We start from the raw sequence: 112,516 nt of genomic DNA, 5'->3' as shown, positions 1-112,516 counted from the left end.
TTTTATTGTATTAACTGCCCTAATAATGTTAGAAAATCATGAAAAAAATGACATAACTTATTGTTATAAAATCATTATTTATTTTATTAAAGGTTATGAATTCAGGTTTGTTTATCAGTACCATAGCAACACCAATTTCCGCTGGAATTGTCGGATAGGAACCGTCTGTAGCCTTTAGCAAGAGTAAAATTTTTGAACGCATCCGAATGACCAACGGACACGATTTTTTCCACACCGCACTCGTTTGGACCCGGTTCGTAGCCATTCGCATGTGGTCTGCACATAGGAAATCTCCATAGGAAAGGAATGACTTCCGGTCGTTTCGTAGCCGTATCGGAGCTGATTTCAACTGCCAGTGTGAAGGCGGCGTAAAGCGTGCTCTTTTGCATGTTCACAGACAAATTTAAACATGCTAGATGGGCGAGGAGTCTTGAGTTTGTGTTCCTCGAGCACACTCCCGAATTGTGCGATGATCACCCAGTTGTCCAGATAGTTAAGCACTCGCATTCTACTGAGTCTCATAGGCGATAGTGCTGCATATGGGGGTCCTAAAACCAGTTAAAAGTACGACAGGTAATGCATCCACAGCGCATTGCACCAGGGACATCTGCATCTGAAAACTTGGGCTGCACCGAGCTTCCCCGAAGGAGAGGTTTAGCTTATATTGTGGGTAATAGTCAGAAGAGGAAAAGAGCCCTTTTGGTGAGGCATGTAATATTTTATGTTTATTGCAACAGAACACATCGGTTTCAATATGACATTTAAACATACATTCTCTTGGTTCTCTTCTGGCTGCAGAGTGAACTCTGAGTGAGAATGCGCCATTTTGGCCACTGGCCCGTTGTCATGAACGGGCCGTTTCTTTCTCCTCCTGGCATGAACCAGCAGCATATCCAGCTGATCACTGAGCTGATGACAATCTGGGCCTAGACCTGGGGGGAGAAGCATTAGATCGTTTGGGAAGGAAGTGCTTCTGTATACTTCTCTTAAAAAAAACATCCACCGCAGCTCCAAAGAGACTATGTTGGTTCTGCATCTCACATCTCTGTAAGCGTCAGCCACAGATTATGATGCAAAACCACAAGGCTGCCCATATTGCAGCCAATTCCCTTGGCAACCTTTTTAGGTGTGGTCAGGGGTAGATCAGATTCTGTCCACAATTTGTGGAGTGACTCTGGGTCCGGACCTTCTTTGTCCAGGGTCCTTAACAGTGGCATCTGAAATACCTGCAAGACTGTTATCATGTGGAGGGCAGATGCTTTGTGTCCTGCAGAAATATATGCTTTTTCAGCAATGTGAGCTGTGGTTCGACATGGCTTAGCAGGCAATGAGGCAGTTTTCCAACCTCGGGATGGAGGTGAGCCACGACAGCGTCCTCAATGGAAGGCGGTCACACATACCCTCTTTTCTCCATTCCTTCCACTGATGTGAGAAGTTCCTTGTGCATGGGCTTGGACTGAGTGAGGGGAGCGCCATGAACGAGTGAGCTCCTCGTGGAGCTAAGGGAGAAAGGGGTGGGTCTCTGTGGTACATCCGCTTGGCCGGTCATGTCAAGGAAAGACCTGACCATCCAGAGGTTAGAGGCACTAGTGAGCATGGCAAAGTCCTCTCCACAGCCAAAGTCAAGTCAAGTCACCTTTATTTATATAGCGCCTTAAAACAGATTGTGTCAAAGCAACTGAACAACATTAATTAAGAAAACAGTGGGTCAATAATGCAAAATGACAGTTAAAGGCAGTTCAGCATTGAATTCAGTGATGTCATCATCCAGCTCAGTTCAGTTTAATAGTATCTTTGCACACATTTGACAACAGTGGCAAGGAACCAAAACTCAATCAGTGACAGAATGGAGAAAAAAACCTTTGGAGAAACCAGGCTCAGACTGTGGGCCAGATGAAACAAGCACTTCCAGGCTGCAGCAAAGTCACATTGTACAGAGGACTCAACTGGTTCCTGTGGTCTCGTCCCTGTGTCTTGTCCCGTTGGTTGTCTGAGACAAGGTCTTTACAGGGGATCTGTATCTGGGGCTCATTTAGTTGTCCTGGTCTCCACTGTCTTTCAGGGCTGTAGAGGACCTCTCTAGGTGCTGATCCACCATTTGGTCTGGATACGTACTGGATCCGGGTGACTGCAGTGGCCATCTGATCTGGATACAGACTGGATCTGGTGGCCACGGTTACCTCAAAATAAGAGAGAAACAGACTAATATTAGCGTAGATGCCATTCTTCTAACGATGTAGCAAGTACATTGGGTGTTATGGGAAGTGTTTCTGGTTCACCTAATTAATGCAGCATAAAGATCCTTTAACGGATTTGGATATTAGATGCGTATTAGTGTGTTATGTGTAAACCAGGTGGAGAATGTGGGAGCTAGGCTGACATCAGCTCATCGGTTGAGCCTCCTGATGGAGTAATCTGTAGTGTGCCAGCCCACAGCTCGAAGGCGGTGGATGAGGAAGATTCAGGAGCCAGCTGGCCACTGCATAGAACAACGGCCAGCCTTGCACAAAGGATCTTGATTGGCAATTCCTCGCAGACTTTACAATCCGATCCATTGCCGCCTCAGCATGGGCCTGGCCCAGTCACTGCACGCTGCACACTGCACACTACACAATCCTTGTGTGCATCAGGAAAGTTGACGGGCCCACCAAATGTGGCAAAGAAGAAAAGAAGAAAAAAAGATTCTGAGGAACTTGGCACCCAACATCGCTTATATAGCCAGCCAATCAGGCAAATGCTTGGATGCCCTTGGCTTTTGCAAACCAATCAGGCTTTAGCATTTCAAGGAAAAGGAATTTCCCAGTAGTAATGTCAAGAAACCTCATTAAGGGACAAATGTATCCAAAAAATTACAATAAGACAAATAACTGATGAGGTTCGCTGGTCATCTGGTGTGCATTTACGTAATGCCTTTGTTTATGTCATGGATGCCTTGATTCACACTGCATTGTTTTTGTTTTTTTAAATGGCATTATCACATTAAGTAAAACCATTTCCTTTTATATCTGATTTGAAACAAAGTGGCACAAATGCAAAGATTCTTCATCCTAGATACTTTTTGGGAATCCTTAACGTGGATTATGTTCATGATGCTGCCAATGCCATTTTCTTTTGTTCACTGCCATTGAAACCTTTATTCCTTACAATTCTCCATTAAACATGCTTTTCACTCATTTGTTTGCAGTTACTTGGTTTCATTGTCAGAGGACAGGCATACTAACATCATCTTTGCCCATTTCTTTGTCTTGAGATGAACAGGCAGGCCTCTTTACTAGGGTTAATAACACTGAATGATGTGTCAGATTTATTCACAACATATATGAATGTTTGTTACATGACCTAGCACTATAAAACTGAGTTGTACAGTGTACAGTAATGAGCCAAAACACAAAAGCTACTGATTTTTAGAAATGTCCACTGAAGAGATCATACACACAACTCATTAACAGGTTCAAAAACACAATTAGCAAAAAAAAAAAAAAAACAGATTTCATTCTCTGCTGCAATTCTTGTTGTTTGAATAATCTTAATACACAGCATGACACAAATGATTTGCACATAATAAAACCTGTTGTCCCTTGAAATCCTATCCTCAGAATGCTCTAAAGAAGATTTACTGTGCACATGCAGGCTAACAGAATAATCGGGTTTAAATGCAACATCCATAGAAAATAACTCTGCTCCAAAAAAAATAAAAATAAAAATAAAAATGTTGATGGTAAGTAACATGCTTACAACGGAGGTCTAGTGCAATCACTCTATGTACACAACACATTTGTTCTCTTTAAAAACTGTTTGACGAGTCACTTATTTTCTAAGAGATTATTAATCAGAAGTGAAATTGATGGCAAATCTTTCATGGGTTTTCCTGCTACAAATAAACCATCCCATATAATTCCATTATTATATAGGTTATACAGCTAAACTTGTATTTAACCCGGAACATTAAGTACAAATATAACAATGACAGTCTGAGCTTATGTCATACTATGCATTATAAATCCAAAGGAATTTCTTCATCCAGCGTAACAAATGTGCAGAAACTATTTGAAAACAAAGGCACATCATGTGAGTCCCAGGACGTGATTGACACTTCATACGTACAAAACACAAAAAAATGCCAGCACTGTACCAGCAAAGACACATTTTACACTTTAAAATCACAGTTCTGACTCTAAGCATCAAATTTGTTGAAACAATAGCTTTGCTACAGTCATTATAAGTAATTACCATTGAAATAAAGGTGTAAAATCATGATTATTTAAGGTTTTAGCAGCTGATTGTACATACACGTACACCTCTAGAGTTAGCATGGAGAACAGTTCTTTCTGTTAAGCATTATTCAGGAAATTTCACCATTAAAACAACAAAGGAATGTTTTTATGGACCCACTGTTCTTTATCAAGAGTCTTGTCAAGTTGTGCAATCTACTAGATTATGTAAGCATGGGGAAACATAACAACAAAAATCACACATTAATGATAACATCCTCTTCCTCATCCCTGATATCCTCCGACAGGCCGTCATCAGAATGCCTATTTTCTTCATCAACACCAGTACCATGTGGGCTGATGATGTAGCGGTAGTCTCCACCAATAGCAAGAGCTGCTCCTGATGACACCATAAGCCAGTCCTTTTCATCTTCCTCTATACCTGCACACCGCCACGGTACCCCCCATGAGGGCTCTTCACTTTTATGGGTCCCGGCATCAGCCACCAGCCCAGAGGCCTGTTCTCCATCCTCTTCCTCCAGGTTCACATACAGCAGTGGTTCTTTTACAGGAGGGGGATTCAGCTTTGTACACAAGAGCTCCAACTGGTCAATAAGGTTTTGAAAACTAGGACGACACTTTGGGACAGGAGACCAACAGCTATGCATGATTTCATAACTGGAAGTGATAAAAGATGGAACAGTTTTTATATTATTCATATCTATTCATATCTATGTACAGTGTATTATATATATATACACACACACACACACGTAAAATTGGTGTAGAATTTGCTAGTAAAATTCTAAAACAATTATAAAGAAATGGCAAAATGTATAACAGATTTAACTGTAACTATCTTTAAATGTATAATGATTTAACAAAGGAAATTTTGAAGCAGAAAAACTGAAATCGTATTAAAACATACTCCAAAATCTTTGTTTTTTGTTTTTTTACAAGCAGAATGAATATCTAAAATTAGTGTGGTTTTAAATAGTTTTGTAACATTTAGCATTAAAAACTCCGTTCAAAAGTTGTTTTTAAATAAATGAATACTTTTATTCAGGAAGGATACATTAAATTGATCAAAAAAATATACTTTTACATTGTTACACAAAACAGAATAAATGCTGCTTTTTTTTAATTTTCGTCAATCAAAGAATCCTGATAATTATGAGTTTTCCACCAAAATATTAAGCAACATTGTTTTCAACATAAGAAATGATAACAAATGTAACCCTTTCCCCACCAGTGTTTATGAAAAAAGTTGCCATCATTTTTTATTATTTGTATTAAAATTTCATGGCCCCCAGAATATTTTGTTTTATAAATATCTGAACATGCAATACATAAAAATAAAGAACAGAGCCTCTACGTAAAAAAAAAAAAAAAAATTGAAGCATTCTTTTTTTATCAACACTTGAAGTTTTTTATTTTAAAAAAAGCAACATTTTGAGCAAAAAGCAGATAAATTCAAAATTTCCTCAAATACTACATCTGCATCATATTCAGTAGGATGATCAAAGCAAAGATGCAGTAGATCTCTTTCATTAACACCCCCAAAGCTTCACAATCCTTTGCCGATGATTGTGAGGTCTGTTCTAGCGTGTCATATATGTATCCAGTCTGTAGATAATTACAAATATCTGGGATTTGGATGGATAAAAACCTGAATTTTAAATACCATTTTGATTATCTTGCAAAGAAATTAAAATTCACACTGTGTTTTTTGTATAGGCTAAAGTCCTGTTTTTCCTTGGCGTCACGAAAATGCTTAGTTGCTAGCCTTTTTCTGTCACAGATTGACTATGGGGATTGGGGATGCTATCCACAGATTTGCCTCTCTTTCCACCTTGTCCAAACTTGACCCCCTTTATATTTCTGCTCTCAGATATGTTACTAACTCTAGTTTTAGGACACATCATTGTATATTGCACAGTATGGTAGGATGGTCATCCCTACATTTGCGCAGGCTTGAACACTGGTATATTTAAGTTATTTTAGGATAACTTACAAATTATTTAAATAGGACATTTTTATCATTTCAAAGCTGTCATAATCTCAGGTCACATAATTGGCTACAGTTCAAAGTGCCGGCTATCAGATCAGAGGCTGGAAAGCTAAGCCTGTTTTGTTATGGCCCTTGGTGTTGGAATGATGTGCAGACCAAACTCAAACTACAATCCCTCATCTCTTTAAATTATTTTAAAAACTATTTTAAATAAAACTAATAAAACTATAAAACTATTTTATTTTACTCTCTGCACAACCCTGCATACACTCTGTATACCTGAAGTGTGCACCAAACATACATTCCTATAAGAATATACAAGTATCGAATTCGAACTCAATATCGGCAGATACTCTATATAAAATGACTCCGATCAAGGGCACAAAAAACCTGATCGGGACATTCCTAATATGATATATTAATTAATCAAACTTACATGTCAGCAGGACAGTCTGGAGGCTGTTTGAGTCTTTCTCCTTTGATAAGATACTCATATATTTCTGAGTTCTCCACCCCGGGATAAGGTGTTTGGCCTCTAGTCATGATCTCCCACATGGTCACACCAAATGCCCACTTAATTAAAAAAACAAACACAAAAAACATCAGTACCAGGCACAGAAAAAGCTTTACCAGATGAACAAGGGATATATAAACTAGTAAACACAGTAAAGAAATCATGAGCATTTTTGTTTTCAGAAACTTTCATTTTAATATATTGCATGTCTTTCTGGGATACTCGATTTTGTTTGTCAACTAGATTTATATTATAACCACTAAATTCTAGAACCAACTGTTGTGAGAATAGCAATGCATTGGTAAGTTGTCTGCTATTTTAAGAAGAATGTTTTTAAAAGGTCTAAAACTATGAAATACTAACAACTAATATTAAAGAAATAACATATACAGACAAACAGTGTTCATTACCACATCACTGTGTGTTGTGTAGACATTATCTGCCAGGCTTTCCAAAGCGATCCACTTTACAGGCAACTTAGAGACAGATCCTTGTCTGTAGTAGTCACCGCTGTAGATTTTCTTTGAAAGACCAAAATCTGCCACACACACGCTCCTGTGTTCATTTAGCCTAAAATTTAGGATGCAGATGACGGGAAATATTACACTTGAGCTAAACTAAGCTTGAGTTGGTGGTTAGTTAGCAATATAAATTATCTGGATAGTTTACATGCACTTTCAATATGATCAAAAATGTGTCCCTGTTACATGCACATGAAATAACTCACATGCAGTTGCGAGCAGCCAAATCCCGATGGATGATATTTTTGCTGCTCAGATACTCCATCCCTCGAGTAATATCCAGCATAAACTGGATAAGAATTTGCTGAGAGAGAGACTACACAAACAAGAGACAACTTCAGTAGATGTGTGTTAACAACAGTAGCTGTGTGTTTAAGGACGTGACAGGTAATAAACATACGAAAGGTTCATCTCCGAGGCGTGACATGAGAAGATACGTGTGAAGATCTCCATGTTTCATGAAGGGAAGGATCACCATAGGAATAGGTAGCTTCTGCTGGGCTCTCCTGTGCAGACTCACACCTGCAGGAGTTAAATCACAACCATATTTGCTCCACATGCTAAAGCAAACCGATTGTAATCCAAAGGTCAAGCAGAAAAGGAAAAGTGTGCCCACTAACCAATAAGCTGAATGACATTGGGATGATGGAAGTCTTTCATATAGGCAGCTTCTTTCAGACATTGCTCAATGTCACTGGATGAGTTAATGTCAGCTGTAAGAGCACAGAGAGAGAGATGCATCAATGCACAGAAACAATGACAGCACCAATATCATGGGTCATAGACATCCAACTGCTCATTAAACCAATCATTTTAGAAGTTCACTTACTTTTTAGGACTTTCACAGCGACCTTCTGTCCGGAGTTATTTTCTGATTTGAGAAAACCTTCTCTTACAGAACCAAACTCACCTAAAAACAAAACCAAATGTTATTAAAACTGTGTGAGTATTTTGCATTTAAAAAGTCATTTAGAAAAAAAAAAGAATATTATTATTTATTTAGCAAGGTTGCATTAAATTGATCAAAAGTGACAGTAAGGACATTTATAATGTTACAAAAGATATTTTATCATCTATTCAGTTATTTTGAACTTTCCATTTCCATTCCATTCCAACACTGAAAGCAATAATATCATTGCTTCCACAAAAATATTAAGCAGCAAAAAAATTTTTCAACACTGAACCATCATTAATCATATAAACATCCATGTCATGAATGCACCTTTTCCAAGCATGCGTCCCAGAGTTAATAGCCTTTCAGAGATGAGAACATCCTGTAACTTGGCCTTCAAATCACTGTTGATTCCTATACTGTCCACTAGAGGGAAAGAGAGTCGAAATTCATAATTTCCTGTAAACATGTACTGTTGGATTTCAATGATAGTGCAGTCATGCGTGCCAGTAACGTGTTCACTTACATGTAGATTCAGGGGGCTCAGGGAACTGCCTGTTGAAGGACCTGGCAGCTGTAAAGGAAACTGGTACATCTGTCCCTGAAGCTGCAAATGCAGACCTGCAAACAAACCAAAACATTAAAATAACCCATATTTCAGAGTTTTCAATAACAATTTCGAAATGTATTTTAACCAAACTGCCTAAAAAGGTAAAACATACAAACACATGATGATTAGAAGTAAGAAAATGGATTTAAAATTCACAGACTCTTATGAAGTTTTAAATAATGTTAAGCATAGTTGATCCAAACTGTAAAAGGATCACAGTTTACCAGATTTCAGTTATAATTCACACAAAATGTGTAGCTGCTACATTTTGGGCAGCACATTCAGTAAAAACATACCCAAACTGGGTCTCTTTGTCTCTGTTGCGGACCAGTACAATCAACAGGAGTCCCACCATGGTGGCCACAAGAAGGCTGAAAAGCAGTCCCACCCACATATGGCCCCTCAGGGTCTGAGCCTGCATGGCTGCAATGAGACAACATTAGCTTTAAACACCACTTTTGCTCAAAAGTGCCTGAAGCCATTTCTGCATAATGAACCACACAAATAACACAACAACAACAACAACAACAAAAGTTTTTCTAAATGCATTTTAATAGACTGATTCATGCAGTGAAAGAACACACTATAAATGCGCACGCACATGCACTAGTCTAACCTGCTAGACTTCATCATGTAACGAATGCACACACTCTGTAGGCGTTTTGTTTGCTTTTTGCGATATACTGGATAATATTAAATCACACATAGTTAAAACAACAGTTGCAATATTATTGCAGGATTCGCAGACCACTTCGAACACCCCTATACTTTTTAGATTTTTATAATGCATTGTCTTCTTATCGATCCACCAGTTCACATTTAAAGCTCTGCGTGTTTGCAGGTTAAAAACATGAGTCGTTTTCGGCATTTTTCTGAACTCTGAACAAAACAACAGTTTTATTGAAAATGCTCATTCATTCTGCCAGCAGGTGGAGCGTTTGGTAGAATCTAACAGTTTCCTTGGTAACAGCAGAACACAAAGCAGCACAGCACCCTTCTTCGAACTGCAGCGCTCATGATGATTTAATGAAATCAGAAAGTTAGCCTTTTGAAGTTTAATCATCACATTCAGCCATATCGCAAATCTGGTCTTTCCGTACCCAAATTTAAGACCTCTTGAAATCATAATTAAGACTTTCCTGTACAATTTAAGAAGTTTTAAGGCCCTTTTAAGACCAACGGAAACCCTGATTACGTGAACATGCGATCACAGAAAAGCTGCAGTGACTGCAGAAATCCCAATTTCACAAGGCAGGAGGGCATTCAATGAAAGTGGACAGACCTGACACGGGCATCACAAGAACAGACGGACTCCACGGGCCACATCCTGCCTTTGTGCACGCGGCAACCTGGAAGGTGGCATTAAAGAATCGCCCAGCACCTGAGAGACGGGCAACGTTGTCCTTAAACAGTAAGGGATCCTATAAAGACAAAAATCCAATTTAGCATAAAAGTGAAGGGTGGATGGCTCTTAAACGTCACAGCAGAGGAGAACCTCTTCACTTTAGACATCCAAACCTGGTATACATGATATTGCATATCAGATTAACTAATTACATTTTTAAACATTACAAACAATAAAATAAGTTAATTCTTTATATGAACAAGTGTGTTTTATTTATACAGAGCTTTACACAATGCAGATCAGATTCACAGTAATAAACAGGAAAATACCAGCATCAATGCTGCAAAATTCTTAAATTACTTAAATTTCAGCTTTAAAGCAGCTCTAAAGAAAACAATAGTGTCATTATTCAGTTCAATTTGGATTGGGTGATGATTTAGTTCAGATCAATAACGATGTCAGTGTTGCAAAGTTCATTGGTTCTGAAATGAATTATTAAATTCAGTTATAAAGCAGATCTAGCAAAGTAAATAGCTCCATTATTCAGCTCTAGTCAATATTGATTATATACATTTCAAGAACAGTGTCAATGTTTCAATGTTCATTAATTACTAATGAATCATTCATTTTAGCTATAAAGCAGCTATACAAGTGGCAATAATGTCATTATCCAGCTTCAATTTTGAATCAGTCCAGAATTCAGTGTAGCAGAATTTCCTTTATAAGTGTCTTCCTTTACAATGATGTACCTGACTCTCTCCTCCCTGGTTCCACTGCACTTTATAAGCCAGCAGCCTTCCACGCAGCTCCTCCTGATCCAGTGCCGCCCAGGACAGAGTGAGCTGCTGCTCGCTGAGTTCAAAGGTGAAGTTCTTTGGAGCTGCTGATGGTGCTGTGAAAGAAAGTTATGAAAACAGTAAAAAAGGGAGATTGCAGAGGGTCAGTTACCACTGTACAAACAAAAGCATGAGTCACACACTTCAGCATAACAATAAATAAGCTGCAGACAGGCCCAGATTAAATATTTTAGGTTTTGTTTATATAGAATCTGTTTAATTGATTTTAAAATGGAGAGAAGAGAGTACTATTACAGTTTTATTTATAGTAGATAATAATGGGGGGGGGGGATCTGCAGTAATCAAATCCATTAAAACAGCTGCAATGACTATTTTGGCCAGTAGGCAGCATATTGGACGCTGTATGTGGCAGCATTGCATTTAAATGGATTGGGGACACACACAATGGTGCATTGTACCACTCAGCTTGGAATCTCCTGGACTGCAGCCAGTGCTAGCAGTTTACAAACATACAAACAGGGTCAACTTCAGAAACCCCTTCTGCTCCTCAAACCCATCCACCAGCTCCTCCTCTTCCAAACCCCTTCACCCCAGGCATCTGGCCAGAACCAGCTTTCTGGGCCATTTGTTTACTTCAAACCCACCAAAATGTTGGTCAGACCGGCTAACGGTTTTATCCCTGATGGAATGTGAACAATGTTAGTCACTCAGGTCTGTTCTACCACAATTTATGATTAAATATGTCAGTCAACTAGCTCTTGTTGATCCAAACCCAACAATTAAGTGATGTATTCAGCAAACCATATTGTAGAGAACTATAAGCTTCATTCAAGACGGATCTGAATTCTACAGACGCAATTTCCTTCCTTCCTTCCTGGATTCCTCTTGTAGTACCTCAACACACTTAATGCAGACACAAAGTATAGGGATGACCAGAATAAATTTCACATGAAAATCAGTAATAAACATTCAAAACTTTATTGACATTTAAAAAAAAACGAATAAAAACAACAAAATTACTAAAACCTTAAATTAAATTAAAATACAAACAGAAAATATAAAAATAAAATCTAATTCGAACTATTAACAAATAAAAAAAACTATCAAAGTAAATGTCAATATGATACTCAAACCTAAAAAAACATTCTGTCTAATGAATTTGAGTTTTCCAACATAGTCTACACACATTCTGGAGGGACTTCAAATGGTTTACTTATAGTCTGTATGTTAAGCTGAGATGGGGCATTTTAAAAATCAAGAAAGTTACACAAGTGAAGTCACCAAAACTAAAGAGCAATTTATAGCAAATAAAAAAATAATAAAAAAATGTAAAAGAAAAGATCTGATCAAATTTGCACATGGGTACCTCACCATTCTGTAATTCAAACAGCAGAGCATTGAACTAGTATGCCAAGGTCATGGGTTCGATTTTCAGGGAATGCAGGAGCTGATAAAATATGTTTGCTTTGAATACAATACAAGCTGATTTGGATAAAAGCGTCTGGCAAATGCATGAATGTAAATCTGTAATTTAATTTCAACAGCAATGCATTTGAGCTAAAAAGCCATTTATGTTCATTTGACTCCTACCACATTAGAAAGAAACACAGTGCATATATATAATGTCATTACCTTATCTAATGTTTCACATACCTGCCTCTGGAGTGTGAAAGTCCACCCAGGGAGAGAAGGGGGAAGAGCCCACCTCATTATCACACCGGATTCTCACACTGTAATTTGAGTAACTGCTGAGTCCCTCAAACACATGCTGGAAGGGAGGAACTACCACATCCACATCAGGAAGCTTTACCTTCTTTCCAGGTCCCTTTGACACCTACAGACAGATATTTCTCATCCCATTATCAAACAAAATCATAATGTAACTCTAAAAGAAAAGTATTTTTTTGTTTAAAAGCATATGGATCTGAATCCTGAGGATTCTGGAAGAAATTACATTTGCTAACTATTTAATATATTTCTGCCACTGAATATATATACTTTTCTTCTCAGGATTGAGAGGATTATGAGTTATAAATTAACAATTTAAAGTTTCTTTCCTTAGAATTTAAAGAAAAACTAATTTTTTTGCATGGAAAATGTTTTCTCAAGAGAACAGTGAGATGATTTGATTTTTACAGATGTCTCGCTCTACTCCAGATGTAAGGAGGGACTATTGTATGGGTCACTAACATAATCTAAGCATTAAAAAAAGTAACCGTGTTATCTGAGAACCAAACACCACATTGTTAAAGTTAGGGTTCTTTACAATGGAAGACTGAGATGATGGTTGCTTTAAAAAGTACAAAAGCACCTTAAAAGTAATTTGACCTTTGAGCAGGGTAAAACATCCCTCCTAATATCTGCTATGAGTTACACAGGAGGAAAGACGTGTGGGTTTTGACAAAAAAAAAAAAGAGGGTGAATAAACGATTTTCATTTTGGAGTGGACTAAAAATGTATGGCAATAGAACAAGCATGAGGACATAAACAGAAAAAGACATGCAATCATCTCTAAAAATATATAGTAACTGGTATACTCTACCTGTATAATGCAGCTGGAAAGCTTTGAGTGCCCAGTGAAACCTGGACTCCATGTTAAAGTTATATTAAGATCAGACACATGATGTACCTTGACATCTCGGGGAGAATCAGGGGAGACTGCACATAAAAATCACATGTAAAGAAAAACATGCATAACAACATATATTTCTCTTGTCTCTTCTGGTAGCCGTTTGTGGTTTTATTTGTATGGTTAACCATTTAATACAGTTGTTAAAATGCATGCAGGATTACTGCCAAAATAAAAACCAACAACTCATTTGGCATTCTGTATGCAATTACACTGAATTGCAGCAATAAAAGTTATGTAAACTGGAAGTGAGAATTATGAGGTATGTCTCACCTTTAATGTGCACTGTGCCTGTACGTGACACGGAGATACCTCGAGCATTCTTAGCCTCACAGTAAAACTTTATACTGTCATTCACACCTGGTTGAGCAAATGAGAAACACATTGCTGTGGTCAGCACTCCCTGGGGTCATCTCGAAATAAGCTTGCAACATTAAATGGGTCACATTTCACCCCAAAATCAAATATATATATACATATCTTCATTTACAATTATCTTTTGTTTTTCAGCATTTTATATACAGGACATTTTTAAGAAGTGGTTTCAAGAAGAACTAGTTGAACTTGGACAACCCGTACTGTAATTTGATTTAGAGGAGTTGCAAAAAGAGTGAAACAGAAAACAGGAGATTCTGAAAAACTCAAAGAAAGATTACAACTCATTACATCTCAGCTCACCTCGTGAACAAGGACATGATAGCTGTGACATTGTTTTAAATCAGGACAGAGTTATCTGTCCTCAGTAAACTGCTTGGAAAAAACAACAGCTCAGTTCTCAACACTGAGTGAGTCAAAAACCCATTTATGTCAAAGGTGGCTAATAATATGGCTGCATAACACACAGTCTTACATAGACCTAATGACTCAATGATTTCTCAGCATTAGGCTGTTAAAATGGAAAGTTTGCTTTACTGGGCCTCACCACACTAGCAGTATTGATTACTATAATGCATTCCCTTACTAAACAAAAGATCCAGTTTCAAAATGTAAAGGCAGGGCTGTAAACTGGCCTTGACATTATCCACTAACAGAAGTCTTCTTTTTTAACCACAAGAACATGCTGACTTGTAAAAGTCTTTATGAAACAAATAAATCAAACACACCAAAAATATTCACAAAGTCACCCTGTTGATAAAAATCTCTCTCTTTGTAATGTTGCACTTCATGCAAGCACAAACTTGTCCCACTGGAAACACACTACTTATCAACCTTTGTACGAACTCAAAGTCACTCCACCTGCTGAAAGCAGCCAGTGACTCAGTTCTACAATTTATCTGCCCAATATACCACCTGACAGCAGATTTGAAAGAGGATTTCTGTATTTAGATGTTTCACATGATGTTTCATAATGTGATTAAATATACCACTGAATCACTGACTGTTTGATGTCATGCACAAACAAACTTTCATAGAATAATGAAATATAGGAGTGTTTTCAAAGCAGAATTGGGGCGTAACTAACTAAACAAAGTGGCACTACTTACATAACCACATTTACAGTTGTATGAGCAAAAACATTAACTTTAAAAATGTAACTTTAACTTTGCTTAACAATGAATGGTGGAAGATGCCCATCACCTGATTAGCATATGGGTTAGCTCTATCTATAGCATGTATGGCATTTGCATTTATGATGTGATTGTAATGTAAGCTTGCTAAACACTTCTGGAGATTTCAGGGCATGCATGACTGGAAAGGCTGCGGAGTTGACTTGCTTCAGAAGGATTTTGGGGCCAAATACCCACACTTGCAGACTTGGCCACTTGAGAGCATGTGTACATGAAAGAAATTAATGCATAGAACTGTCCCAGATCTAATAAATGCTAAAGATCAGTGCTCTTTAATGCCCAGTCGCCCACTAATTCTGATTAAATAATGATTATACTGTAGTATAAATGTAGTAAACTTGTTTTTTTTTGTATAACCACAGTTTTACTACAAATACCAATATTAAATTATGGTTAGTGTAGCAAAATTAAGGTAAATTTATGGTTATAGTTTCACTACAGTAAAGCATGTTTTTTTGGTGTTATTTGGGGTAAAACCATGGTTATTTTTCATAAAGGATCTGTATCTGATTTAGAACAAGCAGAAATCTGTGAGAAATGTAACAACCCACTGATAAAAATGTGCTTTTATAGAAGCAATAGACATGTGGGTAGTACTGTGTCATATGCCATAGCTGTGCACAAAGTGTTCGAGTTTCAGTTCAAGCTTCAGGCTTATTTGTTCATTAATGGAGTCATCAGCAAGTTGACGTCAACTTAAAAAAAAAATCTTATAACGTCAACCCCTACTACTGAAAACGCATTTTAAAAGTATTATTTAGTACAAAATATTAGAAACCAAAATGTTTAAATTGTAAAAACATTCTTTGCATTTTTACAACATGTAGTAAGTGTGTTCAATCATGTAAAAAAAAATAAATAAAAAAATCTATGCATACTTGCAGTCTTCACACCAACTTGAAAATTTGAGGCAAATATGAAAAGTGCAAATACCGCAAATGTGTCTCACCTTTAACAGAAAGAACTGAGGGGGAGGGCGTGAAATCACCCTTCTGTTCCCCTCCCAGCCACCACAGCACCTCCACAGGCTCTGGAGGACCCGATGCAGCACACGTCAGGTTGAACGGCTCCCCTGCAAATGCAGCCACATCCTCCTGTTCCACCACAAAATGAGGCACACCTGAAATACGAACAGGAGGTGGCAATATATCTAGTTTTTGCACTGAATCAACAAGATATCATCTGAAAAATCGATCATTTGATGGATTCTGCAGCAGCATCTGACATACCTTCTACTGTAATCCAAGCAGGCTCTGAGGAAATGATCCTGCCCTGATATTCAACCTCACACCAGTACTTCCCGGCATCTTGTTGCTGCACGGATTTAACACTAAAAACAAAGAAACGATCAGAACAGACACTCTTTTAAAGGGTCAAATAAACCTCATATGACATTTGTGTCATTTACACGGCCTCATGTTTATGTAAACCATAATAACATTTACTGACCAACTGTGTCTTGAGCACAAGTGCATACATTTATATAAAACATTTGCAACATTCACACTGTTACCGAAATAAATCGAATCAACACTAAACTAGACATGTGCTGGTATTCGGTAGTGCAATATATTATGATAATGAATATGCACTTCTAAATACCACGAATAATTATATATTACAAATTATTCCAAATTTGGAATGCATTTTAAGAATACTTTTCCCATCAACTGGTCAAAATGCATAACACCACTGGAGGCTGCTTAAAAGACCCATGTGCGCTTTTTATGTAAACAAGCACGCATGAGAAGCACATGAGGTAACATGTGAGAGACACGCTGAACGAAAGCACATTCACTCTCTGACAGATGGCACTAAACTGCAAAAAATGCAGCCTGGAAACCCCATAAATAAAGATCAGATTTGTGGATTTGCTGTGGTGTTCATCACAGCCAAATACTTAAATATTTAGACTAAATAGGCTATTTATTTTCTAACTTTTTTTCCATTTTAATCTAGACTACAACATGCCCTAGAGTTTTGATTCTTTATTGTTCATTCACACTTTACATTAGGGCTTCATTAGTTAATTCATTAGTTAACATAAACTGCCAATGAAAAATTATTCTGAACATTCATTATTCTTAATTATTCCAATATTTAAACACGTAGTTAAAATCGAAGGTTGCAATTGCTTTATTTAATGAGCTAACATGAACGAAGATTTTTTTTTAACAAAGATGACTAACTTGCTCATTGTGAATGCTAATGCATTAACTAAGGTTAACTAATGAGATCTTATTGTAAAGTAATACCTATTGGTCTTTATAGTTCTTTTGCACTTTAATCTGTGTAAAACTTTTAACTTAATATATTTTTCTATATTGCTTTATTGTATTTAAATGTTAAATTATTTTTGTTATAAGAAAAAAGTTACTAAATCTCTTATACTGTATTATGACATTATTGTGTTTTTACAACTGAAACTGTATTTGTTTCATAAAGAACTTTGCAATATACATGCATACATACATATATATATATATATATATATATATATATATATATATATATATATATATATATAAACAATACTTACATATATTGTAACATCTAAAGTGCAACGACACTATACAGAACTCCACATTATTAACACTGTTGTTTCTTGTTTATTTTAATAAAGCTGCTTTGATACAATCTGTATTGTATAAATGGCTATATAAATGCACACGACAGTGACTTAGAAAAGTAGCAAATGCCACAACTTTGTCTAATTACGATCATTAAATAATGCCACATCCGTCTCAAAGTTTTACAACTAGACAGCCAGTCAGTCTAAGACTGCTGAGATTTATGTAGACAAAGGTTAGTTACGCAAACAATGGCATGACTTGCATTCACATGAAAGAAACACATGAAGTATACATTTATTTACAGCTATGACACCCACTAGACATTTATAGATTATGGTCTCAGTGTGGCATTCAGCAAGGAAACGTGACTTCTGTAATTCACTAAGCCAGTTTCTCTCTGCACTGATCATTATCCTCTTTAGCCTAAAATTACAGCAGGAAAAACTTTCAACAACACATTTCCACCCAAACTCTGTTTAGTCTAAGACGGGAAACTGGACTGCGTCACAGCAAGAGATTATCAGCCCTGACAGCATTCAGCAAAGCAAGCTCATGTCACTAATGTCCATCTTCTGCATTACTCCTCGTCTTCTGCCTACATCCCAATTAGAAGGATTTACATTTACCTTCCTACAAAGATTTAATGGAAAGTTCAAAATGATCTTGCTATAGCATTACAGATTGTTTGTGAGCTTTATTTTGATTTATATGCTCCATCTGTTTTCATGTAATGTGGTCTTCATGTGGCATTATGACTGTACTGTACACTACCATTTAAAAGATTGGAGTTATTTTTTTTTAATGTTTTTAAAATATGTATCTTATGGATGCATTTATTTGTATACAGTTAAACGGTAATATAGATAAATATTTTTACAATTTAAAATAATTGTTTTCTATTTTAATACATTTTAAAATGTTATTTCCGTGATGCAAAAGCTGAATTTTCAGCATCATTACTCCAGTCTTCAGACATAATTCTAATATGCTGTTTTTGTTGCTCAATGGTAAAAACAGTTCAAGGTTCAAGTTTATTGTAAGCCCAAGGGGCAATTTTTGATGCAGCATAAAATCTGTAAACAACACACAACCATAATACTAAAAACAATCCATAAACAATACAAACAACACTCTCGAAGTTGTGCTTCTTATTTTTGTGGTAACAGCATTAATTTAAAGTAGAAATCTTATACATTTTAAATGCTTTTACAATAATTATTTTGCTTATCTTTGCTGAATAAAAGTATTAATTTTTTTTTTTTTTTTTATCAACTATGATAAACTGCACAACTGAACATTTAGGAATTGAAAAACAAGAGCCCGGCAGAGTATCCCATTCCTAGCAGGCTGTTTGTTCACAAATACATAATAAACACAATCTAAAACCACCGAACACAAGAGTTATACACCATAATGCAAACAAAGCATTCATATTGTGCTCAAGAACTAACTTACAAAAGGATAAAAAATAATCTTGTGTAACTTTAAAGGTCAAAGTTATTTGCTACAATATCAAAGATCTGGACAAAAGAAGTCCTTGATAAAGTGTTTTTATCTTTCTTGGTGACTTTTATCATACAGATGGCCACATAGTGATGATACAAAAAAATCTGAAGGTCACTGTCTCATGACAACTGGACAGACTCCCTTTCATGCAAACAATTTAAAAGTCAAAGATTTAGTTCGAGAAACAGTAGTAATATAGGCGCTTTTCTTAGAAAACAACTTCTGACTGACAAATCATACGACAATATCTTTAAATCAGTTTCAAAATCTCCTTCACTAAATCTGATGTTTCAGTTCTTGGCTGAAAACAGTTTCAACCAGTCACGTTTCATTTCTGATCACTGAAAAAACAAGAACTTCCAGGATTTTCGGTTTCGGGTTCATGTTTTCGTACCTGTAAAAGGTCTCCCAGTGATGTGCATCTAGTGTGATGTACATCTGGTCAGTGCTGTAGATCTTCTCTCCATCCTTCATCCAGATGATCTCTGGTTCACTCAAACCCTCAAAAGCACAGCCCAGACGGACCATGTTACCCTGAGTCACCGTTTGGTTGGAAGGGTTTTTGGTGAACTGTAGCCCTGAAGGACACGCAGTGTGACATGTTTCTAAAGCAAACTTACAACCACATTAATAGAGACATTTTGATCAAAATCTAATATTTCTTGTAAACCGTGTAATACATTTGAATTTCATAACATAATTAAACTCTTTATTTATCATCTATATTATCTAGATATAGTTCACCCACAGCAATATTATGAATAGACTGGAATTTTATCGGGAAGCAATTGTTTCAAACTAAAAACATCCTAACAATGGATTAATTTATCACAAACAAACATATTTTTCAATTCACAGAGCATTACGTGTAGGTTACTTGTGGATTGAATGTTCAATTTTGGGTGAAATATTCCTTTTAAAAACACAGTATTTCACATCGAATGCTTTCTTGATGGCTTCCTGCCTTTAAATCTCAAGTAAATCACACAAGAAAAAAAAAGGAGAATAGCAGAACAAGACGTGCAAATGAAATGTACACCTTAAAAATTTGGAAAGAAGCTTCATATTCCCTTCAAGAGGCTTTTGTGCCCTTTTCTATTGTGATGGGACCATTTCTGGCATCTCTGTCAGTGTGCACGTTCTGACTGTGTACAGCAGTCGTCATGTATCCTGCAGATATCTGAAAGATCACCACTGTGACGGCACGACAGCTGGCCAAAACATCTGCATCAAAGATCACATCCTTCCCAGGAAACTACAGTGTCCTGTTCATGATATAACTCTACAACCAATAAAGTAGCATATCTATCTATCTATCAGCTGTAACAGAATAGAGGATCTAAATAGCTGTTTAAGCAGAATTATTTTGGTTACTTAAATAATGATACATAAAAAAAATTAGTGGCTCTAATTTAAACACTAAAGTCTCTTTTTGAAACACGTTTTTAAATACCTTCACTGTCCACAATAAAGTTGTTAAAATATTAAAAGAACATTTTATGTATGTAAAAATAAAAATAAAATCGACCACAAAAAAAAATAAATAATAATAATAAAATTGTGTTTTTTTCTGGATTTGAATATATAACGATATCCTGTCAATCCTTTGCATTATATTAAAATGTGAAATTATTATGTGAAATGTTATAAAAGAGGATTATAAGAACTTTTTGATGTGTTTATAATAAATATCCCGTGTATTTACACTTACACCGATGTTTATCGTGAAACAGCATCAACACATCAGCACTGATGAGTTTAATTAAACACTAAGTTCTCAAACTCTGATTAAACCATCAGTAAACAAACTTACCATGAATTCCCTCATTGCAGTGAAGTAAAAAGAGCAGGATATAAAGAGAAAACCCCATTATAACATCTTCTGTTAAAGAGCTGAGTTATCTCCTTCACCTCAGGAAATAAAGTTTGAACAGCAGTGATTAGCTAATGAATTAACTTGATGTTCGTAAATCCCATTATATTCATAAACTTCACCGGAGTTTCAACTTCAAGATCACCCTGTTGCATTTATTTCATCATGCTCCCGTGATTAAACCGGTAAAAGTAGCATTTTGCTCATTGTTTTGATTAATCCAAAGCGCGGTGATCGTTCAGGTCAAGCAGCTCGATTTAGAAAAACACAGTAGGAAATATCTGAGGAGTCTGAGAGGCGCCCCCTGTATGTCACGTGACGCAACTACACTTCCCTCCACCACAAACCGAGTAACCTGTCATTTACAGCACATGATTTTTTTTTCTTTTTGAACCTAAAGAGGTATTTATTAAATGTATGTTGAATTATAAAGACAGCATGCTATTGCCAAATTAAATATTCAATTAAATTATATATAATTGTAAAGGCAACACAAATTTAAAATAATTTAAAAATAATAGGTTCTTGTTTACACAATTATGCAAGGGTTTTCAAACTTTTGAAGCTAAATGCATACATTTATATATATTACTTTACAAAAATGCTTTTGCCAAATTAAAAACTTGGCTTTTAAACTGGCTCTTATTGTATTGTTTTATTATTTTATATTGTAGTAATGGATAACTAAATAAAAAAACTGTCCATTGTATTTATTTTATATATAAATAAAAAATGAAATTATAAAACAAACAATAAAATGTTTTGTGTAAACGTGAAGAGAAACATTTTCAACAAAGAAAAAAGATTATGATTGAAGATGTTATGGTTAAAAAGTGATATTAATTCCAGAATAAATTTAAATTAAAACAAACAAAAAAAAGCTACAGTACTCATTCTGGATTATTTCACTTGATTGTTATTTTACAAATACAAAAGCTAGAGAAAAAAAATAAAAAAAATAAGTTTAACAAAGAATAACGCTTTACAGTCTTTTGCTTTTTTTCTACATGTTTAATGTCTTATTTATTAATTAATTTATTTACATTTACATTTTACATTACACAGTTTTTGTTCATTCGTTCACTTTTAATTCAGCCATTCCTCTTTATGACCTGCAAACCGCCTTGCATCCACCTTGAAACCGGACCGAACAGAATATTGCTTTATCTTCTGTAAGGTGCACTGGGTCAGTAAGGTGAGCGTCCTCTAGCGGTCAAACGCAGCACTGTCTGTCTTTAAGTGAAGGGTGACTCCGCGCACTGTAATAGGAAGTTCCCCTCCAAAACTTTTAGGAAACAATCCTGTCCGACCTGCTCCAAATGAACGTCGACTTCATAATCCCAAATCCTGGTAAGTCCGACGAGTGTCCATCTTTCAATGACCGCTCCTTTCGACGTCTCACTCCATAAATAGTCATGCTTTGACTGAATGACTAATGAACCTGAAGAAAATAAAATCAGTGTTTGTGTTTTGACGCCGCGTCAGACAGTGTGTGACTCTTGGAAGGATGTAGGCAGCAAGTCGCTAGTTTACTTCTTGACTAGTTACGACTTGTCTAGAAATTGTAACACTTTAGACCTGTTTGAAACATTCATCCCGGCTTCAGTCAAGTGTTACTTTGTTGCTTTAAACTCGTGCGCCGCTGTTTGGATGGATTTAAAGGGTTAGTTCACCCAAAAAGGAAATTTATGTCATTAATGACTCACCCTCATGTCGTTCCAAACCTCCGTTCATCTTCGGAACACAGTTTTACATTTACAAGATATTTTAGATTTAGTCCGGAAGCTTTCTTTCCCTCCATTGAAAGTTTATGTATGGTATACTGTCCATGTCCAGAATGAAAATATCCAAACACCACTAGAACGGTGTTATATATTTTGCTGAGTTGTGTAGCCTACTTAGATTATCCCAAAATGATTTCGAAGAATGTTTAAATCCAGAGAAATAAGCAATTTTAACTAGTGACACGGACTGTGTCCATGGTGTAATTGTGTCACCTGCCAATGACGCCATAACCCTTCGATTTCTGGTTTTGTTTTGTAGGAAACACAAAAAGACGCTTTAATGTGTTGGGTTTTAATAGACCGATGACGATAACAGAACTTTAAAAAATCAATAGCATGATAAAACTAGATAGCGGTCAACTGTGGCATAATAGCTCCGCTGCTTTTGAGCCGTGTGTTGCGCTCATTAACTGGCCTCGTTTCGCTTCGACGGCTTTCAGCCTCACCATGCTTCATTCTACTATTTTAATAAATCATTAGCTTATCCATCAACATGATTTCTGCCCGAGTCCCGTCGGATTGCATCAACTGTGGGGATGAAGCATAAACTGTATAAAAACAGGGATGAAGACGTCAGCTCCCATGATTCCACACTCAGTCACGGTGTCATCAAACTACGCTATAGTCTTTGTTTATTTAAAATACGTGCCCTCTAGCGGCAAAAAATTACATAGTGTGTGGAAAATGTTGTTTAATTTTTCATTCATTAATTTTTTATTTTATTTGCTTTATTACGTATTTGGGTTAAAACATTTTTTGACAGTTTTGACTTTTTACATTTTATTTTTAAGTTTATAACTATTAATAATAGCATTTATTTTAAATGTAAAAAATGAACAGATTATGGCTGTAGAGTGATATTAATTTAAAAATGAATTTGACTTAAAACAAAAACAAATGATCATTCTTCACTTGATCATTATTTCACTTGATTGTTATTGCAAGGATGATAGTAGCTATATTTTCTATTAAAATTTAATGAATAGTCAGTTATGTTATATTATATTAAATATATATAGTATAATTTGCAAAGAGGACCCTAATACCTTTATGACAGTGTTAAAGTTATCATCATCATAATTATTGTTATTATTATTATTTTATCACATATTTTGACCTTTTTATAAAATTCTAAATATGGTACACATTTAAAAAATTCAGCTCAGACATCCTTAATCATTGATCTATACAAACCCAACTAAATCATTATCATGTATTGTAAATATATCATAGTGTTTTCAAAGAACAGTTTAACATTAACATGATGCATATATATATATATATATATATATATATATGTATATGTATATGTATATATATATATATATATATATATATATATATATATATATATATATATATATATATATATATATATATATATATATGCATCATGTTAATGTCAGGAAGGAATCTGGCGTTGTATTCATTTGCTTGTGTGTTTTTTTTTTCTCCTTCAAATTATTCATGTTCAGATATAGTTGTATGAAGGTGGTCTTAAATCTGTTGGAGTGGTAGAGAAATATAGCCCTAAAAAGCACTTGGACATTTAAGTCACAGTTCAAATTGACTGAATTACATTTGATTAGATATGAAAGATCAAAACAAGTGTAATTTACAACTAAATTATGCCAAAGCTTTTAGTGCATTCAAATTCTCCTGGATAGTTCGTATTGACTTGTGAAGTCATAATTAAGACATCAGTTTACTTTCAAATTACTTTGGTTGGAGTTAAAGGGCATTGTACCTTTTCTGCATAAAATTCAACAAGAATTTTTTTTTAATTCTACATCTACAAAATGATGAATAAAGAATGCAAATTGGTGTGTTTTTCTTTGTTTTTAATCCAATTTATGAAACTTCTGTAAACTTAATTATGTATTCTCTGGTAGTTGCAAAATACTATGGAATTTTGTACATACAACTTTTTTTCCCACTTACAATACAACAAATGTGACCCTGGACCACAAAACCAGTCTTAAATCGTTGAGGTATATTTTTAGCAATAGCCAAAAAACATTGTATGGGTCAAAATGAACGATATTAAGTAAAGATCATGTTCCATGAAAATATTTTATACATAATAATAACTTAATTTTTGATTTGTAATATGCATTGTTAAGAATTCATTTGGACAATTTCAAACGCGATTTTCTCAGTATTTAGATTTTTTTCATCCTCAGATTCCACAAATTCAAATAGTTGTATCTCGGCCAAGTATTGTCCGATCCTAACAAACCATACATCAATGGAAGGATTATTTATTTAACTTTCAGTTGATGTGTCAATCTAAATTTTTCAAAAAATTTACACTTAAAGGGTTAGTTCACCCAAATAACTAAATTATGTCATTAATAATTCACCCTCATGTTGTTCCAAACCCGTAAGACCTCCGTTTATCTTCAGAACACAGTTTAAGATATTTTAGATTTAGTCCGAGAGCTCTCAGTCCCTCCATTGAAGCTGTGTGTACGGTATACTGTCCATGTCCAGAAAGGTAAGAAAAACATCATCAAAGTAGTCCATGTGACATCAGAGGGTCAGCTAGATTTTTTTTAAGCATCAAAAATACATTTTGGTCCAAACATAGCAAAAACTATGACTTTATTCAGCATTGTATTCACTCGCAGTCTGTTGTGAGATTTCAAAACAATGCAATTTAGTGATATCCAGTTAGCAAACGAATCATTCGATATAACCTGATCTTCTTGAACCAGTTCACCAAATCGAACTGAATCGTTTTAAACGGTTCGCGTCTCCAATACGCATTAATCCACAAATGACTTAAACTGTTAACTTTTTTAATGTGGCTGACACTCCCTCTGAGTTCAAACAAACCAATATCCCGGAGTAATTCATTTACTCAAACAGTAGACTGACTGAACTGCTGTGAAGAGAGAACTGAAGATGAACACTGAGCTGAGCAGTTTAAAGAACAAAAGATTGACTCAGCATCTGTAATATGGTTTGCTATAAATAGCACGTAAAACAAACAGGATTCAGCTTATATATGTTTCTGTTGATGGATATATAAGGCTTCCCAGACATTACAACAAAAGTAATTAAAAAAAAAGACCTGGACAAATCATTCACTCTTGTTCAACGCGAATGCTGGAATATGAACAGTCATTTATTTCGTCATCCCCCGGGTGGTGATATCGCACATGCACAGATGAGATCTGAATAGCACACTATATGTATTTAAACTACACTCATTTAAGCTTTGTCAGTTTAAACAATTAAGGGCGAATGGAAGATTTGTGCATGCGCTCATCCAAAGCGCGCAAACCCATGCCTCAGATCGCACGCAAATATAAGCTCTCCCTGAAGTATTGTTTAAATTGACAAATTCACACAAAAAAAAATTATGTCAAAATGCCCGTATTGGTAAGTATCCATAGTATCGCAGACATAGCCGGCTGAACGGAGGCCTACTGTACTGTATCAGTGCATTCTCTTAAAGTGACAGTCTCTATATTAATCGAACAGCAACAACAAATAAATCACTCCCTGCTCTTGATTAAAAAGCTTTTGTAACTTTAATAAAGAATCATCTTTAATCACTACAGTCCAATATGCAATTATGTTTTACGTCTGATTACTTTATTCAATTTCTGTACCTAAAAACTTATGCTAGACCTACCTAAAAAAAATATTACAGTCCTGGTTGTCAGGATCTGCCAGTTACATTGTCAATTTTCCAGCTTATCTGCATGAATAATTGCATGATAAGAAATATTTATATCCATCCCAAAGCATGATAGTTTACTAGTCATCACACCTTTGTGCTTTGGAGTAACATGGAATGTCCCAGTCATAGAAACCTATTCATTATGAATGTAACAGCTTCTTTTCTTTGATGTTTTTGCAGAAAGGAAAGTAATTGTACGGCTGGTCATACAGGCACTCAGCTTTTGGTATGCCTTGAGCTTATGAGGACATTGTAGGAGAGATTAGTCTAACCCACACTGAGAGCTTGTAAACATACAACTACAACTCACTCAACACACTGAGCTCAAGCACTAGCATTCAAGAATAACAACAAGTTATTTATGGATACCTTTTGTTGAATTTAAGGGAAAGCTTCTCAGAGAGTGAGGAGGAGCTGCATCAGCTGTCATGGATGCACAAACAGGAACTGAAGGATTCACTGGTTGACATGTACAAAGGTGAGGATGAAAGAAAGCTGTCTATTGTATTCGACAGAGGTGTTTTTGTTTTGTCATGGACTGAATTTGGGAAGCTTAGTTTGTTATTGATAAGATAACTTTGTGTTTTGGTTGATACACAGTATTCACACTTTTGCAGAAAGTGCATTCTTAAATATGAGCACAAGAGGGCATCCTTATGTTATATTTTCAGAAACAGTGTCTTAAGTTTTGAGTGTTGTGGTATTACTTCAATATGTTTACCTTAAAGATCCAATTAGTTTTTATTGACTTCTGAAAAGGATTCTAACAATGACATGTATTTAGATTGTCAACTTTTTAAAAAGCTATAAAGGTTAATTAAAGCCTGAATATTATTGGCCGTTCCCTTACTAAAAGTCCTATATTATAAGATGATAAAATCAAGACACTAAATCTTCATATACCATGGTATTTGCATGTTTTTGTTTTTTGTCGATTCTTGTTGTTAGAGTAAAACCATATTTCTTTAGCATCCATAAGAATATCCACATTTCTTTGTAGAGTGATCTGTATACTATACGTTTGGACTAAGTTTCAGGTTTTGGTAAGATTATTTTTAATTGATTAAAACTTTTATGCTTTAAAATTGATCAAAATTAACAGAAAATGAATTTATAATGTTAAAGCTTTCTGTTTAAATGAATGTTGTTCTTTTTAAATTTTCAATATTATTATATATATATATATATATATATATATATATATATATATATATATATTATATATATTAATATGAAGGAAATGTAATATTGTTTGCATATATAATAATTGAAATAGTGTAATTGTAATCGGTCTAATCTATGTATATATGTTGGAGAGCTTCAACGATCATCATATGAGCTTCAGTCATTTGCTCTCAAACAGCGATGCACATTGTAAAGACCGCCGATGAGGTTCGAACCTTCATAGCATGACCTCTGCGTTGCGTGTGTTTGTCTTTTTATCTGAGTTAATGCCAGGTTAGCTGTTTCTCTGTTGTGACACATCCTGCAGTAGAAGAGCCCAACCCAAATTGTTACATCCTAGTGAAGGGTGGAGGCCAAGACCTAGAACAGGATCTACTTAGCATGTATCCTGATATCTTAGACGCCAAGCGTGTGTATGTGTGCCTTTGGGTATATGGCTGCATGCCTGATTTTTATGGGGTTGTGTGTTTTCGGTGCACAGTCATTATGTCTGCCACTTACGCATGCAAAATAATGTTTTACGATCATTAATGTTATTTGTAGGGGTTTTTTTGTGTGAGGTTTTGCATTGCAGTCACCTGTATTGAACTCAACTCCTTCCTTTTCGGCGGCAAATAAGCATGAAGCACTGATCCCACCCAATTCTTTCTTTGATCTAGCTTGAATGTTTGTTTAGTTTAAGGCTGTTATCCTTCACCACTGATAAAGAGTGTACAGCTACCGGGATCCAAGTGGCAGTTAGCCGACATTAACATAGTAATGTGCATGTTCCTCTAAAACGAGAAACGCATTGCTGATTCAATTCTGAAAGCAAGGTGTTATGAATTTTTGTTTTGAACATGACTGATTAGCAATATCAACACTGTTATAGAACATTTGTGAGTTTTGTATTGCTATTAGAGAGCAGTTCTGTAAACAAAATATTTATATCGGGACACAGTGCAGTATTTAGTTTTTTGTTTATTTATTTATTTATGAGAGTATGTTGTAAATCAGAGAATTGTAATTACATTTAATGAAGACAAACAACTGGAGGGACAACAATAGTGAAGTAAATTCTTATACTGTGTGAATAAATAAGTGTCAATCAAATTAGTGAACCAGAACTGTTTTATAATTTGCCATCAAATTGGTTATAGGTTTGTAACCAATATCCACTTCTTTAGAAGGACAGTCAGATTCCGTTATTAAACTGCTGAATATGCAGTGCAATCAAAAATAATTGTTTTTCATTTGTGGAAGTATCATAACATTTATTTGACAAGTTATAATTTATATAGTTGTATTTAATTATCTGTTTTGTACCATACTTCACATGCTTTTTATTGATTCATTTTTTTTTATCATACAGTAGTTAAAATTTGCCCAAATGTTAAAATGTAAAAAAAAAATATATATTATTAAATTATTTTACTTTGGTGTATTTTTGTTATTTATTTATTGTTTGAGTTATAATTATTGAATTAATTAATTAATTGTGAATTTTGAGTAAATAATGTGTAAAATAACTATTCAAATTTCAGCAATTGTATACATTTCCTTAGCTAAGGTTAAATTGTGAAATATAGCTATATTGCAGAATTGTATAAGTCATCAACCACCTTGCTCTTTAAATATCAGTATTGGCCATTGAATATCCCATATTGGTAGTTGCTACACATTACGATTGTTTTTCAAAGTGGCGTGGAGCATCCAAATAAGGGTGAATGCACATCTTGGAACCCAAATTGAATTCCACACCTGTGAGACTATGTTTCTCTTGAGTCTGTTTTCCTGCCGATTTTATTTGTCTGACATGGTTTGGGATAAGCGGACTGTTGTAGACTGGGTCGTGTTATTAAAATTGAGATGCTGGATTGTTTTCTAGCGTGGGTAAACTGTCCTTTTGCAGTCCAAATTCAAAGCACACACACTAAGTCCATCATAACAAACACGCTAAGTTTCCGGTGGAGTTGAATTGGCCTTCCTGACAAGAGCAGAAATAGGGCTACAGTCTCAACAAGCTTTGTTCTTAGCAGGTGGATCGACCTTTGACATAACCCGACACGCTGCCTCCCCCTGTGTCTGCCGTCCAGGAAGGAAACGTAAATGTACTGTTTGGTCCGATCAGCTTGGCTCCTCTTACGGCAGTATGTTGTGGTCCCGCTCTGCTTTTCCGACAGCCACCCACCCTGATATCACATCTCACTCTCTCTCCACCATGCTTGGCTTCACGGAGAGCAGGAGGTGCTTTGGCGATCCCTTCGGCTTCCTTGTGGGTCCCATTGAAGTTCAAAATCCCTAGAATGGAGTGCCGTGTGGCCTAACAGGCTTGTCTGCTCCCTAAGTGGGTGGTCCGCCAGTGACAGAGGGATCCCTCAGGGCTCTGTCCTCCTCTTTTGTGCCTCTGTGTTGGTTTAAGGAATAGACCTAGGATGGGCACTGCTTAACTGTGGAAGCCTGGTTACTGTGATCTGAAACCAAACAAACCGAGGAAAAAGGCCAACGCACTCACAAACATACAAAGACTCAAGCTATAAAACCCAACGAGAGGTTGGCGTCTCTTGAAACGTTCTCGAAATGAAGAATTTTTTGTGGATGTTTGGGTCAGTCTTATGAAAAAATTTCCAGGTCATATTTTACTTCAAAAGATAAATTAAGAAATTAATTCTGCATTAAGGATTTTCTTGGATTGTGACATTCCAGAATACTCTCTAATGTAATTAGCGTGGCTGTTCATTCATTTATCCATTCGTTCATTTACCTAGTATATTAAGTGTTGGTAATCTACATTATTTCACATGATTCTTTTACATGCTCATTTATTATTGCATTAAAAAAATCCCTTTATATAAATCAGTATAATTGTCAGTATTATAGTAAAATATTTTATTATAATGTCACTATATTTTTTTTCTTTAAATCTGTATAAATTATATTATAGATAAACTATATGGTTTATATACATATATAATTATTTTTATTTTGCATGACATAATGAGAATGGGGGAGGGGTGCATAATTGTAATGGAAATAATGTCACAATGCAAATAAATAAATGAAGGTCATAAGAGCAGATTTCTTTATCTCTACACTTTCGTCATATTATTCTTAAATAATAGTTTTTCTAATGTTTGCTTTTGTTTTTGGGGAGAAATATGTGAGTTCCATCCATTTGTGTGTATTTATTTTCCATGATTTTCTACAATCTCTTAAAGAATATACGTCTCTTGCATATGTCAACACTGATATGGAAACTGTTAAAATCATTATAGAAAAAATTAATAAATCGTATACCCGTTTAGTGTTTTTTGCTAAATAAGAATCCAGATATGAAGATTGTCAGGCTTATTTTAACTGATGTAATGTGTGCTATATTAAGTAAATATTTTGGCTCCTAATTTTAAAGCCTTATGATTCGCTTGAATTTTGTTTTATTATGAAATAAGCAAATTGAGTTTGAGTTAGTATCACAGGAGCTCTGATCCATGAACTCTTAAGACCTGTACTGTTTTCAGACTGACACTCATATGATGCTAAGACTCCTACCACCCAGTTGCGAGCAGGATTCCAGACGACCTAGTGATGGCCCATGAAGCAGAGAGGAAAACAAACACGGCTTGCTTTGCTGTGAACCACAGATGCTTGGGAACTATTTGAACAGGGAGCAATTTAAACGGTCACTCCTGTGGCCTGTGCTCAAACATCAAGTGGTAATGAGGACAGAGTGCCTGGTCCTGTTGCCCCAGCCTCCCCTTGGCTTTTCAACACATTCACACTCGCAAAGGATCCTGGCCGAACAATGGCAAGCCACTTTCACAGCATGGCATTTTTACTGCTTTTTTACGGACTTGTATTTTAGGAATGTTTGAACAGACCTGCAACAACCAGAAATACTGGACGTAGATGGTTGGCACTTGAGTTGGAGAACTTATTAAGAGAGCAGGAACACAGGATTGAGAAACTTTGGTCTGTCATTGAAATAAAAATGAAAAAGATTTGCTTTGTTCCTGTATACCCCTTGTTTAGCAATGCGGAAGAAAGCTATTTTCTTTGAATATGCAAGACTGATTCATTAGCCGCTGTAGGTAAATAGCTAAAAGAAAAACAAATGCTATAAATGGTGTTTACCCTACAAGCTTATTTGTTTATTATTACAAAAAAAAAGATAATAAATACCAGTTTTGCAATCTCAAGCAGCATAGCTACTGTTTTTGTTCAAAATACATATTGCTGTATCTGTTCTTATGTAAAAATAAGGTGGATACGCTCTCAGAAATTAGCCCATAAATTTAGCATCCACACCAAAGATAACGTATGGTTTATTATAAGCACAGGCTGCATTTATGTCTTCTGCTGCTTTAAATGCTTGAGCTCATTGAAGCAGGATGGATTCTGATTGGCTGTCATTGTTTTTAGCATTCATCAGCTAGAAAAATCATTTTGAAAGTGATTCAAGTGATATTGTTATCATTGCATAGTTGTGGTGTGAACTTTATTCTTTTAAATTAAGAACAATTTTTTTAAAAAATATATCTTTATCATTGACATTAGTCATCACCCTTGTTGTGAACAGGCCTTAAGAGTTCCCTTATAATCATCTCAGAAAAGGTCAGAAATACAGAGTTCGTTTGGACCTAGTGAGTTAGTGCTGCATAGTCCTCTTGTGCTAAGTGTTTAATAACTTATTCGTTCTTTAGAGAACATCATTGGTGTAGATTTGATCTAAGCAGATGTACGTGAGCACATATTCGTCGGAGACAGTCATGTGATTCCCCTATTGTACATCAGCTGCTCTGTAAATATTTGCAGTGATGTACATCCCTGAACACACAATACCTCCCACAAGCCTCTCCGCATGTGTCCCACAGTGACACCGACGTCACCCAAGTGCCTGCCGTATCCGAATATCACACATTTATATCAACTTTGTTTGTTCCCCAATGTTCTCCAGTTGGAAAAGAACCCTGGAGTGTTTTCTCACTACGGTGTCCTGCTGTTTAAAGCCGGTTTGTTTGAAGGACAGGTCGAAACTTCAAGCATCACTCATCCTTAAGGGTGATAAAAAGCAAAAAGCTGTGTTTGGAGTTGATGCTTCTGCATTGCCCAAAGTTCAGCTTTGCAGTTCGTGTTGGAGAAAGGATTTCCTGAACAAAGGAAGATGTGTTTGTTGAGGATCCTTGCACCACTAGCTATGTGTGTGTTTTAGCGCCGGGTGCTGAGGTGACATGCACAGCAATCATGCTGGATTTGGTAGCCCTTTCAGTGTTCAATTTTGACTTTGTGTGAAAGTTTTTCCATTGACGGACGTTTAGGGAAATTATAGGAATATTTGTGTTGTCATTAGAATGATCTGGAGAAGTGGTTTATTGCCATTTGTCTTCTCTTTACACAAAAATGAAATATGTAAAATTTAATTTTTGATTAATAATATGCATTGCTAGAACTTCATTATGACAACTTTAAAGGCGATTTTCTCAGTGTTAAAATTTTTTTGCACCCTCAGATTCCAGATTTTCAAATCGTTGTATCTCGGCCAAATATTGTTTGATCGTAACAAACCTTACTGTACATCAACAGAAAGCGAGCACGAGTAGGCTTTGCGTTGAGAGCGTTTGGAAGCTGTGACACAGATCCAGAGGCTGAAATTTAACAAGAGCAGCATCAGCAAAGGCGGTATGCTATGTGGTATGTACTGAAACTGTATATATTTGCTTAGCGGTTTTGGAAAATGACTAAGTTCCACTTTATGTCGTCTTTTTTTTTTTTTTTAAGCTGTACATGTGGAAAGTGCAGTTTGATGACAACATCGCATGTTGTTTACTTGATGTGCTTACGCGCCGATAGCTAAGTTAACAACACAGAGATATTTGAAGCAGTTTTACTCACCGCCTGCGGTTCCAACACACAATTGTGACCCTTTTTCGTTGGGACTGCATTATCCTTAAGAAATAAACCATGTACAAACCCGGCGTCAAACTGGGCCTTGTTTGTAAAACAAGCATCTGCGAAATGCAGGGAACAAACACAAACACTTGCACAACTCCGTTGATGCTCTGTAAAAATAAACTCCATCCACTGGTCCCTTAATGCTGTTTTTTTTTGGTAATCTGTGCAGGGTTGTCTTGCCCTGGCAACCAAAAACACACTTCTTTTGTGACATTTCGCGACGCTCTCGCTCTGATCAGTGAATGCCTCTGCTCTCAGTGCTCTGCTATACGGGAGCGCGCGCTCTTCCAGCAGAAGTGCCTCAGGACCCATATAAGGAAATTCCGCTCCATCTAACGTCACACAGAGCCATACGCGAAAAAAACTTTCCGAAACTTGTGACAAACCGGAAGAGGTTTTTTTGGAACAAAAATACTCCTTCAAACGTACTTAATTTTTGAAACTTTGTCCATGTTTAGCATGGGAATCCAACTCTTTAACAGTGTAAAAAACTCAGTATGCATGAAATAGCATTTCAACCCCCCTTTAACTTCCGACCATAAATGCATTTATGGCTGATATATAGATTTAGTTGCAGAATGTGCAAATAATACACACAACCCCCCACACACACACCTGAATATATAGCGGGTGATACATTTTTTTACACACCTTATTTATTCGAAGGAGACAGTAACAAAAATATGATGGTATGGCCGATATATAGATATTGTGTTGCATAAAGTGCAAAACATACAAAAACCCCTGAATTTATACAGTAGGTGATTATATATATATTTTTACATACATATATTTAGCCAATATTATTATCAAAGCAACATTATTTGACAGTAACAAATGTACAAAGACAAGCAGTCCCACTGGTTTATTTTTAATAAAGAATGGCTGTACATGGATAATGAGTTGAAACTTGCACTGCTTTCGGTAGAAGCGACACCGAGTCGAGAAGGAGAAACACTTGGCTGGAATGTCTTTCATAAGACAGCTGACCTTGAGTTGACTCCTTCCCTGAGCCCCACCTCTCCTGTTTGGCGTCTCTTCGATGAGTAATAACAGTCTCACGGCTGGTTGATGCCACCTTGCACTAGTTTCACAATCTTTCTGGCCACAATAAAGCTTTGTTTTCTATATGTTTCTCTGTGCCTGAGTTCAAATGCTTTTAAACTCGTATGTTGAAAGGAATGCAGTTAAAGTATTTAGTTTTGATCGGCGCATGAGCAAGGGTGGTGACACATAAAATGATTATTTTTATCATGGCACTTCCTAGAACAGCTCTGCAGGAGAGTAAATGCATTGGGATTGTCTTATCTATCTTTGTATAAAAAAATAGGTCAAAGTCAGGCATCAGACATTGATTAAAATGTGAATTCAGTTGCCTTTTCGTGTGCCAAAATTGTGAATGTGTAACAGTGCTAGAAATATGAACGAAACCTTCCTTTGCTCGCATATCGACTGCATTAAGCTCATCCTTAAATAACTCTGTTCTCCCTCCCAAATGTTAGCCAATGCAAATCTCAGCTTAGTCCATATTTACACAGCCAATTTTGAGGTTACATTCAGCAGATGAATTATCCATTCGCTGAAATATTCACTCTTGACATCGAATCGCAGAATTGAAATAAAACGTGCTGTTTGTCTAACTGCTTACAAATACAGACCTTTTAAAATTAATTTTTGGTGAATAACTGTGCCAATCTGACTTTGTCAGCGATTTCTACATTTAGGAATTAAACGAAGAGGTTATTGATGGTGGAAGTGCAACAGAGAGCTTTATACAAAAATATAGGGGTCTAAATGGGTGATTGAGTTTAAAAGACGGGTCAATTTGTAAACTGCTTGACTAAATATTAATATATTTTAAGATTTAACATAATGGTTTTATAAAAATATATGTATACTGCTATAATATACTTTATGTAGATATGTGTATATATAATATACGTTATGCATAGGAGTAATGTGAATTAATATTCTGATTATCTGTGCAGTGTTTTCTGACGTTGGCTGACAATTAAGGTTTATCTATATTAGTCTGACTCGAGTTGTAAATTTTTCAAGTGTATTTTATGCAGTGATTCCGGCTTGAATCATATCTCTCATGTCATAATTAATAATGGACAGGATCAAACACACAATGCAGAGCATTTCAGGGTTTATCCTGTTGCACATCTTGGGGGGTATTTGGCTGCTTTCACTCATTCGAAGCAGGCCTGTTTAAAGGCAGTTGTGGAGTGGGGGAAGAGCTTTCTTTACTCGTAGCATGGCTCACGCTTCTCTTGCACCCAAATTAGCTGGATATGGGGAAATTGAGGCACTCATCCTAGTAGATTTTGGAGGGTCATTTCTCCTCCACCGTTAATGCAGGAGGATCAGTGAATCGCAGCCTGATAGACTCCACCGAGGACGGATCCATCAAAGAGATCGGAGATGCTAGCGCTAGCTCATTTCCCACAGGCTCAATTCAATTATCACTGCGCCTGCTCTGAGAATGAGCTTTAAGACGCACGGTCCTGCTTCACAGATCCCACTCTCCCTGCTAGACGTCTCCATCATCTAAGAAACATAAGGCCTACCTAGGGAATTTTCAAGAAATGCAAGGAATTATGCTTTTTATTTGAGAGCTTGCATTATTTTAGAGTGACATTGATGGTCCTGGAGGATTTGTTTTAAACTAGCTTTTACGTAACGATTACATATATATATGCATATCTCAAATAAAATTAAGGATGGCTTAACAGAATCCCAAACTTGATTTAGAGCTCCCTCTAAAATGTTGTGTTTTTCTTGCTGAAGATGATGAACTGAATACAAGTAACTTTTCCAAGTAGGACACATTTTTTTATTTATAGCCTGTTTGAGTGGGTTTGTTCGCTAAAGATCCAACAAGCTCTAAACCCCATCAAGTTTTGTCTTTCATCTGGATTGTTCAATCATCCACTTGATCCAAACAGTATTTTTAGTTAGGAGTACCACAAGTTGAAAATAGTTTATGCATTTTCTTTTCTTTTGGCATTTCAGCTAAATATAAGATCAGGGTACAAAGTTGGTGTTGGTCCGAAGTTTATTTGTGCCACAGATGTTGAATAGCCTCAGCATCCATTTGAATAATCATTAACTTATACTTATACTTTTTACTGTCTGAAATATAAAAAGTTATTATAGTATCTTGGTCTTGATTCGAGGATACTGACTGTCTCTAAATAGTTCTTATTAAATAACATTAAGAAAAAGAAAATGTTTTTATTGTTTTAATTTAAATGTTATGCTGTATACAGCAGGGTTTTGAAGACTGAGACCACATCGAAAAGCAGGGATTCAAAATGAAATGTCATACAAAGAATCAAAGACATAAAATACAGCTTATGCCAGCTTGAGTGGAACATGCCTAATAATAATAATAAATATCATGTCCATTTTCAATTGCATTTTTAGTCAAATTTTTAGGCTGATTGCTGCTAAAAACAATATATACGTGGAAAAAATTATTAAATTATTAATTAAATTATTTTAATCATTTATTAATTCAATTCAATACATAAGTATTGTTGTTGTTGTAGTTTTTTGCATTTATTCATAACTCTATTATTTATAACTCTATTATTATTTATTAAATGAGAGAAGCCTAATAGAAGCCTTTCTTTCAGTAGTGTTCTCTGACATTATATGGTTTGCTTTTAATGCTTTTAACTTTTGCAAGTTATTAAAATCAAGTTGTTGTTTTGGAACCATTCAGTTAAAGGCTCTTTAAAGAAAATCTGAAGAGACTTCTTTTGCAGCAAAGAACCTTTTTTTAGACAAAAAGCTTCTTCTATGGCATCCTGAAGCACCTTTATTTATTTTATTTTTTTCATTTTCCATCTGTTAATGTCAATTTATGAAAAATGATTCTGAAATACACAGAATCATTTTTCATAAATTGACATTAACAGATGGAAAATGAAAAAAAAAAAAAAACAACAACCCTCCAGTGAGATGGAATCAGCCTACAGCACATGTAACTGATTGACAAAAACAGTTTCTGTTGTTAATATCTGTCAGGGGTCAATAAAATCTTTTGATCCAGGAAAAGTCAAGACCATTCAAAGCTTAACGACAGCCCGCAACAATCAAATTACACGGTGGAGTGCTCCCAGGTGCTTGTGCGCACCTCCCCTTATAAAAGAGGCTGTTTATCCATATCAAATCATGTCAAATCATCATCCATATTTATTCATGTCTGCAGTTTTCCTCCTGCGGCACAAGCATGCTGTACAATTAAACCTGCTTTAAGACTCTCTCCACATTAATGTCCGTATCAAAATTCATAAAGAATCGGTAAGATGAGAATCCTGAGCTCATAGAGTCATGGGGATTTCACATGAAGCCCGTTTAATCAGGATAACACTGTTATTAATATTCATAAAGTCAGCTGGAATACAAATGACAGCCTGAAGAATCTGGAAACTTTTTGAGGAGGAAATGCATTAAATGCAGCTTAAAAAATTAATGGAATTTAGTTTATATTAGAGGGAAGCGCCAAACCCCCCTCTCCGAGCGATTGAAATTGGGCTTAGACATTTCTTTTTGAAGAATTCCATCTTTGACAGACATCAAAGGCATTTTCAGTGAATGCGACGCATGAATGGTCATTTAAAAGGATTTAAAGACATTACACTGCAATAATTGTACATGAATAATAAGTAGCCCACTGAGGCAATTAGCTTAAAGTCTACAAGACAGGAAAATGAAGATCACTGAGTGACAGCAAAGGACAAATTGAAATGAGAAAAGTTTGAAGGAAGGATAAAGTGGCTTTAAGTGGCAAACGCTGTTTTGTAAGATTTGAGCTGTCTTTTACATTTGATGCAGGCTTCTAATCTATTAATGTTTCTTTATTTACTCACGTTTTATCCCTGTGAATGAATATTTCATCAATATTCAATGAAGGAAAAGATCGCAAGTCTGAAAAGCTTCCTCTTTTGTATCTTTTTTCAGAATTGACAAATACGTTTTGAAATTGTTTCAATAGACCCATTTTCACATTGTAATTAACATGGTATAGTAAAATAATAGAGAATATTAATATTATATAGATATCAGTATATCTAAGCTATGATTTTTCACCACTAGCATCACAAAATTAAATTGCTAAAATAATGTTTTTATGTCATTGTTCTCAAACAGGTTTCCAGAAAATCTCTCCGTCTGCTATTGGCCGGGCAAGCAAATAGTCCCACCCTAAATTTTTGTTTTGTTTTTGGACAGTCAACTTGTGAATGTATTACATTTTCTGGATATGAATCTGGAATAAGACATAGTATTTTAGCATAAAAAAATCACAAACTTTAATTCAATCAGAGACCTTTAACTTATCTTTTGGTACTTTTAAATGTTCTGCTATTAGGGTTGTGATTTATGTAATCATTTGAGCATGCAGTTAAACTCTTGATTTGATTTGAATCATCTCCTCAACTAGCCGTAAATCCACTGTTTTTACTCAAAGACTGGTTATTGGCTTCATTGTAGCATGTTACACTCTGCAAGCTTTGTTGTGAATGTAGTTTTTCGTCACTGCCCTGCGAACATCAAGGCTAATAGCTCATTAAACTATCATGAAACTCCTGCAGATTATGTAGAAAATGTAGATGCGATGCTAATTCACCATCTGGAGCAGGAGCCTCCTATTGCCACTCAGCACAATTCAAACTTTCATTAAGCCAGAACGAGCTCTTCCCTGTTTTTCAATATCGGATTATTGGATAGTATCAGTTTCATTAAGTTTCTAGGGGCTGATTCTCTCAGGAAACGGTGTCAATCAATGAATCGGTCCAAATTTATTTGGTAAAGCCCTCTCTTCTTGCAACATTTTAATGTCTTACTGAAAATTATGTGAACATCAAAAGGTCAGGTTTGTATGCTTTGTGTTGTTCTTTTCCCCCTTTCTGTCTTTTCCAAAGCTGCTTTCTCTTGTTAGTGTTAACGGATTACCAGGCGTCTTAGCCGTACCTACTATCTTTAAAGTCTTTCTTCATCCTCGTCCTCCTCTCTTTCTCTGTGAAAGTGCGGTGCGCGGGGCCAGCTCCCGCTCCGAGTCTATCACTGAGATTAATGGAGCCCTGTGGTGTTTGGCACAAAAAGCCAGTTGTCCGTTCACGCCTGACTGTGTCTGAGCTGAATAGCGTGTGAGCGGTGTGAGCTGTGTGTGCTGGCTTACAGCGCGGGGATAACGTTCCACTGGCATCTGCCCCAGGGGTCACCCCCACCCGCCTCGTGCACAACCTCCCAAGAGCACTCACTTTTTATGTCTTCTTGGCTCTCTTCTGCCAACTTTCTCTCATGCTGTCCGCCCTCCCCTGTATCATTTTCATGAGCTTTCTTTCATTTTCCCAAGAAACTGATCATTGTTTGTCCTGTAGTTTTTCTTATATATACCATCTTTAAAGATGCTGGGAATTAAAAAATAAAAAAGTGTTTCAGAAGAAGGTTTGCACAGCAGTGGAGAGTTCTTAAAATAACCATTTTCTCCTAAATGTGAAGAACATTTTAATGATCTAAATATCTTTTGAATAATTCTTAAAAAAAAAAACATAGATGCCAATAAAGAATCTTTATTTTTTTTAAGAGTGTGGCTTTTAAAAATGTCTTTTAACTTTGTGCTTTGGTAGTGTGCTTCTAAAGATTGATCAAATTAACCTTAATAAATGCAATAAAATAAAATCAACAAGGGGACTGTCCAAATTTTTGTCAAATCTTGATCAGTTTTTTCCAAGTTTCTCTAGCAAGTGATAATTTACTAAATAATAAAGAATATTTTCAGTTTGAATAAATCTATTTTCCTTGTGATGGCAAAGTAGAATTTTCAGCATCATCACTCCTTTCTTCAGGGTCACATGATCCTTTAGAAATCATCCTAATATTCTGATTTGACGCTTGAACATTTCTTAAACGTTATTTTTGTGGGAGCAAAAATAAATTTCGTGTTTTTTTTTTTTTCAAAACTCTTTGATGAATAGAAAGTTGAAAGGAATAGTTTTTCAGCACTATGAATGTATTAATGCACCATTGCTAAATAAAAGTATTAATTATAATAGAAAAGAAAAATTAAATCTTACTGACCCCAATCTTTTGAACAGTAGGAAACGAAATGTGTCAATCCAATGTTATATAAGGTATTTTAGTCAGCACAGAAAATGTAAAATATTTGAGACTCATGAAGAACAGAATCCAGCCAAGATGCAGGATACCAACTGGAAATATTAGGCCATTTTTACAATTACCAATACCATAATATGTATGAATACAATATGAAATGTCTGGGAAACAGTTTTTAAGCTATAAAATATTGTTTTGGTTAGAAATTATAAGCTTAGATTTTTGGGTAACACTTTATAATAGGTAACCACCATTAGTTGCTTATTAGCGTTCATATTACTAGAATATTAGCCATGTATTAGTGCTAATTAAGAACATATTAATGCCTTATTCTACTTGACCTTATTCTACATCACTAAACTTACCCAATACCTACAGTAAACCTAACAACTACCTTCCTAACTATTAATATGCAGCAAATTAAGAATTTATTGAGAGTAATGTTTAGAAGTGTTACCTATTCTAAAGTGTTACTGATTTTTGTTGAAAATCCTGGTAGTGTGAGAAGTTTGAACCCTAGAAGACATGTGTTTCTAATTAAGGTTTCCCTAACAAAAGTGGTTCCCAAAAAATAACCAACCAGGAAACATTTTGCTTTTGCCTTGTTCAGTACGACGATGTCTCGAAGATGTTCTGCATTCTTTTGGTTCATAAATGTGACCCTGGCAAAGCACCTACAGTTGACAGAACTGAAATGGCAAGTGTTGACGCTTGTAAGCCCCCGGTGTGTGCTGTGTTAAGAAGTTCTTGTCTCAGAAGCTCCACCACTAGAGGGAAGCTCTCCACCACAGCTCCTACCGCCAGCGATCAACAAGCTGAATGTCAGCGTTCCTGCTAATTGCCTCCTGTCTGTTTGTTGCTTGCTTATGAATTAGCTTCCATTCACAGAACTAAATTATCCACCATTATTTAATTACACCTGAGTAGATGGCACTTTAATTGGCGCTTCCTGACTAGGATCTGATATGGCTTGAGCTGTATTAAATGGCTGTTTACTTTTCTGATAGCTAAAAGCATTAAAACGATTGCATGGTGGGATTACGCTTTGTTAATTGCCCGTGTTCATTAGTCCTCCATAAACTGCGAGGTAAAGCACTGGTACACAGTGGATGAGATAAAGACAAAGTCTTAAAGCATAATTTCACACGGCAAATTAAAAGCCGCCTGTCTTGTTTTCTGCCTCTACTCCTGAGGTTATTAAAGATTGCTCTCCACCAAGCATCCCGAGATCATATTGACAGGCTGTAATTAATACTAACCTTTCTAAGTCTAATGGAAAAGGAGTGAGCTCGAGCCTGTGATGAAAAGCATTTTTTTCTGCAGTGGAATTAATCATATCCCTTTCTATATATTTCAAGCTAATCCTAAAGTCAATGAAGAACTGAAACAAAGGCTGCCGTCCCCTGTAAAGCACCATTGTTCAGAGACCACACCACAACCCGGGTAATGATGCCTTGCTTGGCTCATTTTACACTGTTTGTCAATGGCTTTCTTTCACATGTTACAATTAAGGACGTATTTTTTTTTAATATGTGCAAAATGTTTATCAGTGTACATTGCAGGCGATGATTACATGCTGTAATGATATCTTTGCAGAGATGTTTTCTAAATCCAAAACGGTGTTTGGCTACAATGTTTAAAAATCAGCTGCTAGTTTAGTTTGTTCAAAGTAAATTGGTTGCAGGTGAAATGCTTGTGCAGAACATGCACGCAATGAAATTTTATGTTAATTATTTTAAAGCTTTTCAGTACTGAATTGGCTCACTTTATGATTTAAACTAGTATTTAAGTTATTACTTATGACAAATTTACTGATTTACACTTTTTGCACTAGAACTGCTCTGGTTTTTTAGAGCACTATAACTTAATAAAATTTGCTGAATATCAGTGAACAATTTAAATTTGAATTTTGTTGGTAAATTCTATATTTGGCAGCATTTTAAAGCAATTATACACCTGTGAATTTAAGTTGTATTTTTGTTTTTTAATTGTTTAAAGTGAAAGTACACATTGTGTATACTGAAATTATGAATTAGCTCATTTTGCGATGTGTTTAAAGTACATTTTGGCTATATTTTCACATTTTCAGTGTTTAAAAGAAATATATATTACAAATTTAGTAGTATTTTTATTTACACCTGACACTGATTGTTGTGTTTTGCAGAAGATTATGACTTGTTAAAAGAGTTAACTGTGTCCTCTTTGGGTCAGAACTCTTGAAGGTCTTTGATATTTGCTTTAATCGGCGCTTTGAAACAAAACATGCAGCTCCTTCAAAGCAGTGGCATTGATGTACAGTTTGTCAATATCCTGTACCTGTCTTCACCTGAGTGTGTCAGACAAAGTGCACTGCTGTTAGATATCGAAGGGGACAGGGAAAAATAGTGTTGGTTTTATAGTTTTTTTTTTGCATATTTGTACATTTCACATCTATTTCTTTTTTTTTTTCAGATCTTTAGTTGAAACTACCTTAGCTACATCCCAATGTCAGAGTTTATCAAAAGCCCTGGAGGAGAAACTCATACAAGGTAATCAATAATAAATTAGTGTTATTGTGGCCGTGATAATTGCAATCCTATCACAACAAATCATAGCAAAAACATATCTTATGGAACAGTTAAACATGTTATTTTACAGTTATAAGGCTCTTTTTTTCTTGCCTCATTTGTTTACTATTTGCGCTACATTTGCTTGCATTTCTGCCAGAATGTGTCTGTTTTTATGACTAAAGTCTTGTTTTACAAGCTTCCCGATGTATACATGCTCTGTATAGTATATTAACAGTTATTTACATTTATTTATTTACTCATTTATATGCATAAACATTTGTTTACGTTATTCTACAATGCCGGGCTGCTACGTAATAACTTTACCTAGGCCATAACGCTGTGGAAGAGCCACTATTTAGATAGACTGGTTTGAATGACAATGAGAGATAAACAGAGTATTTACCAACCCTTCACCAGACGCTCCTGATATGCAAATTTATTCTGCCTCGCTGCTCAAATATACATTTGGGCTGTTGGTGAAACACTTCAATCTTTTTGCAGGCGGTTCATTAGCCTGTGTTTGATTATTAGTGACAGACATTAGTAAGGCGGCACGAGATCGTTGGTAGTGCGAATGGAGGACATGGTCATGTCTGGTCATTTTTTTAAATTGAATTAAGAATACTTTTTAAATGGCAGTTATGAACATTACTGAATTTGAATTGAGGCTGCAAACAAGATGTAGAGTTATAATTTTCATTTAAGACAGTAGAATTATAATGGAATGAAATTCTAAATGAATGATTCAAACAACACATTCACCATTTTTGAATTAGATTTTTTATTTCTTGGGGGGGGGTTGTTTGTTTGTTAGTTTTTGCATAATTTAATGTATATATATATATATATATTTAATAGACACTATAAATGCTTTAACCCAACTTTGGGTTAAATATGGACTAACCCAGCTGTTGCTTTAAATTTTAAAAAAGTTGGGTTAGTCCATATTTTACCCAAAATTTGGTTGAAACAACCCAGCATTTTTTAGAGTGTAATGGTATATTATTATCTTTAATATTTTACATTATATTTTATGGACCACTGTTGAAAAAGACTTAATTACTCAAAATGTTGGATTAAAAGTCTTTAAAATCAAGCCAAACAGTGTGTCAAATTAAATCCTCAAAATGAACATCCAAGTTTTCCATTCTAGCCCATTTTCTTGTTTTGGACAAATGTATGTAATTTCTTGTATTGAGTTTTCTCACATTGAAAAGTTTTCTCTGTATTGAGTTTTTTCAAATTAAAATAATTAAATTCCTCTTCCTGTAATTCTAATTTAAATTGCAATTCAGTATCATGTGGTTTGTGGTCAATTCAATTCAAATTCACACTCATCATTTGAAAGGGAGCCAGTTCTTCAGTTCTGAATTTACTCTTAATGTTGGGTCCTTTTATACTTGGTTCCCACAGGAAATGGGCCTTTACTTTGCATGCTTAGATTAAAAGCCCTGCTCACCCCATTTGTGAGTGAAATGGCGCTTTAAACACACATTCTCAGGGGCAGTTACCTTTGTGAGAGACACCCGGAGTGGGAGATAAAATTAAAGAAATAACCCAGGTTAGGGAAACAATGTTTCCAAAAGTCGCATATTTGCAGTGTGACAAAGGGCTTCTATATGTGTGTTTGGCGTTATTATTCATGGTTTGAATTTGGTGTTTGCACGGGTGAGTCTTACGGGGGAATACTAATAACTGTCTCCAGCAATCCTGAGAGCAGAGCCCTAGCAACAAAGCCATGAGGCAGACCTCCCTGATCTCGACTTCAAAACCTGACCTTTCGCTAAATAATTGTGCCGGCTAAGCTGGAGCTTTTTTGGACATCGTGGTCGCAAGACTCGAGCATCAAAACTCATTTACTTACGCCGAATGATTCCCCTTTTTGATGCTTTTAAGCGCTCTGTTGTTTGAGTTTTGCTCAGTTTGAATTGCACTGATGTTAAACTGATTTATGTGTATTTTATAATCTCAGGATGGCCAGGTGGCTTTTTTGTGTAGCACTTGACCTTGTGCATGCACTTAGTGCTACTATCTGTGTAATTTATTTGTAGATGTAAAAGCTGAAGAGTGTAATTTTTTCCTGCTGTAATTTAACCATTTGTAGGTTAATTCCACTGAAATGTGTAAACATTGTGGCTTTGTGGCGTTATCAAAACATTGCTGTTTGTTGAGCTTCCCGACTAGCCCCACCCAAAAACACTCAACCAATGGTGTGAATTTGGGAATCTGTTTGGCTGACCAGTGGCTAATTCAGGAAACCTGTTTAAAATACATAGTTTTTACCTAGAAATTATGAATTTTACCTTAAACATTTGTTGTATCTTTCAAGTCTCTATCTTGACCGGTTTTGTAATCACAAATTTACACTAGTTTAAAATGTCTCTGATTCAAGTGCCTTCACTCTTTGGTTTTGATCACAAACGGTCCGGGTTACATCTAGCTTTCCCTGAGGAGCAAAGCATGTTGTCAGAAAGGCTGCCAGAGAGACAGGCCTCTGTGTTTGCCTCCCCGCCTGTATCTCTGGCCCTGAGCGCTACAGAAACATTGACAGAAGACCTCGTTTTCCCCCTCCTGCCAGTCACTCGGCACGGATCGCCACATTCCCTCATGAAAGACGGCCAGACCTAGTTTCCTTTTCAGAGAGCTGACGCAAACCAACCAACAGAGCTGCCTTTCAAACGGTCAGACTGTAATCTCACAGCAGAAGAATGGAAGTCTTTTCCTTTTTAATTTAGCTCCTAAAGCTTTTTCTGGATGCTAAAATACTTTTTATGTAATATGCAGAGTCAGCTTTAGGTTGGTTTAACTGAATAGTCTAAGCAGTGTGGCACTTTTTAAACATGCTGTATTTGTTTGAGCATTCCAACATATACTCAACCAATAGCATTAGTTTGGGGCAGGATTGTCTGCATGGGCAACCGATAACAGACAGGGGAATGTTTGGGAAACCTGTTTGAAAACAATAATTATTTTTTACTAGCTTGTTATTGTTTAGTATAAAAGAATCAAAATTTGGAAAGATTTGTTCACCCAAAAATAAATTCTGTATGATTCTCTTTCTTTCTTATGCTCTTTTCATTATAATGAATATCAATAGAGATCTGAGTCTGATCCAAAAATGACTGAAAGCTCTATGAAATCTTAATATCAAGTAATTTGTGTGATTAAAAGGTTATCAATGATAATCTTTTTCTAACAGCAGTTCTCAGAATTCACTCATGTCTGGGTCAAATATGGCAGGTCAAAAAATATGTTGCCAGATTTTAAGTAAATAATTCCAAATGTAATTTGTTCTAATGTGTCTCATAAATAATCACATTGTGTCAAATTTGAATATGAAGATAGTCAGTGTAGTGGTGAAGAAGATTTCCAGTGAATTAAACTTATATTTCACTATGTTCTTCACTCAAAGCCATGCTACAATAATGGGAATAATCAGAGGTGTCTAAACTATCTACAAGTTGTAGACTACAACCAAGGACAAAAACTTGATTGAGGGCCATGGAATGAAAATAAATATTGCATTTTATTATATTCAATAAACATAATCAAATTTACTTATATTCTCTAGATCTCAATGCAAAAAAGTAAAACAAAAAGATCACTTAGAAATGAAGATGTGTTTGACATTTTCCCTCCCTCCTGTGATATTGCATATAGGGCAAAATCAATAGTCATCACAAAAACTTTATTGGCTTTTTTTTTATTTTTGGAACATGAAAGCACCTTGTGTTACTATAAAAGCGAAGCAATGAAGTGAAATAAATAGTTATTGTCTTTTCTATGTTATTGTGGCTCTTGCTTACTCTTACTCATTTTTTTTTCATGCAGCATCTAAGACGCCCAAGCCCAGAGTAGATTTGTCGCACAGACTCCCATCACCCCCGCCCTTGCCAGTTGCAGTTGAAGAGAGAATCATGGAGGAGGAGAGACGGTCTCCACAGAGACTCGCAGCACAGCAGGAGCAGGATATTACCGAGATAGCCAGCAGTCCAGGCCACACACCTCAAGTCAGTAGGGCAGGGTCTGCCGCACTCAGGTCAGGAGAACAGAGAGACTCGCTCACACACATTGCATCTTACACTGGGTAATAAAAATCCAATCCTAAAAATGTTTTGTCTAATTTTAGTCGGCAGTTTTTTTTCTTCATGCTTTTACTTTTACATTTTTTGATAGTGTTTTCTTTAGTTAGTTTTAGTTTTTCTGTTGACTTGAAACAGTTATCCTATGTTCAGATAGGCAGGTCATTTCACCAGGAGGGAACCGTCCAAGAAAAGGTCACAGAGAGTGATATCATGCCTCTTTGGGAGTTTAAGAAGTTATCCAGTTGACCTGGGGAACGATAAACAATTGCAAAGTGGATTTTAACAGGGTGGATAATAGTAATTGTGTGTGATTTCGAATGAACTGTTGCCAGTAAGAGATGATAAAGGATCAAATTTCCATTAATTTGAGAAAAATAGACCAGTGCCTCCACCACTCGGTGAAATGTTCAATTAGTGGAGAGGGCTGCAGGAGTGGCAGTGTCCTCATGATTGAACCAAGTCTCAGTTAGGGCCATGAGGTTGAGACTTGAATGAGTAGCAATAGATGAATTAAAGTCTGCTTTATTTACAGCAGATTGGCAATTCCACAGACCAATTGGAATAGAGAGTGAAGTAGTAGTGGATATAGGGACAGTGCACTTATTGTATCTGCTAGTAGTAATAGTAGATATTTGAAAGCAGATAATGTGTACAATTAACTAAAACTAACTGTACAAAAAGGAAAGGGGAGAAAAGCAATACTCACATGCCTTGCTGGTGTCTTGGTCAGTGGATTTGCACCTTACTACTTAGCAAACTGAAAATAAAAAGCCATGCGATCCACACAAGAACAAACGCAACTTCAGTATGCATTTACCTCTGGAAACACAGTAAGCTAAACTATGTTTCTTAGCAATGGCAACTGTGCTTAAATCTAATGGGAAGAAACAAAACCCTTTCAAGCTGCCAGTGCCACCCTCTTCTGTTGCTCGACTGCTTCTTAATAATTTAAATTCTAATAATAAATAATTATAACAAATAAATTATGTATATGTTATAATATATGTTATTAATATAATGTTATATAGGTGTATATAATGTTATACCACGCATGTAGTTGGTCATCCAACTCTTCTGTGTGTATGAAAATGTGCATACTGTGCAAAGTATTCATATTGCATACTAATTTATAAAAAAATAATAATAATAGTAGATAGTGTGCCATTGCAAACATATGCAACAGTTGTTTAGTTTCATCTGTCTTGAGCACTATTGAGAATATGAATAAAGCAGTAATATTCACTTTTAGCATGATTGTCCATTGTAAGATGATTTTAATTATATCGTAGCGTGAATCTATAAATATAGATTCCAATGCATTTTCTTTGCCTCCTTAATAATAACTGAATGGAATTCCTAGCTACAAGAGGGAAGTAATTTACCATGCAATCCAGTGCAGTAATACTTTAATATTACCTTAAAGGTCAACTGTAGGATTTGACTAATATTTCAAAGTAAACAAGTCACAGTAATATTCTTGAAAGTGGAAGACAGCATCCCTTGTGTATTTGATAATTGCATGTCAAAATGTGAATGATTCATTTTTTGTTGACCGTTTGGGAGTTTAATAAGAGAGTATTTCGAATGAACTTTTGTTTTTTCTGAAGGCACACTCGTGTTCATGAGGACCAGGGAAGTTCCAAAGTTATCAGCGATTCCAAAAAACAAGTGCCAGCTCTGGATAAAGAGAAGAACATTGCTTTTCTCCTGAAGGAGCTGGATTCCCTTAGAGACCTCAATAAGAAGGTGAATTCACATGTTAAGAGGTTCATGTTCCTGATAGACCTTAATAAGGTTAGATGCCATATTGAACTTAACACAAACTTAAAATGAGGCCTCGAGGGATAGACTTCATGTAATTTTCACAACTCACAATTTTCAAAACTGTTTAAAGGAGCTTTTGTCTAGTCAAAGTTTTTTCAGAAAGAAGTTAGCTGAACAATCAGTACAATCCATTGAGTGCACTGTACTTCTATCCCTCACAGCCTTGTTCCTGTTGAAAATTAAACCCGGCACTACCATGCCTAAGGTTTATTATTCCTTCAACAAGACCTGCTTTTGTATTTGTTGATTAATTTGTATTGCATTCTTCTCATCCAGTCGGAGACTAGACTAGCTTTCTTTTTTTAAATTTAGGTGGTCTTGTGCTTCATGAAAGGTTATGAACACTCTGAAAGTTTCAACGTATTTCATTTGTTGTTTTGCTGCATTCATTTAATCTAAAAGTTACAACAGCCACATAGACTTAAAGATTCGAAATTCCATGTCAGACAGGATTGTGCCATTAGTTTATGTGCCTTTCCGAGCAGCTCTGTTTAAGTTAGAAAACACTCAATGTGTCATCTTACTATCTAATGGCACTAGTGTCCTTTATACTCTAACCATAAATTCCATATTAACTAACTTTAGGTAGGTAGCTAGCTTTTGTTAGCAAATGCTGCCAAGCTAGTCGGCATTGGGTTGAAAAAAGTACTTGAAAATTAAGTGTTTAATGATCAAATTATCTGTGCAGTTTGTGCTTACAACTCATTTTACTTCTATAATGTGATGGTGGGATTTAGTTTAATTCATCAGGAGTTGACTGCATTGTAAAAAGTCACTATACATCAGGTGGTCAGGAGGGGATTGAAATCTAAGAAGGCAGAAGTAGTTGTTGGCCTCTAAAATGCATTGCATTCTGTTTTATATATTCTTGCTCCATCATTGTTCTTTCAGGACATAGGAGTAGAGCCTTGAAATATATGTGGCATATCTGCACCCATCTGGAGAGGCGTCATTTGAGGGGTCAGAGATGGGGGGAAATGACTGTAATTGATGTCCCCCGTTTGCAAGTAGTTGTGACTCCTGACAGAAGGGCAGGAACATGTCCCAAGTGTGTGTTTTTGCTGGCAGTGATCTGAGAGAGCCCTTTGAGGACTCTGGCCCAACCCCGTCATGTTTTCAAAGTCCGGGAGGATAAAAACAGACAGGATGAAAATATTTAAGGCAGGAGGTTAAATCTTTCATTGAGAGGCTTGTAAAATATCACTCGCCAATCCAGATTTACTGCCAAGACATGACAGTTCCTCGTTTTTTTTATAAGTCTTGTTTTATATGATGTAGTGGTGCAAATACATAAGCTTGACGCAGTGGCTATAAAGTTGTTGTTGGCTGATATACATTTTTCACTGGAAGTGTGCCTAACAGGTGCCAATATATGATATTCAGGTCATAATTAATCTAAAAACTTTATTTTCAGCTAAAAATAAATAAAAATAAACCTATTTATTTTACAATCATTACACTTTTTAACTTGTGTTTTTTTTTGTTTTTTTTTGTTTTTGTTTTTTTTAGAAATCAATACTTTTGAACAGCAAGGACACTTGATCAAAAGTGACAATAAAACATTGCTAGAATATATTTACAAATTATTTATATTTCAAACAATTGTTCTATTGAATTTCTACTAATTAAAAAATCCTAAAATAATGTGTCAGTTTCCACAGAAATATTAAGCGGCACAACTGTTTTTAACATAATAATGAATAAGAAATGCTTCTTGAGTGGCAAATCATCATATTAGAATGATTTCTGACATTTTAAATCGTAATAATATTTTATTACAAACTTTTTTACTGTATTTCTGACCAAATGCAGCCTTGGTAAGCATAATAAACTTCCTTTATAAACATAAAAAAACTTTTGAATAGTAGTGTTTCATCCAATTTAATTATTAATTTACAGTTTTTGGTAGAATGTGGAAGTGACACAAACGAAACAAAAATTCACGTTTATCTATCAAGCAGGTATGTTGTTTATTTCTTCATTTTGTTATACTCATATACTCAGTTATAAAGTTAAGCGTATGTCTTGTGTGTCTGCAGCTCCAGGACAGGTTGGCGCTGAAGGAGAAAGAGTTGCAAGCCAAGCTGCTGGACTCTGAGCTACAGGAGGCTGAGCAGGAGGCGCGTGCCAGTGAGAGAGCTGCAGGTAGGACACCTGGGTAAAGAAATACATATAAATGGTTGGAAAGAATCAAGATTAAGTAGACTCATTTAATATGGCAGCATTTACTTTTTTGTGTGTGTTTAATGTAAGGTGTGACATTGCATAGGTCTCTAAATGCAAATGTCTGATCTTCCAACACAGCTGAAAAAGAAACACTTTTAATTAATTAGTTAGTACATGTCAGCAGAACCCGAGAAAAGCACACTTCGACATTTGTAAACATAAACCAGTATGTCTAACATAAAGCGCCCTCATCAGAAATGATCATTCCTCTCTGTAACTGATTATTTTGTCAATGAAATCTACACGCTTCTCACCTTTGCTGAACAAATATTTAAATTTGGCCAATATTCACTTTTCATTTGATCTTAACTAGTGCAAAAAGCACCACTTCAGAGTTTGTTAATTAAATGGAAATATGTGACACGTGACTTATATGATTCCCAATTAGGCTGTCAAATTGTTCATTTAATAAAGCGATAATAATGCATTTATTCACCGCCTTCATTTCAATATGATTTGTATGGTTCGGGCTGGAGATGTTTAATCAGCAAATTCCAGCAATATTGATTTGCTTTGTGAACTTTGTAGTGGCTTAGTGTGGGAATGAGTGTTTTTCGTAACATGCAGGAAAGTATTGATGCGAGTGATTGATAAGTGTGCTGCTTTCGGTGGGATTAGAGACGGTGCCAAAGACCATTTGGTAATGCCAAAAATCCTGTGGATTTTACCAACCTGTCTGCTTGATTTTTGAGTTTGGTGCAGGTCAGGTCGGGAGCATGAATCAAAATCAGTGCATCTTTGATCAAAACTCTCTTAGCAAGCATTTCTTCATACAATACCTTCTTTGTTTGTTTGTCTGTTATTTTGTTCATTCATGTGTCCTTTGTCCATTATAATTAATTAATTCCTTTATTTCTTGGTGTGGTCTTGGACTGTAATAATGCTTTTCATTCTTTCATTCTTGTTTGATTGTTTGTCCATTTGTTCATTTGTTCACTCAGTCATTCATTTTTATTTGCTAGCAGCCTTTGTGTGTGTTATAAGGTTTTAGAAAATGGTTCAAAGGTAATTTAGCTTGTTGGTTCATCCGTTTATTTATTTATTGGTTCATTTATTTGCATTCATTAATAAATTCAGTTGTTTGTATGTATGTTTGTTCAGTCATTAATATTTCCTAGTGGCCTTTTGTGTGTAATTGACTCGTTCAGTTATATACGTTTGCTAGCAGTCAATGTTGCTTTGCCATAGGCCTTTTCATTCCTTCATTCATTCATTTAGTCATTATTTGGTTGTGTGTTTGTTGATTTATTCATTCATTCATGTAATAGTATTTATTTGATAGCAGCTTTTGTCTCCAGTATTGCTTGGAGATTCTTGGAGAGTCGTCAGTATGCCCTTGGACCCATTCATCATTTGTTTGTTCATTTGCTTGTTTGTTGTTCATTAGTTCATTCATTCACCAGGGGCCTTCGTTTCCAATATTGTTTCGGAAATGCGTACGTCAGCATGCCCGTGGACCTTCTGAGGCCTGTAGGTCAAACACAGTCATGTTTGTCTCCTATATGAGGATATTCTTCTGATGGTTTCTGACATTCATGAGTCTGGTGTAATTGCTTTCTGTTTCCCGTACAATGTTGATAAACTAGAGTGTTTCCATGCTGAAATTTCATAAATAAAATGTCTCCAAGTCTAAAAGAGCCTGGAACTCTGACTTCAGGGTGTTGCTGCTGTTTTTATTGCTCTGGGTGGTCGTGCACACACACATACACCTACCCAGGGGAGACTGTCTTCTCAAAATAAGGCTCACTTAGAGTTATTAATACTTATGCCATAGTGTTTCAACTGCAATAACCTCTTTCCCGAGGAGCTTAGCCTTGTTATTGTGCAGCTGGAGCACTGGAGTGCAATACCAGAATAATAACCCCACTCTCTCTCTCTCTCTCTCTTGCTCGCTCTCTCTCTCTTTCTCTTTCTCTCAGTGTTAGTCGAGGAAATCTATAAGGCTCAGAGGGAGAGAGACCAGGCTGTGATGGCCAGACTGCGTCTGGCTAACGAGGAGAGGGATGAGGCTTTACTTCGGGCAAAGAAGCTTCAGGAGTCGACGCTGGAGTATGTGACATTCAAACCTCTTCCAAAAACAGCATCAGTTCAGCCTGTTCAACTACATGCTGCTCTAATCATTTTCTCAAAGGAGCTCCTCAAAAAAATAAAAAAATCTATAATCTGCCAAGTTTTCTATCAAGTTGTGCCATAATACTCTAATACTAATACTTTAATTATACTAATTAGGCTTTGTTTATAAAACAGGAGCCGAATTAATTAGTGTGTAAGTCTTTAGTATAAAGAGTCTTATGTAAATTGTCACGTTGACTTGAAAATTGTTTATGTCAGAATGGTTTTACGAATGATTTACACAGAAACATTATTTTTGTAAATGAGGCCCATTGTTTGTTGAAGGCCTGGGTTAGTGGTCTAGACATGTTGAGCTTTGGTGCTGATTAAGCTGGGGGATGCAGCTACATTATTCCCTATATATGGCCTTTTGTACCGCTTTAGTTCCAAACTAAATGTAGAGTACTTAAGTACTGGGAAGATTTTGCGTGAACTATTTCCCAGTACCATTTAAAGGGTTGCATTTCCACCGACTGTGTGTATTAGGATGTGATGTAAGCCGGTCGACAGCGATGTCATTTGTACGCGACGTTCAACTTCAACAACGATTGAAACGACAAATGGCAGTGCTACATTTGCTACAAGTGCCTGCATTTCAGCGTCCGTCCATCTATCGCTGTTCATCATACCTGCGAAATCAGTTGACACAATGTTTATAGTACGTTTACACTGCGTTTTAAATCATGGCGGTTGAGGGCATTTTCGAACGCGTCTGGCCATTCAGTGTCTACTTATGTCACGGTTAGTACCAGTTGTGCTGATCAGACCCTGCTCCAGAGTAGAAGCTAATTTACTATGAAAAGGTTCCTGTGGTGCAAAAAGGCCCTTATATCTCCATATATACACTACTGTTCCAAAATTTGGGATCCGTTAGAATAATTGAATACATTATTTAGCAGAGATATATTAAATTGACAGTAAAGGCTTTACACAGCGTGTGAGCTTAAGATATGTCTTTGAAAAAACATAAAACCCCCACATTTTTAAATGGATAAGTAAAAACATTGATGAATTTGGCAGACACATTTATCGAAAGCGACTTGCATTGCATTCATGTTATACATTTTATCGGTTCATGCTTTACAGTTTAAAAACTTATTTGAATGGTATTGCAATTTTTTTTTAAACCAATTCACTGAATCCAAAAGACTTATTGAAAATAAATGGAAACTCAGAATTTTTTAAATCACAATTAAAATATCTGTTGTAGAGCTTTCCTAATGAAACAAGGAGCAATCTTTAAGAAGTTTGATAGCTGTGGAAATTTTGCAATATTTTATATTGCCAAAAAGAAATTTTAAATATTGAAGATGTTAAATATTTGCAATATATTCAATGTTAACCAGCCTACTGATCTTGCAGTCAGTAGAGTTTGATAAATCTCAATGCATTTCTCTTCTCATTTTTTCTCTGTTGTACTTATTAATAGTAGTAGTGAAAAGGGATAATATTTGGTGACATAATATGTCTGATAAACATCTTTAATGTCTTCTTTTAACTCATTGTTGATAAATGATAAACTCAGAAGCTTTATGGTCCAAATGCTTTTGTTTTGTGATAAATGGAAAGCCTGAGGTTTTGTTTCCACAATTCCAAGAGCCATTAAAGTTTCTCAGCATTTTTTAAAGGCATTGGATTTAAAGGTTTGAGAAGCATGTAAGACATGTGGCTTTAGTCATCATTGCAATGGGAAGCCGCAGACGGAAGCATTTATATCCTGTTCAGCACTGGTTGTGGTTTTAAAAAGCATCTACATATATGAGTATGTGACAACTAGTATATATATATATTTTATTTTTGTTTGTTTACAGATGAGTTTACGCTCTTCCTTATTGCTTTACATCCTTTTCCAGAGGTATTCATATAACCTTAGACCCGGTTTAATATTTCAGTCGGCCTCATGATTTATTGATAGTTACTCAAGTCACTCAAACGAACTGCAATTATCGAGAGGCATACAATGCATTTTCTGGCTGCCCAATGAGCACAAGATCTCATCAGAATCTAATTATAAAATCGCCTACCTCTTATAGCTGTGTTGAAGGGCTTCATTCCGGCCCTTCTCTCAAAAAAAAATGATAATTGATAGCCAAGTGGAATCCCATTATCTTTGAGGGAACATGGACGCACATGTTCTAAGCCCTTATTTTCGCAGGTCACTCTTGGATCCATTGTGTGAATGAGTATGTACCTTTATAATGGATGGAGATCCATGTAATGCTTTTGTAAATGAGTGGAGGGGTTGTTGTTTTTTTCTGCCTGGAGGATGATTGAGGAATTCGTTTTGCTCTTAAAAGAGCATCACGCTGGTGGGGTCTGTAAAAGTAGGCAGGGCGAGTTTCTGCAGTTCACCTGCTGTTGTTTCTCACTGATACCTGTGAAACTATGGCAGCACAAATATAATGTGGAGAGCTTATATTTTGTATCTAAATTTCTGTTCTAATGGTTGGGGTCAGTATGTTTTTTATAAAGAAGTTAATCTAAACAGGTATGCGTTAAATTGATGAAAAGGGACAGTAAAGACAATAATGTTACAAAAGATTTCTATATCAAATAAATTATTTTGAACTTTCTATTCATCAAAGAATCCTGAAAAAAAAAAATGGATCACAGTTTCCACAAAAATCAGCAAATCAGCATATTAGAATGATTTCAGAAGGATCATGTTGCACTGAAGACTGGAGTAATAAAACTGAAAATCCAGCTTGGCATCACAGGAATAAATTACATTTTAAAATATATTTAAATAGAAAACTGTTCTTTTAAATTGTAATTTTTTACTATATTTTTAAATAAATGCAGACTTGGTGAAAATTAAATAAAAAACATAAAACATATATTGCCAACACTAAATTTTTGAATGGTAGTATGTACATATTTTTATTATTTAGATTTTTTTATATGTAATTGTAAATGATGTTAGAAATATTAGACTTGTTTTAGAAATGAAATCTAAATATGTTTTATTCATTTTAAATGGTCATCATTTTGTTAAAATTATTTTAAGCATACAGCTTTGTTTACTTGCGGTCTTTTTTTCTTCTTCTTGGAGTCTTGGACCCCACTGTATATGTTTCATACATTTATTGCAAAAAACCTCAAGCTTTGACTTGTCATGCATTTGATCTATATTAGCCAAGAGCAAGTATTTTTGACCGTGCATTTGTTATCAAGGTCCATATGAAGAACCTACAAAATCATAAATATTTCCAACAGTGTGTGACTCGTGTTTCTCCAGGCATTTGGTTCCATAATTACTGTTGTCTTTGTCTTTATAAAGATGCTCATGGCAGGTGTGGCACAAAAGGTTCAGTCCTAATCCATCTCTCCATTTCACCACACATATGAACAATTGATCCCAATAGTCATATAAAGTAGTAAACATTAATATCTTAACAATCCGCTATCAGTTCTGAGCAGAATGGGCATTACAGTTGAATAACAGCACTTTTAATATCTCTGAGTGTGTCTTCTGCTTTCATACCAAAGCCCACAGAATGCAATTACTGGATTTGGGAAGTGATCTCATTTTGCAGAGTGACATAAAGGAAACTCAAGGAAGCTCACTACATTTCATTTCTCTATTTCTTTCTCTCACACATTTTTTTTCTCTCTCTCCATCTCTCTCCAGGCTGGAGAATATTAAACCTGAAGAAAGTGATGTGGTAAGCCTTCCTCACTGGAGAATTTCATCTCTGATTGTTCTGTGTACCCTTTTTGTCCGACTGTCATAAATGAAAACACAGCCTCAGGAAAGGCTTGTTTTGTTGCTTATTCTGATAAAAGATTTTGTAATTTTCTGTGCACCTGTTGCATGAACAAATGATAACTTAAATCATGTGGCTATTTGATAAGCAGCTTTTGGACTATGCCTCTGTTGACAGTGGTTTGCTAACATAACCTCTCAAGTTGATGTTTCTTTCATCAAAAATACCATATAAGTGGTTATTGGCATCTATATGTTTTCTTTTTTTGGGGGGGGGGGGGTTATAAACATTCCCTCTTATCTATTATTCATACAGACAAAACAGTCCATGAAATCCCATAAGCATGAGATTGAACAACAATGAAAATGCATAAGCTAGGGAAACTTTTTAAGGAATATAAAGTATAGAAACAAATTAATAAACAATAAAATACTTAATGATACAAATATTACATTATAAGCATGACTAATTATTATAAAATGATTATGTGAATAAATATTTATTAAAGAATTTAACAAAATATATACAAATTAAATCACAACACACAATTTGCATGTGAGGATCTAAGGATTTTTCAACTCGGACATATTATTAAGAGATTTAGAGTGACCGCTGATATTCACAGTATATGCATTTAATGCAAACAGTCTGCAGTACTCTTATAAAGATCTCATTGATTTACAAGCAATCAGAATTTCATCTTACTGTTTGGGCTTATAAATTTCAGCAACTGCACCAAATTGCATATGCTCATATATTTGGGATTTTTTGGGACTCTGAATAAAATGAAGGTGACAATGTAAATAGTTTTTAAATCTTAAAGGAATAGTCCGCCAAAAATTCTAATTTGCTGAAATTGTACTCATCCTCAGGCCATCCAATATGTAGATGAGTTTATTCCTCCATGGGAAGAGATTTGGAGAAATTTACACATCACTTGCTAACCAGTGAATGTTCTGCAGTGAATGGGTGCCGTCAGAATACAAGTAATCCACACCATTCCAGTCCAACACTTAATTCCTTGTGAAGTGAAAAGCTGCATGTTTGTAAGAATCAAATCCATAATTAAGGTATAATAGCCCTTCCTCCTGTGAAAAAGTCCATCCCCTGTTGTCCTCTGACATCAACTCACATATTTGTTAAGAACTGTTTTGGACTGTTTGTAAACAGTGTATGGTCTGTGCATATTTCTCCCATGATTCGGACAAGACAACCTTTTCACTGTAGAAAGCAATTTTATGGATAGAGAACTCATATTTTAGCCGTAAGCAATGGTTTGAATTGAAAAACATCTCATTCACTGCAGAGCACGCATTGGCGAGCAAATGATGTAATGCTAATTTCCTCCAAATCTGTTCTGATGAAGAAACTAATTTCTCTTTGTGGGAGAGTCAATTTTCATCTTTGTGTGAACTATTCCTTTAACATGTGTTTAACAGATATTGTGCCTGATATGAGTTGTGATGTCATTTGTGTGTTTTGGTCAGGACCTGGAGGAGTTGTTGAACAGGGTTAACAGCGCGGACTCTGCCCTCACTATCCAGCAGAGCGGGGCGGCCATCATCGAACAGATCCAGAGGGCCAGAGAGCGTCGCTCCCAGATCACCTCAGAGGAGATGAAAGCCGTCATAGAGGAGAGAGACGCTGCTTTAACCAGGGTACAAACCTCTTTCTCTGCTAAGGGTCAATCCTAACACACACCAGCCCTAAACACTCCACTCACAGTAGTTGTGTACCAAGCCAGAAACCTTTACACCATAGAAAAAAACTAAATCAAATACGACTCTCTAAATATTGACTATCTCTCCTTCTGCGTTTTAACTCCTATACACGATGACTTTGATTACTGGTCTATTAAAGCACATACATCTGTGTTTATTCACAGATCCTGCACTGATTTAAGAATCAACACACCAGCTCCCTAATACACATGTAGGGACAAATATTGCTGCATAAGCTCAAATATTTGGTATACCGTTCCTACACACATTATTCAATCAAATGAAAACAAACAAGCAGGTAGCTAAATATTGACATCCAGATATTCAGCTTCATCGTAGAGTTCAGGTGTGGGGCAGTGGATGTGTTTGCTGGGATTTTTCTTTGTTGATAAATGCTGCCTAATTGGTGTTATATAATATGGTTTATTTTATTATTTGAACAGAGAATTGTATCTGACAGTCATTCAGGGTAGTGTGTGTTGTAACTTTTATCAGGTGTGATGGTACAGGTTATGGAGACCTTTCTGACTTCTTGATTTCCAGACTTGTGACACTCAGTATTTTAGATGGCTAATTTACTGTAATCAATATGCAATGAGGTGCTATTAGATAAGAGTGGAGCAATACAATACAAAAACATGGGTGATTCTGGCTAAAATGTTGACATTTTAGAAATACAATCCTGCAACAAAGCATAATGTAGAAAGAGAAAAAAAGGAAACTCTTAATTTGATGGTAAATTTAGCTATGTTGGTGGTTGCCAGGTATAACGTGCTCTAATATTTATGTGGTTGGATTTGCAGGAATATTTTTGATTGGAATGATTTCTATCTTCCTGCTTTGGTCCTTAAAAGCCCAGTGACATAAGAAACATAGTTGATCATTTCTGGAACATGATTTACTTCAGAGCTGTAAAAACTCAGACTTAACCAGAGTAACTATAGAGTAAACTATAGAGTAACTAGATCACCTAACTGGCTTATTTCTGACTTCACTGCAGATATTTTGACTTTATTTTACCATAATTTGTGGCATACAAAAAAATTAAAAAATACAATGCTGCTCAAAAAGTTTGGCATTATAATATTTAGTATTTTTTTAAGCCTCTGAAGCTCACCAATGCTACATTTATTTGATTACAAATACATTAAGAACAGTAATAATGTGCAGTATTGTTACAATTTAAAATAATTGTTTTCTGTTTAAAAATATTGTAAGAAGATATTTATTCCTGTGTTGCAAAGCTGAATTTTCATCTTCAGTGTCACAATCTAATATTCTGATTTGCTGCTCAAGAAACACTGATGAATAGAAAGTTAAAAAGAGCAGCATTTATCTGGATCAGAAAACTGTCTTTGTCTTTTTTTAATCAATTGAATGCATCCTTGCTGAATGAGTTCTTAATGAATTAATAAAAGTATTAATACAATTTTCTTACTGACCCCAATGTATATATTTTTTTTATTGCTTTTAAAAATGTATTTTATTATGACTTTTTTTAAAATCATGATATGCTATTATAGATATGCTGTTATAGGCCATTTAATTTGTCTAAAGAATATGTTAAAACATGTAAAAGGGAACAATATTAATTGACAACTTATGGTTAGTTTTTGCTCTTTTCATAGTGTAAATGTATCACTGAGAGTCTTCCTTTATTGGAGGCAGGACAGATTCATAAAATAAATCCTGTTGTGCGCACAAATTCAGCTGGAAAGCCAGTGTCAGCTCAAGCAATGACAACCTGTGTCAACCTCTCTGATATGAACTGAAGGCCAGGTGTCAGTCTTCTAACTCCGCCCCAAAAACCACCAGCTCATCACTGCCATTGGGGCCAAAACCTGAATCTGTGGGGCAATTTCAGAAGTAAGTTGCAAACCCCATGCCAAATCCCTCAGAGACGGGAATGGGTCCTCTCTCTATCCTCAAGGATTTCTCCCTCCCCTGCCGTTCTTCCCATCTCCCTCCTCATCTCGGAGGGATTAGAGCCCGGCTGCAGGCAGAGGGCCGCCACATCCCTTTGGCCTACTGGAATATGAAAAGCTGGATAAGTGCTCGAGGAAATAAATCTTATTCTCACTTCCATCCTCTCCTCACAGTTAACACGGCGAATAAGATCTGCTTCGTTATGTCCCTGCTCCGGGAGCTTATTGAATTTCTCTTGATCTTGATAGAGTGCTGATGTTAAAGTGGGAGAGGAAATGAAGTCGCATCGCGTGGTGAATTAAGGTTGTCTTGAGATATTCTGCTGATTTTTTTTTTTTTTACGCTCGTTGAACGTCACATGGTTCAGACCTCTTACTCATGCTCTTGTGTTGTTGTGTGGTTTTAAAATGGATTTAAAAGTTAAAATAGATTAATATGTCTGTTCCTACACCCCATTTCGCCCCAACTGCAGCTATTTTCGGTCTTTTGCGTCACCGCAGAGGTGCATTCTGATTAAAATACGTTTCCCTCTAAAAGACATCTGCTGCCTGAGAACCATAACTCAGGCTGACACTAAAGAGGAGCTGTGTGTTTTGTCTGGACGGCGGTGGTGTTATTTTAGTCTGCAGAGGAAAGAGACAGGAGTTGGGGTCGGTGGCTGAGAGGCTTGTTTGCACGGGTGCTACTCTTTGAGACGGCTGAATGTTGAAACATTGGGACTTGTCAAGGCTGTGAGGATGGTTTACATTCCTGGTAAGTGTCCGTCGATACTGGAATGTGCACATGGAGAGGAGCACATATGGACTGGTAGAAAACAAGCCTGCTTACAATAATACCCACCAAAGAGCTAGTCACGTCAGTGTGTGTTTAAAGCGCCTGTTTAACTTTCTGACAGACCGCCAGAGAGTCTCGTTCTGGATGGAAAAATGAGGATAGGCTTTGTGTTAATATGTATAAGCATAACTATTGATTAAAAGTACTACTTGGTTATGTTTAAATATTGTGAAATGATTTTCAGCATTTTGTATTTATAATAGTTTTAGTATTCGTTGTATTTGAGCCACTGACACTGACAGAATTTGCCCTATGGCATTTTTGGAAAAAAGCATTATTTAATAATTTCACATTTACATGCTTATATTTCGCTTTGACATTATATTTATTTAGCTACATTTAGTTGAGCCATTGTTTACACAGTTCACTCCAAACACCTGTAGTTTAATTTGTTGGAATTTAGTCATTCTAAATATTTTATATGATTATAAATATGACTTTTATTTATTTATTTATTTATTTATTTTAGTTGGGTTGATTTTTACTAATTTAATTCTTTTTTTTTTAATGATTAATTTTTTTTTTTTTTTTTGCTTTGGCATGTTATTAATTGTACCAATATAACATTACTATTTGTACTATTTGTGGGAAAATTTGATAAGTTTACAATTCCTTACCTGGGTTTTAAAAAATATATTTAAAATATTAAAATATTAAATTTTTTAATGATTATTAAATTTTTTGTACATTTGCTTATTAATTTTACAGGTAGATGCAAATAAATAAACAATAGTAATTTAAAGTTAAAAAATAACTTTTATGGCATCTCTGAACACAAGCAGTTGTCTGCCTTTTTTTTTTTTTTAAATATGAATAGTTACCGAAGTGGTTTAAACTACTTGTCTTTCCCCTCTGTGGACGTTCCACAGCACTCTATTGAATTTTGTGCATATTTTAAGACTGTGATTTTATTTTTGAACTATACCACAAATGAGTCTGCCCCTCCAGGGATCACAGACACAAACGGAGAGTAATATCGGTATATATTATAATAAGTCTGTGCTGAAGTTCTTACAGTAAATATAGTAATAACTGAGAATGTAGGTTTATACCCTGCAGAGATTTCACCTCTAATAGAACTGACTTACATACACGTGATTTTTCCATGTGGCAGTGCAACTGGTCTTAACAGGGTTCCTGAGCCAACTTTAATGCAAATATTTAAACACTTTCAAAAAAAGTTATTATCATATTTGTCCACCAGTTTAAACTATTCTGTCAATATAATATCCCCCACTTCTTTCAAAAAAGCAAAAAAACTATTATATTCCATAAGCTTGTGAGACTGTAATATCCAACCAGGTATTTGAAAATGTTAAAATAATAAACTATAATACATAATGGACATTTATGAGAAACATCTGTCCCACTGTACAGAAACAGTGCATTGAGTTTGACCTAATAGGATCATTTAACATCATTTTGTTAAGTTTAGTTAATGCAAAAGCAACCAAGTGTAAAAGCAAGTGTCTTTTAGCTGGTCTAATCACCTGGGCAAATTCTGATTTAATGCATTCAAGTGATGCTGTTTCTCTCTGTCTTCCCCAGTGCAAGCGTCTGGAGCAAGAGCTGAGTTGTGTGAAAGATCCATGCAATAATTCGGCAAACAGCACCCACCACCTGGCCACCCAAAACAATCGGGAACAAGCGAGCAAGGTAAAACACACACACACACACACAAACAAACACGTGGGAAGAAGCCTCTGGAAATTAATGTCATGAACCCTCGAGTTAGCCTGTGCTAGCTTTCAGCGAATACACGAAACACGCCAGTGTGTTTGCCAACAACACGATTCTCGAATCCGACCTTCACCGAATGTGCAGACCTGCATATGATGCTTTATCAGCTCGTCATTACGCTCTCCACTGTATCAGTCATTAACTTCTATTTGCTCTCTCCTGCTCTTGTTTTCCAGCGATTTGCAGTGATAGACTGGCGGCCCTGGGTGTCTGTTTGACAGGGTTTTAGGATGACACAGGCTGGTCAGTGTGCTGCGATGCCTCGCCGCGGGTCTGTCAGGGAGCGCAGGGCAAACATGAGCCTATTTGATTTGCTGTATTTATCTGATGCAGCCAGAGCCCTTGAGTTTAATGCAGTGCTGTAAAAGGGCTGTCATTAGATAGAGCTGAGTAAACATGCACTGAGAGAGACTGGGGCGAGCAAGGGTGCTGAGACAGGGCCATGCCTCGGACCTTAACACAATTACTAACCTGCATCTTAAGTAAATATACTAATGCACGAAGTTCATTGATGTCATCATCCACTTAACCACTTAAGATGTCAGAATGGAGGTTGAGCTTCTCTTATAGTTAGCGTGACAGTTTTTATTGGATTTAATTTGATTACTTGGTATCAGCTTGTGTATTTTTCCTTTGGATATACAGTTTTATTCATTGCATATGTACATATGAGTGCAATGGCAGTGAAATTATTATTCTTTAATTGTATATTATTAATAGTGATAATAAAAAGTTAATTTAATAAATAATCAATAATAAATATTATTTATTTTACATGATAATAAGAACAATGAGAAAGTTTATAATATATCTAGATAATTTATAAATGATAATAAATAATGTATTTTATTATTATTTACTTAAATGATTATTTTTATTATTATTTAATAAATAAAAATAAATTATTTATTTATTTATTCATGTTATGTTATTTATGTAATTCTAAATAATGTAATAAATTATCAATAATACAAATTTGTAATAATATAAATTATTAAATTTTTATTTTGCTTAATTTGTTTATTATTACTTATTTTAGTTTATTATTATTATTATTATTATTATTATTATTATTATTATTATTGAAATGTTAATTTATTAAATAAATGTTAATTCTCCTTGTTGTCATCATATCTATTTATTAAGCCCTAATTAAAAAATAAATAAAAAGTGGTATAAGGAAAATGTATTTATTTATTTATAAATGTATTTATTTATGCATATTTCTAGGCCTGTCATCACTTGTTTTGATGGTGTAGCCATATGATGAACATTTGCTGTCGGATTCACAGTTTATGAAACCAACCAATGGTGAGGGACAAAACTGATCATAACAATATTCCAGTTTTGTGATATCACAGATGTTATGAATAACAAATAGATGCTGGTTTGTTTGTATTTAGTTGTGATGATTTGGACTGTGGTCTGAACATGCTGGGATGCAACTGTGCCACATGGCAACCATTATATAGATATGTAGATATAAAATAATTATTTATAATCTGAAGATTTCCAAAAAATTCTATTTCACATTTAAGACGGTTCGACTGATGGCTTATTAAGAACTATATTAAATTTTGTTATTAAAGTAGCACTTGGTTTTTCTATAAATCCCCTTAATTATGGATTGACTCCTGGGATTACAGAGTGGGGTTTTTAATTTAAAACGAAATGGGAACAGCTGTCGTAAAATTAGTCAACTAGTGCCAGGAACATATCCACAAAACCATTTGAAAATGAACAGGACTTCCACTTATCGATTGACATTATACTTTAAAGAAAGCCGGAGAAAATCTGCAGAGTGAAGAAAAAGAGTTGAGTTTAAGATGATGAGCAAAGACTTCTCCTCCTCAGATCTTTTTATTTAGCTTTTAGCTCACACTAACTTTCAGGGATTTCATGTGGATGATTCATTTCTAGGTTTTTAATCGCCACATTCTTTAGGGATAGAGAACGTTAAACAGTGCTTTTTTTATATGGAAATTAAAAATAGTCCACTTGTTGTTGTTGTTTTTTGTTTTTTTTCCATTAAGATGGAAATTAGGGGTTTATTTAGTGTTTGTTGTCATTTCATCATAATTATTCACTGGAACAGCAAAGCACCTGCAAAATGTTTTTGACAGTTAATAGCACCCAGGGCTATTCCTTGTCTTATCTCTTCAGTTTGTCTCATTTTCACCTCGACCCATGTAAAAGAGCCTGTTTAACAACCATCTCAGAGCCATCGCACTAAAATTATTTTACATCTTTACTGTAGGGCAAGTTTTGCTATCTTTGTGGCCACCAGTTGCCCAGTTGGGCTAAATGATGTCTAATTCAAATCTAAAATGTCTAGGATGTGTATAGAAGGGTGTGCTTGTGTTTTAATTATCAGGCACGCACTTAATCTGTGCGCATCCTTACCCCTTGCCTGTTCATTTTAAGCTATTTAGCTAATTTGACTACAATTTCAGCAATATTTAGCACATTTTCCAATGTTTAAATCTTTTCTACGGGATTGTTTAGAATTTTCCCCTCAGATTGCAAAATAAATGCAAAATAATCTGCCAATTTCATTTGAGATCTTAAATTTAAAACATTATTTTTAAAGGAATTCCTGACTGTAATTTAAAGTGTGTGTGTGTGTGTGTATGTTAGCAAGAAAGCAGCTTTGTTATGACCAATTGTAGGTAATTTCATGACAATATAAGAGAAAACTTTTTGGGAATGTCTTGTCAAAAACAAGATTCATTAAGGGACAAAAATGGTCAAACAATTGTTAATTGTTACATTCTGTGATGATTCGAAACATGAATCTGTAATCTGTTATATGCTGGTTTGTCGGCAGGTTTTAGTTTGAAGCATGCAAGTCTCTCTAAATGCTGAGTGGGGGATGTGGACGGCTCGTTGTGGAGAGCTTTGCCCTCGCTCTGAACCACCTGTGTTTGCTCTGCAGCTTTTCCCTCTGCATTGACAGCAGTGAAGTGATCTCACACGCCTGCTCCTGCCCCCATCACTCTCTAGGCCTTCATCGCTCTGGCCAGACCTCACCTTTAACTCTGATTTCATCTGCTCTCACCCTCATGGATCATTAAATGTGGATAATATTATCTTGATGGGGTTTTGCTTGTTGCGTCTTTGCTGTCGGTTTTCCCCCAAAATGCCACTTCTGTTTAAATTGAAATTACTGAAATTATTCTGTGGAACACAGAAGTAGAAGCCAAAGCTCTCAAATCTCATTTGCACTTGTGTGCATTCAAACCTGCCAGTGATACCATTTGATACCAGTGAATTAATACCAACATCTTTTTGAATTTTTGGAATTGAATGGACTAAATTGAAACATAGCAAACTATATAAGGACTACTTTTATGATAATTTTATTGATTTATTTGATAGTCCCTGTTCACTATATGGTTTTGTCCTATAGAAAAGAACGAAATGGTGCCGTTTGCTTATTGCAACTCTTCCAAATTATAATAAATCACTGAATCTAGTAACACGTATATTTAACTATTCAGAATGTGTTTTTGTCAGTCTCAGCCAGGTGACTTTATTGCATTTTTTGCAAGGTTTCTACGTTGAAAATTTTTCTCAGTCCTGTTGCCTGTAGTCTTTTAAAAAGCAAGTTTAAAAGCATGTCAAGTAATTCCTTTGATTTCCTCTTAAGAAATTGTTTATTTTAAAGAAATGGTTGGTTACATGTTTAAATAGTTGATATTTATGACAAAAAATTACTACATTTGCATTAAAGTTGTATTTTCCTAGAAAATACAACGCCTGGTCTTTTAAAGTAGACCAAACCTCAAGTGTGTTGATTTATTTATTTATTTTCTTGCATGTCTGATTATTATTTTATTTAATTTCTCATAATAAAATTGATGAATAATGGAGTAAACATAATAAAAGGAATTATTTAGCATATTTTTTTTGTTCCACAGAAGAAAGAAATTCATAGTTTTGGAATGACATGGGGGTGAATCAGTTATGATGCTCATGGATTTGAATCTGACCTTCATCATATCCTGGTTTCATTCCCTCTAAAATAAATGATAGTGGGTCCTTATAAAGATTGCATTGAAACACCTTTTTTAGAGGGTGCATTTCTTTGCAGATGTTTCAGTTGTTTAGTAGAAGGTGTGAGTCCTCCTGGTGTTTTAAAGCTGTTACGAGAGAGATTTATGAGTGTGTTCTGTGGAGGAGGGCTCTCGTGTGTTTGAGCTCTTTGTTGTCAGACGAGGATGCGAGACTTTTGTCTCTGTCCTGTCAAACTGAATACGTTTGAGCAGACATCATCAGGTGACACAGGCTCGGAAATAGAGAAGGGTGCGTGTGTTTCACAGGATTAGACCTTGTGATAAAATCTGTGAAAAGCATTTAAACTTTCGCAACATTTGGAATAAGTATTACTTTGCTTAATAGTTTAGGAGATACTTACAGACATTTTTTCAATGTTTGAAAAGTGCAGGTTAAAACCTGACGACAAAAAAAAAAGTTAAAAAGAAGTACACTTTAGCATACTTTTAAAAAGAGTACTTATTACATAAAAATAATGTACTTTTAAAAGAAGACTTAAGTGCAAACTCAGTGTAATGTTTTAGTACACTTAATTGTATGTTAATTGCAATCAAATTTGTATGTTTTATAATGTAAATTATATTTAATGGAATTATCTTAATTTTTTGACCCACTTAAGGAGGAATTAAGTAAATCTTTATATGTAATTTCATAATTCTGTTTTCTTGAAAATATTGTTAAAGTGTACTGCTGAATGTGCTGACAAGTATTTATGGTAAACTAAAATATACTTTCATTTCTGTTGTCATTTCTATTAGAACTTGTGTAATATGTCATGCATTTAAGTATATTTGTAATTTCGCATTTTAAGGATGAAGCAGCAATTTGGTTTATTTTCAAGTACACTCAAGTGGATTAATATATTATCTAAAGTGCAGTTATATTATTTGAGTACATTGCAAAAGTGAACATTCATACAATTAAGTCAGTTTCATTTTTTACACTGTAAAAAAAAAATACTTTTGTAGTAAAAGATTATTGGAGTGTGTTTCAGGAAACACTGAAATTCTCATGTTTAAGTCAATGTGTTACTTGCCATTTCTTTGCAATTAGTGAAAACTATTTCAGAGCCGATTTCTTTCAGTGTGCCTCTAAGACTACTAACTATAAAATTAACCATTTTATGGTTTACTTGTTTTGCATAGTGGTTTAGTTCACACTGTTGTTTGTCAGGGCAGGCCTGCTGAATACTGAGTATTTGTTATGGAAATGTGGGTGGTCATATGTTATTAATGTGGTTATCGCTGTGATGTCATAACCATGATGATTTAACACGTGTTTGCAGCTTAGTTTTTATTAATGGTCTGAATGAGGTGCTTGATGTGCTCTATTTATTTTCAGCAAGAAAAATCATTTTTTTCATGATACGTACCATCTAACATTTTGCACAACCGCTTCTAAGTGGCAGCGTTCGGTGACCTCTGACTTGATTCGGGCCGTGCAGCATTAAATGAGCTCCAGACAGAGCGGACTGTGACACCGCTGATAACCTCCATCACATCCTCCTCTCCCCACTGGGTCAGAAAGGCCACGACCAGCCCACCTCTGCCCCACCAAACGCTCGCTCGTAAAGGTCAAGGCTGCGACCCTCCTTTGCAGGGCTTAATCTCTACAGGTTAGCACGTTACTATGGGAACCTAATTTGGATAATATTGTAATGAATGCTGATAAAATACATAAGATTAAAAGAATTGTGCTTTGAAGTCGAGCTCCCCTCGCTGTTGGAGAAAAGTACATATTGACTTTAGAGGTTTGAGGCTTTTTGATGTTCTCTTTGACTTGCAAGACCTGCACTCCAGTAATTATAATGATTGGGCCTGCACCAGCGGAAGCTGCATGTGCTTGTGGGTAAAAGTGTTTCAGGGATTTAAATGCACCGGGCGTTTGAGTCATAGGCCTGTTTCCGTTACAGTCATTCACTGTGGTACGAAAGCACAAAGACTTATCTATAGCATGCAAAGATTGCGTTTGCATTTGTGTCTTTAGCCTGCAGTTGAAGGGTTTTAATCACAGGCTGCATCGGAGGTGTATAATGGTTCTATCAAAGTTATGAACTATTATTCTTCCAGAAACCGTAATAGAACATTGATTTAAAGTTGAACATTGATCTGATTTTGAATAACACTGTCAAAACGTTAGCACAAAAACTCTATTTATGCAGTGTTAATGGAATGTTTTTTTCTTAAACATTTTAATTATTAGTGCGTCTAATATTTTTTAACTGTTGCTACCTACTATTTTCAGATGGTTCAGAATACATTCAGAGGCAATATTCCTACAGTATAATGTTTGCAGAATTATAAAATGGAAGGTTCTCTTAATGTTTTCTCTAAATACACATTAAGTGAAAAAACAATGTTTTAAAACATAAAAAAAAAAAACTGGTCATCTTAAATGTTCAGCAAATATTCAGAAATAACGTTTTCATGATTTATTGAGAGCGTTAGAAAACGTCTTCTGAACACATTTAAAAACATGCTTTATTCATGTAATGTTTTTCTGAAGCATTTTAATTTTTCGTTATTTTAGTTTGTCTAACATTTTTTTAAACATTTAAAAAACTGGATGTTTAAAATTTTTAGAGAACATTTAAAATAATGTTTTTGTAACTTAATAGGAACCAGGGGCGGAGCCAGAAGATGTAAACATTCGGGGCTTAGCCCAAACCTAGGGGGCTGCAGGGGTGTACTCCGCAGGGGAGATTTTTTTCCCCCATTTATGTCAGCTAAATGCACTATTTTTTCTCAGGCTGTTTGAGATAACAGAATGCCTAAAAATCTATACACTATCTGGGAAAATGATGGTTACTCAGAAAAAAAAATATTCACCCAGTAGAGCCTACAAACTATTTTGTATTTAATTGTTCTCCAGCTATATTTCTCAATTAATCTATCTTCTTATCCCACTAATGTGCCGTGAACAGTTGTAAAACATGCCCTGAAATAACTTAGCATTTGATACATTGGGATATATTGCTTTTCAATCTCTCTCTGGCCGGTGAGGTTTGCTGTTACGAGTTCCTTTTAAAAAAATTGTTATGTCCATAATGTTAATTTCAGGCGGTTAGTCAGTGAGCTCGCTACGACAGCGGTGAAATAAAAAGCCCACCAGCCCCTAATGACAACGACGAAGAAGATGATTTATATTCTTCTTCGTTAGTTTTTATCAGCAGTTGGCAAACAAGCGAAGTGATGCGTGATGCTTTACCGTCCGCCACAACGCACAGTAATAGAGCTTTTGTTTCTTTTTTTGCCGCTCCAGTCTGAGAGACTGAGAGGAAATGAAACAAAGTTGAAGTTATTTTAAAAAAGCTAAAAGATTCGGGGCTTTTGACAAAACATTCGGGGCTTAAGCCCCATTAGCCACCCCCCCGCTCCGCCCCTGATAGGAACGTTATCAAAACATTCTTAGAACACATTTAGTTAAAAACTACTTCTGCTTTATTCTTGGAAAAAAAATTCTGGAACATTTTAAGTGATTGTTATTTAATTTATCTAACGTTTTTTAAATGTTGCTGCTTGTAGTTTCAGAAGTGACATTCACATAATGTCTGCACAGATATGCAGTCGAACATTCCCTTTATGTTTTTTTCTTACATTCACCTAACCAAGAAAAATACACCTCAAAAACATGACATTTTAAATGCTCACAGAACATTCAGAAATAATGTTTTCATAACTTAATGGGATCATTAGCAAAACGTTATTAAAATACTTGTATTTGTTAGCTGGGCATGTTGCATGTCTGCAAGTAACATTTTTGTGAAGCATTGCTGATTTTGGCTATTGTGCTCCACTTGATTTTAGTGAAAAAGAAACTCCCATTCAGGGTATCTTAATAAGATACTGCTCAATATCAAACAGGTGTCATACTGAATGTGTTTTGCAGACAATGCATCCTTTAGGATGAAAGCTTTCAAGGTTTATCACAGTTTATGATACACCCTGAAGATAAGGCACGGACACCATTCACATATTTCTGACGAAAACTGTTGAAATTCCAAGCCTGTCAATGACACACCTCAATTCTACAAACCCTACGGTATAGAAAAGGTTACCAAAGAGTAATTTATCTCCTGCTCTTATGATAAATCCAAGTCTTGCATTCATTCGAAGGAATGGTGCAACAAAGAAATACTCATTGTCATTATTTACCATCATGTCATTCCAAACCTGTATGGCTTTCTTTATTATGAGGAACGCAAAAGGACACACTTTGATGTGAATCTGAGCTGCTGTTTTTGACTTGACAAACTTATACTGTGATTTTTATTGTAAATTTCCACTAATGGGATAAAAAGCACTAAAAAAAGTACATTTAAAAACCAATTGACACCAAAGATGATTATTATATTGATAACTATGACTATAAAGTTCTAATAATCATTCTAATTCTAAAACACTGCACAATGCAATGTGTCTTTCAAAATATGGGGTAAAACACCTGGGGAAAAAATCGTAACGGAAAATTATTTCATATTGAAAGTACTCTGGGACATATTTTGTAAAGACTTTTCATATTCTAGTTCACATGTCTCATGCTTTCTAATTAATAGGATTTTCTTTATATGAAGAACAGACATTATTTGCCTAAAATCTTTCTTTTCCACTCTCAAATTTAATTTGCAATTCTACTCAAAGATATCATATGACTTCTGAAGATTTTGAATATAGCACTCACAAACTTTAAGTGCTTATTTGTCTTTTTTGAAGCTTGAAAGTGCGTCCTTTAGTGTTCCTCTGGACACACATGTGTGGAATAACATGGAGGTCAGTAAATGACAAAATTTTGGGGAAACTGTGTCTTTAACAAAAAACGGACATGTCTCTTTTAACCCCCCCTCTTCTCTATTTGTCTTCTCAGCTTTCCCTGTCTTTGTCCTCTCTCTGTCTCTCACGGGGGGGAAATTGCAGGCCTTTTTACATAGCACAGGTTTTCATGTTTGTTTAGACAGTCTGCATTGTGTCTGTCTCCTCGCCCAGCTGTTGATAGGATGAGTCCATCAATACATCTGTTTCAACGGCTGGTCATTAGCAGGGGCTTTATTGTGCCGCAGGTTTAGGCACTGAGAGGTAGGGGACGGTGTTTACCTGGCCTTCCCCTCACCCACCGACCCAGGGATCCCTCTGTCTCACGACACACCGCTGCTGAGCAGGTGACAGTAGAGTAAACTGGATCCACCTTAGACTGAGTTTCTCCTTGTGTGCACACGAACCAATGAATGAAGTTCAGTTGGAGTTCAGATGGTTATCTGTCTGACATTGGCGATAAAGAAAAGTTAAGTTCTGCCTGATCTGAAGTAGAGAAAACAATGAAATGAGCCAATAAATATGAAATGATGTTATTTAATGTTTGATTGCTCTTCGTGACAGTAAGAGAAACAGGCGCTTCAGAGGCATTATGTGTGAAATTGAGCTTTTCACAATCACATACTGATGAAAGCACAGTGCATGCAAAATTGTAAATTTATTTGGTTCGATTTTTTGCTGTTAGAATGGATTTGCATCATATTATTTAGTGTTTGTATTTTATTTCAGTTTTTTTTTTTTTTACACCCACATTGGTGAAAAATCATGTCCGCTTGTCTATTTATTTTGACTAGTTCCCCATTGTGTCAGCTCCACATTCTACTATTTAGGTCCTATTTACACCTGCTCGCTTCATGCATTTTCTCTGATTGGATAGCTATCTGATCTGGAAAAGACCAGGTTTAAGTGCTCTCCAAAATGCTTTCAAGGTGGATTTAAATCCGTTGTCTGAGAAAATGTCTGAGAGCACTTGTTATAGGCTATATGACATGTTATAGCCAGATTTGATGAGTAGTTGAGTATCTCTTAATAATAGCATGTATTAATTTGAGCACTTTTTTTCTTCTTTCCTTTAGTTCTTTAGTTAGGAAACAATAAAATAGATTATTATTTATTATGTATTGATTTCATCAGTTTTTATTTATGTATTATTTCTTTGCATTTGTTCTTTTTCTTTTGCTATTGGTAAACTCATATTGACCGTACGCTAATTCTCCTCATGGAATTATTTGTAAGTTTAGTTAAGAGACAATAAAGTAAATTACCAATATTATGTATTCATTTAAACTGTTCTCTTCATGTACTACAACTCTTTGTGTTTCCTAAAGTTTAGTTCTGTCCATACATGAACAGTGTATTGTAACAGAGCTTGATATGAGCTGACATGCATTTCTCCAATCTCTACAGCTTGAGGAGGAGCTTCAGGAAGCTGAGAGAGAACGAGAGAAAGCCCTGCTGCACAGTCACACTCTGAAAGAGGAGCTGCAAACCTCACGCAGGTGAACCACCTCACCTTACACTTCACAGTAACACCTTAAACCACTCACTCAATACATTTTACAGTTTGTTTGAGTTGTGGCAGAGAATGAACCTGCTGTGACATGCCTTAATGAACTTGCAAATAAACAAAGGAGCAGGGCAAGTTGTTCTGAAGAATTGTAATAATTCAGGTGATGGATAATGTGTTGGTGTTATATGCAGGAATTAGGAGAAAGGTTCTTTGGGAAACCCAAAATGGTCCTTTTATAAACCTTTTTTCTAAACCTTGAGTGTATGTATGTTATTAAACAGTATAAACTTTTTTTTTCTTGTTTAGCTCCTTTGTGGGCATGTGTTTGACAGCCAGAAGCAGTAGAATAGTTGTTAATGAGGTGGTTATCACAAAACTTTTATAATTAAAAAAGACACTCATTACATGTGACTCATTTCATTACTGTTTCTGATTGAAGCAGAAAGCAGAAAGCTCAAAGAGTCATCATCGCCCAGCTTTATAACAGATTATGAACACTGAAACTGGCTTCTATATGTTTTGTTTGCTTTGCCCAGAGAAAACTAAATCATTGACTTAAGTGCATTGAGTCATCAGATTACTGCAAACTCATGATCTCAAAAGGACTGGAGCGTATGTGAAGTTGTGATCTGGAGCCACGTCTCCTGCAGATGCTGTCTGTCCATGCAGGGATTCTCAGCACAAAAAAGCCTCCAGAGGCACCAACTGCAAACGTTTCAGCACCTAACATCTGATTGTTTTGGCCTGCGAGTTGAACTCTGCTTATTTAAGGTTTTATTCAAAATGATAGTCAGGGTCTTAAATAACCAAACCAAAGCGTTCCCAGTGGCCGTGATGGACTACCGCAGACCGTCCCTCCCCGGTTCCTGTCTTCCAGCTAGAGGCCTTGTTTGCTTTACTTGGGGTTTATCTGTCAGTGAGGGCTGCTTTGATAGATGATATGGAGTGAATATATTTGGCTCATAAACTGGTCGTGCTGGTTAAGTGAGCTTCATCCGGCTTCACAGAGACGTACATCCGTGTGTATCAAGGACTTTCCATTTGTATTCATCACATCTTATTAGATCTCTTCCGCATCTCGTTGTGCATGATTGCGTGTTTGTGTTTCATTAATCCAACCTTTCATTGTCACATGATCCTTAAAAAATAAAAATAAAAATTTGCTGCTCTAGAAACATTTCTGATTATTATAAAAATTGAAAACAATTGTGCTGCTTAATATTTCTGTGGAAACCTTGATTAGTTTTTTAATAAGGATTCTTTAATAAATAGAAAGAACAGCGATTGTTTCAAATATAAGAAATAATTATTTGAAATATAATTTATTGTAATTCGATTTAATTTATTTATATTTATAATTTATTTAACGTAATAAGGGTTTTTACTGCTACTTATAAATATAATGCATCCTTGCTGAATAAAATATAATTTTTTGTAAACAAATCTTGTTTATTAAGTATTGTTCACTGCTAGTATCTAACCCAGTAACTTAATAAATTAATAAAATGAACCATATTTTAAAGTGCTACCAGACTTCTTTTAGGGTCCATTAAGACTTGTTCAAGAAAATAACACACTTATCTGAAGAAATTATTTATGTTCTAAAGAACTTTTTAATCTTCAAAAAACCATCTAAACCTCTTTGGGTGTTAACCAACTCACTTAATCTGAGAAGAGAGTTCTCTCTGTTGTAGTCTTTTCTGTCTGTCCCAGCAGGAGGAGGAGGAGGAACACATTGTATTTCCTCAGACAATCTGCATTGTATGATCGTCCGGGTGTCCAGCGCTGGTCCCCAGCCCCTGCCAATGTGACTACAGCGCTGAACCTTTAAAAGGAGAATCCTCCAGGCCCAACAAAGGCCAGAGTATGGCTGCGTGTGTTTGCTCTCAGGATTGCCCGACCACCTCCATTGTGTCTTTTAGGATAACAGACAGTCTGTGTCACATGAAAGGGCAGCGAACAGATGAGAGAGAGAATGAGGTGGTAGAAAAAAATGTCTGCGGCATGAACCTCTGATAGAACTGGCTCCGAGTAGTGGAGTGTACACACGTTCCCTGCTGATAAAGAGAAACACTTAGGCAATTTTGTTCACTTGGGGTGGGTTGTTTTAATGGGTTATCATTGGCCGGCCGGTGAAGGAGAGGTCAGACTGTGAGTTTAAGGTGCTTTGTTTGAGCGTCAGCCAGGATGCAGCGCTGGATAGACGTGTATTAACACCACCGGTCCCAACTCCCCAGTGATCGCTCGTTATCACACATGCTAACAGCTCGACCTGTCAACACTTGCAGCTCGATAGTCATTAGCAGATACAACGTACATATACATGAGCTCTCTTTCCAATACTCTTGCACTCCACCACAAGCCAAAGAGCCCAGTTTTAAATCTGACCCACTGGTCTGAATGGTCCTTAACTGAGCTGTAAGCATAAGAAAACCTGCCCTGACATGTTCATCAAATAAATCATCAACACATTTCATAATATCACTAATATTTGAAGTTTGAAAAAAATCTATAAACCTCGAACATCTATGGATTAGCATTAATATTAGCATGAAATTTTATTGTTAATATGATAACGCTAATATGTATTACATCATATAATAAAATTAGCATATAAATGATTTATATAGTTTATTATAATATTTTATCATATATATGATTTTCTATTTTTTATATATTTATTGCATATTATAATGTATATATCTATATATAAACTAAAATAAAACACACACACAAACACACGTTTGTTTTTGTGAAAAGTGGGGAAATCCCATAGGCGTAATGGTTTTTATACTGTACAAACTGTATATTCTATGTCCCTTTTTATATATATATTTGTTTTTTTGTTTTTTGGCAACGCTGAGATTTCATCAGATTTTTTCTAGATTTTTTTTATGATTTATTTTAAATATAAATCTTTTATAACATTATAAATGTCTTTACTGTAATATTTGATCAGTTTAATGTGATATGTACATGCATATATAAACCGATTTGAACCACACTATTTTGCACAGTCCCTCTCTCATTTTGGTGTTTGATATTTGTGTTTATTATTAACTTTGTATATGAGGTAACACAGTAGCAAGTTGTGTGATCTCTGTAAAGATTTCTAATCATTCATGTCTCGGCGAACTGATCATCAGTGGCATTTATTGCCATTTTCTTGTGTTTTCCCCCTTTCGTTCAAACCCCCGCCGACTGAGCTGAAATTACTTATTCTCAGAAATCCTTGGATGTTGATAACACCAGTCGTTATGCCACATTGCTAGATGGAAACTTTGAATTTATGTGATATTTATATCGCCTGTGGCATTAACAGACTTTATCCCCAAAACAGAGCAAACTGCAGCCGTTGCATTAGTCGTCTTCGCCGTTCTGTGCAGCAAAATACATTTTGTAGATTGCATGGAACCCCTCCCAGCAAGCAGTGCCTGCTTTATCCAAATGCACAGCAGTGTTCCTGCTCAGGCTCAGCACAAGAAATTCTTTTTTTTTCATGAACGAGTGATCACAACTCTGGTGTTTGTGTTCACCATTGGGTGTGTTCTCTTATTTCTGTGTTCTATTGAGGGAACGAGACATATTGGAACAGCCATGGCCTTTATCAGCAGCTGTCAGCATGAGTGATTGGTGCAAGGAATGCTTGCAGTGGGACGTGGTCCGTAGTTAGTTCATTTCCACATCAGGTTGCTATAGACACCTGTCAGTAGAACGTCTGTCTCTGCTTTGTCGGCGGTCTCTATGTACTTTTTTTGCCTGTAGATAAATGGTCTCTATGAAAAGGTTATTTTACATTTCCCATCTGATAGCATTTTGTGGTGGTGTTAATGTTTAACTGGCCTGTAGAGTTAGAGGGCAGGTTCGTTGGGATCCCACCCCTGTGATCAGGTATCTTACAGTTTTGGTTAAAGTTTAACAGAGTCCTCAGGTCGGCTGTCTGGCAACCTTTATAACTAGACTAACAAACACCGTTTTAACAAGTAGCATATGTTTGGTTGAATGCAGTGAATAGAATGTTTAAATGTACAAGGGGCGCTATTAGTATTTCTTTTATTAGTGGGTTTCACTGTCGTTGTTACTGTTGCTCATACTTAAAGGAGTAGTTCACCCGAAAATAAAAATTTGCTCATATTTACTCTCCCACAGGCCATCCAAGATTGATATGCATTTGTTTCTTCATCAGAATAAATTTAGAGAAATTTAGCATTACGTCATTTGCTCAGATATGGATCCTCTGCAGTGAATGGGTGCCGTCAGAATGAGAGTCCAAACAGCTGATAAAAACATCATAATAATCCACACCACTCCAGTTCATCAATTAATGTTTTGTGAAAATCTGTTTGTAGTAAATACATTCATTATGGCCTGTCAATTTTCCAGAAAATGTTATTCTTTTATGTGTGCACTTTAAAATAATGGTTCTTAATTGTCACTGTGGTTCCATTAAGAACCTTTAACATCCATCCAATCTTTCCATTGCACAAAAGGTTCTTTATAGTGGAAAAATTTTCCTCAGATTATTAAATACTTTTTGCACTAATTAAAAAAAAAAAAAAAATTTATGAACAGTTCACTGAAAGGTTCCTTGTGAACCTTTATTTTTAAGGGTTTGGTATAATCACCTATAATTTGACACATCCATCACAGCTTCTATTTAAACTGTGAACTGTGTACTAGGCAGGTAGTGTTTATATACCTGTTTATGGAGCTCCCTCTTACTGGCATCTCCATTCCTCTGAGCGGGACAGGAACATCATATAACCTACTATAATCATTCTCATAAAGCGGGGATCAGGATGGACCAGTTGTGTCTGAGAGGGGGTGGGATGACTTAGATAAGATAATCCATAGTGTGGCAATGCTTCTCTGCCCTTGTTTGTCACTGTCATTGGACCTTTGTTCCCAATATGTTTGCATTTAATTAAACAAAGCACACAAATTTACATCACTTTCTCTACCATCAATATCGCATCAGAATTGATTACCTCCTGCCTTAAAAAAGAAAAGACCCTGACATGGAAACCTTCCTGGAACTAATTAGCAAGACTGAATGAGTGATATGACTTTAGGGCAACAACATACAGGCACATAAGACAAAAGCTGCTGCCAATCAATCTTGATGTCTCTGTCACTAAAGACGCATGCAGGCATGTGAGCCAGACAGACGTTTTGTATTGACAGCTAATTGTGGCATTGTACTAAATGCATTGTTTCCCTGGCTAATATGACTGCCCACTTAATAGCGCTGAGGTTTGCTGTACGTCTGTGGTTGCAGGTGTGCACTGTGTACCTGTGTGTGTGTTATTACAGCCATTCATCTAGTTTCTGCTTGAATAAAAAGGGGAGCAGGTGTTATCATTATTTAGGCCTGACATTGACATCTCCATGCTCTTTGTGTCGTATTAAAGCACATAAGTCCTCTGCAGCTTGTTGACAGCTTTTTAACCACCTTTTATCATAGAAAGTTATATTGCGGCTTTTTAAGGGGAGACAAAATTACTTTTTGTTTGACAGACGATGAAACGGGTGATAAAATCTATTAGTTGTACAGTATGTAACCACACAGCAACCAAGGAAGTCTATCCACCTTATTCTGCAAGAAAGAGAAAGCTATTTCTTTAAATTAGTGAGACTTAATGATTTATTACCAGCTATAGGTAATTAACTAGAAAAATAACTAGATCCTGTCAAACTTAGTTTGCGCTATAAACCACTCTGTTCATGACTGTGATAATAAATTCTAATATTATGATAACAAATACCAATTTGCAATAAAGCACTATAATGGAGAGTTTCTAAATAAATAATTGGGAGCAAACGAAACGTTTCAAGAATGAAACCTCAAAATGATAGTTTCTACATTTAAAAGAAAAGGACAGTTCACGCCACAAATATAATGATAATGGCACAGAGGAACAATATAACTGAAGTCGCTTTCAAAGTTAATGACACCAGGAGCTTCGCAATTTCAAGTTACAAATGGTTGCACCCGCTATTATGTTAAAATTAATGGAGTTACCGGTTATCATTTTTTATTATTCATCACAGAGGCAATTGTTTGACTGCTGCATGCAGCTCTGAAAGCACACAACCATCTTTGCACATTGGCACGGGTATTTTATGAGCGCAATTACTTGAACTGTAAATGCCATATCAAATAAAGGAATGCCTTGGCAACACTTCAGCATTTTGGGTGTTTTTTTTTGTTTGTTTTTTTGCACAGGAAAGCTGCATCATGTTTTCATTAGAAATGTTTGTTGTTTAAAACGTCTGTCTTCTCAAGAAGTTGATTTGTTTTTTTGTGACAGTTAGCAGCATTTCAATTTATGACGAGTACCTGATATGTATCTCTAATCGTCGCCCCTACCCTTTCGTTTTTATCTTGACCCTCGTTATCTCACGCCTTGTTGAAAAACACCTGTCTGATTTCACCTCGACTTGGATGCAGTGCCGTCAGAGCGCTAATGTATTCCGCTGACATTCTGAGGAATTATTAGCCCCAGATATTGTTTCTTGTACTGGCATTCCGTTTGAATATCAGATGTGTCTGTTGATATAGAGTTATGATTCCCACCTCCAGGTAAACTGCAAGCATGCTCTCTTGTTTCTGGGGCAAGTTTCATGTTTGTGTAAGAAATTTGACCATTGGCTTTTCTCCTGGTTTATGAAACATGAGCCTGCCCTGATGCTACTCCGTCAGTCAGCCGTTATAAATTTCTTGTAATTTTGATGATTGTCTTTCCGAAGGATCTGTTGAAGTGTGAGATGAATAACAAAGATATGTAGTTGTGTAGTTTTTATATGGATTGAAATTGATATTACTTGGAAATAGATGCACTTACAAATTCAGTAGAGTTCATAGTTAATATTTTTTTAATTCATAAGCAATCATTTAAACTATGTTGCCTACTACATTTGTTAGAACAGACTGAAAACAAGGTAACCTAAGCATCTAAAACTGGTCAAGTCAATATTGCTGAATCAACCTGAATACCTGATAATTTTCACCAAAATAAAGCTAATTTTTATGGGTTAAGTCAGGTAGATATTGCTCTAATAGTTAGCAAATGCAGTTAACCACTTTTTAGAGTATAGGTTTTGTTGATAAAATCTAGATTTTAAAGTACTTGTAATTATTTTTTTATGCAAAACTTGGCCCATGCATATTCTTTGCACTTATTCACATTATATTTCACTTTATTTCACATTTTATATTTAATAGAGGGGAAAAAATGCAGAATTTTGCTGAATGAGTTTAAATGAGGTAAACTCCTGATGGTTAAAAGTATTATAATATTAGCCATTTTATATTTTATTGAAGCAAAGACTAGTAGTAGAAGTAGTAGTTATGTTTTTTGAATACTGACTTAAGATTTGGTAGCCCTTCTTATAAGCAGCCAAGTGAACATGGCCAATTCATGAATCACTCTTACACTAAATACACTTAGGGATCAAAACTGTTTTTGTGTTTTCAGTGTGTTGCAACATCAGGCTGATATGACCAGGCTGGACAGTCCTGCCACCTCAAGCCAGAGCCAGAGCGAGATTCAGCCACTGCTGCACCGTCTGCAGCAGCTGACATCAGAATTTCAGAGCGCTCAGACCCAACTATGTCTGACCCAGGAGAGAGAGATGGAGGCCAATGAGAAAGTGCAGAGGTGAGTACAGACACATGCACTGTATGTTTATACATGGGAAAGTTTAATTAACATACCACAATCATGTTAAACTACCAGTCTATATATATATATATATATATATATATATATATATATATATATAGGTGCTGGTCATATAATTAGAATATCATGAAAAAGTTGATTTATTTCACTAATTTCATTAAAAAAGTGAAACTTGTATATTATATTCATTCATTACACACAGATATATTTCAAATGTTTATTTCTTTTAATTTTGATGTTTATAACTGACAACTAAGGAAAATCACAAATTCAATATCTCAGAAAATTAGAATATAACTTAAGACCAATAAAAAGAAAGGATTTTTAGAAATCTTGGCCAACTAAAAAGTATAAAAATTGGACCAACACCAGCAGATGACATGGCGCCGCAAACCATCACTGACTTCACTGACATCACTGATTTCCAAAGGAAATGCAAAGTTTACTTTCATCAGAGAACATAACTTTGGACCACTCAGTAGCGAGACGCTTCTGATGCTGTCCATTGTTCACGAGTGGCTTTACACGAGGAATGCTACAGCTGAAACCCATGTCTTGCATACGTCTGTGCATAGTGGTTCTTGAAGCACTGACTCCAGCTGCAGTCCACTCTTTGTGAATAAATGGTTCTGGAGTTGCAAATCAGCATATGTGAAAGATTTCTGAAGGCTCATGTGGCACTGAAAACTTATGGCTGATGATTTTTTTTTCTTCTTATATTAATTTCGATTTGGGTTCTTAGGACAGTTAATTCACTCAAGAATGACAGTTTTGTCCTCATTTACCCTTCATTAGTTTCAAACTTGTATGACTTCTGTGAAACAGAAAAAGAGATGTAATGCAGAATGTTCATGCTGCTCATTTGCATTCCATGACAATGAATGAGGAAAGATGCTGTCAAGTACCATGAAAGCATTACAAAAGTAGTCCATAATCTCAAATCCATGTGACTCATTTGGGCTACTTTTTTTGGTAATTTTTCTATTCATTTATTGCATTAAAAAAAAGCATGAACATTCTACATAAATCCCACTTATGTGTTCCATTAAAGAAGCCTGTTTATTCCTGTTTGGAGATATTCTTACACTTGTTGGACATTCTTAAAGCGTGTTCTCTCATTCTCTCAAGCCTTGGTCTCCTGAGCTGTTCTGTACATTTGTAAACTGGTTGCCTGGTAGAAATTCCCTCTCTCTCCCTATTGTCTCACTCACATTGGGGGCTCGCTACGCAAAGCAAACACAGGCCGGCCTGCTGATCTATTTACATGATGAATTAACCAAAGGGGGTGGAGATGCTGAGCTGAGGGGTTGCTCAAAACACAGGGAGAACCCCCCACCACCCCATCACAATGACAGAACTTTAGTGCTCTGTTTACACATGCCGCTCTGAAGGGTTTCAGTCACATAGCCTCTTCTGCATGACATGAAACTCCATATCCCACAATGCACTTTGCTTTGACCTGTTCTGCTGTCCTCACACAGACAGCAAATATGTATCAGAGCAGCTTGTTTGGGTACACTGGTCTGACCGAGCGACGTCCACAGTGCAAGGTTCAGTAGTTTGAGTCATTACTGTCTGCAGCATAGAATCAAGCTGCTCATTTCAGCCCTGCACAGGACTACTGGAAGAGTCTATGTGTAGTATTACTGGAAGTTAACAAGTTCCCTGTATTCTGAGAGTCAGCATGTTATTTATTGCCTGAGGCCCTGAATTAGTGCCAAATAATTTCTTAAAGGAATAGTTCACCCAAAAATGAACATCATTTATTCACACTCATTACTTTCTTTGTTCTGTGGAACACAAAAGAAGATATTTTAAAGAATGTTGAAACTCACTGATTTTCATTAAGGGAAAAAAATCTAAACATCTTTTGTGTTCCACAGAACAAAAAATGTCAAACTGCTTTAATGACATGAGGGTGAGTAAATGATAGCAAAATGTTCATTTTTGGGTGAACTTTGCATTTAAAGGAGTGCTTCACCCAAAGTCATTATTTGTACACCATCACATAATTTCAAATCTCTTTGTATAGGAAACATTTATATATGATGACGAGTTCTGTTTTGGTACAAGGGTAGTTCATAGTGACCATGACTGTTTTCAGGGAATAAGCACCCAAGTAACATGGACAACTTTTCTGTTGCTTACTGATTTTTATTTATTCATTTATTTAAATGTGCTTAATTTGACAGCTGTGATGACTGTACACTCATAGAAGTGTTGTTTTGTATATAATTGAGATAACATTATACATAAATGTATTTTTTGAATTTGTTTTTATTTTTAAATTTCCTTTATTTTTTATTTTTGTTTGTTTGTTTGTTTGTTTTGGTTTTTTTTTTTTTTTTTTTTTTTTTTGCAATTTTGTTGTGTTATTGACCTTTATATATATAAATATATAAATTTACAAATGGCCGTTTTAGATATTTTGGCACATCAAGTTAAACTAAAAGTAAATGGCAACAAATTGAAGTAAAAAAGGTTTTTAAATATTTTATTTTATTTAAAGTAGTTTTGTTTTTAGTTTTAGTTAACTAAAAAAAACTGCTCAGAACAAATGTGCAAAATTTTTAACTTTAGATACACAGCATTTTATCACCAGAACAGTACTCTTTAGTTGACAACTTTGCACCTTATCTACCCTTAAACGGTGCTTATTTGTATCACAGAGTAGTAATATATGTACCCTTAAGGTACTGGTATGAAACTTTTAGGGGTAAATAAAATACAAAAATGTCCATTGGATTTAGTTGCCACAGTGATGAGCTGTTTTACCTCTAAATACATGAATTATGCAAAAAAAATTCTGAGAGTGAATAACCTGTTATATGGAAAATTATGTAAATTATTAAGATTAATAACAAATGTCCTGCTTCTGTGTTCCAGAAAAAGTTTATGGGGTGAGTTAATGTGACAGAATTTGAAAAGAGATATTTTTCCTGCAGTGAGCCCTCATGAAGAGATGGTTAGGGTCGAGGTGACAGCTATTTTGTTCCATAGAGCATCAGCATCTGTGTGTGTGTACAACTGTGATCGTCTGCAGTAAGTGGTAGGAGAACTGAGCCGGTCACACCTGACCGCTAGCTGACATTCAGATGGATGCCCTGCACTCACCGGACTCTGGCTGGCCTGTGGGAAGCCACTCTGACGTGGGCCTTGTCACATGGCGGTGAGAAGAATGCAGGGGTGATGCGATCGCCCTCCAGGCTCCCACAGCGGGGCGAACCAGGGAGGAGGAAGCCCAGCGCCGGCCCAGAATGTAGCACCTGAGTGCCGTTCCTCCAGGCCCATTGATGGAGGAGCTGAGCTGAATGTCTAATGACCTACTGAATCAAATTTGGCTGTAAGAAGCGCACAAAGGACCTTTTCATTGGCCTGATGGGCCACAAATGTGCTGTGTCTGGTGCATTTCATCCAGGGTTATTACTAACTACAGGGATTTCTATTAAAAGTAAAACCATAGAAAAGAGTTGTTACTTAAAATAAAATACACTTTAAAAGAAATAAAATAATATTTATTTTATTTTATAATTTGATTATATTTATTATAAATTTACTTATTTTATTTCAGCTAGTTGCAGAGCGAACATTTCTCAATTTCTCATGTAGTTTAACTTGATGTACTAAAATAACTAAAACTGCAACTGAAATAAAATTAATAATACTATATAGAATTAATATAAAAAAACTAATAAAAATGACGAAAACAAAAACTTTAATAAATGAAAATAGAAAAAAATGAAAACTAATTCAGAATATTAATAAAAACTATATATAAATATTTGTAATGTTTATTTAATATGCATATAAATTATAAACAAACTTTTTTTATTATTTCAGCCAGCTGCCTTGTCAACATTTCTCATTTGTCAAATAGTTTAACTGGATGTACTAAAATAACTGAAGTAACAGTTCATACAAACTATAGACATATATATACAAAAAAGCACAACAAATTTGGTAAAACTTTCACAAAAATAAAAATGAAAAAATAAAACATAAAATTTAATAAAAGCTATATATATAAATAAAATATATTTTGTAATATTTATATAATAAAAATATTTTAAAAGATAAAAATCAAAACGAAATCATAATACTAATACAAATTATAACACTGGTACTAAAATACTACAATAACACCGGTCCCATCATGCTGTTTCAGTCTCTTCTGTCTGTCACAGGCCGCTTTTGTGCCGTTCTGCATCTTGTGTACCACTAAAAATCCCTCTACAGAGGCCTGAGTTTTCAGCATGATCTTATAGCATTTCATTCGAGCATTTTTGTCAGACATTGTCGTGGCATAATTATAGATTATAAACAGGATCTTCTTTTGCATTGAAACACGGATATGTTGTCGTTCCATACATAAAACGTGCTGTTGTTTAGAATTTATGCACGGCTGCTGTTTACTCTGTGTTATTTGAGCTGGAATTGTTGGTTTTGCGACTCGGTGAATTCTTAATCGGGATTTGTGCTTTTGCCGCCTCTTCCCTGGCGTGTATGTTTGGGTTTACGGCCACCCTCTGCAAACAGTGTTCACCAAATCCTCCCCAGCCCGCAGGCACACCTTGGAGATCCTGCCACGGAAAGGCAGACCTGTTAATTGTGCAAACATGACCGCGAGGCTAATGAATATATTTAAAACACTAAAAATTTGCACACAAGGGTGAAAGGTGTTTCCGTGCATGTTTATGGAGGAGAGACAGCCTTGTGCTGTCTGTCTGCATGTTTGTGTGTTTTGGGTAGAAGTGGATTGCTTGTGTGATATGAAGGCTGTTTGCTTGTATATGTATATATGCTCATGTGCGTGGCCTGTTCATTTAGCAACAGTGACCTTTTATAAATATTAGTCTGCTGTTTTGAACCATGCCACCCCCCTCTTCTTCCCTCCTTTTTGCTCCAAAGTGATGAATTTCTCTTGACCACAGAGCGCCTCTGAGAAATGCATATGGTCCTGCGGCTGCTCTTCAATCTCCCTGTTCGGGAAAACAGGTGGAAACTTCAGGGGGAGCAATGCGTGGGTCAGACCACTCCCATATGCTCACTGGATAAGTACAAGCACTGGCTATGCTAAGCACGTCTTATCAGGATTGGTATGAAGAATCTGATATAGAGCTGTGCTTGCTTTGTTGTTGTAAGACCGCTTCAACTCAATGTTATCGGCTCTTTTTATTTGAAAAAGCTGGGATTTAACAATCCTGAGCTATCTACAACCTTCTACATTTGTCATACATGCATTTATTTTATGTAAGGAATTTAATCAAAACGTAACTTTCCAATCAGATTTTCAGACCACAGAGTAAGTACTGAAAAATTGGCTCTGAATGTTATAGAGACTTGGATCTTACCAAACTAGCATTGTGCTAATGGATAAAGTCTTGAAAGACACCATAAAGTGTTAAAAATCTTGTCATTTATTTTATGCATGGTCTAAAATAGATTATTGAAATTTATGCATAGTTTTCTTTTCATCATTTTTTTTGTCGTCACCTTTGAGAAGTTGTAACACAAACAAATTTGAGATTTGCTTATACATTAAATAAAATGCATTATACAGTATGTTTTAAGATGAATGTTTTACACACACACACACACACACAACTATATATAAACAGCGGGAGTGAGAGTTTTGTTATTATTTTTATTTTATTTATTAATAAACATAATGCATTTAATTTACATAAAATGTATGAGCAAATCTCAACTTTGTGTGGAGTATATACACACAATTTATATATAAATTATCATTCAATTTAAACAAATATTTCACATTGAATATTATAAAATCTTTGCTATATTTTATATTCATATTTTTGAGTAATGTAACTTTAAGTGAGTTTCAATTGTAGTTACATAATTTAAGAAGCCTGATTTGATCTATTTTGTCATATTATTTCTTTTATTATATATTTATTTATTAATTTATTGATTGCATAGTTTAACATCATTTGAAGTTTCTGAAGAGTATATTTTTTGGAGCAGAACCAGCATTTGTTTGGATGGAGAGAAGCAGGTCTGCTTTCATTCCCCATTATTCATTTGCTCCTGAAGAATCCCTTCACCCGTCTAGATCTCCCTCCATTTCCACAGAGTCTGCGGGATCATCACCCTCATAAGCACAGGTTTACTCACCCCGACCAATCACATGGCAGCACACACAGGCTTCTGTTTACTGGAGTAAAGGCAGGCGGATATTTGGAGGATTTGGGCATTGACACCAGCATGGATGTCTCACCCACTTTAAGAACTGTCTACATCCACTCTCTGCATCTTTCTGTTCCTCCAAGAGTGCCTTGTGTGAGGAGAAAACCGCTAAGAGCTGGCCTGCGTTTGTCTTGCTCTTCTTTCATTTACACAGTCACTTATATCTGCCTTCCCTCGCTCTGATTTTCCTTTCTCAGGTTGGAGCGGCTGGTGGAGGTGTTACGGAAGAAAGTGGGCACTGGCAGCGTCCGAAAAGTCATCTGATTGACTGGCCGCCGGACGACCCGAGCAGACGGCCACATCTGGTGACCAGGCTGCAGCGTTTAACTCTGAGCAAACAGCCGAAGCCTGGCCTGGACAAACACAGGCTGGAAGTGGCGTTCTTTCTCTCAGCCCTGTTCTCATTCCAGCCCAGGCTCAGAAACGCCATCGTAAATGTTTAACCACATTCTCTCTGCAGTCACCAATGAAACTACTGCTGCCAGCCCTTTACCTTCAAACTCTTAAGTCTGGTTAAACAAGGGAGATTTGATTGGACAATTATTTTATGAGGTACTGAGACTTTATTTTCCGTAGAAAGCCAGCTAATAGAAAATCAGGCTGGGCTTTTTTCTTTTATGTTTTGTTTTTTGTATTGGATTTGGCGGACAAACTGGACTATAGATATTTTACATTTTCCCCCGATTAATAAAGGGAGTTATAACAACAATATTAGATTAGATTTAGGTAAAATGTGCAGTGTATCAAGATGATACAGTCAGTTTTTATGATCATGAATGCTTGTTTGGTATTTACTCTTAAATGTTATGTAATAAATTGTTTCTGTGCTTATCATTTAGGGGTTTTATATATATTGACAATAGAAATGATAGAATACGTCCTTAAAATATACATATTAAATTTTTATATTAATTTTTTAAATCATCAAATCAAATCGTGCAGTCCACTAATAGAGAATATAGTTGTATAATTGTTAAATCTGTTTTTACCCGACTCAAAAAAAAAAAATGTATCACTCAAAACACCCTTATTTGTGTGTTTTACTTTAAGTAAATATGAATCATCAATTTTTTCTCTCTCTCTTTTTTTTGGAGTTTGTTTTTAATTAAAATTAATCTTTAAAACTACATAATCATGTTCTAAACACAGCTATTCAATCAAACCCATAAGTAATGCTTTTTATAATTCAAGTGACATACACTAAATTTTGTGCTGGGTGAAATTTGCAATTATTCTTTACCTTTAATACTTTTTAATGTGTTCTTAAAATTTCTATTTTTGTTTAACACAACCCAATTTGCAAAATCAGATATACAGTATCTTCCAGGAATGGCAGGTATTTAAAGTCTATATAAAATACAATACAAAAACCTTGATGATTCTTCGAATACTTCATAAAGTGTTGCGAGTGTTTAATGTGAAGTGCTTTGCATGCTGATAATTTACAAACATAACAATGGGCCAAAGAGATCTGTCGACCTTTACCAACAAATAGATACCCCAAACAATTATATAAGCATGCTTAATGTTGCCTTTCCCTGTCCGTCCTTCAGCAGAGCTCCTCTTCAGCCTGATCGATTATGTACTCAGAAATATGTTCGATGCACCAGTGAATAAAGAAAGGGCTGTTTAGGCCAGACGTGCTTGCTGAGTGTCCCTCCCCTCAAATAAACGCCCGACACCAGGACAAGCTTGTCGATTTTCCTCCTATAGGTTTCCGTGGAGATGAAACAACCTGGGTGTCCCACCACATCCCTATGGAAAACACTTGCCCTTTGATGGTGCAACTTTTCTTCTCTGGAAGAAACTTTTGTTTTGAGATGTGTGTTCTTAAATGATTTGTTTTGAGATGTGGATGTTCAGAGTGGGGCTGGAGGCTGGGTTTATTGGGACTTGTGGAGTGAAATGCCGTATTACCACCCCCAAATTCAGTATGCGTGATCATGGACTTACAAAAAAAAAACTTTTATACGCTTTAATTAAAACCGTGTTTTGGCTGCACTTATTGAATGACCCTCAGAGAAAAGCACCACTGATCCGGTTGCTATAACGACACCAAGTATTTCAAGCTCTCTCTTTTTCTCTGTCTGCTTCTGTCCTTCTCATAGTAGCTGTTTATTCATACAAATATAGTGCACGTTTTCTATGGGACATTTTTACTTTTCCCAGGTTCTTATCAAGCTGATAAATTTGTGTTGGTTGTAATTTTAAAAATGTGCATTATTGATTTGGATAACCTTAATATTTGCTTATATTACGATATAATAAATCTTTTTTTTTTCTTAATTCAAAATATATAATATTAATATTCATTTGGACCAGAGTGAAATTCCATAATAGCCTAATTAAGGTTATTTGCTTAAATTAAATTGAATTGAATTGAAGATTCCAAAAGGGTTGTTTGCAGCATTGTCATAGAAGAATTTATTTATTTATTTTATTTTTTTTGGTTTACCAAAGAACCTTTCAGTGAACAGTTCTTAAAATAACCATTGCTTAGTTTTTAGTTTTTTCTTAGTGTGAATTAATTTTTTTAATCCAAAGAACCTTTTTGATATAAGAACCATGTTAAAGTTTCTTCATGCAACCTTAGATGCCAGTAAGGAATCTTTATTTTTAAGAGTGCAAATTAAGACTTTTTGCATTATTCATTTGAAATAATTGCATCATTTCAAATGCGTTATTCGTATAATCGTCTAATAAATGTATATTATAAAATGTAAAACATAATAAGAAGAAATAGCACAATGAAACTCCAACGAAAGCAACTGGCCGTTTCTATCCAAAAGCCCCTGCTGTAGAATAATGAAGATACAAAACACGGAGCACCCTCGAGGGGAGTGCGAGACCACCAACCTGACATGGTCGATGCATATTAGAGGGGCACAAAGCTCTAATAAACTTCTCCCGTATCATTTTTGATGGAAAAGCAGCTGCTTCTAAAGCTGATGTCGGATAGAGATCTCTCCCTCTTCTCTCTCGTCCTTTGAAAGGCCCTTTCTTTCGTGTCTGTGATTCTGAAGGGGTATTGCTTTGCTCTTTTCGTTGGCCAAGCACAATTGTGTTATTGGAGATAATTAATTCAATCCCCATCAGAAGGTATTAGGAGCGCCTTGGCCCTGTAGTGCTTTTCCAAACTCAGAATGAAAAGAGGGAGAAGAAAGGTCTTCTGGTAGACCCGCTGATGGGCGCTTTGAACTAAAGGGCTGTGCTTATTGTTGTCGAAATTTTGCTCCATAAGGCTGAAGAAAGCGTCAGAGCTTTTGATTTGGGGGACGAGAAATGCCACATAAGTTTGAACGCTGCCTGCGGATCGCATATGTTAAGCCTGGCTCGTTTAACTTGTTTAAAGATGTGCACTGACTGTTCAATGCAACATATAAATGTCGAAATAAACCCGTCAAATAATGCCCTGTACAATCACTGCGTCAATTACAAATAATAAAATTCCCATGGAAGTTATTTCATATCTAAATTATACCTGTCATATTTAAATTATATGGGAAATAAGTGAGAAGCTTGTTATCCTGTCAACGCAGTCGTAAAGATGTTTCCTCTAAACTGGGTTAAATATTTCTGCACTGCCTTTTGTAAAGCGTTGGTTCGTTTTTGGATTTTCAGAAGCCCACATTAAAAATGCTTTGTCTTCATCATCATCAGCTTCAACTATCATCAAGTCACTGATTCTGTCACAAAGATTTATAAATGATTTAAATAAAGCAATGTTTCCGATAAAGCATTTGATTATCTGAGAACCAAATATACATAATCAAATCACACCTAACGACAGCGATACAGTAACTTGATTTATGAACTCAAACATTACGTTTTTTAAATTCTGTAGGCTACATTATCGAGCATAATGAGCTGAATAAAATTAATATAATTAATGGTATAATATTTTTAATTAGTAGGCTACTTATTTGTAATTTATTTTAATTGTATTTTATTTAACCAATCCCATAAACCTGAAATGGTTTATTTATTTATTTTATGTGTGGGCAAGTATTTCTGTTAGATATTCAGAAATTTTTACTTTGCCTATATATAAACCTGTTTTATATAATACATATGTTGTGCGCACGAGAGAATGTAACTTAGATTATTTAAACAATTATTTAAACGTGTTATTTTAAACCGTATAACATTTTACCGTTGCACCAAACATTTTATTTTCTAATATTTTGTTATTATTATTATTATTATTATTATTTTACAAATGTCAGTAGCGAATATTGCTATTCTTATTAACTTGACCATCTTCACCAGGCCAAATATTTCTGTCGCGATCTCTAATTTAAATTCAGATAAATCGTTCTCTACTTTTAAATATATATTTTTTTATCGAATTCAAAAATAAAAAGCACAAATATCAGCTATGTAAACTTATTTTATAGGCTACACGTATCGAGATTTCTCACGCCTGGAGTCAATTATCCATTTTATTTACGCATCGGGGGGGAATTACAAGATAATTAAATGAATTTCACGGCTACTCAGCCAAAATGCGTGTATACAAAATACCATGATCAAAGTCAAATCTGTTCAGGTTCACGTGCCCATCATGTAGGTTACGCTCCACAAAAAGATGATTTGGCCTCTCTATGATATTGTTTAAAATCCCATTTAAAACGAAATCGGATCTTTTATGAAGCGAGTCTTTGAGGCTGCGCGTGTGTTAGACTTGGATTTTCTCTTGGTCTTTTACCAACAGCAAGTCAAAACCAGACGGACTCAGCCAAAAGCTGGCTTTAAACGCAGAGAGCCTTTTTTGAAGAATTCAATTTGATTCGAATAGCCATTATAATAAGTCATTATTAAGCATGCATTGTTAGCTTGGACACAAAATATTGCAAATGCAAAAGAATAAATAGAATAATTATATATAAAAAAACGAAATATAGAAAATTAGATGCATGCATAAATGCGCCGTCATAATTTCACCTCTTTGTATAAAAATGTCCCAAACGTTTTGCTTGATTAAGAAATACATATTTTATTCACAATGCATTTCCACCTTGGATTATTCATTTTTTTTCAATACAAGACTGGGAAGTGTTTTTGTCAAAACGAGGTAAGTAAGTAAACCCCCCAAATAATGTGTAAAATGACAACATTCAGATACATCTGCAACAGACAGGGGCATCGCCTTTATACCAGCAACAAGACCAAAGTTGACCTTCATTCGTGCACCTTGTAACACAAAGGGGGACTACAGGTTTGGGGATCACAACAAGTATTTTACAAGCTCAAAATGATTTAAATACACTAGCAATGATTTACAACTGGGATATACAATCATTGGGAACACTTTACATTTTTTTAATATACACATACACATTTTGTTATATTTTAAAGTAACAGTTCTTTTGCACCAAGTGCATGCAAAAAATAAAATAAAGTTTTAGTCTTCGCCAACTGACTAAGATGTATTAAGAACAGGCCTGGAATACACACCTTGATAGTAAGAGGCCTCTAAAGCCGAAGGGTCCATGCTGGCTCTTCCGGACATGGGCAAACTGGAAGACATCCCTGAGCCATAGGAGGAATATTGCAACGCTTGTTCATATGCTTTCAATTCCAGTTTATGCTGTTGCTCTGAAGAAGACATTAAATTATTGATGGAAAACGGGTGGTTGAAGGAGTAATGGGGGTCTCCTTTGAGGTGCAGCTGGGGTTCGTGGGCCATTGTGTGCAGCGAGGATAGGGACGTGGACACGGTGTGCACCTGTGGGCCGGTGCTCTTCAGTTCAGATCTGGCGGTGCTAGCGCTCCTGTGGTCCAAACTGGGAGGACTGGACGACTGGTTCGAGGAGGTTATGGAGCTCGAGTCCATGTGGCCAGGTTTGCTGCTGGTGCTGTCGCTGGCCGGCGAGCCCGAGCCGCTCGACTGCTCTCGCTTTCCATCTGACCTTTTTCCGTCCGTCAACTTTTTTTCGCATTTAAAGCGCTTCTGTCTTCGCAGGTAACAGCCATTCTCAAACATATTCCCAGAATCAGGGTGCAGAGTCCAGTAGGAGCCTTTTCCCGGTTTGTCGGGCGACCGGGACACTTTGACGAAGCAGTCGTTGAAAGACAACGAGTGCCTGATGGAGTTCTGCCATCTCTGCTGGTTCTGACGGTAGTATGGGAACAGGTCCATTATCCACTGGTAAATCTCACTTAAGGTAAGCATTTTGCTGGGTACCTGCTGGATAGCCATTGTGATGAGGGAGATGTAGGAGTAGGGCGGCTTGGCGTGCGGGTAACTTCTCCTGAAAGTCTTGTTGTCTCTGGCCCGGTTCAGGTTGGGCTGCGCGTATGTCATGGAGCTCATGGTGGGGCTCATGCTGGAGTACGGGTTCAGCGCGTTCATGGAGCTGTGCTGAGCCGTCATGGCGTTCAGGTTGGACGGGCTGAGCGCGGTACCCATGGTCGACACCCCGCCGCTCATTCCGTTCATGGCGCCGGTGGCACCCGGAGGCATCCCGGACATGGTGCCCGGACTCAGTCCCGCGCTCAGCGCTGGGTTCGCGTAGGACATGTTAAAAGAACTGGAAGTCATATTCCCACTTGTGGACATGCCCATGTAACTGTTCATATTCATAGAGCTCAGTCCAGCGTTCATGCTGCTGTTCGTCATGGGAGAATAGACCTGAAATAAAGAAATCGTGGCCTTTAGTACTGTAATAGCCTATATTCAGCACTTTTATTCGTATAGAATGCAATTTTGCATCTTTTCTCAGCGACAATCATGTAATTTACCGATTAAAAAAAGTATTCGTTATTTAAATATAGTAACGGAGTTAACAGATTTAATTAGGTATGATACAAATACAGTAATTTCAGAACATTAAAATATATAAATAATAGAGAATATTTTTATTTTTAATCTAGATGTAAAAAGTAATGTTTTTATTTTGCTGTTTTTTAAATAACGAAATATTAAATGTGCAATCGATGCACGCGACGTATTTTGTTTTATGTAGACCTAGCTTCGTTTTACAGAATTTAAGTTAATTAGCCTAATAATGCAATTTCGCTCAAACGAGACAAAATCGAATCTTGTATACATGTTTGTGCAATATATCCATAATCTATAATAAATTTAATAAAAAACAGTTTAGTCAGCTAATCGTTTTTATAGTTTATACTATTTCGAAAGACCATTATATTGGCTAAACTCTTCCAATATCAGACTATTGTGACCCACTTGTAATGGCATCACTACTGCCACCAAGTGGGTTGATCAATGGCTTATGTTTTCTTAGCTACAGACGTCAATTCAGTGGATTTTTTTATATATTTAATTCTTTAGTCTTTTAAAAAGTGGTTTGCACCGTAAGCCTCGGTTTCAATCTGTTGATGCATTCATTCACGTGCATGCAGCTACAAACTTTCTGACTATTCCAGCAGCTCAGTGTGACAGTAATAATCGTCGCTCACCTCTTGTGCATCATTATAGTAGCTGCTCCAGTCTGGAGTTTCGTGTCCTTCCATTTTCACTGCGCCCAACATTATAGTCAAAATCCGCAGCTCGTGCACATGCAGTTCGCAGACTCACAGCGTGTGTGTGTGAGTGTGTGTGTGTGCGTCCTAGCCCCGCGCGCAGTCACTGGTGGGATGGTGTGCGCGGGTTTGGGTAAAATGAGGAAATGTTGAGACTGAACTGGAGATCTTCCCCTGTCTGTTACGTAGAACACCGGTACAGCCCACTCTCGCATTTGTCTGGATCTCTCTCCTTCTTCCAGGAACACGTCTTCTCTGTTGTTTTTAAACAGGAATGCCCGTGTGTTTTATTGCACAATACCATACTACTGGAATAAACTCATTATGTTCCATGATATTGCATATACGAAAAATCTAAATATTTTTGGCATATTGTATAAATATAACTGCAAAATTTTCTGCAAAATAACTGTCGGACTTTATAATTATTTTAATTAAGGAATTAAATATTTAACATTAGAATGTTAGATATTTTCATTTTAAAACACGTGTACTTACAATATATTACAATGTACCTATGTTAATGTAATATGGTAATATTTAATATTTGTCTAACTGGCATACATAATGCCTTTATAATACTTTTTAATATCCTTCATTAATATGCATTTAGAAAACGTTATATAATACTAACATCTTCATGCAAAATATATATGAATCATAAGATTTCTTACTGGGCCTAGAGTACATTTTTATTTTATAATATAGGCCTAGATATGAGTAGAGGTATTATAAAATTTTACCAAAATAATAGCCTACATGGATGCTTTTTCAAGTAGCTAAATTTATAATGTATGCACATTTTTTTACTAGGACTGTTTAAATAATTTAATACAAATAATTAAAATGTAATAATTAAAACGTAATATTTAAAATGTAATACAGATAGGCTACAGATCATGCAAGGGGTTTCAGTGTATTTTAACGTGTTACAATAACTGAGCAAACTTCACAGAATAGCAAATAAAATATTCTTAATAACTTGTTTAAAAGTCTAATAACTGTGGAAGCTATTCATTTTGGTAGTGAGTGGAAACCTGGAAACCCCAGCATCTCCCTCCTTTTATTGCTCAGATAAACAAGAGGTCAGATGTCCCACTGTACACCTGCTAATGAGCGAATGACAGCACTGATCACCCACTTACAGCGGATTATCTCCAGTGATCTCTCACACCATTAGAGCACAGATCGATTCCTCACAGGACGGAATGAAATGGCCCTTGAAGCAAAGAACATTAGACCATGTCAAAGCCCCCACGAGAGACAGAGAGAGAGAGAGACTGAGTGAGAGAGCGAGAGAGAGAGACAGAGAGAGAATCATGATTGGATTGTTTGATTTATAAAATAAATAAAAACTGGTTAATATTTATTTATATAGCTCAAAGGTATAGGCTATATGTTCTTCAGATCATTACAAATATGGTTTTATTTAGACAGAAAATAAAAAGTACTTTTTTGAATGTAAAACCATTTTCATTTTAATTAAAACTTTTATTAGTCTATGTACATTTCATTCATTTTCTTTTCTCTTTTTTTTAAAGATGTGTGTGCATGGAAGTGAATGTTTGTACTAAAGCTCACGATTCACTCTTTTTTTTTTTTTTTCTTTTTTTTTTTTAGCAGATCTGAACATTTGATTGGTTGAAGTCAGCCGGATACAGATGCGTAAATAAATAGGCTATGCATAAAAAAAAAAAAAATAGCAATCATTAACATTGGGATTATGATCCATGTGCAGATTTTCACTCGCAACCGGTTGCTAGGAGACACTAGGTTTCACTGTTTGAGTTTCTGAGGTAAATAATTGTAGGTAACGCTAGAAAAGATTTTTCAGACGGCAACGTTACAATTTTATTTAAAAGTGAAATATCAAGGTGGGAATACATTAATGAAAAGCGAAGATGCTTTTAAATGTTTCGTTAAGATTCTGTCACGGCATGATAAAAAACAACTTGTTGAGCGAGCAAGCTAGCTGGCTAACTAGCTATACATCGTTTATAGCATTGAGCTGTTATTTTATTTATTTATTTATTTTACAAAAAATTGTCTTTATAAGTAGCTCAAATATAAGGTATAATGATTATTTAATTATTCAACATTGCAAAATTCAATTGATAGAACTGAACTAAGACATGTAACTTAAGCTGATTATTTTTATAAGACAAATGTAAAAATTACTTTAAGCAGATATTTTCAGAAATGAAGCAAAAAGTGTGTTTCCCCCATATTATATAAATATAAATGTCTATATTAATAGACATTTTTGGTTTAAAAAACATTTAATATGATTTATTGTTTTTGTTTTTCCTAAACGTCCATCCTACTTTTCATTTCTAGGATTTCCAATATATGAAGCACCTTCATGTAACCAATCAGAACAGAAGAAGACTTCTTTCTTACCTTGCCAGGTGAGCCCTGTCATCACAGATTTCCCTCGCATCCTGACAAAACCCAGCTGTGTTGGGTCTCAAATAGACTTTCACTTTCCTCTCCTCTGCAAACAGCCCCCTAAATCCATGTCTCAACAAAGACTAACAAAATGAGCCGGGGTCAGAGCACAAGCCCAAACATTTCCTCCGTAGACAAATCAGTGAACACAATGGCTCTTCCAAAACTTAAAGCCAGGCATTGGATTTTCAGAAAGCTCGTCATAGCCTCTCTTGCAGGGACCACCAAAGCAGTATCCTGGTCCCAAAGACCGCAACCTCCTGCTAAGCCCCGATCAGAGAGTCCTTTATCAGCAGGTGGATCTTACAAACCTTGCACACTTGCTCAGCAGGTTTCAGGTGAAGAGAAGAAAACCTCCGGTACTATCCAAAGCGTCGATTCAACCCTGGAGCTGCTCAAGCTGCCAAAAGAGATTGACCAGCAGAGGGCGACAAATGAGACCTTGGCAGAGACACAGTGAGGAAAGTGGGCACACAAAGGATGATAGTGGTGCAACTTTATCTGAAAAAGAATTGGATAAAAGCGTCTTCTAAATGCATTAATTTAATTTAATTTAATTTAATTTAATGTAATTTAATTTAATTTAATATATATATATATATATATATATATATATATATATATATATATATATATATGTATATATGTATATATATATGTATATATGTATATATATATATGTATATGTATGTATATATATATATATATATATATATATATATATATATATATATATATATATATATATATATATATATATATATATATATATATAGTAATCAGTTATGATTCAGTTATATCATTTGAGCAACAGATGTGTCCAACTTCTATTTTCATATATATATATATATATATATATATATATATATATATATATATATATATATATATATATATATATATATTTATTTATTTGAAAGTTGGACAGAGCTGCAACTCTGATGATGAGGTTAGGTGTTTGTTCTGTATTATTTTATTGTATTTTGTTCTATTTTTAATTTGCCTATAGTGTAATATTTTATTATTTTTGTTCATTTTATGTTTTTATTTTATGTAGAAAGAGAAGGACACAGCTACAGCTCTGATGATGAGGTTAGCTGTTTATTTTTTTTTATTTTAATTGTTTTATTTTATTACTTTAGTAGTGTATTGTTTTATTTTATTTTTATTTTATTTTATTTTATATGGAAAGAGAAGTTACATAGTTGTTCTGATGATGTTAGCTTTATTTATATATTATTTTTAACTTAAATCTCCAAACAAACTCTTCCAAATTCTAAATATTATAAAAATATGATATAAAAAGCGCTATACAAATACAATTGAATTGAATTGAACTGAATCATGAGCTTTTTTCATTATATTAGTGTTCAAGTTGAACAATAAATGTAGTATTTTATCATGTAAATCATAAAACATATTTTGTGTGTGTTTGTGTGTGTGTGTGTGAAATGTTTTACTTGATACAGTAGATGTGTTATCTTCCTTTTAAATAAATGCTGCTTGGTTTGATATTTTGTATCTAATGCAGTGACATTTAAATGTGGCTTAAGTGTCCAAATACTTTGTAGAGCCACTGCTAGTGCAACATGTCAATGTAAATATACTGTGCAATATTACCTTTTCAAACCCTGTTGAGCTTATGGTGATGGTACACTCTATTGAGTCTCATTGCCATTTAACATTTCCTGTTAGTACATTTTGGGTAAAGTCATAGTCTTGGAATGCTACTCAGAGCATAAATTAACTACTTAGAGGAATGCTCATGTGTATTTTTCTTCAGGGGCCAACTCAAAGAGACACCTCTCAGTACTACAAGAGAAATGTTCCCCAAGACCAGTGTGCCGTCCACCTGTGTCATCTGGTGTGTACAAGATGGTGAGTCAGTTTTACAGAAGGATTCTGTTGGTGGAGGAGTCAAGGATCTCTTATCCCAGATAAACAATAACTGTTATCTAAATTGTTGAAAGTTGTGCAACCAAATAACTTTTTGATGCTCGGGGCTTTAGTATTAAATATTAATTTGGATAGAAATAGTATGTCTTTCATTGTATTAAATAGAAAATGATCAAAGCAGGTTTCACCTGGGCTCAAGTGGAGCAGGATTTTTTCTCAGTATGATTTTGTTGTCTTTTTTGATAAATCATATTTAATCAAATGGTTTTTTGGGTAATTTTTATTGAATGTATGAAGGCAGTTTACACAGGTGTTCCACAGGTCTAAATACTTTTTTGATCTATAGTGTATTTTATACCTAACAAACTTTTTGTAAAAGTGATGCTATCCCTTGTGAAGAAGTATACTTTAGCATAATTAAAAACTAATAATACTTATTACAGAAATAATATACTTCAAAAGAATATACTTTGTGGTAACTGTATGCCAGGTATTACAGTATATTTGTAATTACACATTTGTAGTGATGAAATTGCTATTTAGTACACATATTTTAAGTTTAATATTGATTAACACACCACAGCTAAAATAACAATCAAGTACTTAACATGAGTTTCAGTATGTTAGTCAACACATCAAAATACGTCTACATCTTTTAAGCATGACAAAAGTTTATTAAGCACACTTTTTCAGAAAGGGATCTTTTGGTTAAACTAGAAGTAGGTTTGATGTCTTGCATCTAATGCAATGACATTCAGGCATTTTTAAGTGAGTCGTCAATATTCAAATACTTTTGAGGCAGCTGTATACTTGATTTTATGCATTATGACACTACGGTCTAATCTATGTGTTGAAATATTGGGATGTTCCACTTGCTATCAGCATGTCAATCTCTCAAAGCATTGCTGGCGGAAGGGCGCAGAGGGTGGCCTTGGGTGCAAATGATCATCTAGTTTCACGCTACCTGAGAAGAGCGTCCAAAGCTGTCATCAGCCCTATTTAGGGAGCAGTAACACAGCGAGTAATTGCCCGTCACTTACTTCACTCATCTGTGCTGCGGGTCTGTCTGGAGCCAGCGCGCCCACGCATCCCTCCTCCCGACCTCTGCAGCACTCACCTGAGAGCTGATAACGCAAGATTTACTACCTGTGACACTCCCTCACTCTCAAAAAAGAGCCTTTTAATTACTAGCTTTTCCCAGTCATGAGGGTCACTGAAAGGTTTCTGTTGGACGCGGCTGAGAGGGTTTATATGAGCGATGCCTGGCTATGGGGCCAAAGGATGGCGGGACAAGTTGAAGATTCCTCCTTACGGTTCAGGAATGTTTCTTTTCAGTCCAGGAATGGCCAGTGACTTCAGCGTGACCTTCCAGGTCTTTCGATGAGGCTTAACCGTGCCAGAGCGAGGTGATAAATCTAGTCTGTCACAGGGTAGAGTGAATGAAACGTATGCAATAAATCGGTGCTGTCAGTGGAGCCGTGGGGACGTGTGTGGCAGAGGGCCTCTCCTGCCTGTCTGCAGCTTGAGGAACACAAAGGGCCCACACACAGAGTCAGATCTTAGGCCGTTTCTCCCACTGTCTACAGTTCAAACAGTGGTGTGAAGTTATGGAAGAGACGATCTGTGCAAACAGACGGACTCATCTTTTTTTATGGCAAAACATAGGGCCTATATCACATTGAGTTGGCACCTAAAACGGATTATGTTTAAGGTCCAAGAAATGTTCCTGTGAGACTCTAATACCAGATTGAATGATAAATTTATTTCTATTATTAATATTTATTTATTTATATTGGATCACAGTACAAAATTTCAGGCCTTTAGATACACATGTGAACCTTGTAAGCACTGATCACACTGAGGCTAAGCTAGCAAGCATTATGAGACCACTAATTTAATTTTGCATTTGACATTTTGATACAGAAGCCCCAAGACGCCATATAATGTTTCTCTGTCTTGTTTTCTTCCATTTCTACCATTTCTGTCATCAACCATCAAGCATAATACCACGATATACTGCTTATATAATAAGAAATGCTTTTTTGAGCACCAAATTTTAACACCAGATTTTTCTGAAGGATCATTGTGACCATAAAGACTGGTGTAATGGCATTAAACAAGAAATTAACTGACAAAAAATGGTAGTAAAGCATGATCTTTTGGGTTTTTTGTTTTTGTTTATTTGTGTACCCACCCTTCTAGTCAAGTCATGCCTGTTGAGTTACAGCTTGCTTCTAGAAGTTGTGCCTAATGGTCAGAGATTTTGAACTCCTAACCCTAAGGTTGTGGGTTCGAGTGTCAGGCTGGCAATAAAACGACTCAGGTGCCATTGAGCAAGGCACCGAACCCCCAACTGCTCCCCCCGGGTGCCGCAGCATTTGGCATAAATGGCTGTCCACTGCTCCAGGGTCTGTTTTCACGGTGTGTGTGTGTGTGTGTGTGTTCACTGCTGTGTGTTTGCACTTTAATGGGTTAAATGCAGAGCACGAATTCTGAGTATGGGTCACCACACTTGGCTGTATATCACGTCACTTACACTTAGAGTCTGCCACACTCAAAACCTGACCAGTGCAACAGCACAGTTTAACCAGCAGAGGACAGCACTTGGACATAAATCTCATCCTGACAAGCAGAGGTATAATCCACAGCTCGGCTCTTGCGATATCTTTTAGAATCATTTTCATTAAAACTCATTAATTATGAATTCAAATATGGCATTTCAAGATCATTAATATGTTTTTTTAATAATAATTGTATTACTCATTGTTGGCTGCTGTGTGAAAGTGTTTCTGTTGATTCTACTGGGTTTTCAGCCCAGACAGACTGTGTTTCCCACATGCCTAAACAGATGTCAGATGCTCTGGAGGACTGGCAGAGAATGGCAGAGTATTACATGGAAAGACCAAGGATTAGGATGTGTGGATGTGCTGTAAAAAATTATTTTATTTAATTATTTTATGACTCACCATAGGTGGCTATCAGCAAAGTGACTAATGCGTGACACTGACAACTAGATGTGTTGAAATAAAACCATTAAGGCTATGGATTTAAGGAAGTACATGCAAAATGATTTAATAAAAAAAATAAGTCTGTAAAATTTCTTGCATAGATTTATATGTAAAACTATAATACAATTTTAAACATTTGTTTAGGTTAATTAAATCATAGTAGAACCTAATTAGATCAAATTATACCCAAAATGTCCTGTGTACTTACAGTGTCCTGTCACTAGATGGCATTAGACACGCATTATTTTCCTGTTAGAATTAACGGATAAATTAAAGATTTGTATATTTCTTATTGTTCAAGACCCTGGGTTATTAAATGTGGACTGTTGCATAAATTTCACATTAAGCCCTCTTATTATCACTTGAATTCTTTTATTAGATTTTTGATTGATTGAACAATTCTTTCCAACTTCCATTTATTGTATTTCTTTATTTCTCATAGGCAACATTGTGTCCCAGTGAGCTCAGAATGTTCTTAAAACCCAGCACCTTCTAAATTCATCTGTGCCCCCTTTGTTATGAAAGACACACTTTTCTCCAAATACCAGGTACAGCGGCACCATTAACAGATGGACATGTGCTTCCTTTTCAGTGCTGGGACTTTTAACAGCACCTTTTTGCAGCAGAAATCATAGCATGCCTCCTCCCATCAGCGTCCTGTGTTCCTGCTGTAGACTTCTGCATTCGTAGAAGAGCCCAGAGCAGCTCTGTGTCTGGTACATGCTTTCTCTCTGTTATTATCTTGCTTTGAATGTAATTATCTTGTAAGTGCATAAGAGAAGAGAAATTGGGTGAAGCACTTGAGGATGATCTTGTCAAGAGTTTAAAATATATATATATATATATTGTTTAGCTTGAATATTAATACATGCAGTTCACATAAATCATAGCTATTATCTCAAGGATATTACCTTTGAGTTTGCTTATGCTGGGATTATTAAATTCCTCATGTTACCTTCTGATCAGAAAAATAATTGAAGTGAAATGTTGTTTTAGTGTTATACTCTTGTATGCCATAAAGTCAGTGCTCTATCTTACATTTTTATTATTATTTTTTTATTCTTGGATAAAACTGGCAGATCTGTGGAAAGAGAATCTGTTGGATGAGCTGCTCAATGTGGTGGAGTCAGTTAGCCATGTGAAGGACACAGAACTGCTTCTGAGGTTTGTTTATTTAATTAACCTTAATTAGCATAGTCTAAAGTGGAAGTTTTGGAAAACACATTTGGAAAACCTGGTTTCTTTAAAACATGAAAATATGTTACTTTTTTATTTTTGTGTAATACTTATTTTTTTGTAATTGACAAAATGGCATAACAATGAAACAATTTACAAACATATTATTCTGAATTATTCTGTAATAAATATATATATTGTTATAATGTTTCTAATTTTATACACTACTGTTCAAAACCTTATGGTCAGTATGATGTTTTAATACTTTATTTAGCACAGATGCTAAATAATTAATGCTAAATAAATTGATCAAAATTGACAATGAAATTGATGAATATATATATATATATATATATATATATATATATATAAATTTTATATATATATATATATATATATATATATATATATATATATATATATATATATATATATATATATATATATATATATATATATATATATATATGCAGAGCTGAAAATCCAGCTCTGCATCGCAGGAATAAATTACATTTTCAAATATATTCAGTTAGAAAACAGATATTTTAAATAACTGTAATAATTTTTCCCAATATTATTTTTACTGCAGCCTTGGTGAAGTTCCCAAACTGTTTTAACAATAGTAATTAACTTCTAATATATGATCTATTCCATGTAGTTTCTACAGTACATCCAGAATATTTAGGCTTTGCCTGCATAGATTTTATACAAGATTTAGAAAACTATTTACATTAGTTTTGAGGTTCTATAGAATGTCACAATGCAGAACACTGCTGTGCCAACTTTTCATATTTGTGCATACAGTACATACAAGAATGGTAGAAAATAGGAAAAGAAAGAATTGTTAGTTTGCATTCAAGTCACTAACTCCAGTGAATTCTCAAGACATTTTTCTGAATAACATTGTGTTGGACATTCTCTAAAAACTTGGCCTTGTCCCCAGGAAAATGTCTTGCCTATTAAATGTAAGTCTGTGGCAGACTGCAAAACAGCCTCACTAACTCCCTCTGGGTTCATCTCAACAGAACAGGTTGAAAATCTATTCTAGTTTTGATGTTGGAGAATTATTTCGTGAATTCATAGTACTTTTTATGAGTTAACCTCATCTCTTATATAAAGCTATACTGTTAGTAAGCTAACAACTGTGCTCCTTTCTATTCCTCTGGATAGTGTTTTTTTTATTTTTATTTTTATTGCTTATGTTCTTCCAAACCACTCTTTGTTAATCACCAACTACCAGTGGCTTAAAGTTTTCTCATTTTTAAATCCTTCCTACACCTCTGCAAATTCCAGTTTCAACTACTAATAGATCTTTTTTCTAGTTTTCATTCTGTGCATATTCAAGTACTTAAAACAATTCAGTCTTTTTTTAATGTAACACTTGGATGCAAATTGCTCTACTGCTTTGCAACCAGACTTTCACTTCTTGTAATATCCTGTCTCCCCTCTGGGTTTCAGGCCAGACAGCCTTGCTCTGCCCCTCACTTAACCCCAGATCTTGAGCCCCACCACAGTCCGACTTCACCAGCCTTTCCCAGGAGCTGGAGCATGTGCGGTGACAGCAGCAGCAGCAGAACTCAGTCTGTGTAGCTCTGGCCAGAGAATCCCCATCCAATGCCAAACAAACAAAGCCTCAGGTGGTTCACACCGAGCACAACTTGTCAGAGCAGCCCTGCCAGGTCCCAAACCACAGGAGGAACAAAGGCAAAGAGAGGGCAAGGTTGTCCTGTTTCAAATGCATGGGGCAAGAAAAGAGGAAAAACACTCTGTCATGATGGCTTACATTTAGAAAATACTGAAAGAGCCATCACGGACACTCACAAGGTTTAAGAATTCCAAAACAGCACTAAAACATGAAATTGAATGTAAACCAATGATATAAAATAGACTTTTACAGCAATTTATGACATATGATAATTGTATATATTCTAAAATGAATATTTATGTCCCATTAGTATTCTAAAAGTAACCGTTTTGAACATCATCCTTCTTGAAGTCTGTTGTGATGTTTGCATTAATAATGTGTTTATCTATCCTTTTATTCTCCAAAAGGAGTGTGTCTCTGTGTCAGTTACCATAGGAGTCCAAAACCTCCAAAAGACAATTTTCACTCTTCTGCCACAGTCTGCCCATGATCCTAGGTTTTGAGACCTTTGCCACAGATCGTGCTGGGAGAACAGACATATTGGACGCCTGGTTTGATGAGGTCTTTCTCCCTCTGGAAAATGTCCAGAGTGTAGGCTCTTTCCCTGATGGTCTGGAGGAGAACCAGCTTCCACAGGACGAGATCCAGGATCTGAACAGACTGGTTTTGGATGAAGGTATCAATGCAGCTGATTTAGACCACGAAGTGGCCAAGCTGACCCAAACTTTGACTGAATGTAGAAACCACAGTGCCTTCGACAGGTGTCGTCGTGGAGCACTTTCATCAAACTTGGCCGTCTTAACCAGGCCCTTGAAGATCTCGATGCTGTAAGCCTTATTTTCTTGTCTTTTATTAGTGATGCATGTTAAGGTAAGCTTAACTTATACTACTGCTCATAAGATTTTTCAGTGTTGGCTCATTGCAAAATGGTTAATTTCAGAAATCATTATCCAAACAAACCAAAACAGAATGTTCTACAGATGTGACCTGATTTTCTGCTTAGTTTATCGTGTACTAATGATCGATCTGTTGTTTTTCTATTTTTAAAGGCCATCTCCCTGGAGCCTCATTTACTGGATGCCTACTGGCACAGACACTGCATCTACCTGCTGAGAAATGACCCTGATAGAGCTCTGGACGATCTAAACGTCATCGTCAAGAACAACAAGAAGCATGCAGGTGTGTGCATGAGTCCACTTACATAACCAGACAGCAGGGAGACAAGACATTGATGCAATGCTAGTGTATGCTATCTGACCTCTGTATTGGACAAAGCAGAACCTGAAAGGTTAAAGGTCACATAACCAAACAAGACTGTCATATTCTGAAATAAAAAAGTTTGATGTGCTAATATAGACATACTGCAGCATTCATAATACTAAGCTTCCTCCATTTAAGGAAAGTAAGAATCAGTTTATAAGAAACAGGTACACACACACACACACACACACACACACACACACACACACACACACACACACACACACACACACACATATATATATATATATATATATATATATATATATATATATATATATATTTAGGTGTTTTTCAATAAATTAGAATGTCATGGAAAAGTTCATTTATTTCACTAATTCAACTCATGTGAAACTCGTGTATTAAATAAATTCAATGCACACAGACTGAAGTAGTTTAAGTCTTTGGTTCTTTTAATTGTGATGATTTTGGCTCACATTTAACAAAAACCCATCAATTAAAAAGAGTTTAATGTGCAAAATTGTTCCTTGCTGTGTGTAGCACCTGAATATCATTTCTGCAGTCTGATATTTCCCGTTTATGCAGCACATTTCAGCATGATGTTTTTATACATGCATTGCAAAGAGGCTGTTGGGCGAGTCGAAATCATCCTAGATGAGAGAACTGCAAAGGGCAGTTTGTCTTTTCATATGTGAAGGGGATGTTTCTTAAAAGCACTGCAGCAAAAACGAGACACTTAATGGTCCGTTTGAATGGAATCTGTGCTTTTTTTTTGTATTGCAAGCATGGGCTTTCTGAATTAGTGTTTGCCAGGTGTTATTTTTGCACACTTTAACCACTATATTTAGCTGGTATTTAGTTTATTGGACATAATTAGTCAGTTTTTCCAAGCTTATTTGAGCAGAACACAGTTGGCAGGCACATCATGCTCTCTAAATATAAATCTGAGATCTGTTTGAGTTCACAAATGAGTGCTGATAATGCTGATTATACAACTGATTATACAACACTTAATCATTCCCTCAGTGATTACAATTTATATGGAACATGGAAGATTTAAAACATAAATCTTTTTTGACCCCCTAGACTTTCACCATCAACTCAAGGATCGATGTAATACAGCACTTCAACAGCTCCGAATGGATGCAGGCGCTGGAAGACTTCACCTTACTGCTAAAACAAGAACCTGGGAATGCTGCAGCCAGGTCAGGATTATTATGAATTTTTATTATGAATCTCATTCAGCATGCTTAGTGTTTGATTTCCACTAAATATAAATACATTACATCTGCGCTGATGTGTAAATCTAATTATAGTTTTTCCACTTAGGCAGGACATACAAAGGAAGGATCTATTCCAAGGTGGTTAGTTTGAGATGTCTATCGAGGACTTTTCTCTGGCTGTGCACTTGGATCTCCCAGTAGCTGGTGGCGTTTTACCACAGAGGGTGTCTGCTGAGGGAGATAATGCCTCATATGGCCTTAAGGGGTCTCAGGACATCTGGTAACACGCACGTTTGATATTAGACAAGAAAACGTGTAATTTTCAAATTTCTGAATATAAAGATACAGTACTTTGCTAACATTTTGAGGGGCTTGAGGAAGACTGATGCCCATGGGAGATTTTAAGTAATATGTTGAGGTCTGACACTTTCTGTTGGAAAGCTGGATGATTAGACAGATGGTCCAGTCACGATTGTTCAACAATCAATTCAAAAGTTACACATGAGTGTTTTTCATAAGATTTCTTCAGGAAGCCCAAAGGAAAGAAAAAACCTGACACAAGATCTCTTAACGTCTTTCATATCGCACATCTTCTTATAAACATCAATGGAACTGCATCTGCTTCTCAGTTTTATTCCTCCTGAGAGAGATCTCCGTAGCCTGTTTCTGCTTGTATTTCAGTATTACGAGTTAACATCTCGTAATTATATAGATTCAGAATTGCAAGAAGAAGAAAAATATTGTGAGATATAAATTCAGAGTTGTGAGGTAAAAAGTTACGATTACCTCTTATCTCTTTTATTATTATTATCATCCTGTGGCAGAAACAAGCTTCAATATAATCAATGTATGACAGTCGTTTTTTTTCTTAAGGACTTCTAGGAGAAACATCTGAGACAAAGCAGATAATGTCCAGATATTAGCAGTCAGCTATTAAAGAGGTCCTATTATGCTCTTTTACAAAGTCTTGATTTTGTTTTGGGGTGTACTAGAACATGCTCTCATACTAGTTTGTCCGAAAAACACATTATTTTTTCACATATTTTACATTATTACAACACCTCTCTCCCCATTCTGAACAGCTTGAATAGTTCCTGCATCAAATGAAGGCCCGCCTTCTGAAATACAAAATGTGCTGTGATTGGTTAGCTGGGTCAGTGTGTGTTGTGAATGGCACCATTGCCTGCTTGGGAAATGTCATTCTCCTTACCATGACTGAAGCTGCTGTGAGCTTCAGTGTAAATATTGCATCAATATCAAATCAATTTGAGTGCAATTTAAACCTGGATGATTGTAGCCACTATAAGTTCATCTGCCTTGGGAGAGCTAGCCTGTCTCTGAAATAGTGATATCACTTGTTTTTTGCTCTAGTGTTGCTCAATCAGGTCTCATCATCCCATTCGTCAATATTTGTGATATCACAAATCCTGGAAAAGCTGCGTTGTAGTCCAAACGAGTCACTCGTTGTAGTTTTTAAAGAGTGATTTCTGTTAGATAAAATATCTCCCTTTGAACTGAACTTTGAACTTTGTTACTTTGCCAGAGTAACTTTTTTTATGCTCGAATAGCAACATTACAGACTAACTAAAGCTGAAGAGGGGAAAAAGCATAATAGGACCCCTTTAATTGTGATGTCATATACTACATGCAGATTTCTGAATGACCCTTTTTTTTTTTTTAGCTTTGATTTCATAAATGGTCTGGGGAGGGAAATCCATATTCTCATAATATGTCTCCATGACTTTGATCTACATCTTTGAAGAAAGTCATTTCGCACATAATTATGCACTATCAATGGGGCCACTCTCATAACATCCCATGGCAGGCAGCTGCATCTGTTAAATCAGGTCATATGTTTATAATATCACTACTCAGCCAGCAGACCAATAAGAGCCATCAAGTCTTATCTTATATGATTCTGGCAGCTGTAATCTGCTCCTTTGATCTCTGAAGATTGGAGGAATATTTTTGTCAGCGTTGTCTACTGCAAACTGAACAGCTTCATCAGTAAAGTGTTTCACACTGGCCACCTAAGCACAATGATGCGGTGTAACAGGAGTGTAGGCATGAGTAGAGCTTTGGCACTAAGCCTAGTTTTGCAACATTGTACCATGCAGGAAATGCTTGGCAGAAAATGCACTTTAAGTTAATTTATTTACGTTTATTCATTTAGCTGACGCTTTTATCCAAAGCGACTTGCAATTGCTATATAGAGGTCGCACGCCTCTGGAGCAACTAGGGGTTAAGTGTCTTACTCAGGGACACATTGGTGTCTCACAGTAGATTCGATCCCAGGTCTCTCACACCAAAGGCATGTGTCTTTATCAGCACAATATTTTGCAGTGTTTGAAGCAAAATAAATACTGCAACAAACCAGTCACCCGTTGTCAGGGTTGATGCAAGTTCCACATATCAGCAGCACTTTGCATTTAATGTGAATAAATTACACTTGCCCTGCATCATATTTGCTGAATGAAATAAAACACTCGTTTCATGTCACACTTTCACACAAAATACATTTTGGCTTTCTGCAATCATTTGTAAGGTGAAGATGTCTTGTTTTAGCCCTTAATCGCCAGAAAAATTGCCACAAATACATGATTTCTATCTTCCTTTGAGCCAGGTACCAACTGTTTGTTCAGTTCTCTCCGTTTTTCATATGTATGAATGATTATGAATCCTGATTTTGCAGATTTTAAGTTAAAGAGGGGATACAATGGTGTTTCACGTATTCAGAGTTGTTCACAGTGTTAAAGAGATGGATTCTCATGCTAAACATGGCCAAAGTTAAAAAAAATAACTTAGAAGAATGACTGAGAATTTCTGTGCTGAAAATCTTACTTCCGGGTTGGTAGAAGTTTCGGCTGTTTTTTTTTTTCGGAAAACCAGTGGATTTAATGACGTAGACGAGAGTGGAACTCCTTATATGAGCATTTCTCTGGGAAAAGCGCATCCGCGCACACATTGACCAGAGGAGAGCGAGACCGCGCACATCAATGCGCTTCAAAATCGTCAGCAGCGCTGCATAGGAGTTGTTCAAGAATGCCCCCAAATAAGTGCGTTTTTGGATGCGAGGGAAAGTTTACCGTGTTCAGCTTCCCCAAGAACCCAGCGTTACATGAACAGTGGATGCAGTTTGTTTTTCCGGGGCAGCAACGGAGTGTATCAAGTGTGTTTGTGTGTTCTGGTCATTTGAGTGACGAATGTTTTATAATCAATGCTCAAGTCGACGCTGGATTTGCACATCATCTGCTATTAAAACATGCAGATAAAAGACCCCATTCATGTAAGTACAACTGCATCAGATTTCTGTATTTTGTTGTAAATCAGCACATAAGTAAATATATGTTAATGGAAACAACACGAAACATCAGTATTATAGCTCCGCCCATGGCATGCCTCCAGGAGCTCGGCAAGAGCTTCCGGAAAGAATCGGAAAAGCTGTATTTTTCTTTTATAAATATGATAAAAATAAAGACATTTTGGATATATAAAGGGTGCAGTACTACTCTATAGGTACTCAAGATTAACACAAGATTAGGTGAAACTGTGTATGTTATTTACCCTTTAAATAATAGATTTTGAATAAGTTGTTGAATACAAAACTTTGTTTGACTGCTTTGTTATTTTTAGAAGTGCATTAAAGCTGATAAATATATCATTTGAACAGTCATTCTTATTTTTTGGGGGGGGGGCTGTATGTGCTGGAAAGTTTTTGTCGATTTTTATTTTTTTGTCAAATCAAATCAGAAATCAATTAGATCTTTTGTGTAAAGCCACACAGTGCACGTCATCACTCAGAGCAACTGTATTACAAACCTACACTGCAAATTGTTGCCAGACACAGATAATGAAAGTGGTACTTGGAGATCCTCAGAGAGCATATGCATGTGCTGAGAAGTAAAATCAAGAACTTTCAAAGCCACATCACCTCTCATTAGCTGTGATTTATCTGTATATGTGTGTGTGTGTTATAGTTCTAATCAATGACAGTGCAGAAAAACTAAGCGCGTTTTTAAATCATGCTCTGGTCTACATTACGCTTCGGCACTGGCAGCAGGCTATGGCTGCCTTTGAAGCTGTGATCAAACTTGACAGGTGATATCCCAGCCTCCTCCACTCTCTGACAAACAGATCTTCATTTTCTTTTGTTGCACCAGTGCAGAATGCCATAGTTGAGGACACCGGCGGCTCCAGGGGGGGTCTTGGGGGGTCTCAAGACCCTGCCAAAAAATGCCTTGACCCCCCATTTGACCCCCCAGCCTCTTCCTGATTAAAAAATATATATATTCGGGATAAAGATCCAAAAATGTTTCTCTTCAAACTACGCAGAACAATAATAAATAATAATTATTTCGACATTTATTCATACACTGAACCGAGAACCGTTTCTGTCGGACGCGTCCGATTCGAGAACCGATGAGCTGATGATAACTGCGCATGCGTGATTCAGCGTGAAGCAGACTGACACAGAGCACATCTGAACATAACTGATTCTTTTGGTGATTGATTCTGAACTGATTCTGTGCTAATGTTATAAGCGCGGGTAAACCAAAGGCTTGAATGAAGGGCAATCATCGCCAATGACGGCATTACATCGAGCGCAAAAGAACCGGTGAACCATTTTTTTTTTTTTCAGCTGGTTTATTTGA

General features: G+C 35.8%; 3 protein-coding genes across 5 annotated transcripts; 1 reads left to right on the top strand and 2 right to left on the bottom strand.

The window, feature by feature from the left end:
* Positions 1-3,272: 3,272 nt before the first annotated feature.
* LOC113060673 (tyrosine-protein kinase receptor TYRO3) lies at positions 3,273-21,343 on the bottom strand. 2 transcript variants are annotated; one of them, XM_026229788.1, is made up of 19 exons: positions 20,991-21,343; positions 19,572-19,755; positions 16,328-16,428; positions 16,048-16,218; positions 13,804-13,890; positions 13,444-13,559; positions 12,555-12,735; positions 10,854-10,996; positions 10,042-10,180; positions 9,056-9,182; positions 8,676-8,770; positions 8,480-8,575; positions 8,087-8,167; positions 7,878-7,970; positions 7,658-7,779; positions 7,464-7,573; positions 7,147-7,306; positions 6,659-6,795; positions 3,273-4,889 (listed from the first exon to the last, which is right to left on the bottom strand). In XM_026229788.1, exons 1-19 carry the CDS (start codon positions 21,046-21,048, stop codon positions 4,469-4,471), a joined length of 2,622 nt encoding a protein of 873 aa, XP_026085573.1. In that variant the 5' UTR covers positions 21,049-21,343; the 3' UTR covers positions 3,273-4,468. The 2 variants fall into 2 exon arrangements, with proteins under 2 accessions (XP_026085573.1, XP_026085574.1); XM_026229789.1 differs by lacking the exon at positions 20,991-21,343 and adding an exon at positions 20,217-20,436.
* Positions 21,344-22,053: 710 nt separating this feature from the next.
* On the top strand, positions 22,054-88,388 carry LOC113060672 (mirror-image polydactyly gene 1 protein-like). Of its 2 annotated transcripts, XM_026229786.1 has the most exons (14): positions 22,310-22,400; positions 26,912-27,003; positions 42,128-42,212; positions 43,221-43,297; positions 47,150-47,357; positions 49,011-49,149; positions 51,267-51,372; positions 53,373-53,502; positions 57,197-57,230; positions 58,760-58,930; positions 63,302-63,409; positions 73,765-73,856; positions 81,346-81,528; positions 87,957-88,388. In XM_026229786.1, exons 2-14 carry the CDS (start codon positions 26,958-26,960, stop codon positions 88,021-88,023), a joined length of 1,446 nt encoding a protein of 481 aa, XP_026085571.1. In that variant the 5' UTR covers positions 22,310-22,400; positions 26,912-26,957; the 3' UTR covers positions 88,024-88,388. The 2 variants fall into 2 exon arrangements, with proteins under 2 accessions (XP_026085572.1, XP_026085571.1); XM_026229787.1 differs by lacking the exon at positions 26,912-27,003 and having other exon boundaries at positions 22,054-22,400.
* Positions 88,389-93,167: 4,779 nt separating this feature from the next.
* On the bottom strand, positions 93,168-95,468 carry LOC113060671 (forkhead box protein A1-A-like). The gene is made up of 2 exons (XM_026229785.1): positions 95,185-95,468; positions 93,168-94,393 (listed from the first exon to the last, which is right to left on the bottom strand). The coding sequence occupies exons 1-2, from the start codon at positions 95,254-95,256 to the stop codon at positions 93,182-93,184; spliced, it is 1,284 nt and encodes a 427-aa protein (XP_026085570.1). The 5' UTR covers positions 95,257-95,468; the 3' UTR covers positions 93,168-93,181.
* Between the last annotated feature and the right edge of the window lie 17,048 nt (positions 95,469-112,516).

The sequence above is a fragment of the Carassius auratus genome, chromosome 42 (genome assembly GCF_003368295.1).
Source record: "Carassius auratus strain Wakin chromosome 42, ASM336829v1, whole genome shotgun sequence".
NCBI lineage: Eukaryota > Metazoa > Chordata > Actinopteri > Cypriniformes > Cyprinidae > Carassius > Carassius auratus.
Note: the sequence above shows the minus strand (reverse complement) of the source record. Positions and strands in the feature narration are given on the sequence as shown.

Excerpts from the sequence above, each read along its gene's own strand:
- LOC113060673 (XM_026229788.1), bottom strand. The coding sequence starts at position 21,048 with ATGGGGTTTTCTCTTTATATCCTGCTCTTTTTACTTCACTGCAATGAG. Across the intron at positions 12,736-13,443 it reads TTTCCAGCTGCATTATACAG|GTGTCAAAGGGACCTGGAAA; the intron begins GTAGAGTATACC and ends ATCTGTCTGTAG. Across the intron at positions 7,307-7,463 it reads TTGGCTGCTCGCAACTGCAT|GCTAAATGAACACAGGAGCG; the intron begins GTGAGTTATTTC and ends CCTAAATTTTAG.
- LOC113060671 (XM_026229785.1), bottom strand. The coding sequence starts at position 95,256 with ATGTTGGGCGCAGTGAAAATGGAAGGACACGAAACTCCAGACTGGAGC. Across the intron at positions 94,394-95,184 it reads ACTATAATGATGCACAAGAG|GTCTATTCTCCCATGACGAA; the intron begins GTGAGCGACGAT and ends TCTTTATTTCAG.
- LOC113060672 (XM_026229786.1), top strand. The coding sequence starts at position 26,958 with ATGCACAAACAGGAACTGAAGGATTCACTGGTTGACATGTACAAAG. Across the intron at positions 51,373-53,372 it reads TGCCAGTGAGAGAGCTGCAG|TGTTAGTCGAGGAAATCTAT; the intron begins GTAGGACACCTG and ends TCTTTCTCTCAG. Across the intron at positions 73,857-81,345 it reads GAGCTGCAAACCTCACGCAG|TGTGTTGCAACATCAGGCTG; the intron begins GTGAACCACCTC and ends TTGTGTTTTCAG.